This window comes from Aotus nancymaae, unplaced genomic scaffold (assembly GCF_030222135.1).
Source record: "Aotus nancymaae isolate 86718 unplaced genomic scaffold, 86718_ANA_hifiasm-v0.15.2.pri h1tg000089l, whole genome shotgun sequence".
Lineage (NCBI taxonomy): Eukaryota > Metazoa > Chordata > Mammalia > Primates > Aotidae > Aotus > Aotus nancymaae.
This window is the reverse complement of record NW_026988504.1, coordinates 6,482,638-6,608,486: the sequence shown is the minus strand read 5'-3', so window position 1 is coordinate 6,608,486 and position 125,849 is coordinate 6,482,638. Positions and strand designations below refer to the sequence as shown.

At 51.3% G+C, this 125,849-nt stretch overlaps 5 protein-coding genes, 2 long non-coding RNA genes, 2 other non-coding genes and 1 pseudogene across 20 annotated transcripts; 4 read left to right on the top strand and 6 right to left on the bottom strand.

Annotated features, from left to right (window-relative positions):
* Positions 1–18,893: 18,893 nt before the first annotated feature.
* Positions 18,894–29,127, bottom strand: CYGB (cytoglobin). Of its 8 annotated transcripts, XM_064369518.1 has the most exons (6): positions 28,957–29,036; positions 28,381–28,613; positions 23,412–23,579; positions 22,984–23,215; positions 22,505–22,668; positions 18,894–21,451 (listed from the first exon to the last, which is right to left on the bottom strand). In XM_064369518.1, exons 4-6 carry the CDS (start codon positions 23,161–23,163, stop codon positions 21,163–21,165), a joined length of 633 nt encoding a protein of 210 aa, XP_064225588.1. In that variant the 5' UTR covers positions 23,164–23,215; positions 23,412–23,579; positions 28,381–28,613; positions 28,957–29,036; the 3' UTR covers positions 18,894–21,162. The 8 variants fall into 8 exon arrangements, 6 of the variants coding, with proteins under 6 accessions (XP_064225588.1, XP_012309070.1, XP_064225587.1 ...); XR_001107675.3 differs by lacking the exons at positions 23,412–23,579; positions 28,381–28,613 and having other exon boundaries at positions 18,894–20,189; positions 20,485–21,451; positions 28,957–29,127; XM_012453647.3 differs by lacking the exon at positions 28,381–28,613 and having other exon boundaries at positions 28,957–29,045.
* An 899-nt stretch (positions 29,128–30,026) lies between these two features.
* On the top strand, positions 30,027–40,814 carry PRCD (photoreceptor disc component). Of its 3 annotated transcripts, none has more exons than XM_012453654.2 (5): positions 30,027–31,738; positions 32,002–32,070; positions 33,986–34,061; positions 34,464–34,554; positions 40,432–40,814. In XM_012453654.2, exons 1-3 carry the CDS (start codon positions 31,665–31,667, stop codon positions 34,005–34,007), a joined length of 165 nt encoding a protein of 54 aa, XP_012309077.1. In that variant the 5' UTR covers positions 30,027–31,664; the 3' UTR covers positions 34,008–34,061; positions 34,464–34,554; positions 40,432–40,814. The 3 variants fall into 3 exon arrangements, with proteins under 3 accessions (XP_012309077.1, XP_012309076.1, XP_064225589.1); XM_012453653.3 differs by having other exon boundaries at positions 33,986–34,065; XM_064369519.1 differs by lacking the exon at positions 33,986–34,061.
* Positions 40,815–41,952: 1,138 nt separating this feature from the next.
* LOC135271690 (uncharacterized) lies at positions 41,953–47,513 on the bottom strand. The gene is made up of 2 exons (XR_010339826.1): positions 46,677–47,513; positions 41,953–43,782 (listed from the first exon to the last, which is right to left on the bottom strand). It is a non-coding gene; the product is annotated as an uncharacterized LOC135271690 (long non-coding RNA).
* A 149-nt stretch (positions 47,514–47,662) lies between these two features.
* Positions 47,663–53,744, top strand: LOC105718091 (uncharacterized). Of its 2 annotated transcripts, XR_002478586.2 has the most exons (7): positions 47,663–47,751; positions 48,272–48,493; positions 48,828–48,920; positions 49,997–50,062; positions 50,907–51,020; positions 52,145–52,265; positions 52,382–53,744. It is a non-coding gene; the product is annotated as an uncharacterized LOC105718091 (long non-coding RNA). The 2 variants fall into 2 exon arrangements; XR_002478585.2 differs by lacking the exon at positions 52,145–52,265.
* LOC135271729 (small nucleolar RNA R38) lies at positions 48,676–48,753 on the top strand. The gene has a single exon (XR_010339865.1). It is a non-coding gene; the product is annotated as a small nucleolar RNA R38 (small nucleolar RNA).
* LOC135271730 (small nucleolar RNA R38) lies at positions 50,720–50,803 on the top strand. The gene has a single exon (XR_010339866.1). It is a non-coding gene; the product is annotated as a small nucleolar RNA R38 (small nucleolar RNA).
* A 332-nt stretch (positions 53,745–54,076) lies between the features above and the next one.
* ST6GALNAC2 (ST6 N-acetylgalactosaminide alpha-2,6-sialyltransferase 2) lies at positions 54,077–74,061 on the bottom strand. Its single transcript, XM_012453645.3, has 10 exons — positions 73,891–74,061; positions 68,062–68,122; positions 63,551–63,725; positions 62,379–62,547; positions 61,826–61,964; positions 59,838–59,941; positions 58,063–58,146; positions 56,762–56,861; positions 54,851–55,025; positions 54,077–54,737 (listed from the first exon to the last, which is right to left on the bottom strand). The coding sequence occupies exons 1-9, from the start codon at positions 74,013–74,015 to the stop codon at positions 54,858–54,860; spliced, it is 1,125 nt and encodes a 374-aa protein (XP_012309068.2). The 5' UTR covers positions 74,016–74,061; the 3' UTR covers positions 54,077–54,737; positions 54,851–54,857.
* On the bottom strand, positions 58,147–59,821 carry LOC135271706 (uncharacterized). Its single transcript, XM_064369621.1, has one exon. It carries the CDS (start codon positions 58,999–59,001, stop codon positions 58,147–58,149), a length of 855 nt encoding a protein of 284 aa, XP_064225691.1. The 5' UTR covers positions 59,002–59,821.
* Positions 74,062–98,655: 24,594 nt separating the features above from the next.
* ST6GALNAC1 (ST6 N-acetylgalactosaminide alpha-2,6-sialyltransferase 1) lies at positions 98,656–114,689 on the bottom strand. Of its 2 annotated transcripts, none has more exons than XM_012453643.3 (9): positions 114,346–114,683; positions 103,294–103,966; positions 102,104–102,272; positions 101,742–101,913; positions 100,780–100,918; positions 100,452–100,555; positions 100,198–100,287; positions 100,013–100,112; positions 98,656–99,727 (listed from the first exon to the last, which is right to left on the bottom strand). In XM_012453643.3, the coding sequence occupies exons 1-9, from the start codon at positions 114,474–114,476 to the stop codon at positions 99,524–99,526; spliced, it is 1,782 nt and encodes a 593-aa protein (XP_012309066.2). In that variant the 5' UTR covers positions 114,477–114,683; the 3' UTR covers positions 98,656–99,523. The 2 variants fall into 2 exon arrangements, with proteins under 2 accessions (XP_012309066.2, XP_012309067.2); XM_012453644.3 differs by lacking the exon at positions 98,656–99,727 and adding an exon at positions 99,741–99,794 and having other exon boundaries at positions 114,346–114,689.
* Positions 114,690–120,158: 5,469 nt separating this feature from the next.
* On the bottom strand, positions 120,159–120,705 carry LOC105718087 (prothymosin alpha-like; annotated as a pseudogene).
* Positions 120,706–125,849: the final 5,144 nt, after the last annotated feature.

Below are 125,849 nucleotides of genomic sequence, written 5' to 3'. Positions count from 1 at the left end.
CCCAGAGAAGAGAACCACAGGATCTTGCCGGCCTGTCCTCAGAGATTGATGATGCGGGACCGCCATCTGGTGGCGAGAAGAGGTACCGCGCCAAGGAGCTCACCTGGTCAGAAGAACCTGGAGAAGCCGCAGTCTTCGTGTTCGCCCCACCTGCGTTCTCATCTGATACCCTGGCAGTCCAGCCTGAAGGTCAAGGGCAGAGGGGCATGGGCTCGCTCTTAACAGGACTCGTCAGTGGTTAGCAACATGCCAAAGCCTTTGTAACGCCTCTCCTTGCCACCGTGCCTGCCTTTAGGACATCATGCCGGGGAGGGCACCCGTGAGTGACCTTCTCTCTCCAGGTGCTCACGGGTTACCAGACCCTAGGCACCCTGGGAACTGCCTGCCACCCAAGGGAAAAGCCAGGGTGCCTGGCAGTCCCGGGTGCTGGGGAGGAGGCAGAAGTGGTCACAATCTTGGGGCAGATGAGTTTCATTCTTGTTGCCCAGGCTGGAGTGCCATGGCACAATCTTGGCTCACTGCAACCTCTGCCTCCCAGGTTCAAGCAATTCTCCTGCCTCAGCCTCCTGAGTAGCTGGGATTACAGGTATGTGGCACCACGCCTGGCTAATTTTATATTTTTAGTAGAGACGGGGTTTCTCCATGTTGGTCAGGCTGCTCTTGAACTCCCTATCTCAGGTGATTCACCCACCTTGGTCTCCCAAAGTGTTGGGATTACAGGCATGAGCCACCGCATCTGGCAGTTTTAACTCTTGATCATAGGTCCTCTCTGCCCCCGCCCCACAGCAACCAGCTGCAGCCCTGCCTGCCCATCTGCCCGTCCCCATCTGTTCTCTCTGCTGCCCTGGTTGCTTCAGGCCTAAGCCCAGGGTGGCCTCCCTGCCTTCCCCAGTCCATCCTGCACAGACTGCCAGCTCTGCAGCCGTCACTGCTCCTGTCACCTCCCAAAGACAATCCGAGTGCCTCAGCCATCGAGGGCCCCGAGACCTGGCACCAACACACTTCCCTGGCCTTACCTGGCATGTTCTCCATCCAGATTTAGCTTTCTCTAGCTCCTCGCCTCTGCTCACTCGACCCCAGGGCTTCCACCCACTGACATGATCTCCACCCACTGACATGGTCTCCTTTCCTTACAGAGCCTTGAGGCGCACCATGCTCTCTTTCCCAGAACCTTCCTCGACGTCCCTTCTGAATAAGCCCCCACCTCTGTGGTATCCATACCCATGTGCACAGCCTCCCTCTCCTCCTATGGAGAGGTTTGAGAGGAGAAACATGACCTGATTTAGTCTCTTTTTTAAAAAATAATAGAGACAGGGGTCTCACTATGTTGCCCAGGCTGGCCTCGACCTCCTGGACTTAAACAATTCTCCCGCCTCCACCTCTCAAGTAGCTGGGAATACAAGTGTGAGCCACCATGCCCACTTTAACATGATTTACTCATGGATGGGATGCGAGGGGTGAAAGAGAGGACAGTTGGGGAGGACTCCAGGGCTTCTGGCCTGCTTAACTTGGCAAACAGAGTAGCCATTTTCAAGGGGAAATAGCCCGGGGACGGGAGGCTTTGGCAGGAGTTCCGCTTTGTCCACACGAAGCGTGAGGAGTCCAGGAAGCAACTGGACACTCCAGCCTGAATCAGGACAGAGACGTCAGGGCTGGGATTTAAATGTGGGATTGGATGAGCTCACTGAGAAAAGAGTGTGGGAAGAGAAGAGGGACGAGGACAGAGCCCTGGAGCCATCAGCCCTGAGGCCGGAATAAAGGGGCCAGGGAGAGCGAGGATGCAGGGAGGGAGGATTAGGAAGGGGGAGGTGGCAGTGAGCTGAGATGCAGCCACCGCGTTCCAGCCTGGGCTACTAAGCAAGACCCTGTCTCAAAAAATACAATAAAATAAAAATAAAAATTACAAAATAAGGCCGGGTGCGGTGGCTCACACCTGTAATCCCAGCACTTTGGGAGGCCAAGGCAAGTGGATCACCTGAGGTCAGGCGTGGCCAACAGCCTGGCCAACATGGTGAAATCCTGTCTCTACTAAAAATAAAAAGAAAATTAGCTGGGCTTGGTGGTGGGCACCTGTAATCCCAGGTACTTGGGAGGCTGTGGCGGGAGAATCGCTTGAACCCAGGAGGTGGAAGTTCACTTCAGCCTGGGCAACAAGAACAAAACTCCATCTCAAAAAAATAAAATTACAAAATAATCTAATAGAAATTTGGTGGAAAGGATAAGAATAGACAATTCAGGCCGGGCGCGGTGGCTCACGCCTATAATCCTAGCACTTTGGGAGGCTGAGACGGGTGGATCACGAGGTCAAGAGATCGAGACCATCCTGGTCAACATGGTGAAACCCCGTCTCTACTAAAAATACAAAAATTAGCTGGGCATGGTGGCGTGCGCCTGTAGTCCCAGCTACTCGAGAGGCTGAGGCAGGAGAATTGCTTGAACCCAGGAGGCGGAGGTTGCGGTGAGCCAAGATCGCGCCATTGCACTCCAGCCTGGGTAACAAGAGCCAAACTCCAACTCAAAAAAAAAAAAAAGATCAGACAATTCACAGAAGAATATGTGAAAATGGTCAATGAATACAGAAGATATCCAGCCTCACCAGTAATTGGGGAGATGTACATTAAATCTGTGACGATTGCTAGCATCCAGGTCTCTGTGTCTCAATGTCAGGTGCCACTCAAGGAACCCTGGGAAGTGGCTCCCTGGGGAAGTGGCTGGCTCCAGGGCCAGGACCCGGCAAGTGCATGGGGAGCCTGGTACATCTTGTTTGCAGCAGAAAGCAAGGAAGCTTTCAAAGATGAATGGGGCCATGTCAAAAGGATACAGGAGCCAGCTGGAAGGGACTCCCACCAGGCAAATTGTAACAATTTGAACATCAAAAAGAAAAATGATTGCAGGTGACCAAGATACGTGGGATTTATAAAAATTCATTTGTTCCTGAGACACTCAAACTGGAGAAATCCACAGAAACATTTGGGACCCCACTGAAGCATTTATTCAACCAAAGTCTTGACCAAGCACGGCGGCAGGTAATGCCAGCACTTAGGGAGGCTGAGGTGGGAGGATTGCTTGAGCTCAGGAGTTCGAGACCAACCTGAGCAACACAGTAAGACTTGATTTCTAAAAAATAAATAAATAAATAAGCTGAAGATGGTGGCATGTGTCCCTTGTCCTAGCTACTGAGGAGGCTGAGGCGGGAGGATCTCTTGAGCCCAGGAGTTTGAGCCATGATTGTACCACTGGATTCTAGCCCATTTTTATCTTAAATAAAAATAAAGATTACAAAATAAGGCTGGGCATGGTGGCTCATGCCTGTAATCCCAGCACTTTGGGAGGCCGAGGTGGGTGGATCACCTGAGTTCAGGAGTTCAAGACCAGCCTGGCCAACATGGTAAAACCCTGTCTCTATTAAAAACACACAAAAAATTAGCCAGGCATGGTGGTGGGTGCCTGTAATTCCAGCTACTTAGGAGGCTGAGGCAGGAGAATCGCTTGAACTCAGGAGGCTTTAATAAAATAAAATTTTATTACAATTTTTTAAAAAATTGGATAAAAATTAAAATCATGGCAGCGATCATGATTGTGCCACTGCATTCTAGCCCAAGCCAGAGAGCAAGATCCTACCTCTTAAAAAAAAATTATCAGACCCAAAGAGGCAAAAACAAGGCAGGCGGATCACCTGAGGTCAGGAGTTCAAGACCAGGCTGGCCTACATGGCGAAACCGCCCCCCGCAACCCTTCTCTACTAAAAATACAAAAATCAGCTGGGTGTGGTGGCGGGCACCTGTAATCCCAGCTACTCTGGAGGCTGAGGCAGGAGAATTGCTTGAACCCAGGAGGCGGAGGTTGTACTGAGCTGAGATCCTGCCACGCACTCCAGCCTGGGCAAAAAGAGTAAAACGCCGCCTCCAAAAAAGAAAAGAAAAAAAAAAGTGAAATAAAAGCAGGTGAGTTGGTTTCATGCAGTGTTTCCACCACTGTGCTGAGAACAGCACGCACCACAGCTGCATGCACGAGCTGCGAAATACCAATTGCGTCATTTTGCTGATTCTGCATATGAGTTCAGTTCTCTTCTATTTGTGTGTAAAAACTGACAATACAAAGATGAACAGTAAATTCATGCTAATAAGTAAAATTTGTATTTTAAAATAAATGACGTTGTCTGTCATTCCAGCTACTCAGAAAGCTGAGGCAGGAGGATTACTTGAACCCAGGAGCTCAAGACCAGCCTGGGCAACAGCCTGGGTGGGGGTGCCGGCCACCACTGGGCTTTCTGCTCCAGGGACCCCTTGTACTAACTCCCAGGGAGTCGTGGGTGGGGGCAGTGGGTTCAGCAGAAGGAGCAACAGGTAACCCAAAGCCACCAGGTAACCAAGGCTTCACAGAGAAGGTGAGAGGCTAGCTTGCCATTGCACAGCAAGTGCAGGGAGATTGGAGTCCGTCTGGGTCTCTTGCGGCCAGACTAAAAGCAAGCAGCCTCAGACACTGCTTTGCTGGCCGCACCATCACCAAGGAAAAATAGAAGAGGCCCTTCCAAGGAGCTCTTCTCTCCCAAGGGCCCCAGAGGGTAGGGGAGGCAGAGGCTGGGCCCATCTCACCTCCCGAGCTGCGACCGACGCCTAAGCCTTCCCTGTCTCCCTCAGCCCGGATGTCACTCCAGGGTAAGAAGCTGGGAACAGAAGTCTCTGGACACTGGTCCCCCTCAATCACACCCCTGTGCTCTCCCAGCCTCAGATCCCAGCTGCCCTCACCGCCCTCATCATCCTGCCCCATCAGCTGCTGCTGGGGTGGGGCCATCAGAAGATTTGAGCAGGGGCCGAGGAGATCGATTTGCCTGGAGAGAGCTTTGCGGGCTGGAGCCTGTACTGCGGGGAGTGACCTTGAAAACCACCGGGGAGCCCGAGGGGAGCCTGGGCCAGGGCAGTGGCTTCCTGCCCTGCTCTCTCCTCTCTGCTTCTCGCTCTCTTTTTTTTTTTTGAGACAGAGTCTGGCTCTGTCGCCTGGCTGGAGTGCAGTGGCGTGATCTCGGCTCACTGCAACCTCTGCCTCCTGAGTTCAAGCGATTCTCCTGCCTCAGCCTCCCCAGTAACTGGGACTACAGGCGCGTGCCACCATACTCGGCTAATTTTTGTATTTTTAGTGGAGACAGGGTTTCACCATATTGGCCAGGCTGGTCTGGAACTCCTAACCCGTGTGCTCTGGCACCCAGATCAGCAGGGCCCAGCTCCCAGAGGGCTCTGGGCGACAGATCCCTGCCTCTTCCCTGTCTCCTTCCTCCCAGTCTGCAAGGGTAGAGGAGGGCTAAATGGTGGTCCCCAGAGATATGAGTCCCAGGAACCTGTGCTCTCGACCTTTTTGGAAGAGTCGTTGCAGATGAGATTAAGCTGAGCATCTTGAGATACAATCATCCCAAATTTAGGGTGAGCCCTAAACCCAGTGACACGTGTCCTTAGAAGAGAAACACAGAGAGAGACTTGAGACAAAAGCAACATAGAGAGAAGGCCAGGTGACTGCAGAGCAGAGGCTGGAGTGACACTAGCCTGGGCCGAGGAACTCTTGGGGTCACCAAAGGCTGGCAGAGGGGAGGACCGATCCTCCCCAGAGGCTTCGGCAGGAGCGCGGCCCTGCCCACCACCGTGACTTCAGACCTGTGGCCTCCAGCACCCTGAGATTTTGGACTTCTGCTGGGTTTTGTTTGTTCGTTTGGTTAAAGGCATCATCTCTCCCGGTAACTGCAACGCCTCCTCCCAGTCTTCAGCCTCTGTTCTGCCCTCCCACGCTGTGGTTCCCACTCAGGCCCCAAGAAATGCTTTTATCCTGTGAATCAGACTGGGTGGACTCCTCCCTGTCCCATCAAAACCCTGCCCTAGCTTCCTGAAGTCACAGCCGAACAGAAAGCAGAGTCCTGGCCTCACTCACCAGCCGGCCTGATTTGGCTCAGGCCATCTTTCCAGGCTGAGTCTCGGTCTGTCGCCCAGGCTGGAGTGCGGTGGCACGATCTCGGCTCACTGCAACCTCTGCCTCACAGGTTCAAGTGAATCTCTTGCCTCAGCCTCCCAAGTAGCTGGGACTACAGGGTGAACCACCACACCAGGCTAATTTTTGTGTTTTTAGTAGAGACGGGTTTCACCATGTTGGCCATGCTGGTCTTGAACTCCTGACCTCCGGTGATCCACCCACCTCGGCCTTTCTTTCCCTAAAGGGCTTTTCTGGCCCACACTCCCGGCTCTGCTGGAGGCAGAACCCCCAGGTCCCGGCCCTGTCGTGGGGCCCCCAGCCCGCCTCTTCCTTCACTGCTTCTAGGACCTTCTAGCCAGGCAGGGGAAGGGGGCTCCTCGGGACCCCAGCCTGGCCGCTCGGGCGGGAGGTCTCATCGAGCGGTCCCTGTGAGCAGCCCCACTTGCCTCTTGCTCTTCGCCTCTACCCGACTTAACGCTGTTTCCGCCCCATTCTTCTAACTCACTCAGCCATGTTTCCAAGTGTGGGCTGTGGGCAGGAGGGCCAGACAGACTGGGAAAAGGGATCCTGACTCTGTTACAAAATTTGGCATTTTCTTCATCATGGATTTTGTGTGTGTAGGGGGGGTATATATATATATATATATATATTTTTTTTTTTTTTTTGCTTTTTGAGAAAGGTTCTTGGTATGTTGCCCAGGTTGGTCTCAAACTCCTGGTTCAAGTGATCCTCCCACCATGGCCTCCCAAGTAGCTGGGGCTATGTGTGTGAGCCGCTGTGCTGACTAATTCTGTTTTTGAGAGATACTGCATGAGACCGGAACGGTGGCTCAGGCCTGTGATCCCAGCACTTTGGGAGGCCGAGGTGGGTGAATCATCGGAGGTCAGGAGTTCAAGACCAGCCTGGCCAACATGGTGAAACCTCGTCTCTACTAAAAATACAAAAATTAGCCAGGTGTGGTGGCTCACCCTGTTGTCCCAGCTACTCGGGAGGCTGAGGCAGGAGAATCGCTTGAACTCAGGAGGCAGAGGTTGCAGTGAGCCGAGATCGTGCCACTGCACTCCAGCCTGGGCGACAGAGTGAGACTCCATCTCAAAAAAAAAAAAAAAAATTAAAAAAGGCAAAAGCGGGAGAAATCAGCCTGGAAAGACGGCCAGGGCCAAATCAGGCCGGCGGGCGAGCCAGGCCAAGACCGCTTTCCATTTGGCTGTGACTTCCAGAAGCTAGGGCAGGGTTTTGATGGGACAGGGAGGAGTCCATGTGATCTAATTCACACGATAAAAGTATTTCTTGGGCCCGGAGTGGAGACCACAACGTGGGAGGGCAGAGCGGAGGCCGAAGACTGGGAGGAGGCTTTGCAGTCGCCGGGAGAGCTGATGGCTTTCTTTCCTGGCTCATTTCACACAAACTGGGGACCAGCCAGAAAGCCTTGGGAACTTGTCAGACGCACACGCGCTGCCACTGAGTCAACTGCTACTATCATCCCCATATGACCTGAACTGAATGAAACATACTCACTTGCGAACCTGCTTGAGGCTTCTCCACTAAAACCAGTATGCATGCTAAGATCCTGGCGGAACATAAAATGTCACGTGTATAATGCACGTGTGTAAAATGCGCCGTGTATAATGTGCGTGTAAATGTGCGTGTGCACAGGAAAACCACGGCGCATATTTACAGCAAAACACTGACAGTGACTGGGTTGGAGGGATCACAGGTGGCTTTTTTTTTTTTGAGACGGAGTTTCGCTCTTGTTACCCAGGCTGGAGTGCAATGGCGCGATCTCAGCTCACCGCAACCTCCGCCTCCTGGGTTCAGGCAATTCTCCTCCCTCAGCCTCCTGAGTAGCTGGGATTACAGGCACGTGCCACCGTGCCCAGCTAATTTTTTATATGTTTAGTAGAGACAGTGTTTCACCATGTTGACCAGGATGGTCTCGATATCTTGACCTTGTGATCCACCCGCCTCGGCCTCCCAAAGTGCTGGGATTACAGGCGTGAGCCACCGCGCCTGGCCACAGGTGACTTTTATTGTCATAGCCCTGACTTCTGTCGTGTTTCAGACTGGAGTCTCCAACTGCTTTCTGGACATCTCTCTTCGTGCTTTCCTTCCTCCCCAAATTTCCTGCAATTTTTGTTTTTTTTTTTTTGAGATAGAGTCTTGCTCTGTTGCCCAGGCTGGAGTGCAGCGCAGTGGTGCAATCTCAGCTCACCGCAACCTCGGCCCCCTGGGTTTTTAAGCAATTCTCCTGCCTCAGCCCCCAGAGTAGCTGGGATTACAGGAGCGCCCCACCACACCCAGCTAATTTTTGTATTTTTAGTAGAGACAGGGTTTCACCATGTTGGCCAGGCTGGTCTTGAACTCCTGACCTCGTGATCTGCCCACCTCGGCCTCCCTAAGTGCTGGGATTACAGGCGTGAGCCACCGCGCCTGGCCGCCTTTTTTCTTTTTTCCCTCTCACTGTCATCTTACACATAGTGCCTTTGTAATCATACAAAATCCCCATGAATGCTACTTCAAAAACTACGCGTAAGGCCAGGCATTGTGGTGTACACCTGTAGCCTCAGCTACTCAGGAGGCTGAGGTGGGAGGATGGCTTGATCCCTGGAGGTCAAGGCTGCAGTGAGCCCTGATTGCACCCACTGCACTGCAGCCTGGGTGACAGAGTGAGACCCTGTCTTTAAAACAAAAACAAAAACAAAAACCTGCTTTAAAGAAGTTTTTGGCCAGGTACGGCGGCTCATGCCTATAATCCCACCACTTCTGGAGGCCGATGCGTTCAGATCATGAGGTCAGGGGTTCGAGATCATCCTGGCCAACATTATGAAACCCCGTCTCTACTAAAAATATAAAAATTAGCCAAGCATGGTGACCAGTGCCTGTAATCCCGGCTACTCAGGAGGCTGAGGCAGGAGAATTGCTTGAACCTGGGAGGTGGAGGTTGCAGTGAGCTGAGATTGTGCCACGACACTTCAGCCTGGGTGACAGAGTAAGACTTGGAAAAAAAAGAATTTTTTTTTTTAAAGATGCGGTCTCTCTGTGTTGCCCAAGCTGGAATGCAGTGTTAATTTTTTTTTTAAGATGGGGTCTTGCTCTGTCACCCAGGCTGAAGTGAAAATGGCGTGATCATGACTCACTGCAGCCCTGACCTTTTGTGCTCAGAAGATCCTCCCACTTCAGCCTCCCAAGTAGCTGAGACTACCGACGCACATCACCATGCCCAGCACATTTTCTTTTTTTTTTTTTGAGTCTTGCTTAGTCGCCCATGCTGGAGTGCAGTGGCACAATCTTGGCTCACTGCAACCTCCGCCTCCCGGGTTCAAACAATTCTCCTGGCTCAGCCTCCCAAGTAGCTGGGATTACAGGCATGTGCCACCACACCCAGTTAATTTTTTTGTATTTTTGGTAGAGACAGCGTTTCGCCTTGTTGGCCAGGCTGGTCTCGAACTCCTGACCTCAGGGGATCCACCCACGTTGGCCTCTCAAAGTGCTAGGATTACAGGCATGAGCCACTGCACCCGGCCCAGCCCAGCTAATTTTTGTAAAAGAAAAATTTTTTAAAAACAGAAAATGATTGGTATCGTTTTGGACAATGAACAGTATTGTACCTTCTGTCTTTGGACTTAAAGTCAAAAACTCACTTATCTTCCCCCCACACCCCCTCCCCTCCCACCCCTACTGCAGAAAAGGGCTAGGGGAGGCAGGGATGGGGCATCGGTTTTCAGGTCCCTATTTGGGGTTGGGCCTGTTTTCCCCCAGATGAAAGGCAGCGGAAGTTGAACAAGGAGACAGATTTACGAGGACGCGCTCACGGTAACTGGATGGCGCTCCGGGCGGTGAGCGTGTCACCTCGCCCACGTGACCTGTGCACTCACCCACCTCGTGAGGCCCAGTAGTTGGGGACACCCCAGCCTTGGAGGAACTTTCTGCTCCCTGAAGGAGAAAGTCACCCTCGGGGTTGCTCCTGCTTCCAGTTCATGGTCACCACACAGAGCTCCCTGGCCAGTCTAGCGCTTTCCACAGCAAACCCCGTCCTGCCTGCTCTCAACCACCCGCCCCTCTTTCCTCAGCTTCCCCAGGAACCACACAGCCCCTGCCCTTCAGGTCAGGAGCTGGCTCACGGCACTGAGAAGCACCAGCTGGGGCGGCCACCGTCGGCCTCTGTCCCTTGTTGCATGTCTTCCAGCTGTGGCAGAGCCCACCTTCCCCTTCCCAGGCAGGCCCTTTAAGGCCAACCCCTGCTAGGGTCTGAAGTCTGTGTCCCCCACAAATTCATCTGTGCAATTAACCCCCAGGTGATGGTGTTAGGAGGTGGGCTCTTTGGAAGGGGGTTAGGTCATTAGGGTGTCTTCATGAATGGCATTAGTGCCCTTATAAAAGAGGCCCCAGGCCTGGTGCAGTGGCTCATGCCTGTAATCCCAGCACTTTGGGAGACCGAGGTGAGCAGATCATGAGGTCAGGAATTCGAAACCAGCCTGGCCAACATAGTGAAATCCTATCTCTACTAAAAATACAAAAAATTAGCCAGGCGTGGTGGTGGGCCCCTGTAATCCCTGCTACTCGGGAGGCTGAGGCAGGAGGATTGCTTCAACCCGGGAAGTGGAGGTTGCAGTGAGTCAAGATCTCGCCACTGCATTCCAGCCTGGGCGACAGAGCGAGGCTCCATATCAAAAAACAAAACAAAACAAAACAAACCAGAAGACTCTGCCCCTAGCTGATAAGCACCTGCTCCGTGGGTGGCCCGGTGACACACTCTCAACCCAGCCTCTGTTTTCCAGGGGGGCATAAGCCTCTTGGGGGGACAGGTGTGTAGTGGATGCTGGGGTGCACCTCCCCATCCCATCCCTCTCCAAGCACTGCCCTTGGCTGAAAGAAGAGGCCTCACGCATCCACTGACTGCATTCCAGCTCCAGCAACAATGCCAGAATGTCTTAAAAAAAAAAAAAAAGGGCCCCAGAGAGACCCTTGCCCTTTCACCAGGTGACGACATAGCAAGAAGGCACCGTGTGTGGACAAGCAAGTGGGTCCTCACCAGACACCGACTCAGAAGCTTCCTTTGCGTTGGACCTCCCAGCCTCCAGAACCATGCAAAATATATTTCTATTGTTTGCAAGCAGCCCAAGCACCTGGTTTATGGAGCATTGTTAGGGAAGCTCAGATGGATGAAGACATCCTCTCCATTTCTTTTTTTTTTTTGTGTGGTGGAGTCTTGCTCTGTAACACAGGCTGGAGTGCAATGGTATGATCTCAGCTCACTGCAACCTCCACCTTCTGAATTAAAGTCATTCTCCTGCCTCAGCCTCCTGGGTAACTGGGATTACAGGCATATGCCACCACACCCGGCTAATTCTTGTATTTTTAGTAGAGATGGGGTTTCACCATATTGGCTAGGCTGGTCTTAAACTGCTGACCTCTCAATTTGCTCACCTTGGCCTCCCAGAGTGCTGGGATTACAGGCGTGAGCCACAGCACCTGCCAACATCCCCTCTTTTTCTTTCTTGAGGACTTCCCTCCAGCAATCTTGTGCCCCTACTCCCCGACCCCCCTGCCTTGCCCTCTCTCTCTCTCTCTCTGTCAAGGATCAGGCCACACAGGGACTGCCATCTCCCTCTCCTGACCCCATGCCCTCCTGCACCTCAGCCTCCTGTCTCTCCCTGACCACCAGCCTTTACCCACACTTCCCGGCCAGACCTCTCCCCTCCAGTCTCTGAACCAGCCAGGTCACGGTTCCGGACACGACCCTGCCATCTATCCTCACTGCTCTGGACCTGAGCAGAGCGGCCACACGGCTGGCCACTGCCCCAAAATGCTCTCCTTTCAGCCTCCCGGTTTTCCTCCCCATCTCTGGGCCCCACTCTCCGTGATGCCTCTTCCCCCATCCTCCCTCCCACTGACCCCCTCCTTCTGATCCCCCATCTTCCTGGCTTCCCTCCCCACATCCATCCTCCACCTGGCCTCCCCTCCCCCTGCTTCCTTCTCTCCCTGGTCCTTCCTCTCCTTGCCCTCTCCCTAGTCCCCTTCTCCCTCATCCCACTCCCCATGCCCCTCTGCCTGATCCTTTTCATCCCCCATCTCCCTGATCCTCCCCGTTCCTAATCCTCCCTCCCTGCATCCTCGCTCTCCCTGGTCCCTTTATTCCGGCCTCAGGGCTGATGGCTCCAGGGCTCTGTCCTCGCCCCTCTTCTCTTCCCACACTCTTTTCTCAGTGAGCTCATCCAATCCCACATTTAAATCCCAGCCCTGACGTCTCTGTCCTGATTCAGGCTGGAGTGTCCAGTTGCTTCCTGGACTCCTCACGCTTCGTGTGGACAAAGCGGAACTCCTGCCAAAGCCTCCCGTCCCCGGGCTATTTCCCCTTGAAAATGGCGACTCTGTTTGCCAAGTTAAGCAGGCCAGAAGCCCTGGAGTCCTCCCCAACTGTCCTCTCTTTCACCCCTCGCATCCCATCCATGAGTAAATCGTGTTAAAGTGGGCATGGTGGCTTGTGCTTGTATTCCCAGCTACTTGAGAGGTGGAGACGGGAGGATCGTTTAAGCCCAGGAGTTTCAGGCCAGCTTAGGCAACATAGTAAGACCTCATCACTATTATTTTAAAAAAAAAGACTGGCCAGGTGAGGTGGGTCATGCCGGTAATCTCAGTACTTTGGGAGGCTGAGGCGGGAGGATCGCTTGAGGTCAGGAGTTTGAGACCAGCCTGGCCAGCATGGTGAAACCCCGTTTCTAATAAAATACAACGCCAGGTGCAGCAGCTCACACCTGTAAATCCCAGTACTTCGGGAGGTCAAGGCGGGTGGATCAGGAGGTCAGGAGTTAGAGACCAGCCATGACCAACATGATGAAACCCTGTCTCTACTAAAAATAAAAAAAAAAATTATCCGGATGTGGTGGTGCATGCCTGTAATCCTAGCTACTTGGGAGGGTGAGGCAGGAGAATCACTTGAACCCTGGAGGTGGAGGTTGCAGTGAGCTGAGATCACGCCACTGTATTCCAGCCTGGGCAACAGAGCTAAACTACGTCTCAACAAAAAAAATTTTCAAAAATTAGCCAGGTGCAGTGGTATGTGTCTGTAATCCCAGCTACATGGGAGGCTGAGGTGGGAGAATCACTTGAACCCAATAGGTGGAAGTTGCAGTGAGCTGAGACTGCGCCACTGCACTCCAGCTCTGGCAGCAGAGTGAAACTCCGTCTCCAAAAATAAAAAAATAAATAAATAAAACAGACTAAATCAAGTCGTGTTTCTCCTCTCAGACCTCTCCATGGGAGGAGAGAGAGGTTGTGCACATGGGCGTGGACATCACAGAGGAGGTGGCTTGTCTAGAAGGGGCGTCGAGGAAGGTTCTGGGAAAGAGGGCGCCGAGCTGCTCAAGGCTCCATCGAGGAAGGGAGACCATGTCAGCGGGTGGAGACCATGTCAGCGAGTGGAGGCCCTGGGGTCGAGTGAGCAGAGGCCGGGAGCTAGAGAAAGCCAAATCTGGATGGAGAACACCAGGGAAGGCAGGGAAGTGTGTTGGTGCCAGGTCTCGGGGCCCTCAATGGCTGAGGCGCTCGGACTGTCTTTGGGAGGTGACCTGGGGCCACTGGAGATCCTGGAACAGAAGCAGTGATGGCTGCAGAGCTGGTGGCCTGTGCAGGATGGATTGGGGAAGGCAGGGAGGTCACCCCGGGCTTAGGCCTGAAGCAACCAGGGCAGCAGAGAGAACAGATGGGGACGGGCAGATGGGCAGGCAGGACTGCAGCTGGTTGCTGTGGGGCGGGGGCAGAGAGGACCTATGATCAAGAGTTAAAACTGCTGGGTGCAGTGGCTCACACCTGTAATCCCAGCACGTTGGGAGGCCAAGGAGGGTGGATCACTTGAGCCCAGTAGTTCAAGACCAGCCTGGGCAACACAGCAAAAGCCCATCTCTACAAAAAATACAAAAATTCGCCAGGCATGGTGGCACGTGCCTATAGTCCCAGCTACTTGGGAGACTGAGGTGGGAGGATTGCTTGAGCCCAGGAGGTGGCGGTCGCTGTGAGCTAAGATTTTGCCACTATACTCCAGCCTAGGCCACAGAGCAAGACCCTGGGGATGATGTCTCTGTTCTTCCCCAGGAAATAGTGAAGTGCGGCCAGGGTGCTGTGCCACATGGCCAGAGCCGATCAGACCCCAGGCGGGTCCCAGGCAGGCTTACAGGGTGGCCTCCAATGATGGTCCACGCCAGCTGCTGAGAAAGGCTGGATCCGACAGTGTTTCTACAGCGTTTTTCCACAGAGGAGATTGAGGGCTGGTCACCGAGATGGGAGGAATGGAAGGTGAAGAAGCCTGCCCAACATGAGTGGGGTCCCAGGGACCTAAGGCTGCGGTGCAGGTGCGCAGGAGACAGTGGGGGCCCCGATAATGATCAGAGGGTCAGGAGATGGTTGGGTTGGGAGCTGCCTTCCCCTAGTCCGATGTCCAGTTCCCAGGCTCCCGGGCAGCTGTGCCAGTCTCTCCTTCCAGCAAGGCTGGGTCATGTGGCTTTACGTGATCGCCAGAGACCAAACTTCCTTATTTCCAAACATGTCTTTGCTATGCACTCCCCATCCTCACTTTTTTTTTTTTTTTTTTGACAGTCTCACTTTGTTGCACAAGTTGGAGTGCACTGGTGCCTTCTTGGCTCACTGCAACCTCCGCCTCCTGGGTTCAAGCGATTCTTCTGCCTCAGCCTTCTGAGTAGCTGGGATAACAGGTGCCCACCACCAAACCTGGCTAATTTTTTTGTATTTTTTTAGTAGAGATGGGCTTTCACCATATTGGCCAGGCTAGTCTTGAACTCCTGATCTCAGGTGATCCTCTCGCCTCGGCCTCTCAAAGTGCTGGAATTACAGGTGTGAGCCGCAGCACCCGGCCTCCCCACCCTCACTTTGGGAGCCCAAATAGGACTTTGCTTCTTGCTGCCAAAAACTCCTCTCCCAGGGTCTTCAGCCCTAAGGGTCACATTCAAATTTATACCCTGCTGCAAACAATTCTCTTACCAGAGATATCCAGTGAGCAACTATGAAACCCGCTGCCCTCTGGGTGGGTGGGGCGACTTTCTGGAGGTCAAGAAGAGTATGTGCTGGGCACAGTGGCTCATGTCTATTACCCCAGCATGCTGGGAGACTGAGGAGGGAGGATCGCTTGAGCCCAGGAATTTGAGGTTGCAGTGAGTTGTGCTCGCAATACTGCACTCCAGCCTGGACAACAGAGCCAGACAGTGTCTCAAATAAATGAATATATAAAATTTTAAAATGGGTGTTCTTCGGCTGGGGTCCCTCAAATGTGCTACAATAAGACAGAGCCTGGAATAGGGTGAGGTGAATGAGGTGCTGGCCTGGGGCCCAAAATTTAAGGGGCTTACTTATCAAGAGAAATAATATTGAAATACAATATTAAAAAAAATATTGGCTGGGCATGGTGGCTCATGCCTGTAATCCTAGCACTTTGGGAGATTGAGGCAGGCGAATCACGAGATCAGAAGATTGAGACCATCCTGGCCAACATGGTGAAATCCCATTTCTACCAAAACTACAAAAATTAGCAGTATGGTGGCAGGTGCCTGTAATCCCAGCTACTCAAGAGGCTGAGGCAGGAGAATCGCTTGAACTAGGGAGGCAGAGATTGCAGTGAGCCGAGATTGCGCCATTGCACTCCAACCTGGGCGACAAAGGGAGACTCCGTCTTAAAAAACAAAACAAAACAAAACGAAATGTTAAAACAAAAATATCCATGATAAAGAAAGATTCATTTTATTGTATTTTATGCTTTGAGATGGAGTCTCGTTCTGTTGCCCAGACCAGAGTGCAACAGCATGATCACAGCTTACTGCAGCCTCCACCTCGTGTGCTCAGGCGATTCTCCCACCTCGGCCTCCCAAAGTGCTGGGATTACAGGCGTTCTTAAAAAAAAAAAAAAAAAAGCCGGGCGCGGTGGCTCACGCCTGTAATCCCAGCACTTTGGGAGCCCGAGGCGGGTGGATCACGAGGTCAAGAGATCGAGACCATCCTGGTCAACATGGTGAAACCCCGTCTCTACTAAAAATACAAAAAATTATCTGGGCATGGTGGCGCGTGCCTGTAATCCCAGCTACTCAGGAGGCTGAGGCAGGAGAATTGCCTGAACCCAGGAGGCGGAGGTTGTGGTGAGCTGAGATCGCGCCATTGCACTCCAGCCTGGGTAACAAGAGCGAAACTCCGTCTCAAAAAAAAAAGAGCATTTATTAACTTTTTCCACTTGGTTCCAACTATGGGAGGCGGGGATTTTCCTGAGTGTGTACAAGGCTGCACAGAGAATCCTGCACTTCCTTCTCCTGAAAGAAGCTGGGAAGGGATTCCTCCAGCTTCTTTGGTCTTAGGCTGCAGCGCGGCTGCACCTCCTGAAAGAGAGTGAGGAAGGGGTCACCCCAGGCAGGTGACGGGTCCGGGCGCAAGAGGCGGCTCCCGGGTGAGGATCCCTCCGCGGCCAGCAGGGGACGCTGTGGGGCTGCGGCGGCAGGACCGCTTTTCCGGGAAAGGAGCCGCAGCGCACCCCGGTTCCCGACACCCACGTCGCTCACAGCCCTAGCTCGCCGGGGAGCTGACCCACTTGCTCAGCTCCTGGGCGAGATGGCGAACGCTGGGTGTCCAGAACAACCAAAGCCCAGACGTTGCTTCTTACCCACTCGTCCCCTGCGCTCAGGCATAGCACACCCGGAATCCCGCGCCTTCCCCCAGCATGGCCTCTGGGGTGCCTTGTTTGTACCAGGTCCAAGCCGCATCCCCAGCCCGGGTCTGGCTGACTCGCTAATTGCCAGTGTCCTCTCTGTCGGGAGTGGAGAACAGGGACAACCTTCCGAAGGGCCACATTCCCGAAGGATTCCGGTTTTGATGCGTTCAGAAGCCCCTTCACCATTCTCAAGCCAACTGATGTGGGATGGGGGCCGGGCTTTCTTCCCGGAAGGTCTGCCCCATCCCCGACCTCAGATGCCCGTTTTCCTCCATAGTCCCGGTAGTCCCTACGGCCCGTGGCTCTGTGGCCCATATTGGCTTCGGTTCCAGCTCTGGCTTGCCTGGGCCCAGGAGTTGGAAGCTCTCCTGGTTTCCTGCTATTCTATTTATTTTCTTTTTCTTTTTGAGACGGATTTTCGTTCTGTCGCCCAGGCTGGAGTGCTGTGGCGCAATCTTGGCACACTGCAACCTCCTCCTCCTGAGTTCAAGTGATTCTCCTGCTTTAGCCTCTCAAGTATCTGGGATTATAGGTGCCTGCTGCCACACCCAGCTAATTTTTGTATTTTTAGTAGAGACAAGATTTCACCATTCTGGCCATGCTGGCCTTGAACTCCTGACCTCAAGTGATCCGCCTGCCTCCGCCTCCCAAAGTGCTGGAATTACAGGCATGATCCACTGCGCCCAGCTAGTTCCTTCTATTTCTTTTCCTTTGCCTCCTGACATGGCCCTGATGGCCTGTCACTGTCCCCTGCCCTGTGGCATCCATCCTCCTCCTCCTCGTACCTGCCTTGCAAGGCAGCCTTCATGTTCACTCCTGCTGTAAGTTAGAGGTAACTGCAGCTCAGAAAGGTTGTGTGACTTGCCCAAGGTCACATAGCAGCGAGAGATGGAGTCTGGGCCCAGAGCCAGTGTCCCGTCTTTTGGCACCGCCTCCCTGGAAAGGCCAGGCCCACGCTGTCCTCTCTGCCCTGCACTGTTTTAATTCATACAGCTCACTCTTGGCCCGTACTAGGTACTTCTCTTGCTTTCTAAGAGCAGTTCTTTATCGATCCTTTGGATTTCTACTGAGTTCCTCTCCTGTGCCAGGCCCAGGAGACAAAGGCAGAGGCTGCACTCAAGGAGATCATGGTCTGGGAGACAAGACTCTTCTGCATGTCTGCTGAGTCTTCCCAGGCAGCCCGCAGGCCTCCCAAGGGGCAGAGGCTGTTTCCTGCTTCTCCTGCAGCCCACCCGGGGCTGGTGACCTCCTGGTCCCTTCTCAGGGAGCTGCTGCTGCTGCTGCCTTCATCATGGAGTGGGGGCTGGGCAGGCCTGACCCAGTCGGCTATGGGGTGAGGGATAGAGGGCTGGGGAAGGGATCTGGGAGCTGAGAGAACAGAGAAGGCATTGGGGGTTTAAGGCTTTTGAGAGCAGGCTTCCTTTCTCAAACTTCCAAGGGCTGATCCACTGCATGTAGCTTGAGGTGGGTGGATCATCTGAGGTTGAGAGTTCAAGACCAGCCTGACCAACATGGAGAAACCCCATCTCTACTAAAAATACAAAAGTAGCTGAGTGTGGTGACGCATACCTGTAATTCCAGCTACTCAGGAGGCTGAGGCAGGAGAATCACTTAAACCCGGGAGGCAGGGGTTTTGGTGAGCCAAGACTGCGTCATTGCACTCCAGCCTGGGCAACAAGAGCGAAACTCTGTCTCAAAAAAAAAAAAGGTCAAGGTTCAATCCTTGGCTCTATCACTAAAGCATTGGGACAAACAGGGTCCTTCTGTCTGGATATCTCACCTCCGATTCCTTCCTCCCTATTCTACCCTTGCTGGGAAGAGATTTCCAGAACCAAATCTTAAAACCTCCTGACTTTTTTTTTTTTTTTTGAGACCAAGTCTTGTTCTTTTGCCCAGGCTGGAGTGCAGTGGCACAATCTTGGCTCACTGCAACCTCCCCCTCACGGAGTCAAGTGATTCTCCTTCCTCAGCCTCCCGAGTAGCTGGGATTACAGGTGCCCGCCACCATGCCTGGCTAATTTTTGTATTTTTAGTAGAGATGGGGTTTCACCATGTTGGTCAGACTGGTCTCCAACTCCTGACCTCGTGATCTGCCTGCCTCAGCCTCCCAAAGTGCTGGGATTACAGGCATGAGCCACCACGCCCAGCCAAGGGAGGACGTTCAGGAAAAAGGCCTGAGCCCTGAACCAGGGAGGGGAGACAGAGGCAAGGAAGAGACCGCACAAGTGTGCACAGGTACAGCAAGAACGGGTCTGTTTAATGACACAGCTGGGTCTGGTTACAAACATCAGAAACTAGAAAAGGAAGACAGGCAGTTACACAGATGACGGCCTGAAGATGGGACAGGAGGGGACACAGGCATAGTAGCCACAGCAGCAAAACATCCTTGAAGACGACATGTGACCAAGGGGCACACATGGGGGGGTCCCCCTCCCCCGACAAGGCTGACGCAGATGAATAGACAGGGCCGATCGCTGGCCAGGAGGAGGATGAGGTGGGGAAGGCCCTCGGCCCTCAGAGCTGAGGGTGAGACCCAGGCATGTGGGGTCTCGCCCTCAGAGCTGAGGGTGAGACCCAGGCATGTGGGGTCTCACCCACCTGCTGCCCAGCAGCCCCGATCCCCTGGGACTGCCCTGGTGGCCAAGGCAGGTGGAGCTGGCGGTCCAGGTTTCTGGACTGAGGCCCCTCCCCCAGTGCGGTCAGCCCGTCCAGAACTTCGCTCTGCCCCTGCCCATTCTCGGGCAATTGGTGAGTCAGTTCCTCTGGGGGGGTGGGGGGAGCCCCTTCCTTTCTGCCTGGAAGTGGAATACAGGAATGTGGGGAGCTGGTCTGAGAAGGGGCTGGGCTTTGCTGCCAAGCCGGGTTGCCCCAGCCCTGCCCCTCCAGGCCCAGGTCCTCTGCGCGCTGTGGGACTTCCTTGCTGCCAGAACACTCTATTCTCTGCACAACGGGAACTCCTCCCTGCCCCACTCCCAGGTGGGCAGAACCGAGGCTTCTGGGCCCCGCAGATACACATTCTAGATATGTACGTGTGTATATATATGTATATATATATTTATATATAGCTCATATATAGAATATATCTGTATATATGGTAGATGTGTGCGTGATACTCTAGATGGTGATGTGGAGACCTGCGTGCCGGCTGGGCTGATAGAAACGGGGCTGGTTTATTCCCCAAGGGACTCCTAGACCTCTCCCGAGCCCCGCCAGCCGCACAGCTAGGTCTCTCTCTAACAGTGAGTAGAAAAGCTAAGAAGAGTGGGCCCCGCTCTTCGAGGAGGAAGGGTCCCCCACCCGCCCGCCACGCTGGGGTCAGCATCCAGGCAGCCAGCGCTGCCTCCCAGCAGCTCCAGTGGGGGCTGTGGCTGCCGCAGAGGCCTCCTTCGGGGAAGTCGAGTCAGGGATTCCTCCAGCTTCCTTGGTTGCCAAGGAGGGTCTTCAGAACTCGGCCTTCTGCTCAAGGTGCTGCCAGGGAGGGGGGTGGAGGGAGGGGTCCTACGGCCCCGAAGAGGGCAGTGTGGCCGGTGGGCTGTGGACGAGATAGGAAGGGAAGGATATAGGTTACCAGAGGCAGGAAGGACCCTGGGGGGAAAGGGACCTGGGGCTGGCGAGGCTCACTTCCTGCCAGGAGACCCGGCACAGTGTGGTTGAAAGCAACTGTGAGAGCCAAGTTCCAGTCTGTGTCCTGCTCTGAACCTGCTGTGATCTTGGGCAAATCTGTTGGCCCATGGGAACTCTGAATCTTTTTCTCTAAAATGTGAATAATGTCTGTCTTGTGCATAAACTGGGCAAAAAAGTGTTTCACAAACTGCAAAGCACCATACCAATGTGAGCTCTTTTTCCATTAATTCTGAAACGTGGCAAGTTCTGTCCGGCCTGTCTCGTCCCTCCTGGGGCCACCATCTGTATTCTTGGTTCACGCAGACCCCGCTGCAATCATTGCACGCCCCCCGCCCGCCCACGCAAAGGCGCACACCCTGAAGCAGAGACGGCTCAATAAACAGTGGCGCCTGGCCCACTCCTGCCTCCCTGATAAGAGAAGTTGGGCGAGGGCCTTCTAGGAATCTGCGCTGTAACTCCGTCCTACCCTCAAGCCCATGGGGACCCTGGCAGCAGGGAGGCTCTGCAGCCTCAGGCCAGGGGACCTAGGAGTGGGCTAGAGGATGTAAAGCGGTGAGTGGACAACCCCAGCACTTGATAGCTGGGCGCTAACCCCCATGGGGTGCCGGTGTCCACGGTAGCCCATCTCCATTCAGTCCACAAGGAGCAGAAGAGGGCGAAGGAGGAGACTTCGGCACTTTCCTAATGTTTGGGGTTTGGAGACGGAGGTCCCGGGGCAGGGTGGGGAGGGCAGGGCGGGCAGCGTGTGGGGAACCGGGCCATGTGTTTCTGATTCACTGGGGCTCGCGCCCAGCCAGCTCTCTTTCCAGTCCCTCTCGGCCCTTGTAAAAAAGCCTGTTTCTCTGGAAGCAGGAAGTCTTGTGTCCTGGCTGTAAACAAACTCATCTTTGGCAGCAGAGCCTGCCTGGGGAGAGGGGTGGGAGGGCAAGCCCCCTCCCCTCTCCTCCTCTTCCCCTTCTCTTCCCTGGACCCTCTGAGTGACAGCTGGTGGGGGGCGAGGGGGCATCCCCAGCTCTCCACGCTCTGCCGGTGCCCTCCTCTGGTGGGCCAACATCTGCTTGTTTCCCATTGACTCCGGGTTTCAGGCAGGCCAGGGCCCAGCTGTGCACATCTGGAGTTGGCTCGGCTGTGGCCAGCAGTTCCCGAGGACTCCATTCTCTTGGGGTGGTGCTGATGGGAGAAGGGGGAGGGGTGCAGGAGCCAGCCCCGGGCCAGCGTGGTCAGCAGCAGGAAGGGCAGGAGGCCTGACGTCCCCAGCTGCCCTCAGGGGACCTCCTCCAGGAGCTGTGCCTGTGAACAGGAGGGCCGGCAGCTTGGGGACTCATGTAGAGCCCGGCGGGAGACACCGCCTTTTCCATGGGAAACTGCTGGGAATGTTTCTCCACCACGCGTGTCCCGGGCTGCTGGCTGACCTCTGCTTCCCATTCCCGCCTCCGCTCCTCTCGCTCCTTCCTACTCCAGCCCTGCCTCTGCGTCTCCATTCAGCTCCCAGAGTAAGCCTCCCCTTGGGGGCCCAGGAAGGTTGAGTGTTCCCAGCCGCCTCGTCTGGGGGCTAGCCCTCCCCTCGCGCTCCGAGTCAGCAGGAGTCACGGAGGCCGGCCACCCTCCTTGAGCCACCTCCCTGGCCCAGAACTGGAAGGCCAGCCTCCAGGTCAGCCTGGAAGTAAACATCCCCCTGTGAGCGTGCGTGTGAGTGACACCCATGTAGCTCCCTCGTGGGCTTGGGCATGTGGGTGTGTACATGTCCTCGTGATCCTTCTGGCTCTAGCCCTGTTGAGGCAGAGGGCAGATCGCAGCACTGGTCAGCAAGAGATGAAAAAACATCCCCTTGTGACTGGCACCCAGGGAGGAAGTGGCTGGGCTGGCCTGGGCCGCTTCTAAGCCTGATGATCGGACCTTCCGCCAGGAGCCTCTGGCGCCTCTCTGCCTGGCCAGCTGTGGCATTGGATGCTCTGAGCACTCCCTGGCTCTAGGGAAGGGGAAGGCTCGGGAGGACTTCTGCTCAGGGCTCACGGTTCTGCGCAGCCTGAAGTCACAGGGGAGCCGTCTTGAAGGCCTGTTCCTATGATGCCTGTTCTTCCATGTCAGACCCCAGGGTTGGCCTGCCTCAGGTTTTCCCTCCCAGGCGGTCAGTCCCAGGGCCCCAGGAGAGATGGGAGACCTTGGGGACAGGAGAGGACATGGCGGGGAGGCTGCCCAGCCCACCCTGGCCCGCCTCCTCACGTGGTGGCGTTGGGGACCTGCTGCACCCAGCCCACTTCCTTGTAGGCAGCGGTCACGTGGCTGTAGATGAGGCCACGCAGCTTGGCCCAGGCTCTCTGCGTCTCAGGTGGGAAGTCATTGGCAAATTCCTCGGCGATCACCTCCAGAATGACCCCAGAGAGGATCTGGGGGCAAAGGGAGGAAGGGGGAGTGAACGCGGGGGCGCCCTGCGTCCGTTAACCCCCAAGCCTCTCCATCCCACGTGTGGCCAAGGGGATCGTTCCTAACGCCACAGCCTGGCAGCTTTGGGAACCCAGTGCCGTCAGGACAAAGGCTGCCCTGGACCTAGCCCCTCCATCCTGCTGCCGGCACTGCCCCTCCCTCTTGCAGCCACTCCGGGGGTCACCTCTGCTGCCCCAGGAAGCCCTCCCGGAGCCTGTGAGCTGCAGGTGGCCATGAGGAATGGGCTTGGGGGCTCTGCAGCAAAGCCGGGTGCATACCTTGAAGTACACCGGCTCCACCTTGTGCTTGAGGGCGTGGGCCTTCCCCACGAGGGCGAGCACAGAGGACACCTTGTCGGGGTCGTGCAGGTTCTCCACCACGGTATTGAGGGCCCCCATGACCCGGCAGGCGTGCTTCCGCAGCTGGGGGCTCCGCTCCATCTCCAGGGGATCCTCCATGTGCTTGAACTGGCTGAAGTACTGCTTGGCCGAGGGGAAGTTCACAAAGAACCTGGCAAGAGGAACAGGGGTGGACGCTGAAGCTGGGGCATCCTCGGGCCCACCCTGAAGCGGCCAGGATAGTGGGAGCTGAGGAAGCCAACCCCAGACCTCCCCACCCCCGTACCATCACTATTTTCACTACCATCCGTAGAGCTCAGCACAGAACCTCCTCGCTCTGGCCAAGCTGGCTCGCCTGGGGCCCCTACCCAGTCTAGCCACATCCATCTGCCAGGCTCGCGCAGGCTGGTGGCTTCCTCTCCGAGGCCTCTGTCTTCCTCACTTCTCGCTTCCTTCCCAAATGCTACACCCCTTTCAAGGCCTGCTCTAGTCACAGCCGAGAGGGTAAGAGCTCAGGTTCCGGAATCATAGTTAACCTGAAATTAAATCCTCTCCAGTTGGTCTGAAATGGTTCTGATTCTCCTAAAATACTGCTTTCATGAAGTCATGTTCATGCTCAAAAACATTCAATGGCTCCCTATTGTCTGCCAAAGTGAAAATCTTTTTCCGGGCACTCCCGGCTTCTTCTGAACTGTCCCCCACCCACTTCTTCAAACTTATGTTCACATTCCTCCCAATATTCACGTCATCCCTCTCCCGGCCCAGCGGCTCTATTTACTGTTGAGAAAATGTTCCTCAGGAGGCCCTATTCCTTTTTATGACCCATTTTCTGTGTTAGGCATGCCTTACCTGGAGCAGGCTGGCCCAGGGCAAATGCTTTGCCCCCAAGGCCATTGGCACCACTCAGGTGGCCTTCCCTGCCCCCCTTCCAGCCTGCCAGACTGGATCCCAAGGCTCTCATGCACCCCGACCCCCTGCCCTAGCTGGGGTCCTGCAGTGTGGAAAATGACAATGTCTTTTGTGTGTGTGTGTGTGTGTGTGTGTGTGAGACTGAGTCTTACTCTGTCATCCAGGTTAGAGTGCAGTGGTGCAATCTTGGCTCACTGCAACCTCTGCCTCCCGAGTTTAAGTGATTCTCCTGCCTCAGCCTCTTGAGTAGCTGGGACTACAGGTGCCTGTCAGCATGCCTGGCTAGCTAATTTTTTTTGTATTTTTAGTAGAGACGGGGTTTCACCATGTTGGCTAGGCTGGTCTTGAACTCCTGACCTTAGCCTCCCAAATTGCTGGGATTATAGGCATGTACCACTGTGCCTGGCTGACAATGACTTTTGCACCTCCTCTCCCTGTAGGGGCTGGATATCAAGTGAGACATAGGCACGGACTCAGTCAGAACTTACATAACTTAAGTGAATCCCCAAAAGTGCATGGAGTGTCCTGGACCTGTTCTTCCAGATTGTTCCGCCCCTTTGTGTGTCCCCTTTGTGATTGGAGAGAGCTGATAATTTGTAGAAGCAGCCCTCTGGCCAGGTGTAGAGTCTCAGATGTGAGGGCTGGAACAGATGCAGAGAGGGCATCTGGCCGGGTCATCCCTACTGGTGGTGGAGCTGCTGTTGGCAGGGGAAGTTTGCACAGTGACCAGCGCACAGTCTGTGTGGAAACCCAGGACGGCCCCTCTCAGAGGCCAACTGTGACCTTAGGCAAACCCCCTCACAAGCTCCCTGTCTGCAGAAAGGCGAGAGGAGATCCCCCGCTCACTGCTTCATGGATACACAGGTCAGGACACGTGAGGCGGTGGGTCTAAAGATACACTGAATTTTCTAGGGAAGCACTGTAATGAGGGACCAATGTGAAAAACCCAATTTGGACCTAAATGAGCATCTCAGACATTGGAGGTTTTACAATTGCAATAAAAAATAATGATATGGCCGAGCACGGTGGCTCACGCCTGTAATCCTAGCACTTTACGAGACCAAGGCAGGCGATCGCCTGGGCACAGGCATTTGAGACCAGCCTGGGCAATGTGGCAAACCCTGTCTCTACAAATACAAAAAATTAGCCAGTTGAGGTGGCACACGCCTGTGGTTCCAGCTACTCAGGAGGCTGAAGTGGAAGGATCGCTTGAACCCAGGAGGTCAAGGCCTCAGGGAGCCAAGACTGTGCCGCTGCACTCCAGCCTGGGTGACAGAGTGAGACCCTGAAGCAAAAGAAATAATGATAATAATGAATAATAATAATAAAAGGCTGGGTGTGGTGGCTCAAGCCTGTAATCCCAGAACTTTGAGAGGCCAAGGCAGGAAGATCACTTGACGCCAGGAGTTCGTGACCAGCCTGGGCAATATAGTGAGATCCTGTCTCCAGAAAAAAAGAAAAAAATTGGCTTGATGTGGTGGTGTATGTCTGTAGTCCTCGCTATTTGGGAGGCTGCAGCAGGAAGATGCGATCACACGAGCACGGGATTGGTGGCTGCAGTGAGCCATGATCGTCCCACTGCACACCAGCTTGGGTGACAGAGCAAGACCCTGACTCAAAATAATAATGATATATATTTGCCTGGTGTTTTACAATTTGCAAAGTATCTCCACGTATGTTATTGAACCCCTTCCTTCCCTTCCTTCCCTTCCTCCTCTCTCCTTCTTTTCTTTTCTTTCTTTTTTTCCCTTCCTCCCTTTCTCTCTCTCTCTCTTTTCTTTCTTTCTCCCTTCTTTCCTTCCTTCGTTCGTTCCTTCCTTCCTTCCTCTTTCTTTCTCTCTCTCTTTTGCCTTCTTTCTTTCATGGAATCTCACTCTGTTGCTCGCGTTGGGGTTCGGTGGTGCGATCTTGGGTTACTACAAGCTCCGCCTCCCAGGTTCAAGTGATTCTTCTGTCTCAGCCTCCCGAATTAGCCGGGATTATAGGTGCCCGCCACCAGGCCCGGCTAATTTTTGTATTTTAGATACAAGGTTTTACCATATTGGCCAGGCTGGTCTTGAACTTCCGACCTCAGGTGTTCTGCCCACCTTGGCCTTTCAAATTGCTGGGACTACAGGTGTGAGCCATGGTGCCTGGTCTGTTATTGTATTTAATTGCCACAGCTAAGCAGGTGTTACCTCTATTTTACTGATGAGGAAACAACAGGGAACATTTATTGAGCACTTACTGTATGATCTCACGAATTCTTGCATTTCCCTCCTGAGATGGGCACCGTTTTAATCCCCCTCTTATGAATTAGGAATTGATGTCCAAGATTGCCCAATAGAGTAGATGGGCCAGGAAGGGGCCCAAGTGGGCCCTGCTTTGACGGCTTCCCCACGCTGCCTGGAGAGACTGCTGTGCCAGAAGACTGTGGCCTGGTAACCAGGTGTCTCCTGTCTCAGCACCCACCACTGGGTTGTGGCCCTGAGGAATGACGGTCTCAGGGAGCCCCCACCCAGACCCTCCAAGGTTCTGCAGCCCCTGGGGCCCACATGTGTGGCTCCTGCCTCCTGGCTCCGTGGCGTTTCCACCTAGACCTGCCCAGTCTCAGCCTGTGCTGCCAGGGAGGAGCCTCCACAGCCAGCCCTGGGGAGTTTCTCAGCTCCCAGAGGAATCTGGGCTTCCAAGAGAGCCTGAAATAGGCCTGTCTGAGTGTGAGGAGGAAGGTGTCAGAGTTACAACCAGGCGGGAAGGTGGGTGTTCCCTCTTGGTCTCCTCCCTGGCACGGAGTAGAAGTGTGGGGCCTGCCCCAGGTTCTGAAAGCAACGCCTCCTCCACCCCCACCAATGTGGCAACTTCTCCAGGTTGGGGCTGTGGAGGTACAGCGGCCTCCTCCCTGCCCTGCAGGCTTACTAGGGCTGAGCGCGCTGGCCTGGTGCAGTGAAGAGGGCACAGTTGAGAGCGCTGGCCGGAGGGCTCCAGCTGGGGCCTTGACCTTGAGGATGTGTATGTTGTGTGTGGGAAGAAAGAGCGCTGTGTCAAGACTGATGGGCCCAGGATCTAAGGAGGGACCTTCAGGAGCCCTTATCCCCCTTTCCTCCCCTTCCCCTACTGACCAGGCCCTGGGCAGAGACAGGAGGAGAGAAAAAGGAAAGCAAGGCCCTGTGGGGTTGGGCTGGCAGGGAGTGGCTGAGACAGAGCTGGGCCAGGCTGTCCCGGGCTGGGCTCTAGTCCGCACAGAATTGAGCACGTTGGTAATGACCTCTCCCAGCCCAGGCCCCTCTAAGAGACAGGAGTGGAGACTGGAAGAGGGGTGGAGAGAGAAGAAGAAATCCTTGCCGAAAGCTCGGACTGTCCAGACATGGCCCTGCCCTCAGTGCTTCATTTCTCCTTGGCATCTGCCCCACCCTGGTCCCCTTCCTGGGGAGGTTCAGTGGTGCCCCAGGATGTGGACGGTGAGCACTTCCTCCACGGATCTGCACAGGCACATGGCAGAGGTTGGGACAGAAAACCTCCAAGGTCCTGAGGACCCTGGCTCGCCTCCTCTGGTGACCCATGTGCACGCCCAGACACACACGAGGTCGGTGGGCTGCGGGTGCTGGCACCCGGCTGCCAGCCCGTCTGAGGATGCAGTCCGGCATGTCTGCGGCTCTGCTACCCGCTGTGTGCTTGTGTAGGTGCCAGCACGTGTGGGGATCTGCGGTTCGAGCGTCTGAGGCTCCAGGATCCCAATGCCCCTCTTAGCTTCCTGTCGCTCCCCGCTCTGTTTCTGGGCCTGGGGTGCTGCTGAGACAGCTGCCCCATCCTCAGGAACGCTCCTCTAACTCCTTAGAAGTGCTTCCTGCTCTTTTTCCTCCAAAATCTGCTTCGGACCTGGAATCAGGGCATATCATGGCGGAGCTGGGTAGGTCCCAGGCTTGGGAGAGAGAAGCTGGAGACGGAGAGGCCTGGGAGTCAGGGAGGCACTAAAGCTGTCCTTCCAGAGTGAGGCTTCACCCGTCTTCCCATGACAAGGCTGTCCTGCTCTGTCCTAGATTTGACCCTTTCCTCTGCCAAGAACAGGGGATTGAGAGTGAGCGTGGTCTGGAACCTCTCTGCCTGCACCCCCAGGGGCCAGCACGTGTGGGAAGAGAGCATGGATTTGTAGCTCAAGTCAGTTACTAGCTTTCGAGGCTTGGACACATCACCTCGATGAGAATGGTGTGTGCACACTCTGTGCAGGTGTGTGAATGCTCTGTGCAGGTGTGTGAATGGGACGCTCTGTGTGTGTGGCTCTCTCAGGGATGTGAGGTGCCTGAATGACCCCCTAAGCCCAGGCCACTGCATTTCCTCCCTAGGTGGGGGGTTTTAGGGTTAGGCCCTGTCTCCTGAGGCTTCTCTCTTCTCCCGTCACCCTCAAACTCAGCAGGGACTGTATGCTTCGGCACTGTTTGCTTCTCCACTCACCTGTGCCTGCCCCAGGAGCTCCTGCTGACCTGCGCCTCCAGCAGGAAGAGGGCAGCTGGGAACACTGGACCCCAGCTCTCTTCCTTCTCAACCTCTGCTCTTTGCTCCCTGTTCTTCCAAGAGGCTTTGAATCCAGCAAGCAGCGGAGCTTGAGACAAGCTGCTCCTGTTTGTCCCCTTTCTTGGCTGAGCCTCGGTTTTCCCATCTCTAAAATGGGGAGCCCCTGCTACTCCCTTTGAAAGGCCAGAAAAATGTGTGTGTCTGACAGCTTGGCTGGGTGTCTGGGGTTGCTGGCCGAGGGAGGAGTTCTGAGACCGGGAAAAGGAGGGGGACCGAGGTGCCCTCCCGCATCTTGTTCGTAGTTCCTGGTGAGCCCCGCGCTGGAGCCAGGGAAAGCTCAGCCCAGGTTTCGTTCACCCCAAGGCGCCCCACGCTGCCTGCCCCGCCGACCTCGCACCGGCCCCAGTCACGGCTGGGGAGGTGGCGCCGGAGCTCGGACCCTAGCCCAGCCCGCCTCTGCCCAGAGCCGCTGCCGCCCTCCCTATCCAGGGCCCGGCCGGGCCGGGCGACACCTACCTCACCAGGATGGCCACCCCCACGTCCTCGCAGTTGGCATAGAGCCGGGCCCACGTAGCCTGCACCGCCTTCCTCTCCGCCTCGGACAGCTCCTCGCTCCGCTCCCTGCGCTCGATCTCCATCTCCCCCGGCACTTTCTCCATGAGCAGCTCCAAGCCCAGCCTGGCTTTGCTCGGCGGCGGCGGCGGTGGCGGTGGTGGGGCGCGGGGCGCGGGGCGCGGGGAGCGGGGAGCAGGGAGCCGGGGCCGGCTGCGTGCGCGGCGGGCGGGCGAGGGGTAGAGAGCGGAGGGAGGGAGCGTGTGTCTGTGCGCGCCGGGTGTGTGTGTGTGTGCGTGCGTGTGTGCAGGGTATATGTGCGGGGGGCGGGGGACCGCCAGCGGGGGGCGGGGATGTGGTCTGCTGGAAAATGTTTAAAAAAACAAATCCGCTCCAAACCCCGGGCCCCGTGTGGGTGAGCCAATGCCGGCAAGGTGAAGGCTGCGCGGGGTGGGGGCGACGCGACTGCTGCCCGCCCACCCGCAGGCCACCGCGGAGTTGCACCGCGGGGCGGGGCTGGGGTAGGTGTGGCCGGGGCGATGGGGGTCCCGGGAGGAATGGGCGGTCACGCGGCGCTGGGTGGCGCGGGCCGCACAGGAGTGTGCCGGGGCGGGCGCGGGCCGGGAGCGCTGGGTCCTGGCTTCCAAAGCGTGCAGCATCGCGGGTGTGCGCGTGCAGACCCTTCTCGCGGCGGGGAACTGACTCAAAGTCCAACACTCCCGAGCTTTCGCGGTGAGGCTGCCCGCTAGCCCTTCCGTGGGGAGCCCCTGGACCGCGCTGGGCTCCCGGAGCCCCGGCCTCTCCCCGGAGCCAGGCGCTGGGGGTCGCGGCGCCACTCCCACAGCTCCAGACGTCCAGGCTCTTGGGGTGGGGGGATTAGATGGGGCTCGTCCCCCTGCCCGCCCAATGCCCCGGCTGTCGGAACTTGAGCGCACCTCCGATCGCGGGCGCCAGAGGCCTGCGCCCCCTTTCCTTCAGCCCAGCACCCCCGTTGCCCTTCGGTGCACGCGCGTGGCGGCGGGGGCGTCGAGAAGTCCCCCGTGGCTTACCAATGACAAGGACAGGCAAGAACTAGGCGCTGCCCTGAATTCTGGCCCAGTTGGTGGCGGAGAAAAGTCCGGAGAGGCACCGGATAGGGCAGAGAGGACCTGTCGGTCAAGAAGTCCTGAGGAAGGCGCAGGCTGCTGGGGACATCTCAGCTGCCACCAAGGGCTTGATTCCGGGCTGGGGGAGACAAATCCTTCCTCCTGGTGGACCCTGTCCAGAGCGGTGTGAGTTGGGCCAGAGGTAGGGGGAGAGTTCCATGGTGCCGCCCTTCAGCCGCTGCTGGGTCCTGGGGACAGCCTGAGGCCGGATAGGGCCTAGCAGTGTCAGGAAGAGATGCCACTCAGGCTCCCCGTGACCCTTGTCCTTGCTCAAGACTTGGTGTCCCATTGCCCAAGCATTGCCAAGGGTTGGCTTCTGCTGTGGTTCATGTATTTATTCTTAAAATTCGACTGTAAGGTCCTGGGGAGGCAGGGAGAACTCGCCCAGGCAAGCCTCAGCTGCAGGCTGGGTCCTTCCTGGGAGCTCAGGGTTCCGGTGCCTGGGGGACCCTGGGGCAGTGCCTCTGACACTGCCTCCCCCTTGTTGAGTGAAGGAAAATCTAATGCCTCCTGGAGGTTTTGGAGGGGTGGAGAGGAGTGGGTGGGTTCAGGTTCTCACATTACTCCCAGACCCACTCTCAGCGTGGTCATGGCTGGTTCCATGCTCCACACACACTGAACAGTTTCTCAAAGTTGCTGCGACCAAGTGGCTGCCCAACAGGTCCCCTTGGGATGTGGAAAGAAAGTAGGAGAAATCCGCTGTTTCTTTTCATCTCATCCTTTGCAAATTCAATGCAGCCTTATGGTGTAGGAATGTATCGTGATCTAGCATATAATTTGTAAGTGGGTGCACCTATTTTGTGAGTGTGCACTTGAATTCTGCCTTTTACTGAAGAGGGTGTGTAATCAGAAAAGTTTGGAGAGGATTGTCCAGAGGGTAAACTGTGCCAGCCCTTCATTGTTGAGTCTCCCCTGTCTCTCTGGCTTCATTATCGAATATTCTTCCCCTTTCTTCCTCCTCTCCTGATCTTTCTACGGTGACATCATTGCTTCACCTCTACTCACCTTGCAGTTACCGGCAGATGCTCCATGATTTCACGTCAGTAGCCTCGGCAGCGTCTTCTGTCTGAGGGCTCATCCTCCTTGCGCGCTGCAAATTCAGATGCCCTTGCTCCTCTTTGAACCTTGCCCTGACGCTTGCAACTCTGAAAGTGCCCTGGAGGCGTCTTGAATCACTCCTGGGTCACTCTCCTGCAGTCATTGTACTTGACAGCACATTCGTCTAGACTGGCAGCTCCTTGTAAGCAACGCCTGATCTCAGAGATAGACACTCCGAATGTGTGCCCAATGCCACAGTGCACACCTTGACCCTACCGCTGGAGGGGAGAACCGGGGCCCAGCGAGCTTAATCAGTCCTCCCAAGGTCAGGGCCGCTGACCCACTAATCAGCTTGAGCCTCCTAATCCATCCCCAGCAGGAACCGCAGGACAGACGGCAGTGGCTCCTGAGAACTGGCCGGGGCCATTTTGGCTCCTCGCCTGTGGCCTTCTGTGGACTTGGTCTGGGAGGGGATGGGGCAGCTGCGCCATGTGCACCACACTTTTCCTGCTCAGCACCCTGGCCATGCTCTGGCGCCGCCGATTTGCCAACCGAGTCCAACCGTGAGAAACTGGGCTATGGCTGGGGGTTGGTGGGGGAGGACCCATGGGGCTGGGCTGCCACCAAGCCTGGACCTTCAGGGGAGCTGGGAGGGCATTTTCAAGGAACCCTTGAGAGCTCAGTCTCAGAGCAGGGGACACTTAGAGCGTCAAAAGCTCTAGTTGCAGCCTCCAGTGCCATAGCCCAATGCGGCTGGGACCTGTGGAGGGGCAGGGAGGGGCTGGGCGCGGCCATAGCTATTCCTGCCTGCTCTTGCGTCCCACAGAGAGCCCAGCGACGTGGATGGGGCAGTTAGGGCCAGCAGTGTGGACGCAGACCCTCAGGCCTCAGGCAGGTAAGGCTGGAATCTGGGCTGGGAGAGGGAGGGTGCTGCCAAGGATGCTGTGGCTGTGCCTGGTTGGGGGTGCACGTGTGTGCCTGTGTGCGCGCCTGTGCTGCACCGTATCCCGGTGCTTGCCCTAGGCACCCTGCTGCCCGTCCGCCTGGTGGGCAGGCCGGATGTCTGTTTTCTGCAGTTGGGAATGGGAGCCCCTAGCCGCTCCTCTGGACCAAAGCTGCTGTGCCTCTCATCTCCAGTACGGGGCGGTCCCCCGGGGCACCTTCTGTCGGGAGGCGCAGGGGAGTGGAGGGAGGGATGAGGCAGGAGCAGCTCTGTGCGGCTTTGCTCGCCTTTCCTTGCCCTTCCCCCTCCTCCTCCTCCTCCTCCTCCTCTGCCCCCGCCCCGCCTCGGCTCCGCTGCCCAAGCCTCCTGCAGGATTCGCTGTCCAGTCCCCAATAGAAGGCGCGGGAGGAGCATGACATCATCAGCATTGAGTGCCATTGGCTGGGCAGCCCCTGCGGGCAGGACGCTGTCTCCAGTGGCCAGAAAGTTAACTCTTCCCTAGGCTGAAGCCATGTGGTCTTTAGGGGGTGAAGTTGGGGGAACTTCCAGACTTTTCCTTCCCTGGGTGACCACTGTCGTTCGATGACAGGGGCGCCTATCCCAACGAAATACAGGGAAACATCAGCAAATCTGTATGAAGTTCCCGTGCACGAGGGGTTCCTTTTGTGCCTAGGGACTCACCTAGCATGGGAGACCCGTGGTCAGGGGCTGCTGGCAGGAGGGTGTCTCCACACGGGGTGGGCGCAGGTGGCGGGTCCTGTGACCATCCATGTCTCTGAGTGGGGACTTGCCAGCAATGAGTCCCTCTGATATGTGGAAACTGGCAGCCGAGAGAACCTCGGTCTTCCTGTCTCCTGTCGTCCGAGTCCTGGGATTCTGAGTCCTGAGATTCTGATGATCAGAAGGCCCGATGGGAAGCCGTGGGCCTGTACAGGAAACAGAGGCATTTCTGTGACACTGGATAGGCCAGCTGGGATCATCATAACAGTTCCTGATTAGTATCACTGGTTAAATCGGATAAAATGACCACGCCTGGGCCTCCCCCCACAGGAGGCCCTCAAATGCTGAGTGGGCCTCACTATTGAGCCCGGGTCTGGAGTTGGGCAGGGAGAATTTAAATCCTGGCTTCCCTCTTACTAATGGACAGACTATGGGGCCATTTACGCAATCAGTTTATTTTTATGTAAACTAGGGTTGATAACAGTGGTTGTGAGGTCCTGGTGAGGGTGCAGAATGATTGCACCATAGATGCTAGCAGCTGTCTTGTTCTACCCGGGACCTGTGCTTTCGTTTCCTCCAGAGGTTTCTTATACATTGACTCACTCAGAAGTCTCAATACCCAGAGCACTGGCAGGACATGCGTTTTTAATCTTTGGTTAGTGGTTGAAGAAACTGAGGGACAGGGAGATTTAGGTGACTTGCTCCTGATCATCGATCTCATTTGTGGCAAATGCGAGATGTTCAGGGCCCTGATTTCAGGCAGTGCCTCTTCTACATGAAATGGGCCTGGACCTCCCGGCAGGAGAGAAAAGGCCAAATCTGAGGACCATCTGGCCAGGCCAGGCCTGGCGTGACTTAGCCAGAAGGAAGCAGTTGCCTATTAACTCCTTGGGACCCAGTTAACTGGAAAAATTGGTCTGACATCGAGGAACCACCTGCCGATGGTGGCTGCTGTGTAGGGCTGGCGGTGGGGGTGACATTTCTGCTCTCCAGTCACACTGTCCTAAATGCCAACTGATTTCTTAGGTGCTCCTGCCCCTCGATACTGGGGTGAATCGATAGGGATGGGAGTAGGAGGAAGAGGAGAGGGAGAAACATGGGAAGGTCACGTCCTCCAGTCCTGACCCCAGTGCTTTCCTCTGTTTAGGGAGAAAGAACCTCTGAAGTAAAGCCTCACCTCTGCAGGTGGGCTCAGGTCCAGAGACTGGGATCAGCTGGCCCAGGCAGGTAGGGCAGGGCTGGGAGCTGGGGAGGACAGAGGGCAGGGCTGGGGACAGGGAGGAAGAAATAGACAAGGCCTGGCCATGTAGGAGCATAGCAGGCAGTGTTCAGCCCTTGCGGTCACTGATGAAGGTTCAAAGTAGGCGAATGGACTCGTGCCTTTGGCTGCTACCTTAAGCCTGTTGTGTTCCAGGCCACAGGGCAAGGGTTAGTTTGCAGAGAAGCACGTGTGGTTTGACCACATTTTCTAGGCTTGGGGATGGCATGGTGGTCATGCTGGGGTGCAAGGACAGTGTCGGGGGACATCCACGGGAGAGGCGGCGCTCTGCAGCATCCACTCTGAAATGCAACTCCCATCCCCAGGTGTGGGAGAAGTGCTGATCTGTTCTGGTTTTCTGTTTCAGCTCAGGTCCTGGTTCGTCCCCTAGTCCAGGAGGATGCTGTGGGAGCCGGGGCAGCAGCAAGAGGGACAGTGGGGGAAAGCAGCACTAAAGGGTAGGTACCCCCACTTTCAGTCCAGGCCCTGGCTGTGGGCTCCTGAGCAGGACCTGGCCGGGCCTGGCAGAAACAGCAGAGGTGCTCGCTGCTCTCAGATGGGCTCCCTTCCCTCTGTGTTCCTGAGGCTCCTTTGAGGAACTGCTGAGTCTGAGAAAGCCCAGGGTGAGGGACTTGCTGGGTCCTCCATGCTAATTCCGGGGCAGCCGGCAACCCAGGCAAGAGGCAGGAATAAGTAAGAAGTGAGGAGACCCCAGAAGCAAGGGACGGCTGACGGCTCACGTTTACTAAGCAAGGGCTTCCATTCATTCTGTAATTTAATCCTCAGTCACCCACAGAGCCTGGTAATGTTATTATCCACAATTTCTAAATGAGGAAACACAGAGAGAGGTTAAATCATTTGCCCAGCATCACCTAGCTAGTACATGGAGGCTCCCAGGCTCACACTGGAGCTGCAGAGCCCACGCTCCTACCCACCATGGCAGGCAGCCTCCCCCTGGAACCCAGCACAGTTTGCAGGGGTGGGGGGCAGATTGCCGGCCCAGCCACTGCCTGTCAGCCCAGGAGCTATTCTGTGAAGCCTCCACTTGTGGTCCGAGGTGCTGGTGTCAGTTGGCCACGGTGGCACTCCCTTCTGTGGCACTTGCCTTTCCCCAGTCCCCAGAGCTCCTCCTGTCACTGGCTGCTCTGCTGAAATTATCAATAAGAAATGCCAGTTGGATCTGTGACATGTCTGCCTGCAGCTGGATGGGAGCAACTGACAGCTTGTCCTCCCAATGTGTTTTCTGCGTGTGTGCTCGAGCGCGTGTGTTCCAAATGGGCAGTAGCGTGTGGGAAGGAAAAAGCCTGACACTTGTTTTTGTCAATTTGCTGATGCTCAGTCCCCGCGGCTGCCTCCTTTGCCCCCAGCTGCTCTGCCATTTCTCGCTTTGCAATCCTGCGATCCTGCGCAGAGATAAAAGCAGATTTCCGCTTCGACTCCCAGATCCAGGCGCAGACCCTGCAGGCAGCCGCTCCCGACGTCTCACAGCTATTAGTCTTCAAAAGCCCCCCATGCCTCCGTGCGCACGAGTCTCTCCTCCCCAGCCAGCTCCCTCTGCCAGCCCGGCGGCGATGTCTCCGCCTGGCTGGCCCCTGCCCTTGACTTTCAGGCAGTAGGAGACGGAGGAGTTCTCTAGACAGCAGCACCTCAGCCACCGCTGCTCCGCCTCTGAAGGGAAGGAAGGGAAAGGGTGAGGGATGCCGCAGAGGAGAGGGAACCACTGGGGAGGCGCTCAGGGTGGGGGAGGAGGCGCACCCCGCTGGGGAGGGGCTGCTGGTTCCTCGGGGAGCCTGGCTGGGGTGTGTGTGAAGGCAGTTCTGTGGGAGCCTCTCAAAGTAGGGCAGGCAGGAGGCAGGGGGAAAGTCACACTAGGGAAGGAGCCCGCAGGGGTAAAGCCAGAGCGCCAACCTGACCCAGGCCGTGAGCCTGTGACCGCCTGTCTCAGCTCCTGTCAGCCTGTCTCTCTCCCGAGAGGCATCGGCCTTCCTGGTGACAGGCCTGTCAGGCTGAGGGCCAGAGGGCACTGTTCCAGGGACCCAGTCTGTGTTCCCTGATCCTATCTGCATTTATTCTCTCATCTATTTGCATGTTCCTGTCAGCTCATCCTTGCTGCCATTTCCAAGTTGCCTATCTTCTTCCACTGGTCTGAGGAACTGTCAGGCCAAGGTCATGGGGCTGGCTTAAGGCCAGACGCACTTCCCCAAGGCAGGGCCCCTCCACAGCACTGTTCCAAGAACCTGCCAGGAGGTGCCCGCTGCTCCAGGGACCGGATCTAGATGAAGGGCAGGAAAGAGAGAGGAAGGGGCTGCTGGATGGCGGCGGGGCTGTGGCTGCCTGGGCTTGGAGGTTGCCTGGGCAGCTGGGGTGCCATGTGGGCTGGTGGGGGGGCTCTCTCCCCCAGGGAGCAGGCTGGCTTTGGTGGGAGCAGATTGTGTTTACACCTTCCCCGCACACCCAGCCCACGCTCGCCTCTTATTCCCAGGGCCTCTCCCACCCTGGGTTCTCTGCGCAATCTGCACATTTGCAGCTCCTGCTGCAGAAAGTTGCCTCTCTCAGCCTAGAGCTCCCCACAGAAGGCTCCCGGGACCCAGGCGCCCCTTCCTCGGCCCACTGGCTCCCATCACAGGGGTTGGTGTGAAGCTCAGGGCTAGGGTGGACCTTTAAGTGGGGCAATGGCTTAAATCCTGACTAGGACACTGTACCCACGGAGGCTGCATCCTTTCTCCTCCTGTTTCCTTGCAAGGAGCCACTGCTTGGGAATGGGAGCAGGAGTTCTCAGGGGCTTCGGAGAGGGTAAACAAAGGGCAACTGGAGAGGCGGAGCTGAGGCGAAGGGTGGGGTCCCTTCTGGTCCAGGGTGCTGGCTACTGTGAAATAACAGAGCCCAAGAGGAAGGCATCCGGAGTCAGAGTTCCTGGGTTTGAACCTTGTTCCACCAGTGCGTCCTACCTCTGTGGCCTGGGTAGTTTCTGAACACCTCTGTGCCTCAGTTTCCTTAGCTGTCAGATGGGAACCATGGTGCTGTCTATCTCTTAGAGTTGTTGTAAGGGTTGATTAGATAATGCATGGAAGAGCTTAGCACGTTGGGTAAGTGTCCCATATATGTGAGCTGGCACAAATAGGTTCGAACCGTAAATTACTGAACAGTGGTAGATTCAGGACGGCTAGAGTTCCTCACCTCCTCACTCTGTGGTCCTCCTGCCGCTTCTCCACAAACACAGAGCTGGGCAGCCAGCAGAGGGTGGCATTGCTGGGGTGGGGAAGCACCCAGTATGCCAAAGACTGTCACTGCCTCTCTGTGCCCAAAGCCCTGTCCCAACCCCCAGCGGTGGTCTTGGCATGGACGCTGCCACTGCGACTGGCTCTGCTTCCGGAATGAACCTCACCTCCTTGACAAGACGGGAGGCGCAGCCCTGATGTGGTGCCTGCCTCTGTGTCAATGCTAATCTCTCTGCCGGGGGAGCCTGAGTGACAGGGAAAGTCTGCTTGGAGCTGCAGGGCGGCTGAGGGCAGCAGCCAGGAGCAGGGAGGTGCTGCTCCTGTGACTGAGGCTCAGGGCGGCTGCCAGTCTCTCCTGGAGACTGGAGCATGACCAGGGAACTAATGAGGCGGCGGGGTGAGGTGGGAGCGAGGGAAGGAGCCACAGCAGCTGCTGCTGTCCACTGTCACCCTGGGGAGTATCCACCCACCCCAAGTGTGCGGTTGTGTGTGTGTGTAGTTCTGTGTGTGTGTGCGCAGACAGTCCTGGGCAAGGGCAAACAGCAGAGGTGCTGAGCCAAGACTAGATGGGTAGGGCATGGTGCCCACTCTGAGACAGGCACAATGGCATAAGAGTGAACCCTGCTGTTCCTCAGGCTCCCGTAGCCCCTCTGCAGGGGGCCTCACTGTTAGGAAGAAGCCCAAGACCTAGAGCTAAAGCTAGAGGAAAATCATGCTTCTTTTCTTCCTTTTTTTTTTTTTAACCCTAGTACAGATTTTGGTAGGAAAATCATGCTTCTTTGTGAACCTCAGAAGAACAGCAAAGTGGTTTGCACGGAAGCTTACGTTAATATAATGATAATGATACTAACCGTAGGATTAATAACCACTAGCATGCATTGGGCGCTTACTATGTGCTAGGCACTGTGCCAACTGCTGTATTTTATGCGGCAGGAACTGTTACCATTTATCCAATAAGGAGAGTGAAGCTCACAGAACTTGCTCAAGATCACTCGTAGCTGGCAGTGAAGCCAGGACCTAAGCCTGGGAAATCTGACACCAAAGCCTGGGATAGAGGGGGCCCGAGTCTGGAGCTGGGGGCCGTGAGGGAATTCTGGTTGTGACCCGTCTACAAGGCACAAGGAATGGAGCTGTGGTCCCACCCAGCCTGCCTTTGCAGGTGGGCTGGTGTCAGCCAGGGTCATTGCCACTGTTCTGTCTTCAGGAACTCACATTCAAGAGCAGACCAGACGCTGGGCCCTGAGAGGCTGGTTCTTGCCTGCCAGGTGACACGGAGAGGACAGCTACCCTGCTAGGACTCCTCAGTCTTCCTCAGGGAGGAAGTGGTGGCCCCTGGCAGGGATGACAGATAGCGAGGTCCTCACCTACCGTCACGCCACTGCCACTCTGTTGCCTCCTTCAGCCAGGGGGAGGGCCCTGGGGAGAGGAGAGGATGGCAGCCAGAAGCCCAGCTGGAGAAGGGGGAGCCTGGTGAGGAAGGCTGTCTTGATTTGGTTTTGCAAGGGGAGGGTGCAGGACATGGAGACCAAGGAGGTGGCTTCGAGGGGGATCTGTTGACAGTTGGCAGCCAGTCCTTGTGCCTAAGGAGCACAGACCCTCTCTGTGGGACACATGTGCCCCCTAGTGGGGATTACAACTGTAGTGGGCTGAGAAAATTAAAACCAAAAAAATTTGCTAACAGACTCAGCCTATGAGCCTGGGTAGGAGAGGCCAATCCTATCCCTATGTGAACACACACACACATATACACACACACATTCACACACACACAATTCACACACACGTTCACACAGATACACACAGACATACACATATACATACAGTCACACACATACACACACATTCACACACACATATACACACAGATATATACACACACATTCGCATATACACATTCACAAAGACATACACATTTACACATACACATACACATATGCAGACATGTAATACATACACAGACATTCACACAGACACAGATACACACACATAATCACAGGTACACATACACACATATGCACACACCTACACATACACAGACACACACATAGACATACACACACATACACACATATATGCACACACCTACACATATAGACACACACAGACATACACACATACACATACACATATATGCACACACCTACACATAGACATACACATACACATACATATGCACACACCTACACATACACACACACATACACACACCTACACATACACAGACACACATAGACATACACACATATACACACATATGCACACACCTACACATACACATACACACACATACACACATACACACATATGCACACACCTACACATATAGATACACACAGACATACACATATACATATACACATATGCACACACCTACACATAGATACACACATACACACACACACATATGCACACATCTACACATACACATATACATACACATACACCCACATGCACACACACATTCACAAAGACACACATTTACACATACACATACGCAGACACATACACATTCACACAGACACAGATACACACACATAATCACAGATACACATACACACATATGCACACACCTACACATACAGACACACAGACATACACACATACACACACATATGTGCACACCTACAGACACACACAGACATACACACATACACATGCACACATATGCACACACCTACACATACACACATACACACATTCACACACACAGACATATACACATAGACATATACACATACATAGACATACACACACATACACACACGTATGCACACACCTACACACACATACATTCACACACACATATACACATAGACATATACATACACAGACATACACACACATATGCACACACCTACACACACAGACATACACACACACATATGCACACACCTACACATACACACACATACACACATTCACACACACAGACATATACACAGACATATACACAGACATACACACACATACACACATATATGCACACACCTACACATACACACACATACACACAGACATACACATACACACAGACACACATATACTTTATACAGAGGCAGAAGCCATTTTGAACTAAGCGTTAAAATAATGTGTTCATTTGGTCATTTATTTAACAAGCATGCTCTGGGAACCTGCAATGTACAAACCCTGTGTCAGCTGTCGGGAGTGACACGGTGAGGAGAGACAGACTCTGCCCTTGGTTGGTCCTAAAGGAAGGCCCCAGCCTAGGTGGCCTAGTTCTGCTAGCCCAACCCTGCCTGTCCCTGTGACCTTTTGTTCTCTGGACCTTGGTTTCCCCATTTGATAAACATTTGTCAAGCCCCAGTGGGCTGGGGTGAGGATGCGAAGGACTAATGATCTCCTCCGGAAAATAACTGTTTCGTAAAATGAAGGGGATGGACCAGAAGCTCTCTGGGGGCCCCGCCGACTTTCCCAATCGAGAGCGACTGTAATGAACTGTGTCTGGAGATGCTGTGTGCCAGGCCCTGTGGATCCAGAAACGGATTAAGACCTTCTGCCACTTAACAACCAGAAAACTGGACAAAATATAAGAAACAGACACTTGACAACAGGCAGCACACAGGACAGTGACCCCATGACTGCCTGGAACCAGGTCCCTGACTACGGTTTGGGGAGAGAAACCCACGTGGACCACAGTGGCTTTGCTACGGTGAGGAGAAGACAGAATCAGAGGTCAAGACGGTGTGAGATTCATCAGGACATACACACACATCAGCGGAATCCAAAAACAGATGCAGCAAAGGTAATCCAATGGAGAAAGAAAGGTCCTTTCAACAGGATACAAAAAGCACTAACCAGAAAAGAAAAATCAATGCATTGGACTTCATCAAAGTGAAACCTCTGCTCTTAGAAAGACTGGGAGTAAATATTTGCCAAACAAAACTCTGAGAAAGGACTTGTATCCAGAATACTTAAAGACCTCTTACAGTTCGATAATAAGACAGCCCAATAAAACAGTGGGGAAAGGTTTTAATATACACTACAACAAAATTATACATACAGCAAATACGTCGAAAGACGTTCAACATGTGGCCAGGCGCAGTGGCTCACGCCTGTAATCCCAGCACTTTGGGAAAGAAAGATGTTCAATATGCAAATCAAAAGCCCAATGAGATACCACTGCATGCCCTCCAGAGTGATGAAAGCTGAAGGCTGACCACAGTAAGCACTGTCCAAGATGTGACCTTGCCATATGTCATAGACTGCTGGGGACTGGTGAAGTGTTACGACCACCTGGGAAACCAGCGTGGCAGTTTCTTATAAAGTTATTCCAGAGGAATGAAAACGTACATCCACAAAAAAGACTACAGAAATGTTCACGGCAGCTTTATTAGTAATCGCTCCAAACTGGAAATAACCCAAACATTCCTCAACATGTGAGCAGATAAACAAACTGAGCTATATTAATATACAGAATTAATACTCAGCAATGAAAAGGAAATGAACAACTGATACAAAAGACAAGGGTGAATCGAGAGAAGCCAGACACAAAAGGCTACCTACTGTGATCACATCTGCATGGGATTCTAGAACAGACAGAACCAACTGAGTGACAGAAGGCATCTGTGGTCGACTGGGACCAGGGTTAGATATGGGGGTTGACTGCAAGGGTAACAGGTTGTTTTTGGTTTTTTGTTTTTTGAGACGGAGTTTCACTCTTGTCACCCAGGCCGGAATGCCATGGCGCGATCTCGGCTCACTGCAACTTCTGCCTCCTGAGTTCGAGTGATTCTCCTGCCTCAGCCTCCCGAGTAGCCAGGATTACAGGCGCCCATAACCACACCTGGCTAATTTTTTGTATTTTTAGTAGAGACAGGGTTTTGCCATGTTGGCCAGGTTGGTCTCAAACTCCTGACCTCAGGCGATCCACCTGCATCGGCTTCCCATACTGCTGGGATTACGGGCATGAGCCACCAGCCCTGCCTAAGAAGGTGATTTTGTGGTGACAAAAATGTTCTAAATCTTAACTGGGATTGTGGTTACATGGGTGTATACACTTCCTGGACTACTGAACCATACGCTGTAAATGGTTACACTGCATTGTATGTAAATTACACCAGAATAAAGATGACGTAGAGAGTTAGAAACAAGAATGAAGACTGATACTTGTTTTGCTCACCATCTAGCAGAAAAGCCAGACATACAAATAATCACAAAAGAGTGGGATGAGTGTTCAAAGTATGTTGGAATAACACAAACTCCCACTTATCAAGTGCTTACCTTGCACCAGGCACTGTGCTAAGCGCTCTGAAGCACTGACTTAACCTCCAGGGAGGTTTGGCTCCTCCTCCTGCTCCTCCTCCTCCTGCTCCTCCTCCTCCGGTGAGAAAATGAGACTCAGAAGTGAGGTGACCTTTGCCAAGGTTACTCAACTAGTATCAGAAGAGATGGGATTTTCCTCCAGGTCATCCTGGATTGCAGAAAATGTGCTAATCCACCTGCCAGCAGAAAGGTGCCACGAGGAAACAGCTCGGGAATTGTTGCAGCATCTCAGTCAAGACTTCGCAGAGGAGGTATTTAAGTACCAGCTGGAATTTGCTGAGCAGGGAAGAAGATGCAGGGAAGGGACTTTCAAGGCAAAAGGAATAAACACCATCACAAGCTAAAGGTTATGCAACAGCTGTGAGAAAGCAGTGGTTTCTGGGCATGGAGAAACACGTCCAGGAAATGACAGAAGAGATCCATGGAATATTATATCGTCTCCAAATTCATTTATTTTTATTTTTAAAAAATCAATTTTTGAGTAATGATCTAGAGGCAGTGACTCTTCCAAGCAGGGACGTCAAATGCACTGCTGTTCTTCCTGGACACTGTTGGCGAGCACAGATAATCCACAACTCCAAGGTCATCTATTCTCGATGCATAGGGTCTATGTTATGTTTCTCCTCCTCCAGAAGGTTAAAGCTAAGTTAAACTTCATGCAGTGATCCCAGGTTTTATGTTTTATTTTTATATTTTTACTTTCCTTCCATCTGCCTGGTCATCTGCATGATCCCAGATATCTGAACAGGATCTGTGACCCTGTTTCACGGTCCCAAGAACTCTCAGGAACAAAATCCTCTACGTTTTCATGACGGGCTTTCTAGGGGGATGAATTAAAATCTCTGGAGTTAAGCAAAAACGTTCCACTGTCATAATGTAATTTTTGTAGGAACAGGGCATGGTGGCTGAGACCATGGGTTTTTAGGGGGGATTGAGTTCAGGTCTCGGTGCCTCCACCTGTGAATTCCTTTAACGTTTCTGAACCTTGGCTTCCTCAGCTGCAAAATGGGTGGGTGGGGGGGATAATGACAGGGCTGTCATGAGAATCAGATGAGACAGTGAATAAAAGGTGTTTCGAGAGTACCTGGCACGGAGTAAACACTTCGTATACACAGCTGCTATTATTTCAGAAAGGAAGCTTGCACACATCAGCTCATTTTCTGTCTTCTGCCATGATCCATTCTTCTGGGAAGAATTATTTTTAAAAGATACCATTTAGGATGATTTGACTGAAACAGAACACCCAAATTAAAATGACTTAATTTCTTTTTAAAATCTCACATTTTGTAATTCACTCAAACTGAGATGCCATTGCTTGTAAGACACATCCTGCATTTAAGAATATGAAAATGCAGCCAGGCATGGTGGCTCATGCTTGTGATCCCAGCACTTTGGGAAGCTGAGGTGGGTGGGTTACCTGAGGTCAGGAGCTCGAGACCAGCCTGGCCAAGATGACCAAACCTCCGTCTCTACCAAATATACAAAAATTAGCTGGGCGTGGTGGTGCACACCTGTAATCCCAGCTACTAGGCTGAGAGGCAGGAGAATCACATGAACCCAGGAGGTGGAGGTTGCAGTGCGCTGAGATCATGCCACTGCATCCCAGCCTGGGAGACAAAAGCAAACCTCTGTCTCAAAATATATATATATACATATATATCTATATCTGTACAAATGTGTCTCTGAATCCAAACAAGAGGTCTGAATTTTGGGGGTGTTGAGACTGGCGGTTTCAGCAACACTGAGGACTCATGTTCCTTCTCTCTACTCTGCCATCGCAGTCCTTCGGCTCCTGCTTAACGGAAGCCTCACATATGCAAGACGGCTCCAGCAGGCCCAGCATCACTTCTTCACAGTGTCCCTAAGCCAGAAGAGAGGCTGTTGTTTTTAAAAGCAGGAAAACCTTCCTAACCTAACTTGGCCAGAATTGCATCGCAGACCCTTTCCCAAAGCAATGTCCAGCAAAGGGAATAGACTCACCATGTCTGGTACAGATGAATCAAGATTTGCTCCTGGGGCTAGGGAGGGGCTTGCCCCTGCGGAAGCAGACCCTCGCCCAGCAGCTGAAGAGAGCGTAGGCTCAGCAGCTGGAGGAAGAGGCTGGCCACTCACAGTGTCACTCGAGGTGACAGAGCAAGGGTGATAAAGACTTTGTCTTAAAAAAAAGAGAGGCTTGTCATGGCTCACTGCACAGCCTCAATCTCCTGATCCTCCCACCTCAGCCTCCTGTCCGGCTGGGACTACAGGCATGTGCCACGACATCTGGCTATTTTATTTTTTTAATTTTTTTTGTAGAGATGGGGATCTCCCTATGTTGCTCAGGCTGGTCTTGAACTCCTGGGCTCAAGCGATCCTCCTGCCTTGGCTAACCAAAGTGTTGGGATTATGGGTGTGTGCCACTGCGACCAGCCCAAAGACTCTTTTCTGTTACTGTGGGTTTCAGACACCATGTCTTCAACCCTGTCAGTGACTGCCCCAACACAGTGGGACCACTGACCAGATTTTCCCTTTGCACTCAGAGCCTGTGTCCCTGAACAGCACTGGGGACTTCTGCCTTCCTGCTTGTAAAGGGTTACTAGACTGTGACTCTTTCCATGTCAATAAACAGAGGTCTGCACTAGCCTTGTATAATGGCTCTATAATAATTCCACAGTAGGCAAAACTCAGATGTCCTAGCTCTCACCAGCAATGAGTGCAAATGAGATCACAGTAACATCAACACTTGTCTCAACAGCTCAGCCCTTGCCGGCTCATTCAGGAATTCTGATGCGTTCTCTGAAGTTTCCCCAGTTATTTCTGGGTTGCCTGTGCAGTTACTCCATGTGTGCTCAGGTACAAGGCCTCTCATCGTATTTCACTCCAGCCTCTTGGCCACTGCCCGGCTGCCCTAGCATCCCCATCTGCCATGAGCCTACTGCTGGGGACGTGGTGTCCAGTCAGGGATGAAAGCGACTCGGTGGCCCGTGGCAGAGTGAAGAATGGCCCTCACCATACACTGGGTGGCATCCTGGCCCAACACAGCCCCGCTAGAGCCCGGAGCCTCCCCTCCTCACTCTTCCTGCCACGAAGTGGCTCCAGTGGCAGAGCAGGTGCTCATCGTTCCTCCTTTCAACCTCGTTTCTGATTTTGTTCCCAACCACCCCTACGAACACATGAAAATCTTCCTTCTCCCTTCCTCTTTCAAAACAAAAGTCCTTATACATAAGATCACCTTATTCATTAGTAGTAAAAGTATGAATTCTACAGGCTGGGAGCAAACCCTGACCCTGCCAGTTACCGGTTATGTGAATTTGGGCAAGTTACCGAATTTCCCAGTGCATCCGTTTCCTTATCTGTGAAACAGGGGCAGTGATAGTTACCAGAGAGGGGTCCATATCCAGACCCCAAAAGAGGGTTCTTGGATCTTGAGCAAGAAAGAATTTGGGGTGAGTCCATAAAGTGAAAGCAAGTTTATTAGAAAAGCAATGGAATAAAAGAATGGCTACTTGGCTGGGTGGAGTGGCTAAGCCTCTAATCCTAGCACTTTGGGAGGCCCAGGCAGGCAGATCACGAGGTCAGGGGTTTGAGACCAGTCTGGCCAACATGGTGAAACTCCATCTCTACTAAAAATACAAAAAATAGCCGGGCATGGTGGTGTGTGCCTGTAATCCTAGCTACTTGGGAGGCTAAAGAATTGGTTGAACCCAGGAGGCGGAGGTTTGCAGTGAGCCAAGACAGCACCACTGCACTCCAGCCCGGGCTACAGAGCGAGACTCCATCTCAAAAACAAACAAATAAATAAAAATAAAAAGAGACTTCTGCCCTTGAAGAGCTTACACTCAAATGAAAGGAGGTAAACATAAAAGGTGGTGATTTGAAGATAAGTATCTGCAACATATTATCACCTGCAGGACAATATAATCCACACCAAAGGCCATAGTAATGGGTGGATGGGAATGGGGAGGCTGGAATGCAGAAGAGGCTCTTGGTCTTGCAAAGTTAACTAACTTCCAAATAGGGGCAAATTCTGGCCCTGGTTGTTGTCGTTTTTGCTTTATTTTTATTTAAAAAATGAAGCCAGACTGGGCGCAGTGACTCACCTTTGTAATCCCAGCACTTTGGGAGGCCAACACAGGAGGATTGCTTGAGGCCAGGAGTTTGAGACCAACCCAGGCAACACAGTGTGAGACCTACCTCATCTCTACGAAATAAAAATAATCAGCCGGGCGTGGTGACGCTCGCCTGTTGTCCCAGCCATTCGGGAGGCTGAGGCGGGAGGATCACTTGAGCCCAGGAGGTCGAGGCTGCAATGAGCTATGATTGCACCACTGCACTCCAGCTGGGTGCCGGGGTGAAAACTCTGTCTCAAAAACAAACCAAAAAAACCCAGAAACAAACAAAAAAATGAAGACAAGGTGGTTGCCTGGAAAATAACACTGAGAAGAGCGGTGGATGTTACAGCATTCTCCGTTCTTTTTGTAATTCCACTCGTGACACTTGTCTGTTTTCCTTTCTCGGAATAAAAGGCATGCTCGCTCCGGGCAGCCGCGGAGGCCGAGCCCCGTCGCTCTCGAGCGCCCCCTGCCGTCTGCGCCTGGGCCTCACCCCAATCTTAAAAACACCTGAGCTGGAGGTTGCACGATTTCCTTGGAATCTCTCTTCTTCACTATCCCAATGAACCACCCCAAATGCCCCATCCTCCCTCAGACAAAATCCGCAAAGCAATTAAAAAAAGATATTCGGCCGAGCCCCGGTTTCCTCATCCGTCCCTGCCCCCTCGAACTTTCTGTGCTTCCCGTCTCGGCCAGGGGCAACCTGTGCTGAAGCTCAATGACTTTATGGCAGCAGCGACCCTCCAGCTTCGTTTTCTGACAGCCGTGGTTCTTCACAGGCCTGGTTTCTCACCCCGACCCTCCACTGCCGCTGGTGGCGACCACCATCTTACCCCCGGCTCTACAGTCGCGCTGAGGACGCGGCCGGCCCCCAGCCCCCGCGGTTTTGAACTACATTTCCCTTCAGCCCTTTCTCAACATCGCGAGAGTTCCGGAGGGATTGTCGGGAAGACTTGCACGCAGGCGCGGTCTCGCGTTCTTTTCGCTATCGGCCGCGTGTCTGAAAGTCATGGCTGGTTCCGTCGGTGTTGAGCATGGCCAACAGCCTCAGGCATTTGTCATGGTAAGGCTGCCTGAGTGGAAAAATGGGATCTTCCTTGACACGACACTAACACACTTGGTCTCCCTTCCTCAGAGACGAAGTGGTGATGATAAGCTCGGTTTCTCCCTCATAGGGTGGCTGGGAGGGTTAACAAGTACTGGATGAGAAAATGCTTTCCAGGCGGCAAGAAAATGTTATTATGTGAAGGGAGAGAGCTCAAGCCCGTCCTCGGCGTTACAGGGCCGGCTTCTGCCGGGGTAGAGGTCCTAACAACCTGGGCAGCCCCGTGCCCCTCAACCGCGCGTGTGCTGAGCATGGGTCCCCGGGGGTCTTCGGTGTCCGCGTACAGGCACACTTTGACGGTGGTGGTTCTCAATTCAGCATCAGGAGTGTTAACGTGTGAAGACGTGATTCCGCTTGGAGTGCCTTGAGGATGGCCCCGATCGATAGTTTATATTTAACTTTACAGATAGGAATCAGTAGGATTGCAGACTTATTCTTGAAAGCCATGGTTTAACACGAGCCTTTCTTCCTTCCTCAGAAGCCTTTCTTTGGCATCTGCAGATACGGTGAAAAGCAGAGTTCCAAGTTGAAGGTTCACAGTAATGGACGGAGCCCTAACATGAGTTAGAATGGGTGCAGGCGGGGCCTGAGTGGTCGCCAGAAATGAGAAAGCAGAGTTGGTCCCATCACATACATTCACATCCTGCTTTATTCTCAAGTTCGAATGTGAGAATACGTGTTGACGTACAAGCCAGCTATGGTAAGAAATTACACAGAATTCAGAATGCTAATTATTTTAAAGATAAAAATGAGGGTCTCTGCCCGAGTAATTTGGGGCCACTAGGTGTCACTGTCGCCAATGTGGATCCTTGTCAGGGCATGCAGGGGTGAAAGTGGAAAATGCATTTTGGATCACTGGGATTTAGGAATCTTTGTTATTGGCTGAGCTGAGGATGATTTAAAGTTATCCCTGTCTGAAGTGACATCTTTTGTGAGGAGATCTGACTTGCTGAGGCTCAGCCTTTTAATACAAGTCTGGAGAATTAACCTTAAGGGGGTTTCTGTTAGAATGAAGCCTGTTCTCCTTCTCTTAGATTAAAGGTGGTGGTCTTGAAAAGAGTCATGCGAAAACTCATCACCTAAAGATGTTGAGTGTAAGGATCTTCATGATGAAATTTCTGTAAATGGTAAGATTTTTATTTCTTTCATAGAATTGAATAGCCGATGGTCTCCTTTAAGTATTGGTCTTTAGTTTTGGAGATGTGTGGATCCTCCAGAGTTATGATTGCACAGATAATGGAAGTGTGTGGAAATCCTTTTGCTAGGGTCATTGGCAAGCACTCTCACAAATAGTATTTGTAATAACAATCCCACACGAGGTAAATTTTTTTCCCCACTGTGCTGCTGAATAAGTAAAAGTGAGGCTTAGAGAGTTCTCTTGCCCAAAGTTAAACAAGCAGTTACTGAGTTAGATTAGACCAGTGATTCTCAACTGGGGAGAGAGGGTGTTCCTGGCATCTGATGAATTCTACTATTAATAAATATCCTGGCCAGGCACAGTGAATCGCCTGAGGTCAGGAGTTCGAGACCAGCCTGGCCCACATGGTGAAACCTCGTCTCTACTAAATATACAAAAATTAGCTGGATGTGGTGGCGGGCACATGTAATCCCAGCTACTCAGGAGACTGAGGCAGGAAAATCACTTGAACCCAGGAGGCAGAGGTTGTAGTGAGCTGAGATCGCCCCATTATACTCAAGGTTAGTGATTTCCAAACTTAACTATATGTCAGAGCCACCCAAAAAGTGTTAAAACATACACATTCCTGGGCCTCAGCTCTATGCATGGGTGAGAATGGCTCTGGAGTGGAGTCGAGGAATCATGTGGCCAGTCCAAGAGCAAATGGGTGGTGGTAACTAGATCAGGATCTTCAATCTATTAGCTTCCCTGTGCCATATTGGAAGAATTGCCTTGGGCTACACCTAAAATATACTAACACTAATGATAGCTGATGGGCTAAAAGAAAAAATCTCACAGTATTTTAAGAAAGTTTACAAATTAGTGTTGGGCTGCATTCAAAGTCATCCTGGGCCACATGCAGGCTATGGGTTAGACAAGCTTGAATTAGATGATCTGATCTGTTTTTAGCACAAGGATTTTATTATAGTGAGATTATAGTGCTGGCTATTTTTAAGTAGCTCTGGGGCGGATCTCTAATCCCCTGTCTTGAAACACTGAGCCACATGCTTGCTGCTTGCTCTGCAGGGCAGTTTTACATACACAGTTGGATGAAATGGATATGACCTGTGTGACGTCGCTTCTTGGCAGCAGGTATTGTTTGTGTAGCTCGTCTTGAATAGGCTAGTTAAAATGATGAGTGGTCTGCACTGTAGCAGGCACTGTACCGACCATCTAGAGAGACACTGGAATGGATGCCTCCTACTCAGCTACCAGACACTGTTGAGAGGGAGCTGGTCTTTCAAAGGGCAGGAACTGCCAGTGTGCCAGATCTGGACACTGGGTGCATCAACCAGACACTAGTTATGCCCTCGAGAGAAAACATAGTCTCTAATAAAGCAGACGAGATCGGCTGAGAGTTCACATGACAGGGGCTGGGCACGGAGGCTCATGCCTATATTCCCAGCACTTTACGAGGCTGAAGCGGGCAAATCGCTTGATGCCAAGAGTTCAAGACCAGCCTGGCCAACATGGTGGGACCCTGTCACTACTAAAAATACAAAAACTAGCTCGGCATGGTGGTGCACCCCTATAATCCCTGCTGCTTGGGAGGCTAAAGCACGAGAATCACTTGAACCTCGGAGGTGGAGGTTACAGTGAGCCTAGATCATGCCACTGCACTCCAGCCCGGGTGACAGAATGAGACTTTGTCTTAAGAGTTTGCGTGAGGAAAGTGAACAATTTGATAGGCAAAAAATAGTTTGCATGTGCTGTGGCCGTTAGTGCTGTGGGCCAGCAGGTTGGTGGGAGCTGAGTCCATGATGATGTCGAGTTATCCCTGTCCGAAGGCAAAGAAAGGCCTTTCTGTGTGGAATTTGAATGTCTGAAACTCAGTTTCCCAAGTTTGCCTTACAGAAAATTTAAAAAAGCTGCTTGAGAGTTACTCTGCGTGTATCTTCTTAAGTAGTTTTTTTTCTTAATTTCTCTTCCTTCCCAGGTGTAGTTAGCCTCAGTTTCCGAGACTGGAAAAGGATCCTCGAGTAGCCACATTGTGGACACTGCCCTGAACCAGGACCTGACTTGGACCCCGAGTACCATGTCTTTAATGCATGTAAGTAGAAGAACTGCTAAACAGGCTTGGTGTGGGAGACTGGTCATCTTTTCTGCTTCCCCTGCTCTGGACTTAAAGCAGTGTATGCCCAGGGGCGCGGAGACTTTAGTAGCGTTTTGTTGCTAGGTGTCTGCAATAAGAGATAAAACTGGACTGCTTTGCCGGAAGCAAGTGAAATGATTGCTTTCCTGTTCGTAAGCTTTATGTTTTTACATCTGTCATGTCCCTAAGAAGCCCTGCAAGCCTGTGGTGGTAACTAATCCCTGTCTGAAAACCTCGACTGAGAGAAACAGTCTATTCCGAGGCTTAAGGGTTTGGTTCTGTGGTTTCTTGTTTCTCTCCCCACCACCGTTTTGTTTTCAGCATTTCCTGCTGAGAGCATCATCCCCCTAAAACAGGAAAACCAAATGTGTGGTTGCCTTGCTTTGCTCTAGCTCATTGGTTATGGCCTGAGGGTACAGGCTGTGTGAGGGGCAGGATTTGGTCTATGCCCTTACTGTGGAATGAAAGTGCTGGTTACATATTTCAAGAAAATGAATGCACTCCCAGAAACAGATTGGAATGTGGGATGTGTGCCAGCTTGTGGCCATGAGAATGGTTCATGACTCTGACCTTGCCTCTGCTCCAGGGTCCTGACATGTAGGGGAAACCACAGCTGTTTGGTTTCCAGGTGCTTTGTTTAAGGACGCCAGGGAGGTCTTCTAAGTTTGCTGCTTAGATCCTGTCTGAATGCCACTACTGGCACATGAGCAAGAAAGAAGCAAAGTGGCGTTGGAGGCTGGGGGCCTGGCTTTGTTCCCATTTGAATGCCAGGCAGGACGTGCACAAAGATTGCCTTTCTTTCTGTCAAAATTGGGAGGTGTGTGCAAACTCTTTGTATTTAAGGTTACATTTTTGCTAGACACCAAAGAAGCTATATTCTGGGTGAAATTTAATAAACCTAAAAACTGCCCCCAGTAATTTACAGCCTGCAAGGAAAACAGTGAAAAGGGCAGGTTATCAAGTGGTTATTGTCTGCTGAGTGGATTTGGCTACAGAACTCACAGGAAACCATAAGATTTGACTTGAAATGTTTCTATCCAGAGGAAGCGCTTTCTAATAGTTCTTTACTGGTCTCTTACCAGAAACTGCTCCCTCAGAGGTACCGTCTGCCTAAAATTAGTCATCCTGGGTCCCCACCAGCCTGCACGGAAACGATGTCAGAGCGCCCGTTGTGCTCCCCCCGTGCACACATGCGTAATGGTGGTGAGAATGAGTGCTCTTAGACTGACTGCCTTTTCCTCCCAAATTGGTTGTTATATAGCATTCAGTTTTGAGTCACTTCCTTAGCTGTTACTTCAAATTATTCTCCTGTTTTACAGGGTAGCTCCCAGCGATGCCAGATGGGATCGGCACAGCCCTGCCTCTGTGGCTAATTGTTCCTCTAAAGTAATCGCCATGCGTTCTTTGGGCTTCATCTTTAAAGGAATGAAGTGACTAAGATTATTCTGGAAAACCTTTTGGCAGTTAGTGAAATTAGAGTACAACTAAGAACATTTTCAGACCTCCACTGTGAATGACCTGGGTATACTCTCACACATCGATGGGACACCAAGGATTATAAACTGAAGTTAACATGATTCTACTCTGTCGGAGGACCTAAGGGGAAACTGATGAGTTTCAGAGAGTGATGCTTAACCCCGGTACACAGGATGCCAACTTGTGTTTTCTCTTTTTACTTACCCACTAAATTGATTTTCTGAACTGCTAATGGGTTGCCACCCACAAACACTGCTTTAGCACTGTTACTTCAGATCAATAAAGGATTGATCAAAGTTCTCCTGGTGCCTCCGCAGAGTGGCTTCCAGGAACAGATAATGGTTTGCATAGAATATCAGTGGTTTTGCTTCTAATAGTGGTCAGAAAATATCTAGTGTTGGCTCACTAAGATAATCAGGTTCCTTTTTCTTATTTCTTTTTTTTTCATTTTATATTTTTGCTTTTTTTTTAATTAAAATTACATTTTTTTATTTTTTGAGACTATTTATTTATTGAGACAGTCTTGTTCTGTCACCCAGGCTAGGGGTGTAGTGGTATGATCTCTGCAACCTCTATTTCCCAGGTTCAAGTGATTCTTGTGCCTCAGCTTCCCAAGTAACTGGGACTACAGGCGCACACCACCATACCTGGCTAATTTTTTGTGTTTTAGTAGAGACAGGGTTTTACCATGTTGCCTAGGCTGGTCTTGAACTCCTGAGCTCAGACAATCTGCCCACCTCGGCCTCCCAAAATGCTAGGATTACAGGTGTGAGCCACCACAATCCAGCCATTTTTCCTTTTTTAAAATTTTCAAGTTGGGGTCTTACTCTGTTACCCTGGCTGGTCTCGAACTCCTGGACTCCAGTGATCCTCCGGCTCCAAGCCCACTACCAGCCTCAAGTTTCTTTACTAAAAGATCACTACATAAGATACTAGGATGGATTGTGACTGTTGAGGGCTGCCTTATGTATCCCACGTTTGACTACATTCTTTCCAAACCAAGTAAACCCAAAGGAACATGGCTGCTATCATGGAGACCAAGGAGGAACTGTTTAAGATTGCCAGGGTCAAGTGAGCTGAGAGGCTTTGTGCTGGTGCCAGCAGCTCTGAAATGTCTCTTAATTCCTGCTGTCCAGGCAGCAGAATGCTATGGTTTCTTCCAAGTAGCTCCTTTGGCAATTAAAGCCCAAATGTCTATTCTGTTGATCAGAAGTCTCTGAATTTCTGAAGTGGTGTTTTGTTTCTGGTGACTGAGTTAATCCCCATCCCTCTTGTAAAGTGTGTTGATAGAATCAGCCTTTCAAAGCTACAGAACCAGACTGTGCCCTAAATTGACCAACATGATTGATGTTGCCTTGGGAAGGCTCTTGCCAGCTGTCCCTGTGAAGACACTCCCACTGCCTTGCACACTGAAGCATCTCAGACTACAAAGCCATTTAGTCATCAGGACTAAACCCCAGGGCATGGTTAAGCGCTGTGTGGTAACTTGTTTGGATGAGACTTCTTTAAAACCACTCACAATAAAATTAGGAAACTACTGTCAGCTAAGTTCAAATTTACTGAAGCCATGATGTGAGGATAAGGGTTTATTAGCTGGTAGCATTGTCATCCTGTTGGTGACAAGGTGGTGATAATGTTTCTAATGGGGCTTCCCTCAGTGGCAAGCAGGCTGCCAAGCAACTAACCCCCGTCAAGTGCCAGACCCCTCCAGCGTTCTTGAATTCCGAGTGATCTCCATACTAAAACACCCTGCGTTTTATATGATTTCTCTACCCAGCCAAAAACAAAATGGTGATCCATCGTGTACACAGTTACCTAGTCTCCAGTTACATTCTGCCTTTTGTTCTACATTATTATGGAGCAGAGGTAAGTCTAGCATGTTCTAAGACAGGCTCTTAGGTGTCTTGGAGTCCTTGAATCACTTTAGCCTCAGGTAGGATGCCCCACCGGCGGATCTGAGCTGCAGCAGGAGGCTTTGCTTCTTGCCTGGACTGCTGTTTGATCTTGGTGAGCACTCCACTGACATTTCTTAAAGTTGCTCGGTGCAAATCCAGCAAAACAGTCCGTGTTCCCTTGGCCAAAATTGAGATGTATTGTTTTAGATGCATAGAGGAGTTTCCTCGGATGAGCCAAGGACAAGCTGGGGTGTCCTGCACTGAACAGGCCTCGATGATTGCCGTCAATTCACCCGAGTGCCTTCTGTTGGAAAGAAGGGAAGGTGAAGCCTCTCAAGATTGAGAAGTTAAGAAAAAGGCTTTTGGCCACTTGAGAGGATCAGGGCCACAGTTCTGTAAGAGGCAAAGGCTTAGTACCTTGGTGTCAGCGCTGATACAGCCGAAGGATGCCAGCTTGGTGCAGATCCCTCCACAGGGCGGCTTCCAGGGACAGATCGTGGTTTGCGTAGAATATCAATGGCTTTTTTTTCCGTTCAAAGTAGTGGTCAGAAAATTTCCAGTAGTTGCTTGTGATGAATCCATAGGCACTGACCTGGGCAAGGGTAGTCATTGGGTTAGTATTTATTGAGCGTCTACTGTGTACAAACAGACTCGTGTGATGTGACATGAGTTGTTTTTTTTTCGTTTTGTTTTTTGTTTTTTTTTTGAGACGGAGTTTCACTCTTGTTACCCAGGCTGGAGTGCAATGGCGTGATCTCGGCTCACCGCAACCTCCGCCTCCTGGGTTCAGGCAATTCTCCTGCCTCAGCCTCCTGAGTAGCTGGGATTACAGGCACGCACCACTGTGCCCAGCTAATTTTTTGTATTTTTAGTAGAGACGAGGTTTCACCATGTTGACCAGGATGGTCTCTATCTCTTGACCTCGTGATCCACCTGCCTCGGCCTCCCAAAGTGCTGGGATTACAGACGTGAGCCACTGCGCCCGGCCGTGACATGAGTTTAGAAAGGTGTCCCCCTGCTAAGGTGAGGATGTAGGAAGTGGTCTAGGGCTTATTCCCACATAGCAAGTGGGGAGACAGATTCAGGGGTGACTCACTGTCCCCACTTGCACAGCTGGTGATTGACAGCTGCATTTGGAACTTGAGGGTGGAGGCAGAAGCCCATTACTACTCTCCCCATCCTAATTGGGGATTGCAGTTAAGACACTCCTGCATTTTTTGAGATAGAGTCTCGCTGTTGCCCAGGCTGGAGTGCAGTGGTGCAATCTTGGCTCACTGTAACCTCTGCCTCCCAGGTTCAAGTGATTCTCCTGCCTCAGCCTCCTGCGAGCTGGGATTACAGGCATGCACCACCACGCCTGGGTAATTTGGTATTTTTAGTAGAGCCGGTTTCACCGTGTTTGCCAGGCTGGTCTTGAACTCCTGACCTCAGGCGATCCACCCGCCTCCGCCTCCCAAAGCGCTGGGATTACAGGCATGAACCACCACGCCCTGCTACTCTTGTATTAAAATAGGAAGAGGCCTAGTGTGGTGGCTCATACCTGTAATCCCAACACTGGAAAGCTGAGGTGGCAGGATCACTTGAGCTTGGAAGTTTGAGACCAGCCTGGGCAATATGGTGAGACCCTGTCCCTACGAAAAGTAAAAACTAGCTGACGGGCAGCCACTTGGGAAGCTGAGGCGGGAGGATCATCACACCATTGCACTCAAGCCTGGGCAACAGAGTGACACCCTGTCTCAAAAAAAAAAAAGAGGGAGAAGGTGTAGTCCTGAGTCATGGAGTGGCATTTGGCCTCCAGCTCTGCAAACCGGTTTTAGCACGGGTCACAGACTCTCCTTGAAGGCTGCCGCTCAGCCCCTGCCTCCACGAGGTTCACGTGGGCAAATCCCATCAGGAATGACTTAGGGTGATTTCAAAGTATTTGTGTGTGGGAGGCTAAACCTGCTGCCCTACCCCAGCTCTAGGAAGTCCCCATAGAAGAATGGCCCTGTTGGGCCCAGTGTGTTGAGGAGATTGGCTTTCAGAAGGGCAGTTAGATAACTTGAGCCTTAAATACCATATTGATGGCTGCCTTGGAGAAGAGCAAAGAAAGAAGGAAGCCTGGGGCAGATGTCAGGAGCCAAGGCAAGGCTGGCCCAGGACCTGTCCTTTTAAAGGCCCCCTGGGTGGTGGCAAGGAAGTGGGCAGCACCAGCACTCTTGGAGCTGGGGGTTCCACGAACAGAGGCCAGAGTCGCAGGTCTGAGGGTAAGGGACATCAGGGGATCCTGTTGGGTTCTGTTCACCTGTGTTCTGCTGCCGTAGGCTTCTGGAAGAGAAGCCCTCTTACCTGGTCACAAGTGTGCAAAGCTGTCAGCAGCATGAGAGCCCCGGTACTAGGCATATATAGGTCTCCAAAGTTTGTGTTAATCAACTTTGATTTCAAGAACCTGGAAGCAAAAAGAAACATTTCGGCTCACTAGCTTGACGTCTGTATCATCACACTTCATAGCTACACATTCAGATAGGTGGGAAAACCTCAGAAACTCTGGGCCTCCTACTCCAGTCAATCCTTTGTTTGGTCCAAATGCAAAGCTCTTTGAGACCTTAGGTAAGGTGTGGGTGAGAAAGAGGAAGCACAGGTGAAATCCTTCCGCCTTTCACCAACAGCCTGTTTTCACCACAAGCTACTAAGTAACCACACTGCCAAGGGCATGGGTGGCCTGTCGCCCTAGACTGCAGTTCCTCTCTATCCCACATCTTGATTAAGTAGGAATCGTGTGAGGGGCAGGGAGCTCAGACCCTGTGACTGGACCCACTGGCGTGATGGATGCACCCACAGAGCCCAAGAGTGGGGCCAGGCTGTGGCCACGGGCTCTGCCCTCAGGCCTGAGTTCACATCCAAACTTTGTCAGGCCAAATCCCCTGTCGTCTCTGAGCCTGTCTTCCTCTGTAGCTTGGGACCAAGTGTTGCTTCAGTTGCCTCCCCAGGCCCACACACCCCTCCAACTGCTCCCTGCCCTGGGATTCGAGCCTCTGGTCCACAGCAGGGTTTCTTAGTCACAGTGCTGTTGATAATTGATGTTGGGGCCAGGTCGTTCTTCGTTGCTGAGCAGGGATGTTCAGCAGCATCCCTGGCCTCTGCCCACTAGCGGTACTCACCCCACCACCCTGTGGCAACCCAAAATGAGGACCAGATGCAATCCACATTGAGAATGCCTGGCAGGAGGGAGGGGAAGGAGGGGAGCGGGTGGAGGCTGTTCCCCGGGTTCCTCCCCGCACCTTGGTTGGCTGTGTTTGGGCCTGAAGGTGCTGATGCCCTGCTGCTGACAGCCCCATTGCTGCTGTGCACCTCATGGCCCCCAAGTCCCAGTCTGTGCCTTTGTGAGTAGTCCCTAGTAAATAAACCTCCTTGAGTTATCCTGGGTCTGTCTGTTTCCAGGTGATTCTGACCTGTATCACACTCCGTCTATCAGGGTGCTAAATAAAACAGTAAATGAAGTGACAGAGCTTCACACACGGCACTCAGGACAGTGGAGCTCTGGTTATTGGTCAGTGCGTGGGGCTCATGGAAGGGCGCTTCCTGGATGTGGGGTGGGTGTGTAAGGGGGAAGGAAGGGGAAACTGTTCTTCTGGCCCCCCACTCCGTACCTCTCTGTCAGGTAGCTGATGAAGTCCGGATGTAGCAGCTTGAATTTACTGGCAGAGGCTTCTGGTCCGAAATAGGTGTGAGGCCTAGGACCCGTGATGGAAGCGCCCAGAGCCGTCGTATTGCAAGGGGGAGATGGAGGGGAGGGTCAGGGTGCGGGAGTAGCCGCGGTACCCTGAGCGGTAGACGCGGGGCTGGGAGTAGTAGCGGGAGAAGGGGGTGTAGAAGGTGGCAGGCAGCGAGGTGGGGACCACAGGTGGCTTCCCGCTCACCAGGACCTCGATGGGCGGGGTGTAGGAGAGAGAGGAGGGGGGCGTGAACAGAGCGGGGGGAGTTGGGAAGGGGCAGTGAAACTGGGGTTGGTGGGGGGGTGGGGGAAGGAGAGGTAAGTAGAGCGAGTCAGGAGGGGGTGAGGGCTTCTGGGCAGGGCAGGGACAGGGACAGGCAAAGCATGGGTTTTGGGGAAGTGGTGCTGTGGGGGGCTGGAAAAAGGGGGGCTCCTTCAGAAAGCGAGGCACATAGGGGGTGATATAGGACGGGATGCTCCGAGTTGGCCCAATATAGGAAGATGAGGTGGCGGGGCTGTACAAGGGGGACCTGGGCACAGTGGGGGTTAGGGAAGAGTTTCTAGAGAGGGATTTGAGACCAGACTGGGAGGGAGATTTGGAGGTGGGTGGAGTGGAGGATTGGGCGGCCCCTCGGGGCACAGGTTGCACTTGAGGACTAGAGTTCAGGGAGGAAGCCCGGGAAGAGGGCTGTGAGGGGTTTGGGGTGGGAGGGTGGGAGGGGGGCTGGGAGGAAGTGCCCCGAGTTGGGGAAGGGGCTGAGCCTCCGGAGCTCTCGTGGGGCTGCTGGCCTGGAGGGTTGACAACGTTGTTGGAACGGGACTGGGAGGGAGACTGGGTAGGGGATGGAGTAGGGGTGTGGGAGGGGGAGCTCATTGGTCCTGGGGAGGTGTAGGTCCACCCGATGTCTCTGTGGCAGCCCCAGAGAGCCCAGGCCCAGCGTGTCACAAAGCCCAGCTCAGACCAGCAGTGGGAGCAATTGTTGCGTCATCACCGGGGCGGGGGCAGGGTGGACCTGGCTTTAGAACCCCTATCCATAAGGCCCACCTGTAAAGCTGCTCTGTGGGGGATGGGCAAGATGCCCTCTTGGAGACCCCTGAGATAGGAGGGCTGGTTGTCTGGGCCATAGCAGCGGCCTCGATTTCTAGGGACCTGATCTCAGGGACAGGAAATTGTCTCAGAATCCCCAGGAGGAGGTTCAGATGAGGGTCAGCATGTGGCTCAAGAGAGCTGGCCCCAGGCCTGCTGTGCAGGAAGGCAGGAGAGAAGACAAAGGGCCTATTGTTTCTGCCTTTCAAGAGGCAGGCAAGGCCCTGGGAAGGATGCCCACCAGGAGGAGTGACACAGACTGGCCCCGACTCACAGTGTGCTCAGTGGGACAGCAGACCTGGCCCAGCCTTCGACCTGGAGAGGCTGAGCTGGGCAGGGAGAGAGCAACCTGAAGCCGAAGAGCCTGGCATGCTCGCCCCATTCAGAAAAGCTGCCTCTCCCGCCCCCAGAGGGCTACTGGGGACTCGGAGCATCATCTGGGCTTTCCAGGGGTAGACAAAAAGTAGAATTTCCCAGTGCTGAGTTATGTGAATAACTGGGGATGATTGAATTCTTAGTACTTTTCTTGCTGCCCTTCACCTACCTCCTACCCCATCAGGGAGTCGACCACAGCACCCCTGCCCCTCCGGCGTGCCCCACACCACCACTGCCGGGTGGCTCACCTGTCCCCTTTATCTAGGCCCTCAGGGACGGGCACGCCCAGAATGGCCGATCTCAGCATCACATAGTCGCGGATGTCTGAGGGGATGAAGATATATTGCAGGTCCTGTCGGAACAGAGACAAGGAGCCCAGAGGGGAACCAGGCCAGGTTGAGCTCCTGCTCGCTGTGGATGGCCCTCCATGCCCCCTGAGCCGACTGGAGAATTTCCCTTAAATGCCTTTCATTCCCACCCGGAGGTACTGTGCTGGTTTCAATGTAGGTCCACGAATCCTCTGATGCTCCTTCAGGAGGTGACACCTAATTGCCATCCCCTGGAGTATAGGCTGGACTTAGCACTCATGCACTTTTCTAACAGAGAGGAAAGTGGGCCGGGCGCGATGGCTCACGCCTGTAATCCCAGCACTTTGGGAGGCCGAGGCGGGCGGATCACTTGAGTTCAGGAGTTCCAGACCAGCCTGGCAAACATGCTGAAACCCCTTCTCCACTAAAAATACAAAACTTAGCCGGGTGTGGTGGCGTGTGCCTGTAATCCCAACTACTCGGGAGGCTGAGGCAGGAGAATCGCTTGAATCCAGTAGGCGGAGGTTGCAGTGAGCTGAGATTGCACCATTGCACTCCAGCCTGGGTGACAGAGTGAGATTTTTGTCTCAAAAACAAAAAAAGACTGGGTGAAGTGGCTCATGCCTATAATCCAAGCACTTTGGGAGATCGATGTGGGCAGATCACCTGAGGTAGAGAGCGCGAGACGAACCTGATCAACATGGCGAAACCCCGTCTCTACTAAAAATACAAAAATTAGCTGAGAGTGGTGGCACACGCCTGTAGTCCCAGCTACTCGGGATGCTGAGGCAGGAGAATTGCTTGAACCCAGGAGGCAGAGGTTGGGAAGCGGAGGTTGCGGTGAGCTGAGATTGCACCATTGCCCTCCAGCCTGGGCAACAAGAGCGATACTCCATCTCAAAAAAAAAAAACTAAAGCTGCCCCATTTTGTTCTACTTCACAAGAGAGGTTCTAGTGTGAGGACTCAGTGTGGGGTAGACACTATGGGAGGACACTCCTTAAGCCCCTGGTCAGGGGAGGAAGCTTCTAAAAACCCAGCTCAGCCCCGTCCAGCGCCGCAGCTCTTCTTTTCCTGGGATCCCCCTAACCCTGCATGTGGCACCCGCAGCCCTGAGGAGGGAGACTTTCACTTACAGCCCCTGGGTGTGGGTGGAGGAACCTGGGACCAGCAGGCAGGACCAGATGCTGGCTCCCACGTGCTGACCGACCTGGGGCACGTCCCTCGTGTCCCTGAGCCTCAGTTTCCAACACAGGGCTGTTGTGAGATTTCGAGTGGTCACACATCATTCTTCCAGGGGCCAGTGTGGGGAAATGGAAACAACCCTGGTGCTGGGGTCAGAGGGGCCTAGGCTCTGACGGTTCCAGCTGGGTGACTTGGACGTGTTCCTGAACTTCTCAGTGTCTCAGCTTTGTCATCTGGAAATGGGTATAATGGTCCCTCCCAGGGCTGCTGTGGTGACCGTGTGTGTGCCCTGTAACATGCTGGGAACAGAGGAGGAACTCCATAAATCCCCTTCCCCTGGGAGTCGCTAGGACAGGCTGAGCTCCCCAAAGAATGCCAGCTCTGGGGGGTGGGCACTCTGGGTTCAAATTCTGACCCCACCACTGACTCACTGAATGAAAGGCTCCAGGCTTTTATCCCCTTTCCAGTAAAACCATGGGTTGACATGGTCTCTGTAAAGTACCTGCAAGCCACGAGCGTTGGGCCGATGCTAGCCATTCGTGTCCCACGCTCCAGAGGAGTCCTGTGCTGCCGGAATCAGCCAGCAGTCCAGGACCAGATCCTCCCTCCCCATCAGTGGCCGTCCTGTGCGGCCAGAGTCCTGGCACACCCTCTGCATCCACTGGACCAGGCCCCCCCACGGAGGGGACTCCAGGAACAACGGTGCCATTGTCAACCGCAGTGGTATGCCCGCCAGAGGCCTCACCTGTCCTTGTGGCACGGAGGAGAAGCCCAGGCTTCTGTAGGAGATGAGGGAGTTCTTCATCGTGTTCACAGTGAAACCGTAGAAAGAAGTCTTGGTGCCCACATCGCGCTCGAAGCCTTTGATCACAGCTCCATTGAGTCTGGTCGGCACAGAGGCCCATCAGGCTCTGCGGTTACCCCAGGCTGTCTGTTCTACTTCCATCTCCACGGTTCTGCCTGGCCTGTCCCCTGCCTCTGTACGACCACTCCTTCTGCCCATGGCAGTACCAGTGCCCAGTTGCCAGCCAGACCCCCACTCCTCCAGACCTCAAGGAGTGATGCCTGTGAGTAGAGCTGGCCCTGGCGGCTCCTTCCTCCTGGGTCCCCTGCACGGGCACCCACGCTCCATCCTCAGGGCCTACTGTTTGTGTTTGCCTTGTTCATGCCTGTGTGCCCGTCACAACTGCTGAGGTGCCCAGGCCACTGCTGCCATGGCCCACGGCCCCTGGGGGAGACACCCCCCACCCTCCAAGCAGCCATCTCTCCCACCCCTCCCCGGCCCCTGCCCCTCATACCTGAACACATAGTCATGGGCATCGATGTTGGGACCCTGACAGGACCCATTCAGAATGCCTCCGTTGCCCACCACGGCACATCGGATACACTTTGGAGGGGGCTCCCTGGGCCGGGCAAATAGCTTGGTGCTCTCTGAGCCGTTCAGAAGGCTCAGGGTGGAGGCGATGGCTGTGGGTATGGACGGGGGCAGCCATGAAGACGGCTGGCATCGGGGCACCTGGGACCTTCCATAGGCTGGTTCTGGTGCCCTACCTCCCCTGAGGCCTGACCCAGCCCCTCCCCAGAAGCACAGAGGGTGGGAGGGGAAGGAGATGTCTGTAGGGGGAGAGGACTGAAAAGCTGACAGTGGAAGAGGGGGCTTGGGGCCTTCCCTTGTCCTAAGAACCCGAATAACTTATCCTCTTAAGACTGTATTCCTAGAGAAGTGTGCTTAAAAAAAAAAAAAAAAAAGCCAGGCAAGGTGTCTCATGCCTGTAATCCCAGCACTTTGGGAGGGTGAGGCAGGTGAATCACTTGAGGTCAGGGGTTCGAGACCAGCCTGGGCAACATAGTGAAACCTGGTCTCTTCTAAAAATACAAAAATTAGTTTGGTATAGTGCCGGGCACCAGTCATCCCAGCTGCTTGGGAGGCTGAGGCACTAGAATCGCCTGAACCTGAGAGGCAGAGGTTGCAGTGAGCTGAGATTGCACCATTGCACTTCAGCCTGAGGGACAGAATGAGACTCCATCTCAAAAAAAAAAAAAAAAAAAGACTATATATTGCAAAAGAAAAGAATTGGAAGCGCCCGTGGGGGTTGGGGAGCAGGTGTGATGTAGAGGGGGCTCTGGGCCTGCAGTGTGGGGGGTCCTGCAGCAGCAACTGTGAGTGAGGTGGTTTGAGGCCCCCACATCCTGTCCTTGGCCACCAGTGGACGCTGCAGCCTTTCTTGCCAAGGAGGCCCCAGGATGGTGAGGGCCCAGCAGGGCAGCCCCAGCTCCCTCACGGACCCCTAGGTGCTTGGATGGAGGAGGAAGGTGAGCCAGGAGCTGCAGAGCTGGGGCTTCTGGGAGGAGAGCGGGGTCAGGGAGGCCCTGCATCACTGGCCATGAGGACAGGGAGGCCTGGCCTACCTCAGGGCCAAGAGCGGGAAGCTGAGGCAGAAGGCAGGTGAGAGACGCGGGTGCAGGTTACCTTGGCGAGAGAGCCCCCGCCAGCCATACGGGGCTTTGTGTTGGCTCAGGCGATCCCAGAGCTCTGGGGTGAAGAGGTCCCCCCACAGCAGCACTGGAATGGAGAGATTGAACAGGCCACGGAAGTGGGGGTCCCGCTGAATGGCCAGGCGAAGCAGGTGTCGGCAGGCCTGGGCCTGTGGGTGAGAAGGTAGGGGCTGGGGTGGATGGGACCCCGCAGACTCTGCAGGGAAGCTGGGAGTTGTGAGGGAAGGCTTGCCCTGTCCCCTCCAGATCGGGGCCATCCTTGCGTTTTTGAACTGAGCTGGCTGCTAGGGGGTCCGAGAGCTTTCTGGATTTAGTCTGCCTAGCTTGTCTTCTCCCAGAGGCCACATCCCCTTGGCCTGATGGCTCTGGCCTCATACTCCTTCACCTCACACTTGAGCAAACGCTGGGGCATTTTCTGATGCATGGGTCTGACCTGCCTGCCCTTTGGTGGAGGAGTTCCAGCCTGGGCTGAGCGGGAGACATCACCCTCCATGCAAAGCCTAACTCTGCTGGTACACCATGATTTGTGTGTGAACCGGCTGCCAGGAAGATCTGTGATGGTCTTTCTTCCTAGTGGTGCCATTAGGGAGTGGAAGTGTCCCCCAGAATTCATTACGCCCACCCTTGGAATGTAGTTGGAACTGGGAGATGGGATTAGTTAGGAGGAGGTCATACAGGGTGAGGTTGGGCCGAACTAGTATCCTTGTAAGGAGCCCAAGTGATGATGAAGCAGAGATCTGCGTGATACAGCCACGAGCCAAGGAGCCTCGGGAGCCTCCGGAGCTGCGGAAAGGCAGGGGAGGCTTTCTTCGAGCCTTCGGAGGCAGCGTGGCCCTGCCAGCACCTTGATTCTGGACTTCTGGGCTCCAGAACTGTGACGATTCCGTTTCTGTGGCTCAAAGCCCCCCAGGCTGTGTTCCTTTGTTCCAGCAGCCAAGGGGAGGAACATGGCACCTCCGTACTCATGGGCCTTGAGGGAGGGTGAGGTCAGGAAACAGGCCCAGCCTTGTCTGCTGTGCACAACCTCACAAGGTCAGAATCGCACACAGTCATGGCCTGGGTGGCCCTTCTATTACTCCTGAATGGGGCTCTTTGTTAAGCCATTGGTTTGATCAAAGGACAAAGCAGGAAATAGCTGTACAGTCATTTCTGCTATAATCAACTTATGAGTGGCTAAATATCACCATGCTATGCAAAGCTATGCAGTCATGACCATGGGGCAGCTGGGCGTGGGGGTGCACCCCTGTAATGCCAGCACTTTGGGAGGCTGAGGCAGGAGGATCACTTGAGGCCAGGAGTTTCAAGATTAGCCTGGTCAACATAGTGAGACCCCATGTCTGAAAAAAAAATTTTTTTTTGAGACGTGGAGTCTCGCTCTGTTGCCCAGGCTGGAGTACAGTGGCGTGATCTGGACTCACTGCAACCTCTGCCTCCTGGGTTCAAGCGATTCTCCTGCCTCAGCCTCCTAGATAGCTGTGACTATAGGCCTGTGCCACCATGCTGGGCTAATTTTGTATTTTTAGTAGAGACAGGGTTTTACCATGTTGGCCAGGCTGGTCTCAATCTCCTGACCTCATGATCTGCCCCCCTTGGCCTCCCAAAGTGCTGAGATTACAGGTGTGAGCCACTGTGCCTGGCCAAAATAATTTTTTTTAATTAGCCAGGCATGGTGGCCCAGGCCTGTAGTCCCAGCTACTTGGGAAGCTAAGGTGGAAGGATTGCTTGAGCCTGGGAGATTGAGGCTGTAGTGAGCTATGATCATGCCACTTCACTCCAGCCTGGGTGACAGAGTGAGACCCCATCTCAAAAACAAAACAAAACAAAATAAAAACAAAAAAAGAAACACCATGGGCTTATGAGAAGATGGGATGAGTGACATAACACTGAAAAACTGTCAGGAATGCATAGAACCAAAGATAAATATCACAGAAAGACAGAAGCATCGTTTTCAGACGTCCCATGGTTAAGGAATGCTTGAGATTAATGTAGAAGTGGGTGTGGAAGTGTGTGTCGGAGGGGGCAGTTTGTGTGATATTGTAAAACGGTGGGAAGGAGATTGTCTGGAATCAGAGGGAACTGGGCCGCCAGGCTCACTAGGGCGGGTGAACCCATAACATGCTTGGTGAGGCTGATGGAGATCTCACATGCGCCTGTGTGTACTTTTTGTGTATTCCTACGTGGCTCCGCTGAGTTGGGTGTGGTTTCTGTGTCAACCTAGAGTTTTCACTGACAAAATCACGCAAAAGAAAATGCACAGTGGGGCACAGTGGCTCATGCCTGTAATCCCAGCACTTTGGGAAGCTGAGGCGGGCAGATCACCTGAGGTCAGGAGTTCAAGACTAGCCTGGCCAACACAGTGAAACCCTGTCTCTACTAAAAATACAAAAATTAGCCAGGTGTGGTGGCGCACACCTGTAGTCCCAGCTACTAGGGAGGCTGAGGCAGGAGAATCACTTGAACCCGGGAGGCAGAGGTTGCAGTGAGATGAGACCATGCAACTGCATTCCAGCCTGGGTGACAGAGCTAGACTCTGTCTCAAAAAAAAAATTACAGTTAAGAAGGCAAAAACATACAATAGAATAAAATGAGGAAATGAGGGAAGGAGAAGTAAAGAAAGGAAAATAAGACAATGTGAAGTAAGTGCAGGAAAAAACGTGTCACGAAGTGGGAGACATGGGCCATACATCTGGCTCTGAGCTTCCCGGTGGTCGGAGCTAAGAAGGAAACTTTGCCACCACATCCAGGGGATAAAAGCTGCACCTAGCAGTTTTTGCCTTCTTATATGTGCCCAAAAGCCACCTCAAATCCTTTGTTTTAGACCAGGTGGGGACAGATGTCAGTTAGCATCAAACAGCTCAAGGGTCAAGGTGGAAAAGACTTCAGGAAGCTTCACGATGACCTGGTCCAAGCACTCATAAGGTGCTTAAGGCCTCTTTTCAGCCTGCCGGCCAAGTGTCCATTGACCTCTGTTCTTTTTTTTTTTTTTTTGAGACGGAATCTCAGTCTCAGTCTGTTGCCCAGACTGGAGTGCAATGGTGCAATCCTGGCTCACTGCAACCTCCGCCTCCCGGGTCCAAGCGATTCTTCTGCCCCATCCTCCTGAGTAGCTGGGACTACAGGCTCGTGCCACCACACCCCACTAATTTTTGTATTTTTAGTAGAGACAGGGTTTCACCATGTTAGTCAGGCTAGTCGAACTCCTGACCTCATGATCCACCTGCCTTGGCCTCCCAAAGTCCTGGGATTACAGGCGAGAACCACCACGCCCAGTCGGTCTCTGTTCTGAAGACAGGGCCCCCATCACCTGCCCAGGGCTACTTGCTGCGTCTCTGAACAGCTTGGCTGTCACTAAGCTCCTGCATGCAGTAAACTTTGTCTCCACTAGGCCCCTGTCAGCGTGTCCCAGATTAGTCTCTTGGGCATGGAAAACACCTCTTAAGCCTGTATTAATCCAGAACAACACAGTCACCATCCTGCTTAACGGCGGCACGTGGAGCGGGGGTGGGGGAGGTGGGGTGGGAGGGGTGGGGTGGGAGAGGCTGTATTGTGCATTGGTTCTGAGCCAGGTTCTAGACAAGAGGCTCAAACCCAGTACTGCCCGTTACTACCTAAGCGAGGTACTTAACTTCTTGGGGCCTCATTTTACCCATTTGCAAGGGCCACATTCTAGGGTGGCTGTGAGGCTTCAATGAGAGAACGCAGGTAAAGTCCCAAAATCAACCCTGGCAACGCTGTCTGCTACTTACGGCTATGAGGCAGGAACCTGAAGTTTCTCAAACCTTCTGGACAAGCAAGGGCATCTTTCCAGAGCCTGGAGTTTGCTTCAGGGTGAGTAGTTTAAATGTAACTTTTATAGGAAGTAGGTATTTTGAAGAGTAGAGTATAAAATTCACAGGACTGGCCAGGCGTGGTAGCTCACATCTGTAATCCCAGCACTTTGAGAGGCTGAGGCAGGCAGATCACCTGAGGTCAGGAGTTCGAGACCAACCTGACCAACATGGAGAAACCCCATCTCTACTAAAAATACAAAAAAATTAGCCTGGCATGGTGGTGCATGCCTATAATCCCAGCTACTCGGGAGGCTGAAACAGGAGAATCATTTGAACCCAGGAGGCAGAGGTTGCAATGAGCCGAGATCATGTCACTGCACTCCAGCCTGGGCAACAAGAGTGCAACTCCGGCTCAAAAATAAATAAATAAAAATAATAAAATAAAATTCACGGGACTATTTAAGATACAATCTTAAGACTCCCAAAAACTGTTCAGCTGTCTCTACCCCAGGAGTATGTATTTATTCATCCTTCCCTGCTGTGGGGCACAGGAAAACCTGTTGGTCAGGTCTGAGAGGCCCTGAAGAGACGAAGCTCAGCTCTGTACTTGGGGCATTCCCAAGAGCTCCTGCCCGGTAATCTCATGAGAATGTTCCTGTTCGCTCTTCTTCCCTCCTCCCCACTAATTTGAGGGTGCTCAAAACCACCACAGTACCTTTCTTGTCCAAGAATTTGATGCCTCGGGTTGAAAGAATGCTTGAAATGGTGTGGTGACCCTGGGGAAAAAAAGCACAAAACAAGCAGAGATCAGCAGCACAGACCCACCCCTTGGAAGATTTTGGACTGACTGACTCCCTTGGCTCTAGGGGCTGACAGATCTGCCTGCGCCCCACGTGGTGGCTCACACCTGTAATGCCAGTACTTTGGGAGGCTGAGGTGGGAGGATTGCTTGGGACCAGGGGTTGGAGACCAAATTGGGCAACATAGTGAGACCTTATGTCTACAAAAATAAAAAAATTAGCTGGATGTGGTGGAGCATACGTGCCCTCTGGCCTTTCTGCCTTCCACTATGAGGATGCAGCAAGAAGGCCCTCTCCAGACACAGACCCCATGACCTGGGACTTCCCAGCCTCCAGAACCATAAGAGATAAATCTCTGTGTTTTGTAAATGATCCAACTCCGGTGTTCTGTGATAGCAGCACAAAACAGACTCAGACAGCTCTGAAGCCTTACTCCCTGGGTTTGCAACCTGACTCCACCACTTGGCTGTTGTGTGATCTTGAGCAGTTGCTGAACTTCTCAGAACCTCAGTCTCTGCATCCGTACAATAGTGATAATCATACTGAGCTCCTTCAATTGTTAGGAGGGTTCAAACAGAGAGTGTATGTTGGCACATATAAAAAGTGTCCTCTAAATGTTAGCTCTTGTTACCTAAAGGAGGAAGAGAAAGGATCTTGCTGTGTCAGCCTCTATTACTAGTGTCTCTTCTAGAGGGCAGTAAGGGGACAGTGTTACTGTCCCCTCCCAGTTCCCAAGTCCCAGGCACTAGGTGGGCCCTGAATCGGGGCAGAAGGAAAACATGAAGGAAGGAACAGGGGTCCTTACCCTTTCAAAAGGGTGGCCAGGCTTCTCTCAGACCCCTCCCTTCACTCCAGCAGCCACAGGGAGCAGGTGGAGGGGACTCTGGGTTGGCAGTTTGCGAGAGAAACAGAGGCCTCTTGTTACCTGCTTCCAGGTGGCAGCTGAGCCACAAGGGAACTCAGGATCTGCCTTTCTGTGGTTTCTGGGTTTCCTACAAGACCCTGGAGGCACGGCCTAGAGACAGCAGGGTTGATTCCTTCCCCCCTCCCTCCGTTTCTCCCTCGGACTGTCCACCTGTCCGTCCACGTAACCCCATAGTTCCTGCTCATGAGCGCAATATGACCCCCTCTGAGAAGGAACTAGGACGGTGGTACTCAGCCTAGGTTGCCTATGAGAACCCCCAGGGTGGTTTGGAAAACCCCATTGCTCAGCCCCCACTCCTGAGATTCTGATCTGATTGCTCTGGGGTGGGGAGCGGGCACTGGTGAGTCCAGTCCCTACCTTCCCATCCCAACCAGGTGATTCTGCTGTGCAGCCAGGCTCGAGAGCCTGGCGGAGGAGCTGCAGAACAGGGCAGAGTTGACACGGGAGGGGTAGAGCTGTAAGGGAGGGGATGGGGAACCACCAAAGTGCAGTTTTGCTGCCCTGAACTCCCCACCCTCAGGGTGGCCTGGTACAACTCCAGAGCATCCCTGGTGCCCAGCAACGTCTCCCAGCCCCACTACCATTGAGCCTTCCAGATTCTCCCTCTCAGGAATCCACGTGCCTGGGGGCAGCTGGGAGCGGGTAGGAAGGGGCCAGCCCGCACATGCCCTTCTGGGAGGTTTTACCAGCCTCAGAAGATGTACGGACCATGTGCTGCGTTTTTCTAAAAGCTAATTTTTTTTTTTTTTTTTTTTTGGAGACGGAGTTTCGCTCTTGTTACCCAGGCTGGAGTGCAATGGCGCGATCTCAGCTCACCGCAACTTCCGCCTCCTGGGTTCAGGCAATTCTCCTGCCTCAGCCTCCTGAGTAGCTGGGATTACAGGCACGCGTCACCATGCCCAGCTAATTTTTTGTATTTTTAGTAGAGACGGGGTTTCACCATGTTGACCAGGATGGTCTTGATCTCTTGACCTCGTGATCCACCCGCCTCGGCCTCCCAAAGTGCTGGGATTACAGGCGTGAGCCACCGTGCCCGGCCCCTCTAAAAGCTAATTTTACTCACAACTTAGATCATATATATTTTTTTTGAGATGGAGTCTCACTTTGTCACTCAGGCTGGAGTGCAGTGGTGGGATCTCGGCTCACTGCAGCCTCGACCTCCTGGGCTCAAGTGATCCTCCCATCTCAGCCCCCCAAGTAGCTGGGGCTACAGGCATGCACCACCACGCCTGGCTTTTTTTTTTTTTTTTTTTTTTTTTTCTGTATTTTTAGTAGAAATGGGGTTTTACCATGTTGCCCAGGCTGGTCTCAAACTCCTGGGCTCAAGCAATCTGCCTGCTTCAGCCTCCCACAGTGCTACAGGCACGAGCCACCATGCCCTGCCTCCATATTCTAATAGCCCTAAAATGTTCTCTTTTTAAAAACATAGCATTGACAGTAACTGACAGCCCTATGTTGATTCTCACTCTCTCTTCTGTTAAACAACAACAACATTTAATAGAAATCCTCATGTCTGGGACTCACTGAGCCAGATTCTGCCGTGAGGAAATTCCCAGACTGGATTCCACTCTGAGCCCTCCTTGGGCTCCGTAGATCCTTCCCAGCTGCCCATCTTCCTGGACTCTCCCTTGTAGCCAGCCATGTCCATTTCAGTCCCTAACTGGAGAAGTTCATGTGGCCTGCTGGCTCTACCCAGAATGCCATCCACCTCCCACTCTTTCCCCCAGACTAAATATCCACCTCCCACGGCAAGGCTGAGTCCTGACCTGCCCTGCACTGGGGTTTATGCTACAGTGCAAATACAGAGAAACAGCAGGAAAGGGCTAGGTGCTTGAGTCATACTACTTTTTGAAAAGAGGAAAGATTTTTTTTTTTTTTTTTTAAAGATGGGGTTTCACCATGATGGCCAGGCTGGTTTTGAACTCCTAATCTCAGGTGATCCACTCACCTCAGCCTCTCAAAGTGCTAGGATTACAGGCATGAGCCACCGCGCCCGGCTCGGAAAGATCTAAAAAAACATTGTTGCAGTATAATAGAAGTATAGTAAACTTCATACTTAAAGTTGTATTAGATATCTTGAAGCAATTTTTTTTTGAGACCCTTTTGCTCTTGTTGCCCAGGCTGGAGTGGAATGGCACCATCTCGGCTCACTGCAACCTCTGCCTCCCAGGTTCAAGCACTTCTCCTGCCTCAGCCTCCTGAGTAGCTAGGATTACAGGCATGCGCCACCACACCCAGCTAATTTTGTATTTGTAGTAGAGGCGGAGTTTCTCCATGTTAGTCAAGCTGGTCTTAAACTCCTGACCTCAGGTGATCCACCTGACTTGGCCTCCCAAAGTGCTGGGATTACAGGCGTGAGCCACCGCGCCCAGCCAAAATAATTAATGTGTGTGTGTGTGTGTGTGTGTGTGCACGCACACGCGCACATTTTGAGTTGGAGTCTCTGTCGCCCAGGCTGGAGTGCAATGGCACAATTTCAACTCACTGCAACCTCTGCCTCCCTGGTTCAAGCGATTCTTCTACCTCAGCATCCCAAGCACCTGGGACTACAGGTATGCACCACCATGTCCAGTTAATTTTTTGTATTTTTAGTAGAGACAGGGTTTCACCATATTGGCTGGGTTTCAACATATTGACCAGGCTGGTCTCGATCTCCTGACCTCATAATCTGCCCACCTGGGCCTCCCAAAGTGCTGGGATTACAGGTATGAGCCACTGCACTCGGCCTAATTTGTGTTCTTAAAAAATTTATTACTAGGGAGGCTGAGGTGGGAGAATCACTTGAGCTCGGAGGTGGAGGTTACAGTAAGCCAAGATAGAGCCACTGTATCCCAGCCTGGGCAACAGAGTGAGACTGTCCCAAAAAATTATTCTTATAAGAAAAGTAATTTATTTCTTACAGTTATGGGGGCTAAGTCCAAGGTTGAGGAGCCACATTTGGTGAAGTTTTGTTTTGTTTTTTCCTCTGCTCCTTGTGGAGCAGGGGTCCCCCATAGGCAGTGGTCCAGAGCAGCCAGAGGGCTTTGGTGTTGGTGGGGCAGGAAGTCACACGCGGAGGGGGCTGAGCTGCTAGATCAGGTCTCTTCCTCTTTGTAAAATTATTTTTAATTGGTACATACTTGCACATATGTACAGCATACAGTGTGATATTTCAATATGTGTATGCAAATGTGCAATAATCAAACCAGCTAATTAGTATATCCATCACCTCGAATTTTTTTTATTATTTTTTGAGACAGGACCTTACTGTATTGCCCAGGCTGGAGTACAGTGGCACAATCACAGCTCACTGCAGCCTCGACCTCCCGGGCTCAAGGGATCCTCCTGCGTCAGCTCCCTGAATAGATGGGACCACACGCATGCACCACCATGCCAGGTTAATTTTTGTATTTTTGGTAGAGATGGGGTTTCCCCATGTTGCCCAGGCTCACATCAAACATGTATTATTTCTTTGCACTGTGATACTTTGTGTTGTAAACATCTTTACACAAAAGTGACAAAGATTCCTTTTCTTTGTGAGACAGGGTCTCGCTGGGTCGCCCAGGCTGGAATGCAGTAGTGCAATCACAGCTTATAGCCTCGAATTCCTGGCCTCAACAATCCTCCCACCTCCGCCTCCCAGAGTGCTGGGACTACAGGCTTAAGTCACCGCGGGGGGCCAAGGATCCTCCTTCTTAATGCCTTTAACCCACGTCAGTTTTCGTAACCCTCATTACGCAATCCTGACTACAAGGAGATGTAGGAATTCCAGGTGTCGCCGCCAGAGCAGCCTTTGCTCTAAGAGCGCTGGACTCCTGATCACTGGCAAGCTGTTTCACATTCGTCTGCAACTTTTGATGTGTCCTTTGACTTTATCTGTGGAGACCAGATACTTATTTTGTTTTCATCCCGTTAGGCCCCCAGCAAGGTTGGTGGGGGGCGTGCAGATGGAAAAGCGCCAGGAAGGGAAAGGCTGGGGCTGGGGCTGCAGGCCTCTCCCTGAGGCTGCGGCGTCCTTCCCGCCTCCCAAACCCGGACTCGCACGGCTCGGTCCGCCTTTCTCAAGTTAAGCGAAATCGTTTTGCTGCCTCATCAGTCCCTGGAACAACCACCTGCTAGAGGCTGGCTCCCACGTTCTCCTCGTGGGGCACCCAGGAGAGGAAAGTGCCAGGGAGGAGGAGGGCGTGGAGCGCAGGAGGCGGCGCGGGGAGGAGAGCGCGGATGGAGCCGGGAGTCGCCCCCTGATCGCCCCCGCGTCCGCCTCTTTGCAGATCGCGCCCGTCCGGGGCTTATCGAGACTCGGCGAGCAGAGGCCGGGAGAAGGGAGCTGGCGCGGGGCGGGCAGAGACCGCAGCGGGCGGGGAAGGCGACTGGCCGCGGCCCGACCGAGGGTCCCCGGGAAGTTGGAAACCGGACACTTGGGTCCCTGCCCCACAAGCAGAATCAGACGTTACTGAGGGAGAACTCTCGGGAAACAGGGTAGTGTTTCTCTGCTTCGCGGACCCAGCCAGATTTCGACAATAGAAAGTGTACTAATCAGGCCTGGGGAGGGGGGACTTCACCAACAACGGCGACCGGGGCGGGTCGCCAGTGCGCAGGGGGCGAGGGCCCCCCTGGACCCAGACAAAGGCCGCGGGGTCCGGGCAGCGCGAGGTTTAGGCTGGGAGGGGGTTCTGGCAACAAAGGGCCACGGCCCGAGTCCTCGCGGTGAGCCGCCCCAGAGGGGTCCACGCGGAAGTTGGGCTGAGGGCTGCGGGCCGCCGGGCGGCCCTGGGCTAGGCGTCCTCCCCGCGCCCTGGTCGTCCCTGCGCCTTCCCGCTCTGCGCGCGGCAGCCCCTACCTGGCTCCGGCCGCGGGCCCTGGGTACCGCTGCACCGCCGAGAAGTACAGGGCAAAGAGGAGCCCCGAGCAGGCAGCCGCGAGCAGGAGCAGCAGCCAGAAGAATGACCCGCGCGGCAGCCCCATACAGCTCCGGCCCGCGAGCGCCCGGTCCGCAGCCGTCCCGGGCAGAGCGCAGAGGCCCTGGTGGGTCGGGTGGGACTTGCGGAGGCGGCCGTCCTGCCCTGCCCCGCCCTGCCCGCCCGGTGCCCGCGGCGCCTCCCCGCCCGGCAGCTCCCTCTTGGGCCCGGCCGGGTGTCCAGACGCCGCTGCACCCTCGGGGGCTGGGCGGCGGGTCCCGCGGGGCTGGAGTGTCGCCCGGCGCCCGGAGCGCAAGGTCCTCTGGCCCTGCCCCCTGCCCGGGGGACTCCGGCAGCGGCCACTCCTGGCACTGCGCTTTCTCCAGCGCCCAGCCCCGGGAGGCCGCCAGTCTCGGGTTGGGCAGGGCGCTTTCCTCGCGCGGTCCTGGCTAGGCGCAGGGAGACGCCTGGCTCCACCTGCCGCGCTGGCTGCGCTCTGCGCGCTCCGGGGCCCGGCACTCGGCTTCCAGACTCCGTGGCAGGTGGGCGGCGGCCAGGAGGAGATCTGCCCGGCTCCCTCCAAACTCAGCCCTGCCAGTCGGCGGACAGCAGGACAGATGGGGAGGGGACGGGCAGGATGGAGGAGCAAACCCCGACAGCTCAGTCTCTGGCTGACGGTAGAGGGGGCAAAAAGGGGTGAGGTGGGGAGCCTGCCTTGGTGGGATGCGTGGGGGAGCTGAGGCTGTCAGCGATTATTTGGTGACCATCCAGGGTGGCCACGCCCCTCAGTCGCCTTGGGGTTTTGTTTTTTGTTTTTGAGACGGAGTCTCGCTCTGTCGCCCAGGTTGGAGTGCAGTGGGGCAATCTCAGCTCACTGTAACCTCCACCTCCTGGATTCTCCTGCCTCAGCCTCTCTAGTAGCTGGGATTACAGGCGCCTACCACTGCTCCCGGCTAATTTTTTTTTTTTTTTTTTTTTTTTTTGTAGTTTTTAATAGAGACCGGGTTTCACCATCTTGGCCAGGCTGAACTCCCTCGTGATTCATCCGCCTCGGTCTCCCGAAGTGCTAGGATTACAGGCGTGAGCCACCGCGCCCGGCCTGCATTGAGTTCCTTTTACAAAACGAGGCCAATCAGAGAGATCACCTGAAAGGTCCAGCACAGCGGGTTCCGAAACTTGTTGGCACAAAGGGACTGGTTTCCTGAAAGACAATTTTTCCGCGGACAGGGGTGGGAGTAAGGGGAGTTGGGGATGAAACTGTTCCACTCAGAGCATCAGGCATGAGGTAGATTCTCATAAGGAGTCCGCAACCTAGATCCCTGGCATGCTCAGTTCACAACAGGGTTCACGATCTCTGAGAATCTGAATCTGATCTGAAGGAGGTGGAACTCTGGCGGTGATGCTCCTTCACGCTCACCTCCTGCTGCGAGGTCCTGTTCCTAACAGGTCGCCCACCAGGCTTGAGACTGGGGCGGGTCGCCTGTGGGCAGGAGGGGAGGGCCCCCTTGGACTCAGGGAAAGGCCGCGGGGTCCCGGCAGCGCGAGGTTTAGGCTAGGAGGGGGTTTTGGCGACAAAGGGCCACACCCGAGTCACATTGGGCCAGTTCTTTCCTTCACCCCAATGTGCCATGAATAATAGAGTCATTTGTTTCTGATCCGTTCGTCTCGTGTCTTCTACCAGCATCCATAGAACTATGGCAGGCTCATCATTTAGCTTGTAAGTAGAGCAAGCTAGGTGGGTGGATAGGAGACTTTGATGTGAGGGGAGTACTGTCATTTGAAATGAAAGTCTTGACATAAATTCCAAGTAGTGCCCATCTGCAGGGTAGCAAGTGAGCCTGGCTCTGCTGAGCAGTCTTGTTTGTGTCACTTCTGTTTACTCCTCAAGTCCCATCAGAGCGAGAGGGGCCCAGGTGGGTGTTGCACACACAGTAGGTTTGCAGCACAGCTGAGAAACCCCGAGATAAGAGAACCAGAATCTTTTATAATGGGCTGCAAGGAAACCTGCCCTTGTCCAAGAAGGAGACATTATCTTCATTATGTTGGACGATGAGGAAATCTGCCCTCTGCTCCAGAGGGAAGCACTTAATCTTCCAAGGCAGTCTGCGATATCAACGTTCTTGAACAGAGCCTGGAACAAAAGGGCAGTGAGTCCCTCTGCACACAGCATGCCCACGTGCCCTCACCTCATTGCTCCAGACTCTCCTCCTCCCAGGGAGAGCCAGCCTCTTCACTGTGGCCTCCCACTCTTCCGCAGCCCTCCCTGTCCCCTCTGCAAGGTCCTTATCACAGCCTATGAGCATGCCCCAAATAGCTCATCCTAAAAGCAAAACAAAACAAAGAAAAAACGGCGTTGAGCTGCCCCCTTCACAGCTACTCTCTTTTTCTTTCATCCAAGTTCTTGGTAGAGAGAAGTCTATTCTCTTTCCACTTCTTTTTGCATCTGACTTACTTGCCTATCATGCCATTGAAATTGTACCCACCGAAGCCACTAGCAACCATCATTCTTCCAAAGGAAGCCCACATTTTCCAGTTCTAATCCTGCTGCATCTGAGCTCCTAATACCTCCAGCTTACGACTCTCTGCTCTCACGGTTTCAACCAGCTTTCTGTCTGTGACTCCTGAACTGGTTTCCGTCTGAGGCTCAGATCTGTATCAGCTGCACACCTATTCAGCCATTTTTAAAGGCCATCCCTGGAGACCTGTGTTACTTTTTTCTTTCTTTTTAATTTTTTTTTGAGTCAGAATCTCACTCTGTTGTCCAGCCTGTAGTGCAGTGGTGCAATCATGGCCCATGCAGTCTTAAACTCCTGGGCTCAAGCGATCCTCCTGCCTTAGCCTCCCAAGTAGCCAGAAGTACAGGCACCCACCACTATACCTGGCTAATTTATTTTTATTTTTGCCTTCAGCCACTGTACCCCGCCTGACTTGTTTAATTAACTTAAAAAAAATGTTCTTAGGCATTTCAAGTACAACCGTAAAAAGAAATGGAGAAACACATCTTATGCATGTAACAAAATGTCATATGTACCCCATAAATATGTACAAATATTATATTATGTATCAATAAGAAAAGGAAAGAAACAAGCAGGCCGGGCACGGTGGCTCACGCTTGTAATCCCAGCACTTTTGGAGGCCGAGGCGGGAGGATAACCTGAGGTCAGGAGTTTGAGACCAGCTTGGCCAACATGGCGAAACCTTGTCTCTACTAAAAATACAAAAATTAGCCGGACCTGGTGGCATGCGCCTGTAATCCCAGCTACTCAGGAGGCTGAGGTAGGAGAATTGCTTGAACCTGGGAGGCAGAGATTGCAGTGAGCCAAGATCACGCCACTGCACTCCAGCCTGGGCAACAGAGGGAGACTCTGTCTCAAAAAAAAAAAAAAAAAAAAAAACCATTGCAAGAGATCAGGACTTCCAGCATGAGGAACTCTGCAGCCCCACTTTCCAGTGAAGTGGAGAGAAAGTATAGAAAGACAACTACCACTTCAAGTCTGTGGAAATGATCTTGAAGGCATACAGCAAATGAGCAGACATCTATCTTATAAAATCTACTAGGCTGAGCACGATGGCTCACGCCTATAATCCCAGCATTTTGGGAAGCGGAGGCAAACAGATCACCTGAGGTAAGGAGTTCGAGACCAACCTGGTCAACATCGTAAAACCCTGTCTCTACTAAAAATACAAAAATTAGCCAGGCGTGGTGGCATGTGCCTAGACACGTCTAAGTAACCAAAAAGTAAGATGATTTATTGCTAGCAGACATACATTACGAGACATACTAAAGGAATCTTCAGGCTGAAAGAACATAGTAATTCAAATACACATGAGACAAAATACTCTGCTAAAATAAATTCTGTAATTATAAAAAACAATATTCTTTACAATATTCTCTCTACTTTTGTTTATGTTTGAAATTTTCTCTAATAAAAACCTAAAGTTTTCTTTTTAGCTGAAATATGCTTCATTAGATATTTTAAAACTATAAGGTTATCATGAACTTGAATCAAAGTCTTTAAAAGTATATATACATGCTTTTCACATAAGATGGACTGTGGATTATGGGTTTGCAAAACCAAGAGATTGAAACTTCAAGTACTCTATGTTCTAAAACAAGCATGTGTAAGCATTTTGTAAAAACACATTTTTACTAAAATCAATTTATCTCTCAGTATCTGAAATGGCATGAATGTCAAGTAAGTTTCTAATCAAAATGTACTAGACCTTCTAATTATGTATCAGAGGCTGGTTTTGTCATTTCAATCAAAACCATTTTTAGATGATTAATTATTTTATGAAAAAAGCAATGATGAAAATTGTTTCAGTTGTATTTCAAGAGTTTATAAAAAAAACACATTTATGCATTGAATTGAAGCTGAGTAGAAACTGAGTTTGGAAAAAGAAAATACAGTTGATGACTTAATTTTGAATATGAACGGGATATTCTAGATCAGTCAGAAAATGGATTATTAACACTTGTGATTCACACAATTAGAGCCTACTGCTTTTCAGGGTTTAAAAAGCTTCTTTTTAATTTTTTTCTATAGACTCATTCATGGGAAGATTCTCTTTTAACTTCTTGAAAATGTCAACATTTTTGAAAAAAAATGTTATTTTATTATAAATGAGAAACTGATTTTTTTTTGGGGACGAAGTTTCCCTCTTGTTGCCCAGGCTGGAGTGCAGTGGCGCGATCTCCGCTCACTGCAACCTCTGCCTCTCAGGTTCAAACAATTCTCCTGCCTCAGCTTCCCAAGTAGCTGGGATTACAGGTCCAAGCCACCATACCCGGCTATTTTTGTAGTTTTAGTAGAGATGGGGTTTCACCATATTGGCCAGGCTGGTCTCAAACTCCCTACCTCGGGTGATCCACCTGCCTTGGCCCCCCAAAGTGCTAGGATTACAGGTGTGAGCCACTGTGCCAAACCAAACCATTTTTGTTTAATCTCATTTCTACATGGTTGTTAATCATGCCTATCCAGTGTAGTCTTCATAGAAAGCCCAAGAGGACAGAGTAGGGGAGCTTCTGGATAGTGAGCTTGTGGAGGTTCTGGGAGGGTGGTGTGCCCAGGAACGGCACGGAAGCTCCACGCCCCTTCCCCCATACCTCACCCTGTGCATGTCTTTATCTGTATCCTTTGTGACATCCTTTATAATAAACTGGTAAAATAAGCGTTTCCTGCCTCAGTGAGCCGCTCTAACAACTTAATTGAGCTTGAAGAGCGAGTCATGGCAACCCAGATTTATAGCCAGTTAGTCAGTAGCACAGGTAATACAACCCTGGGGGTTGCGATGGGCATTGGAAGTGGGGAGGGAGCAGTCTTCTGGGACTGAGCCCTCAACCCATGGTCTCATGCTGTTTCCAGGCAGATGGCCTCGGAAGTGAACGGGATTAGAGGACACCCAGCTGGTGTCCGCTGCAGAACTGATTGCTTGCTTGTTGGTGGGAAGAGATCTGCACACATCTGGTCACGGAAGTCTTCTGTGTTGATTGTTGTTGCGTGAGAGCAGAGGAAAAACGTGTGTAGGAGATGTGCACATGTGTGGGAAAGTAGGGCAGGATAGGAGCCGGATCCTCATCTTCCCTGGGAGACATCAGTAGATAACGCCTAACATCTAAAGCATAACTATTAATGCATGCATGTAATTTACAAGTATGGAGGTAAATGCCAAAGGCTCAGCTGGAAGATTGGAAAGTGGCTGACTCTGGGCTGATGAAATCACAGGAGAGTAGCCGGGGACTACCGATTTTGAAAAACAAAATTCTTACTGGGAATTCACAAGTCGAATTTTGTCTTCAGGCCCAGCATCTAGAAAATAAGCCCAAACTCTGATGCCTCTCATTCAAGGCTCCCAGTGAGCCGGACCTGGCTGCTGCTCTAGTGAGAGTCCTGCCTTATAGTTTCTGCAACAGCATCACCTACTGTCTTGCTGGCCCCACCTGTGCCTGCTGTTCTCTCGCCCTCTTCCTGCTTCTGCATTCCTCTTTGCCTGGCTTGCTATTTCTTCCCCCCAGCCTCCGCCAGCCCCACCATCACCTTCTTCTCCTGCCTTCCTGTGGGTTCTTTTATTTTTAGCATTCTGCTTTTGTTTCTGTTTGTTTGTTTGAGACAGGGTCTCGCTGTGTTACCCAGGCTGGAGTGCAGGGGCAGGATCTCAGCTTACTGTAACCTCCGCCTCCCGGGTTCAAGCAATTCTCTCACCTCAACCTCCCAAGCAGCTGGGATTGCAGGTGCGTGCCACCATGCCTGGCTAAGTTTTGTATTTTTAGTAGAGACAAGGTTTCACCATGTTGGCCAGGCTGGTCTCAAACTCCTGGCCTCAAGTGATCCACCCGCCTTGGCTTCCCAAAGTTCTGGGATTCCAGGCGTGAGCCCCCGTGCCCCGCTCCATTGTCTTCTTTATTCCCCACGTTCCGTGTTTTCTTCTTCCACCATTTCCTTCCTGTTCGAACAACTTCCCTTAGTTATTCTTTCAGGGTAGTTCTTCTGGGGACCGTTCTCTTGGTTTTCTTCATCTTGTCCGGACGCTACTGCTGTCCTTGGGTCAGTGTATCATTGTGTAAATACCACGTTGCCTTCATCACTGCGGCTATGTCGACATCTGGATATCTGCTGAGGTGAGGCTCTAGCTTTGTGGGATTTCTTCAGTATTGCCTTGGCTATTCTTGGCCTTTTGCATTTCCAAATGTTTTAGAATCAGCTTATTTCTAGAAAAATCCTGTTGGGATTTGGTTAGATCACAGTATAGATTAATTTGGGTAAACGAGATACCTAGAAACATTGTATACAGTTCCATGTATTTGAGTTCTTTAATTTCTCAATAATATTTCATAGTTTTCAGTATACAATTTTGCTCATTTTTCCGTAGATGTATTCCTAGGCATTTGGTGCTTTTCTTTCTTTCTTTCTTTCTTTTTTAACAACTTAAATATACTTTATTTACTTGGTTAAGAACTTATTGTAGATAAAATGTTTTCTGTGGTTGATCTTAGCTTTGTTCACACTGACCTCAGGGGACTGGTTTTCTATGCTCAGGATTTTTTTTTTTTAAGACGGGGTTTCACCATGTTGGTCAGGCTGGTCTTGAACTCCCAACCTCAGGTGATCCGCCCGCCTTGGCCTCCAAAGTGCTTGAATTACAGGTGTGAGCCACCGCGCTCGGCCTATGCTCAGGATTGTTCAGTTGCTGCTGTTGCCATTGGTTTGTTTTCTTTTAGGATCGAGGCAGGTACTTTCACATACCTTATTTTTCATTCCTTCTCTGGCAATTCTTTCCTGGATTCTTTGCTTTGCATAATTAAACCTACAATGGAACCAGTATCCCAAAGTCACCAAGATAAGTCCTTCTATTCCATCATCTCATGATCTTCTAATTCTACCTTCCCTTCGCAGGGCTCGCCAGGGCTCCAGCTGGGAGGCGGTGGGAACAGCTCTGCGCCTCCACCCACCCTCTGTTTGGTGCTTTTTGATGTTATTGTAAACAACCTTGTTTTTAAAATTTCATTTTCTTATTTTCCATTGCTGACATATAGAAATGCAATGGTTTATTTAATTATCTGGGTAGTAAGATCTTGCTAAATTCACTTTTAAGTGTATGTATTTTTTTATTTTGAATTTTTTTTTTTTTAGTGATGGGCTTTTGCTCTGTTTCCTCCAGGCTGGAGTGCAGGGGCACAACCACAGCTCACTGCAGCCTCAACCTCCCAGGCTCAAGTGATCCTCCCACCTCAGCCTCCCAAGGAGTAGCTGAGACCACAGGCGCACACCACCATGCCTGGCTAATTTTTTTTGTATTTTTTGTAGAGATGGGGTTTCACCATGTTGGTCAGGCTGGTCTCAAATTCCTGGGCTCAAGCGACCCACCTGCCTCAAATTCCCAAAGTGCTGGGATTATAGGCGTGAGCCACTGTGCCTGGCCTAGTGTTGAATGAGTACGAGGTTTCTGTTGTGCATGATGACAGAGTTCTGGAGATAGTGGTGATGGTGGCACAACATGATAACGTTTGCAATTGTTGGACACATAGAGAGAAGGGTCCCCCTCCTGCCAGGGAAGCAGAAGGGGTGATGGCCCTCTCCCTGCTCATGGCAGGATGCTCCTGGTACTTTGAATCTTCAGAGACTGATACAGAAATGCAGGGATAAACAGAGTTTCTTACAACTGTGCGTGAAGAGATCAAGAGTCCACTGGGCTGGTGGCAGCAATACAATGGCGATGTCCCAAATGGACAGTTCCAGTGGTGAAATATTGGATGTAGTCACTGTCTAGTTACATGACCACTTATTTGGAGTCAACTTTATACCCTAAGCAAGCACTGAGAACTAGATTAAAAAACAGAGGACGTAGGCTGGGCACAGTGACTCACGCCTGTAATCCCAGCACTTTGGGAGGCCGAGGCAGGCGGATCACCTGAGGTCAGGAGTTTGAGACCAGCCTGACCAACATGGAGAAACCCTATCTCTACTAAAAATACAATATTAGCCAGGCGTGGTGGCGCATTCCTGTAATCCCAGCTACTCAGGAGGCGGAGGTTGCGGTGAGCTTAGATCGCACCATTACACTCCAGACTAGGCAAGAAAATGCAAAACTCTGTCTCAAAAAACAAAAAAAACAGAGGATGTAACTGAGATTTTATGTGAGTGTTGGCATGGGTGTGTGGTGAGGGCAGTGCCACCCCATGACCTCCAGCTGACACTCTGAAACTGTGCGTGCCTCCCCAACCTCCAATCTGCTCAGCCTGGGTCCGCCTGGGAAACCCCCAGAGGCTGCACGTTCCCCCAGAATGCAAGACCAGGCAAGCTCTCCTTTTTGCTGCTGGTCCCTAGTGACAATCTCCCACCTCAGCACCAAAACAAAGCAAGTCCTCACCTGCCCCTTTCCCCAGGGAGTCCTGGATCGATCTCAGATGTACTTGCCAAGTCCTGTGTGATTGCCTTCCTGGCTGCTGTCTTTCTTCAGAGAGGCAGTTGTGGGGACAGAGGGAATCAGGGATGTCTGCTCCAGCCACCATTCCTCCAGAATCCCTTAGCTGGGGCCTTGTCTTTCGGGTAGAGCTGCTGCTTACACCTGGGGAGCCCCAGGATTGGTACCACTTTCTTCCTGGGCTCTGACGGGGGCCTCATGACGTGCTGTTTGTTCATTCCTTACGCAGAAAAAGCTGGAAGCCATTATTTCTTACATCACTTCTTATTTTTTTTAAGCAAGCTCTTACGCTGTCGCCCAGGCTGGAGTGCAGTGATGCCATCGGTGCTCACTAACCTTGACCTCCCAGGCTCAGTCATCCTCCTGCCTTAGCCTCCTGAGTAGCTGGGGCTACAGGTGTGTACCACCACACTCAGCTAGTTTTTTTGTATTTTTTTTGTAGAGATGGGGTTTCGCCATGTTGTCCAGGCTGGTCTCAAACTCATGGGCTCAAGTGGTCTGCCTGCCTCAGCCTCCCAAAATGCGAGATTACAGGCGTGAGCCACCGTGCCCAGCCACACATCACTTCTCGAAACACTGTAGACACTAGACCTGGTTGCTGAGGAAATACAAAGCTGTGAACAGGTTAAAAGAGAATGACTCATTTAGGTGGACTGCACAACCAAAGGAAGGGAGACACCCAGAACGGTCCCCTGCTAGAGGAGAATGAGGGAAGGACCAGATGGGAACTTTAACACAACAATAATAAGTGTCCTTGCTGGCCGCAGTGGCTCACGCCTGTAATCCCAGCATTCTGGGAGGCCAAGGCGGGAGTATCACCTGAGGTCAGGAGTTCGAGACCAGCCTGACCAACATGGCGAAACTACGTCTCTACTAAAAATACGAAAATTAGCTAGGCATGGTGGTGGGTGCCTGTAATCCCAGCTACTTGGGAGCCTGAGGCAGGAGAGTTGCTTGAACCGGGAGGCGGAGGTTGCAGTGAGCCAAGATCGCGCCACTGCGCTCCAGCCTGGGCAACAAGAGGGAGACCATCTCAAAAAAAAAAAAAAGAAAGAAAGAAAGAAAAGAAAGAGGAAATGTTGCAAGCTTCCAATGGCAAGAGCATTTCCTTAAAAGGGAAAGAGAATTAGCCTAACACTGGACTCTCGTTTCTAACAGAGGCTGGAGGGCAATTTGGCAAGAAGAAGAGGTTCCTGTGAGATGCATGGGTATATTTATAAATTCACAAATGCCCCCAGCCAGAAGTGATGTGTGTCTCCACTCCCAGCCAAGCACTGTGACGAATGATTCTGCTCTGGTTGTCTAAATGGCATCTGCCTAAATAAGAAACCTACCTATTCCGTTGGCCCAAACACCTTTCCTGCCAAGCCTCTCTTCTGGACCCAAATGTTATTACCTGCCGCGGTTCTGATTTCACTAGCCCTCGACTCTGAGGCAGTGACACTCATTGCCTGACATCCCTGAAACAATGAGCAAGGGAAGACAAATACGATGAACCTGTAAGAGAGGAATTCTCCACGCATGCCTGGGTCTGACTGTGTTTGACTGAGTTTGTCTTTCATATCCTCCTACGCTCGGGATTGCTGTGCCTATGGAAATGGCCGGGCATGCGGACCCTGTTTCTTCCTGCCCTCGAGCACAGCTAAGGGTGAAGACCATGTCATGTGTCACCCTGGGTGTGCTATTTGCCTTGAGTTTTTTTGGGGGGAACAGGGGGGACAGGGTCTTACTCTGTCACCCAGGCTGCAGTACAGTGGTGCTGTGATCATGGCTCACTGCAGCCTTGAACTCCTGGGCTCAAGCTATCCTCCCACCTCAGCCTCCTGAGTAGCTAGGACTATAGGCGTGCACCACCACGCCTGGCTAATTTTTGTATTTTTAGTAGAGATGGGGTTTCGCCATGTTGCCCAGGCTGGTCTTGAACTCCTGAGCTCAAGGAATCCACCTGCCTTGGTCTCCCAAAGTGCTAGGATTACAGGCATGAGCCACCACGCCCAAACCTGCCTTGAGATCTTGAGAAAGCTGGTGTGTGCCTGTGTGTGTGTGTGTGTGTGGGGCACGCCCAAACCTGCCTTGAGATCTTGAGAAAGCTGGTGTGTGCCTGTGTGTGTGTGTGCGCGTGCGCGCGTGCGAAGGAGTCAGGGTGAGGCCTCTGGTTCCCAGTTAGCAGGTGCCAGCACGGAACTATTCTTTGTACCCACCTAGTATATAATCCAGAAAATGCCATGTTTTTGTATAAACCAATTTGCAGATGATTTTGTAACAAGTATAACTCCTAACGCTTGGTAAGGTGCACTTTTCTCCTTCTGTGAACACAATGTTCGACTTTAAGCTTTCCTTTAAATACCAGTCAAGGCCGGCACAGTGCTCACGCCTGAAATCCCAGTGCTTTGGAAGGCTGAGGTGGGCTGATGGCTTGAGCCCAAGAGTACAAGACCAGCCTAGGCGACATCATGAGGCCCTGTCTCTACCAAAAAGAGAGAAAAAAAAATGAGCTGGGTGTGGTGGCACATATGCAGGAAGCTAAGGTGGGAGGATCGTTTGAGCCCAGGAGTTCGAGGCTGCAGAGATCCATGATTGATCGCGCCACTGCACTCCAGCCTGGGTGACAGGGTGAGACCCTCTCTCAAAAAAATAAATAAATAAATACAGTCAACAGGACATGTGAGGACTGCCATGGAGACCAGCACGAATGCAACACTATCCTCTCAGTACACTTTAGACCTTCCATTACTGCCACCGGAAACGGGTCCCGATCCACGCCCCAAGAGAGGGTTCTGGGATCTCATGGAATAAGGAATTTAGGGTGAGTCCAGAGTAAAGTGAAAGCAAGTTTATTAAAGAAGTAAAGAAACAAAAGAATGGCTATTCCTGGCCGGATGCGGTGGCTCACGCCTGTAATCCCAGCACTTGGGGAGGCCGAGGCGGGCTGATCACAAGGTCAGGAGATCGAGACCATCCTGGCTAAAACGGTGAAACCCCGTCTCTACTAAAACTTAAAAAAAAAAAAAAAATAGCTGGACATGGTGGTAGGTGCCTGTAGTCCCAGCTATTCGGGAGGCTGAGGCAGAAGAATCGCTTGAACCCGAGAGGTGGAGGTTATAGTGAGCTGAGATGGCACCACTGCACACTCCAGCCTGGGCAACAAAGTGAGACTCCATCTAGAAAAACATAAAGAATGGCTATTGCATAGGCAGAGCAACCCCAAGAGCTGCTGGGTGGCTATTTTGTGGTTATCTCTTGATCATATGCTAAACGAGGGTGAATTATTCATGCTTTCCAGGAAAGGGGTGGAGAAACCTGAGACTTCCTCCCCCTTTTAGACCATATAAGGTAACTTCTGGACGTTGCCATGGCAACGCCTAAGCGGTCATGGCACTGGTGGGAATGTCTTTTAGCATGCTAGTGTGTTATAATTAGTATATAATGAGCAGCGAGGACTACTAGAGGTTACTTCTGTTGCCATCTTGGTTTTGGCTGGCTTCTTTACCGCATTCTGGTTCACCAGCAGGGTCTTTGTGACCTGTATCTTTTTTTTTTTTTAGACGGAGTCTCACTCTGTCGCTTGTTCTGGAGTGCAGTGACGCAATCTCAGCTCACTGTAACCTCTACCTCCCCAGTTCAAGCTATTCTCCAGCCTCAGCTTCCCAAGTAGCTGGGATTACAGGCGTGCACCACTGCATCCAGCTAATTTTTGTATTTTCAGTAGACATGGGGTTTCACCATGTTGGCTAGGCCGATCTCGAACTCCTGACCTCAAGTGATCCACCCGTCTCGGCCTCCCAAAGTGCTGGGATTACAGGCGTGAGCCATCACACCCGGTGTGATGTGTATCTTGTGATCTCCTATCTCATCCTGTGACTAAGAATGTCTGACCTCCTAAGAATGCAGCCCAGCAGGTCTCAACCTCATTTTACCCAGTCCCTATTCAAGATGGAGTCATTCTGGTTGAAATGCCTCTAACATTACTAACAAACATCTGTCCTGCTTCTTAATCTCGCTTGATCTTTCCAATGCCAGGAGCAGCTTTTACACCCTTTGCCTACTCTCATTGTTATAAGCTTCAAAAAGCCCCAACTTATTCCTCACTAAAAAAAAGAACAAGATCAAAAACTGCTAACCCTAGGCCTGGTGTGGTGGCTCACGCCTTTAATCCTGCATTTTGGGTGGCTGAGGCAGGCAGATCACCAGAGGTCAAGAATTTGAGACCAGCCTGGCCAACATGGCAAAACCCCGTCTCTACTAAAAATACAAAAATTAGCAAGGTGTGGTGGCGGGCACCTGTAATCTCAGCTACTCGGGAGGCTGAGGCAGGAGAATCGCTTTACCTGGGAGGCAGAGGTTGCAGTGAGCTGAGATTGTGCCATTGCCCTCCAGCCTTGGTGAAAGAGTAAGACTCTGTCTCAGAAAACAAAAACCAAAAAACAAAACAAAACAAAAAAACCCTGCGACTCAGAAGCAGAGCGTTGTGAGATGTGTTAGATTTGTACTTTAACCTTTTAAATCCTCTAAAACAGCTGAATTAGTTGTCTAAGTCCCAGGCATATGAGAAAAGAGAAAAAATGTTGATTAATGATAAATCCGTTAGTAACTGTGTGAGCACTTGCATCAGTGACTCTGAAAGGAGGAAGAAAAAGAGAGACTGTGGTTAATAAAAGATAAATTATCTGGCAACCTTTAATGGATAAGCCATGGTTTACCCATTGGTAAAACACTGAATTCCTGGCCCAGGTTTTGAATCATTACAAGGGCCTTCCTTGGGAAAAGGACATAGTTGGAGGCTGTTAGTCTGTTTTTGCATTGCTATAAAGAAATACCTGACACTGGATAATTTATAAAGAAAAGAGGTCTAATTGGCTCATTGTTCTGCAGGCATACAGGAAGCATGGTGCGACATCTGCTTGGCTTCTGGTGAGGCCTCAGGGAGCTCTCATTCTTGGCGGAAGGTGAAGTAGGGGCAGGCATGTCACTTGGAGAGAGAGCAACAGAGAGAAGGAGGATGCCCCGGGCTCTTAAACAACCAGATCTTGCAGGAACTAACTGAGCAAAACTCACTCGTCACCCAGAAGATGTTGCTAAGCTATTCATGAAGGATCCACCCCCCATGATCCAATCACCTCCCATCAGGCCCCGTCCAACGTCAGGAATCATGTTTCAACATGAGGTTTGGAGGGGACACCCATCCAAACCATAACAGAAGCCATAGAGTTTGGAAGCCTGAACTTGCACTTGGGGTTCTTGGTCTAAGCTGTAATGAGTCAAGGAAAAGGATGGGGTGGGGCGTGGTGGCTCAAGTCTATAATCCCAACACTTTGAGAAGCTTAGGCAGGCAGATCACTTGAGGTCAGGAGTTCAAGATCAGCCTGGCCAAGATGGTGAAACTTCGTCTCTACTAAAAATACAAAAATTAGCCGGGCGCGGTGGCTCACACCTGTAATCCCAGCACTTTGGGAGGCCGAGGCGGGTGGATCACGAGGTCAAGAGATCGAGACCATCCTGGTCAACATGGTGAAACCCCGTCTCTACTAAAAATACAAAAAATTAGCTGGGCATGGTGGCGCGTGCCTGTAGTCCCAGCTACTCAGGAGGCTGAGACAGGAGAATTGCCTGAACCCAGGAGGTGGAGGTTGCGGTGAGCCGAGATCGCGCCATTGCACTCCAGCCTGGGTAACAAGAGCGAAACTCTGTATCTTAAAAAAAAAAAAAAAAAAAAAAAATTAGCCGGGTGTGGTGATGCGCCTGTGATCCCCACTACTTGGGAGGCTCAGGCAGCACAATCACTTGAACACAGGAGGCGGATGTTGCGGTGAGCTGGGATTGCACCATTGCACTCGGGCTCCGAGGGCGAGAGCGAGACTCCATGTTAAAAAGGAAAAAAAAAAAAAAAAAAGGAAAAGGATGGGAACTATGTTTTTTTAAATAATTTTAAAAAATAGTTTATTTTATTATTATTATTTTTTGAGACAGTCTCACTCTGTTGCCCGGGCTGGAGTGCAGCGGCGCGATCTCTGCTCACTGCAATCTCCGCCTCCCAGACTCAAGAAATTCTCCTGCTTCAGCCTCCTAAGTAGCTGGGATCACATGTGCCTGCCACCGCCCTCGGCTAATTTTTGTATTTTTAGTAGAGACGCGGTTTCACCATCTTGGCCAGGATGGTCTCTGTTAACTGATCTCGTGATCCGCCCGCCTGCGCCTCCCAACGTGCTGGGATTGCAGGCGGGAGCCACCGCGCCCGGCCGGGCCTTTTTTCTCTGACTGGTCAGGTAAAGGGGCGGGACCCAGTGGCAATGCCTCTCGACTATTGGCTGCAGGTTTGAGCGACAGTCGTCTCCTCCTCTAGACTGGAAGGAGACTGGCAGTCGCCGAACTGGCTCTGAAGGGGGATTCGGAGGTTTTGGGAATTTCCCACAAAGGTGGAGGCGGGTTTTACACCCGAACCTGGAACAAATCACCTGAGTCGCTTTCCTAATTTCCCTTTCTGAGTGACTGAGATTATAATCACCAGGGGGATTTTACTAAGACTTCTGGACTTGACAGGATTCTTCTAGAATTCCTCGGCTTCCAGGTGCTCTCACCTTCCCGCAATCGCGATGAGAAGCAGGATAAACAGATGTGCAAAGAATTAGAATTCCATTTGCACAAGTACGGAGAGACAGCTGCCAAGGAGCTGTGGAGAAACGTGGACATTGGGCATCTCAGGATGGCTGTTGGAAATAGCTGCTCGATGCCACAGATAAAAATTAGCACTGAGAAAAAGGATTTTTAGCAACGCACTTTTTACTTCCTGGACTGCAGGAAGGGTACCCTCGCTAGCCATCTTGCCACGGGAGTACAATGAACAAATGAAAACACACAAATTTATCCCTTATGCATTTGGGGTTGTCCTTACCGCTGTGTCTGATCTCCATTGGCTGGAGCCAGACCTCACAATTTAAACTAAAACCCGATTGGCTAATAACTTAAAACTTTTCTAAACGAGTAAAAGCAATGGAGAGCTGGGACAGGCCTGTGAGCACGTCCAGCACAGATATCTTGGTTAAAGTACAAGGACATAGAATGTACTACGTGCCTGTAAGCATGGCATGTCTAACAGCTATGTAGGATAGGGCTTAACAAAGTTATTAGCACACTTATTCTTTAACAAGAAAGGAAACTTTAAAAAGGAACTTTTCTAATTCCCACAGTGTCCTCTGGCACGTGGCTTTCCTGCCTGGGAGGCTGGCTGTGGCTGCCACGTCAGGTCTCAGTGAGCAGAGATGAAGACTTTGAAAAAAAAAGTCGATAAAATTGTCTTCCTTTTTTGTATTTCCCCTCCCAGAAAAACAACCTTGACTTTGTTGCAGAGACAAGATCAGTGAACAGGTGGTAAAGGAACATGGATGGAAAACCCTGCAGGCGCTTCGGCTTCGGCTCGGGCTCCGGCTTTAGGGCCAGGAGCTGCCTGGCTGTGGTTTTAATACTTGACTTCCAAATGTGACATTTTCCTGGAGGAACATGGTCTCTGTTTAATATGATGGAATTCAGCATAGCTGTTGTAGGGGAAGAAAAAACAGTTTTTTCCTTTACCTCTCATAAGTTCTTGGCTGAGCCGGCCTCCTGGAATAAGAAGACAGATTAACAAGAGAAAGACAAGGCAGGGTGCAGTGGCTCACACCTATAATCCCAGTACTTTGGGAGGCTGAGGTGGGCGGATCACTTGAGGTCGGGAGTTCGAAACCAGCCAGGCCAACATAGTGAAACCCCATCTCTACTAAAAATACAAAAATTAGCTGAGTGTGGTGGTGTGTGCCTGTAATCCCTGCTGCTCCTGAGGCAGGAGGATCACCTCTAGGAGGCGGAGGTTGCAGTGAGATTGTACTATTGCACTCCAGCCTGGGCAACAGAGCAAGACTCCATCTCAAAGGAAAAAAACCCAATAAAGCAAGAGAAAAACAGACCAACACCCTGTCTCAACAATAACAACATCCCAAAAACCAAGAGAAAGGCAGGTTTGTCAACATGCACATTTCCTGTGCTCGCAGGAGACGCCCAGGGAATGCCTGGTTCTCCAAGAAGTGGCTTTGAATCCCAGCTCATGTCACGTCTTCCACAGAGAACAGTACATCTTTAGAGAAGCCACCAGACAAAGGGAGAGGACTTTGGGTGTTGAGGGGCAGTCCCTTGGGCAAGGCACAGAGCTGGCGGGTGCAGGCTGGCTGAGGAAGCCCGTTCCTGTGGATGCCTCTGGAGCTGACCCCAGGCCCACAAGGGCGCAAAGATGTCTTCAGTGGCTCGGCTTTGCTCTCCATGGTAGAAAGGGGAGCAGGAGAGCTTATGTTTCTGTAAATTGCTTTCTTGCTTTTATTATTATTATTATTAAGACAGAGTCTTGCTCTGTCACCCAGGCTGCTACCTCTACCTCCTGGGTTCAAGTGATTCCCCCGCCTCAGCCTCCCAAGTAGCTGGGACTACAGGCATGTGCCCCCCTGCCCAGCTAATTTTTTTTGTATTTTTAGTAGAGACAGAATTTCACCATTTTTGACCAGGATGATCTCAATCTCTTGACCTCGTGATCCACTGGCCTTGGCCTCCCAAAGTGCTGGGATTACAGGCGTGAGCCACCGCGCCTGGCCTCTACAAAAAGTTTTAAAGAATTATCCAGGTGTGGTGACCTGTACCTGTGATCCCAGTGGCTCAGGAGGCTGAGGTGAAAGGGTCACTTGACCCCGGAGGTCAAGGCTGCAGTGAGCTGTGATCATGCCGCTGCACTCCAGAGCAAGACCCTGTCTCAAAAGAAGGAGAAGAAAAAGAAATGTTCTGGATGAATAACTTCAGACTGGAGTTAAAGGCCTGGCCCTCAAAATTGACTCAAGGTCCTATTTGTTTGACATAGTTAGGAAAAATGTAGACTGTTGTGTTCCTTCTGGTTATCCGAAGCTCTGCACCTGGGTTGGGATTGGGGCTGTTTCTCTGTGTCAAGGGACCGCAGGCTGCTGAGGCAGGAGTGGGATGTTCCATTCTTACTAATGTGACTTCAAACAACAAAGTTTCTCATGGTCTTTGATTTTAGCAGCCAAGATTTCCTGGTTCTGTGTTCTTAATGTTAATGAACAGAGCCAAATTTTTTTTTTTTTTTTTTTTTTGAGACAGTCTTGCTCCATCACCAGGCACCAGGCTGGAGTGCAGTGGCGCGATCTCAGCTCACTGCAACCTCTGTCTCCCAGGTTCGAGCAATTCTCCTGCCTCAGCCTCCCGAGTAGCTGGGACTACAGGCATGCACCACCACGCCCAGCTAATTTTTGTATTTTTAGTAGAGATGGGGTTTCACCATGTTGGCCAGGATGGTATCGATCTGTTGAACTCGTGATCTGCCTGCCTCGGCCTCCCAAAGTGCTGGGATTACAGGCGTGAGCCACCGCGCCCGGCCAACAGAGCCACATTTTTACGTGTTCACAGATGAAAAGCATGTCAGACGATAAGCAGGTGGTTTCATCAGGCTATCAGTATAGGGTATCAGACTATTAAATTCCCTCTAAAACTTCTATTTCTTCTTCTATTTGTGGGGAAGAAGCAGATACAGCTAGAAGGGATGAGGAGAATGGGCGTTTGCGGGCAGGCTGGCATGACATGAATTTGCCAACTTGTCTGTTTTGTTTCAGAGAAATTCCTTAATCTTCCCTTTATTGTACAAACCATCTGTAGAACAGAAAAAAACAATTTATCAATAGGGAAGATAATTCGTGGAAAATGTGTATGTAATTTTAGGTTGATCTTGAACTGCATTTAAAGCTACAGATTTTTTGGCTGGGCACCGTGGCTCATATCTGTAATCTCAGCACATTGGGAGGCCGAGATGGGTGGATCGCTTGAGCCCAGGAGTTCAAGACCAGCTTGGTCAACATAGTGAAACCCCATCTCTACTAAAAAATACAAAAATTAGCCTGGCCTGGTGGAATGCACTTGTAGTCCCAGCTACTCAGGAGGCTGAGGTGGGAGGATTACTTGAACCTCGGAGGTGGAGGTTGCAGTGAGCTGAGATCATGCCACTGCACTCCAGCCTGGACAACAGAGTGAGACCCTGCCTCAAAATAAAAAGATTGTCTTTCTTATGTACGTGTGTATGTATTTATTTATATCAGTATGGACTCATAAATTTCCATTTATTGAATGTGTTGAAATTCATTACTATCATTATTTTCATTCTCAAATCATCCTGTATTGAGCCAGTGGGAGCTCCTTCAGGCTGGCTTCTGTGTTCTTTTGATGTGTCTGGTTCTTTAAGCACTTCCTTAGTTTCTAGAACAATAAAATGTTCCAGGTTCATTTTGCACCTTCCCTACCCAAGCCCTGGAATCAGCCATTTCTCTAAGAAGTCCTGGTTGCTTACAGTGAAGAATGCTATTTAGGAATCCAAGACCTGGACATTACATGTGCTCACTGTTACGGGAGTTTCATTGATTCTAGACTCTATTAGTTGACGGATCTAGGGAATATATGTATATGTGTGTGCACGTTTATAAGCATATCCCCACCCATAGAATTCTTTCTTTTCTTTTTTTTTAAGAGATGAAGTCTCGCTCTGTTGTCCAAGCCGGAGTGCAGTGGTGCGATCTCGGCTCACTGCAACCTCTGCCTCCCGGGTTCAAGCAATTCTCCTGCTCAGCCTCCCAAATAGGTGGGACTACAGGTGCATGCCACCACGCCCGGCTAATTTCTTCTGTATTTTAGTAGAGATGGGATTTCACCGTGTTGCCCAGGCTGGTCTCGAACTCCTGAGCTCAGGCAGTGTGCCCGCATTGGCCTCCTGAAGTTCTAGGATTACAGGCATGAGCCACCGCGCCCAGCCAGAATTCTTTCTTTAGAACTAAAACCACAAGTACATACTGATATCTTCACTTCTAGGCCAACACCAGCGGGTTCATTGTTCATTATAGTCTTGCCCCTTTCCATAATTGTACCTTTTTTTTGACAATGAGAAGCAGAAGTCTCATTTTCCTTGTTTTTTTTTTTTGTTGTTGTTGTTGTTGTTTTAAGAGACGGGGTTTCACCGCGTTGACCAGGATGGTCTCGATCTCTTGACCTCGTGATCCACCCGCCTCAGCCTCCCAAGTGCTGGGATTACAGGCGTGAGCCACAGCGCCCGGCCCTTAGCTTGTTTTCTTATTTGTTTAATCCTATAATTCACTGAAAGTAGCTTCAGAATGATGGAGCCATAGCACTGTGAAAAACAAACCTTCCCACAAACTAGAGTTCAATGTTTGTTATTCTTTTGTCTTCATTCTGAGGATATATAGTTAAAATATTGTTTTGCCCCTTCTGTGGGGTTATGTAGTAGATTTTAATAGTTAGGTTTGTTTGTTTCTCTTTGTATTCAGTTTTAGTATTTTTCCCCATCCTGTTAATTTCATTATTTTTTAAGTATGTAAAGTGCAAACGCAAAACTGCACAAAGGTGTCACAGAGTAGTGCCGCTGCCTCCACTGACCCTTGTTCACATTCTTTTTCTTTTCTTTCTTTCTTTTTTTTTTTAAAGACGGGGTTTCGCCGGGCACGGTGGCTCACGCCTGTAATCCCAGCACTTTGGGAGGCCGAGGCGGGTGGATCACGAGGTCAAGAGATCGAGACCATCCTGGTCAACACGGTGAAACCCCGTCTCTACTAAAAATACAAAAAATTAGCTGGGCATAGTGGCACATGCCTGTAATCCCAGCTACTCAGGAGGCTGAGGCAGGAAAATTGTCTGAACCCAGGAGGCGGAGGTTGCGGTGAGCTGAGATCGCGCCATTGCACTCCAGCCTGGGTAACAAGAGCGAAACTCCGTCTAAAAAAATAATAATAATAAAAAATAAAGACGGGGTTTCACCTTGTTGGCCAGGCTGGTCTTGAACTCCTGACCTCAGGTGATCCACCCGCCTCAGCCTCCCAAAGTGCTGAGATTACAGGCGTGAGCCACCGCACCCGGCCCAATCCACTCTCTTATCCCTTCTGCCCTATTCCTGTTTAGCCCTCTTAGGTAACCAATCTCACTAGGTTTTGGTAAATTTTTTTTTTTTTTTTTTTTTTTTTTTTTCAGATGAAGTCTCGCTCTGTCACTCAGACTGGAATGCAGTGGCACAATCTTGGCTCACTGCAACCTCCATCTCCCAGGTTCAAGTGATTCTCCTGCCTCAGCCTCTTGAGTAGCTGGGACTACAGCCATGTGCCACTATGCCTGGGTAATTTTTCATTTTTATTTTTGTATTTTTTGTAGAGACGAGGTTTTGCCATGTTGGCCAGGCTGGTTTCGAACTCCTAACCTCAAGTGATCCGCTAACCTCGGCCTCCCAAAGTGCCGGGATTACAGGCATGAGCCACAGTGCCCGGTTGCTTATTTCTTATTCTGTCCTATACAAGGCATAAGTACTGTTCAATTAAATTTGTCCCAAGGCTGCCTCTGTACGTAGAGAACTGTAACCTAACTTGGTTTGTAAACAAACTACTTCCTAAAGTTGAGAGAATAGTCTTGTAACAAATAGCCAGTCTTGGTTAATCATAGCAGCTGGGCTTTCAACCAGTCACAGACTGCAAACTGTTCAGATTTGTCCAAATAAGGCAAAAGTGGAGTTGCAACCAATCCAGCTGTTTCTTTTTCTTTTTGAGACAGAGTTTTGCTCTGTTGCCCAGGCTGGAGTGCAGTGGTGCGATCTTGGCTCACTGCAACCTCCGCCTCCCAGGTTCAAGCAATTCTCCTGCCTCAGCCTCCCAAGTAGCTGAAATTATAGGCGCCCACCACCACACCTGGCTATTTTTTGTATTTTTAGTAGAGACGAGGTTTCGTCATTTTGGCCAGGCTAGTCTCAAACTCCTGACCTCAGGTGATCTGCTTGCTTCAGCCTCCCAAAGTGTTGGGATTACAGGCGTGAGCAACTGAGCCCAGCCCAATCCAGCTAGCTGTTTCTGTACATCACTTCCCTTTTTTGTCTATAAGTCCTGCCTACCCAGGATGCTGGGTAGGGCTCTCTGAACCTTTACTGGTTCAGGATGCTTCCTGATTCATTGTTTCTTTGCTCAGAAAAACCCTTCTAAATTTAATTTGTTTAAAGTTTTTCTTTTTCTTTTCTTTTTTTTCCTTGTTTTTGTTTAATAGAGATGGGGGTCTTGTTATGTTGCCCAGGCTGGTCTTGAACTCCTGGCCTCTAGTGATCCTCCTGCCTCGCCTCCCAAAGTCCTGGGATTACTTACTTACTGACTTACTATGAGTCAAACTGAACATTTTTGTCATGTCTAAGAGTCATTTTTATATCTTTTTTGGGAAGTTGCTGTTTATTTTTTTTACCCATTTTTCAATTTTTTGGTCTTGTTTTCCTCAAAGTCATATATATATACACACATATATATGTATATATATATGAGGCATATTAAGCCTTTATCCATGATATGTGTGGCAAATATTTTCTCCCACTTTTTAATTTGTCTTTTGACCTCACGGTGATCTTTTTTTGGCCATGCCACATTTTGTTAATTTTATGTAGTAAAATTTACCAGTCTTGTACTGCCTTTGGCTCATGAGTCTTAGTTAGAAATCTTCTTTTACATTCTGATCAAAGAGGTATTCACCCATGAATTCTTAGAACTCTTATCATTTCGTGTTTTTACACTGAGATCCTCTGAACCACCTGGAATTTAATTGTGTGGTGGGAGTTACAGACCTAGTCTGATCTCTTTCTCAATGACTATCTGGCTGTCCAGGCACCATTCATCACAAGGCTAGGGTGTATTTCTGGACTTTCTATTGCATTCCGCTGGTCTGTCTATTCCTGCTTCAGCACCACACTGTTTTAATTATAGAGACTTTATAGTATGTCTGATTATTTGGTAGAGGTAGACCTCTCTCACAGCTTTGCTTCCGCAGGTATTCCTAGCTATTCTTGCATTTTTATCCTTCCATATAAATATTTGGATCAGTTTAGGCTCTAGAAAAAAATGTTTTGGCATTTTATTGGAATTGCCTTAAATTTATTAACTTGGGGGAGAACTGACATATTTATGATATTGAGTCATCTTTTCCAAGAACAAAAGATGACTTAGTTCAGATCTACTTCTGCGTCTTTCAGGAGTGTTTTAATGTTTTCCTCATACAGATATGCTGCTATTGTAAATGGGTTTTCTCTACATTATATTCTCTACCTGATTATTATTTATGTTTATGGTTATTGATTTCCATAGGGTAATCTTGTATCCTGCTAACTTACTATAATATGTAGCCTATTTATCACAGTTTTGCGGTTTTCTAATTGACTTACCTTTTCTAATTCTATTGGCTTATACTAGCAGAATGAGTTAACCCATCAGTATTGGACCCAGAGTAACACTAAGTGAGGCTCAGTCTTTAAGTCTGGGAAGCCTGAGTTTAATTTGAGGAGGCCAATACGGGGTAAGGGAGCTCTGTGCCTGTGGGTGTTGCATTTTCTCTCCTGCTCTGACCTGATGTGGTGTCCACCCGGTCAAAGTCGTTGTGGCTAGAGCTTTGTGGGGGGAAAAGCATTTATTGCTCTTCAGACTAGAGAAGCTGGAGTTAGGCTGCAAACGCCCCTGGCCTGGTCTCCCCGGTGCCCACCCGCCTCTTGCAGGGTGCAGAGCACCGGGAAGGGGGCGACCCAGGCGGATCCGATCTTCAGCTGCTGGCACAGAGCCGCCCCGCGACAAGCCCGGCAACCTCCCGATGCCCTCCGGTCCCAGGGGCTCGGCGGCTCAGCTCAGCGTCCTCCGGCCTGTCCCGCCCAGGCCTGCAGCCCCGGGGGTGGCTGGGGCCTCGCGTCTTCGCCTCACTCTCCCCTGGCTGCCGGCACCTCTCTCAGCCCCGCACGCAGCTCGGTCCTTCAGGTTGAGGGGCAGAGGCTGGCGCCGCCCCCGGCCCACGCGCACGAGCTCCTCCTCTGGAGGGGCCCACGCGAAAGCACCTGCGGCAGCGGCGCCAATGGCCCTTCTTCCTAAGCGCACCTCCGATCAGGGCTCTGCCAGATCGGCTCTGTCCATCCCACGGTTGCGGTGGAGCGAAGCCACAGTGGCGGAGTTATGCACGTGGGTGGCGCTTCCTTCCGCCCGTGTGCAGAACTGAGCCAGGGGCGCCGCGGAGGACAGGGCGCCGAGATACCGCCACCTGCCGCCCGGAGCTGGCACTGCACCCTTTAGTGCCAAGCAAATCCCTGTCCCGTTGGTCCCCTCCCTCCCTGAGCATGAAGTCTAAAGGGAGGCTCCCCTCTCACCCTTCCACCTTCTTACCAAGGGCCCGTATTCTATCATTTCTTTTTATTTTTATTAGTTTTTGAGACGGAGTCTCGCTCTGTCGCCCAGGCTGGAGTGCAGTGGCGCAATCTCAGCTCACTGCAACCTCCATTTCCCAGGTTCAAGTGATTCTCCTGCCTCAGCCCCCTGAGTAGCTGGGATTGCAGGCGACTGCCCCTATGCCTGGCTAACCTTTGTATTTTTAGTAGAGACAGGGTTTCATCATGTTGGCCAGGCTGGTCTCGAACTCCTGGCCTCAAGTGATCTGCCTGCCTCGGCATCCCAAAGTGCTGGGATTACAGGCGTGAGCCACTGCGCTCGGCCACTTTATTCTATTTAGAATTGTTGGAGTTGTTCCGGCTCCAGAGTCCAAATCCTGCAGTTAGAGCTCAAAGGGTAAGGTGAACTGAAATGTCTTTGGCTTAGCTCAAATTCTCATTGTGGAGGTCTGAGAAAGGAAGGAGGTTAATGGCGAGAATAGAAGGATGAAAAGGACCACGTGCAAAACTGGCCACTGACCACAGAGTACGAACTCATTGCATCTTCACTGATGAAATTTGTTTGCATTTCCATGGGTAACAATCATTTGTATTATTACCAGTTTTCTACAACACGTAGAGCTGCCAAATAGCTTAAAGACAAGTATAGACCTTTCTAGAAGCAGATAACCCCTAGAAAGATTTTCTGGACAATCTGTAGTGAAGCTAAGTAAAACCTTCAAGATTTCACAACTGCAAACTGGATCTGGAATTTAAACCAGATCGATATGTTTCTGTACATCCAAGCTCTTTTCTCTGTATCAGGCAGCTTTTGGACTGGAAGAGTGCTTTTCAGCAGGAACTGTGGTATTGACCACTCATCACCCCATTTAGTTAAAAATCCCTGGTCTCGCCAGGTGCAGTGGCTCACGCCTGTAATCCCAGCACTTTTGGGAGGCCAAGGCTGGCAGATCATGAGGTCAGGAGTTCAAGACCAGCCTGACCAACATGTTAAAACCCTGTCTTTACTAAAAATAAAAAAATTAGCTGGGCATGGTGGCACACGCCTGTAATCCCAGCTACTCAGGAGGCTGAGGCAGGAGAATTGCTTGAACCTGGGAGGTAGAGGTTGCAGTGAGCCGAGATCACAGCACGCACTCGAGCCTGGGTCACAGAGTGAGACTTCGTCTCCAAACAAAAACAAAAACAAAAAAACCCTGGTCTCAGGAATCTCCACCAGGACCTGCAGCAACGTACTGAGGAACTTCAAAACCTCAATCAGCCATTTGCCATCTTGGGAGAGTCTTGTCCTGGATTCAAGCGTTGCCTCCGAATCCCTGCAGGGCCTGGAGTGTGGCCCAAGCCCTGGGAAATGGTCAGAGTCTCAAAATTCCCACTAGCGGGTGAGGAGACCACTGCAGCCCAGCCCCCCGTCAGTTCTTTGCTTTGGGAGTTCCGGGACCGGGACCGGGACGCTGGTACAGCCGGATTATCCCTTCATCGTGTAGCCGCTTCCAGACTTCTTTCTCCAACTTGAAGTCATGGTTTATGTAAAAGATCAGTCGTTTCCATGACTTATCATAGTAGTGATCAGAAAAGCGCTCATAGCCCTCGGTGATGAAGCCATAGGCACTCACCTACAGTAAGGCCGGAAGAGACAGGGCCTGTAGTTGCTGTTACCCAGGCTTCTTCTCATGGCTGATTCTGTGTGGAGGGTGGAGGTTCTTTTTCCTGGTTCCACCCTTAGGGGTCTGGGTTCGGGTCCCTGGATACCCACGCACCACGGCATGCACCCATACTCATGCCCACCGTCCGTCCCACCGGGGGGTGCACCCAGCCCATCACTGTCCCATGCTGCGCAGGCCCAGGAACAGCCCAGAGCGGCTTCTCCAGGGATTTCTGCAGCTGCGGTGGAGCCTTACCTGGTCACAGAGCTGCAGGGCCGTGAGCAGCAGGAGGGCCCCAGTGGTGGGGCGGTATATCCTCCAGTGGGCACCGTCCAGGGTCTTAGACCTCAGAAACCTGTGAAATGCCCAAACCCCCAACTGTCAGGAGACTACAAGGACAACAGGGACCTGGGCTGTGTGTCACGTGCTTCTGCTCTGACCTGTTCTTCATGTATCGGAGGAAGTCTGGGTGCAGCAACAGATATCTGTCCATTTGCAAGGCTTCCCGAAAAGCTTCCTGGGGCCTGTGCCTGCGGTGATGAAGGGGTCATCGAGAGTTCCCTTGCCTGGCCTGGTGTGAGCCAAGTCAGGCTCATGAGCATAGCTCAGGCTGTCCCCACCTGTCCAACCCTTTACAGCCACTCACGACATGGCTCAGCCTGGGATAAAAGGATGGCAGGAGGGCGGTGGGTACCTGAACCAGAAAAGGTTATTTGACATCAGCGTCTGATTCATAAGCAGCGCTTCCAGCCACTCATAGTCCCGGGTGCCTTCCAGGAAGTGCAAGTAGCGGATGTCCTGAGGACCAAGGACAGGGAGTGGTCCCACAGCGCAGCCTTCGGGACCCGGGTGGGGCGGCCCCGCTCTGACTTCACCTGCCCGCTTGCTCTCCTCTGGCTGGTCTGACTGTCCTCCCCACTCCTGCCTGATAGAAGGGGAGCCTGCAGGCTCCTCCCGCTCCTCACCTGTGTGCTCCCGCATCCAGAGTCTGGGCATGGCCAGGCCCCTCCCTCTTTGCTCACCTTCCCAAGAGGCACATTCTTGAAGCCCTGATTGCCCAATGCAAGAATCGACAGGGTCAAGGAGAAGGCGGTGAAGCCGTAGAAGGATGTCCGAGTCCCCACGTCCTGTTCGTAGCCTTTAATGAGAGCTCCGCTCAGTCTGTAGAGAGACAAAATCAGACCGGATAGGTGAGCAGAGGAAGGAGATTTGTGTAGGTGGGTGGGAAAGGAAGGGGAAATGGGGGAGGCAGCAGTTCTGTGCTGCAATTCTCTGGAGAGCCCAGGAATTCCACCTTCCAGACGCAGGCGTGGAATACGCTGTGGGTGTCTTGGAAGAGTCCACGTCTGCAGGAGGCAGACAGGAGAGGGGCAGGAGAGGGGGAGGAGAGGGCAGGAGAGGGGCAGGAGAGGGGGAGGAGAGGGCAGGAGAGGGGGAGGAGAGGGCAGGAGAGGGGGAGGAGAGGGCAGGAGAGGGGCAGGAGAGGGGGAGGAGAGGGCAGGAGAGGGGCAGGAGAGGGGGAGGAGAGGGCAGGAGAGGGGCAGGAGAGGGGGAGGAGAGGGCAGGAGAGGGGCAGGAGGGGGCAGGAGAGGGACAGGAGAGGGGGAGGAGAGGGCAGGAGAGGGGCAGGAGAGGGGCAGGAGAGGGGCAGGAGAGGGCAGGAGAGGGACAGGAGAGGAGCAGGAGAGGGGCAGGAGAGGGGCAGGAGAGGGGCAGGAGAGGGGCAGGAGGGGGCAGGAGAGGGACAGGAGAGGGGGAGGAGAGGGCAGGAGAGGGGCAGGAGAGGGGGAGGAGAGGGGGAGGAGAGGGCAGGAGAGGGGCAGGAGGGGGCAGGAGAGGACAGGAGAGGGGCAGGAGAGGGGCAGGAGAGGGACAGGAGAGGGACAGGAGAGGGGCAGGAGAGGGACAGGAGAGGGGCAGGAGAGGGACAGGAGAGGGCAGGAGAGGGCAGGAGAGGGCAGGACAGCTGGGTGGGACAGCTTACCGGAACACGTGGTCATGACTGTCTATCTCCTGGCCCATGCGGGAGTTGTTCAGGATGCCCCCATTGCCCACCACGGCACAGGTGATGCACCGGACGTTCCCAGGAGGGAGGCTGGCCAGGAGCAGCTGCTGCTGGGGCACTGGAGGGAAGCGTGTCACCACCTTCTGCACCACTGGAACAAGGCGGGGCTCCATTCAGAGCCCTGGGAGGGACGGGAGTCCGACCCATTATTCCTCCCAGGTCTGGCAAACCCCAGGGAAGAGGCAGAGCAGAAGCCAGCTGCCCTCTGCCCTCTGCCCTCTGTCCCCGCTCTCTGCCCTGGCCTACTGCGCACCCACACCTCCCCTGGGGTAAGGACTTACAGGAGTAGTTGAGCTCCATGAAGCCAAAGGGTGGTGCAAAGTGTTCCAGGCGGTCCCACTCGCTCTGGTTGAAGTGTCTCGAGTCCAGGAAGAGAGTGAGGTTGGGCAGAAAGAGTTTCTGGAGCCACGGCGACTTGGAGGCTTTGATCTTCACGGAGTCAGGGCAGGTCTATATGCAGGAGGACGAGGTCAGGAAGGGCGAGGCCCAGAAAGGCCATCGGCAGGGGCTGCGCCGCGGGAACAAGGGCTGGGCCCCGCAGTGTGGAAGCCGCGGCTCTGAGACTTCTTCCGTCCTATTCTCAGGGTCTGCTCACCCTCCCCTCCGCATCGTCTGGGCTCCTCGAGGTCCTGAGGGTTCTGGGAAATGGGTGTTCTCGGCTGTCAAGGCAAATGCCCCTTTGTACGCGTGAGAGGAACCACAACCTGGGACTGTGGCATGTGTCCAGTGAGCTGTCACTGCTGTGGTTGCAGTCATATGTGGATAAACGTGCATTTCCCTCCCTCCCTTCCTGCCTTCCTTCTGCCCAGGCTGGAGTGCAGTGGTGCCATCATAGCTCATTTTAACCTCAAGTGCTCCTCCCGCCTCAGCCTCCTGAGTAGCCGGGACTACAGGCGTGTGCCACTATACCCAGCAACATACGGATACTGCCGCTCTGTGCGAGGGCAGATGAGAAGGACCATGTGAGTGGGTGTGGTTAAGCCAGCGTTTCCTTAGGGTTGGAAGAGAGTGGAGGCCGTGGAACTGACTTTGCAGGGAAGACGAGGCATTCCTGGAGGACAGAGCTGGGAGTGAGGTGGGGTGTTCTTGTCTGTGAGTTCCTCCCCTGCAGCCCCCACCAGAGGATGGGGGTTCAGGGGCCAAGCCGGGAGGAGATCACACTCTCTCACCCCAGATGGAGGGCCTCCAGGCCTCAGGGGCTCCAGGGCAGGCCCCCTCTCACCCACCCCTCTTATGCCATTCACACCAGGGGCCGGGGCCTGCCTGCTCCTCGTCCCCCATCGTGGCCATCATTGGAAGGATGGGTGGGGCAGAGTCGTGTGGGGCTGAGCTGTGCCCAAGATGAGCTTGGGGCAGGACAAGACAAAGTCCAGAAGCAGAGCCCAGGAGGTGAGGAGAGGGTGGGCTGGGCTGTGTCTAGAGGGGCTTCAGAGCTGGGAGCCGGAGGAAAGGGGTGGTGGCAAAAACTCACCGTCTGGAGGCCGCCTATTTCGAAGCTGTATTTTTCCTCAAAATCCCACCGAGGCTCAGACTTGAAGTTGGCGGCTTTCAGTCTTAGGATTCTCTGTGTCGTGGGGCTCTGGAAGGGGGCAGGGGGTGGGGTGGCCTGAGCTTTCTTCTCCTTGGGTGGGATGACTGCTGTGGTCACTCCTTTCTGTCTTGTCCTCGTGGGCACTGCCCCTGTGGGGGCCAGCATTCTGTGCCAGCTTTTGGGAGCGGTGGCCGCTGCTTCGCCCTGGTGCTTCACCGACACTGTCTTGGTGGCCGTCAGCTTCCCGGCCTGGCCCCCATCTCCTCGGGTCATCTTTGTTTCCTGGCTCTTCCATGATTGTGCCGCTGTCCCCGCGTCTTGCCCCGTGGGTGACTGTGTGTTCACCATGGTTTTCTCTTTTTCTAGGCTCTTCCATGCTGCCCTCTGTGCTGCTCCGGGTGCCTTGCCCTGCTCTTCCAGCGGTGCCTGGTCGGCCTCCGTTCTTCCCTGTCTGGCGCTGTGGGCCCTGGGCTGGGTGTGTGTGCTGAGGGTACTGTGCTCTGGCTCTGGCTCTGCAGAGACAGTCGCCCTCCTTGCTCTCGTGGGTGCCTGGGACTTAGGCTTTTGCAGGGACTGTGGAGACCTCACTTTAATGTTCTCTGGGCCTCGATGCCTAGGGACAGAGATAACTTTGATGAAGGCTGAAGACTGTGGAAACAGCTCAGAAGCACAAGTAGTTTTTTATTTTGTTTTGAGACAGAGTCTTGCTCTGTCACCCAGGCTGGAGTGCAGTGGCACAATCTCGGCTCACTGCAACCTCCTCCTCCTTCTGGCTTCAAGCGATTCTCCTGCCTCAGTCTCTTGAGTAGCTAGAATTACAGGCACCTGCCACCACACCTGGCTAATTTTTGTATTTTCAGTAGAGATGGAGTTTCACCATGTTGGCCAGGCTGGTCTTGAACTCCTGGCCTCAAGTGATCCGCCTACCTTGGCTTCCCAAAGTGTTGAGATTATAGGCGTGAGCCACCACCCCCGGCCCAGTAGTGTTTATTATTGTCCCCCAGGCAGACTTCCAACTAGTCCCCATAGGAGAGGGAGGGAAGGGGTGTCACCACCACTACCAAAAGTCACATCACGTCCTTTACCTGTCGGTCTGCAAACTTACCTCTGACCAGTAAGCAACCTTGGCAATAGCCAGGAGCCTGAGGAGCTGGAAAAGGATGCTAAAAAGACCGGAGCTGAAATGTTTCCCAGCACTGCCCCCCCAGTCCCTGTGCTTGCTCCTGGGCCCCCAGGGTACAGCCATTTGAGGCTGTGGCTTCCAAGAATGAGCTTGTGTGACCTGGTCCTGCCACCTGATATCTGCGTGGTTCAGCTGCCCTTCCTGTTGCCATTGTTGGAAGCATAGGTAACCAAAGTTACCTCATTCACAAGGAAGTGGGGCAAGCACATTGACGTCAGGACGAGAGCTGCCAGCCTGGATTCAAACAGGATCACGAGTCAAACTCTGCTTAAAAATTTACTCTTGGCCAGGCACAACGGCTCACATCTGTAACCCCAGCACTTTGGGAGGCTGAGGCTCAGGGGATCCGCCCGCCTCAGCAGTTCGAGACCAGCCTGGACAACATGGCAAAAGCCCCATCGGTACAAAAGTCCCGGCTACTCAGGAAGCTGAGGCAGAATATCGCTTGAGCCCAGGAGTGGGAGGGCGCAGTGAACTGAGATGGAGCCACTGTGCTCCAGCCTGGGCCGGAGATCGAGACCCTGTCTCAAACACAGCAGCAGCAAAAACAAAGACCCACCTAACTCTCACTAGTTGGCATGGCTAGGGAAAAAATACATGACTCAAATATTTGTTGAGAGGCCACTCTATTTGCCACATCTCACGTGAGAGGCCAGAGGTCACAAGTGAAAGCCATGTTTTCCAGCCATAAGCAAGAACAACTCTAGTGAGAGGCAGTCAGAAAAAGGAGTCCTGCTGCCTGGAGAGTGTGTGAGCTCGTTGGGAGCAGGAAGGAAGGGCTCTGACAGCCACGTTGGAAGTGAGGAAGGGTTCCCAGAGGAGCTTCCCTGCCAAGAGGATTAGGTTGCAGGGGGTTGGGGAGGTGGTTTCAGTCCTGGAAACATAAAATGCATGGTGCCTTGAGACTGTTGGTCAATTACAAAACCCTGAGTGTGGGACAGGAGGTGTTCCCAGACGGGTGGGCAAGGCTGGATTACGATCTGCATCACAGGTCAGATTGTGGAGTTTAGAGTTTATCATTTGTCCACCTGTTCAAGAGGAGCTATTGAAGAATTTCCAGTAGGAGTGGTGGCGGCGGGTGGCGGCAGAAGGAAGGGAGCGGCCATGGGCGGGGGTCACAATCTGATTTCCATCCTATAATGCTTTTTCTAGCAGTAGTACTAATAAAAGATAAATTCATTCATGCCCGTAATGAATGAGCCCAGCAGTTCAAGACCAGCCTGGGCAACATGGCAAAACCCTGTCTCTACAAAAATTTGTTGGATAAGATACTCTTCCATATGTCCTGTGTACATATCTCAGATCCGATTTTGCTTTTGTGTGAATCTATTTTCTGGATGGGTGCAGTGCCTCATGCCTGTCATCCCAGCACTTTGGGAGCCCAAGGCAGGTGGATCACCTGAGGTCAGGAGTTCGAGACCAGCCTGGCCAACATGGTGAAACCCCGTCTCTACTAGAAATACAAAAATTAGCTGAGTGTGGTGGCTGGCATCCTACAATGTTTACTAAACGTCTATTCTGTGCAGTGTGCTCCAGGAATACAACTTGAATAAGGCACAGGCCTTGGACCTATGTAATACACAATTATTGTTATTCAAGACAGGAAACAAAGGTCTGTGATCACTGGAGGAGGGCAGGGCTGGCCCAAGGCAATATGGGAAGCAGGCAGATTACCTCTGCTAGCCATTCCTCCATTAGGCCTCCTAGCCTGAGTTGCAGTTGACCCTGGCTAGTATTTCCAGCCTTTCTCAGCCTCAAAGAAACACATTTACTCCGGGTTTCGAGCGGGGGCACTCTCTATTCTGACCTTGAAACTGAACAAAAACTACATTTCCCCAGGGTATTAGGAAAGGGCTGACAGCTGACAGTTCTTCCTCCTTACCTCCCAGGGATCCATCCTTCCTCCTTGAAACATACACCTTCTTGTTTTGTTTTGTTTTGAGACGGAGTCTCGCTCTGTCACCCAGGCTGGAGTGCAGTGGTGTAATCTCAGCTCACTGCAGCTTCCGCCCCCCGCCGAGGTTCAAGCTATTCTCCTGCCTCAGCCTCCTGAGTAGCTGGGATTACAGACACCTGCCACCACGCCCAGCTAACTTTTGTATTTTTAGTAGAGACGGGGTTTCACCATATTGGCCAGGCTGGACTTGAATTCCTGACCTTGTGATCCACTGCCTCAGCCTGCCAAAGTGCTGGGATTACAGGCGTGAGCCACCGCGCCTGGCCTCTTCCTCTCTTTCTTTCCTTCTCTGCAGACAGGCCTCCTCTGCTCTCCAGCCCACAGGCTGGTGGAAGATGGCCACCCCATAACACCTGTGCTGGAGACCGTGGACTCTCTTTGCTCCCAATTTTTTATTCTTGCAGAAGACTGTGGCCCACTTGGGTCCTATCTCCATCCTTTTCCAGGGGTCTGGGTCGCATACTATGTGACATCCTGGGGCCCACTCTGTGCATGGGAGGAGGACGGTTTCAAGAGGAAGAGGGGGTTACTGGTTCATGAACTGGGAAGACACCCCCAAAGTATCCATTTTGAAAGAATGGATACTTTTTCACAGCGGCAGAGTGAAAAACCTGAGTTAGTGAACATATTCTTGATCAATTCATTCCACATTTGCTTAGGAGAAGGTCTGAGTGCTGTGCAGGTAGGTATGAGGCTCATGCTCCCCGTGGTCCGACTACTCAGTGTAAGCTCCAAGCTGGCCTAGGCCATTGAGCAAAATCCAAGCTGTGCAGTCGGTTTAACAGGCGGCTCTTGTTACCTAGCAAAGCTTCTTGGCGAAATCACCCCGAACTCCACTTCCCAACCCCCAACCTCAAGAAACCGATGGAAACTTCCCTTCCAGGTGTGGTGGTAAACGCCTGTAATCCGAGCTACTCAGGAGACTGAGGCAGGAAAATTGCTTGAGCCTGGGAGGTGGAGGTTGCAGTGAGCAGAGATCGTGCCATGACACTACAGTCTGGGCAGTAAAGAGAGACTCTGTCTCAAAGCAACAACAAACCGAGTAACTGAGACACCTTATGGAAAGTTCCATGAGAATTTCAAAACACAATGCAATGTTTATTCTGCAATATTCATTGAGAAGCTGTGACATGTCAGGCATTCAGAGGTATCTGGTAGGGATTAAAGATAAAAAAGCGATCGTCAGTGGTTTTAAGAAGCTCACAGTCTATAAGAGAGACACACATAAGTAGCTGCCTTAAAGTGTCATCGGTGTGATCATGTGAGTCATATGTATGAGAGGCAGTGGTGACACCCTAGTAGGACAGTTTTGCTTGGGGGATACTTTGGTATGGAGGGGTTACCTAACCTGGGTCTTTTTTTCCCTGAGTCTTCAGAAGTGAACTTTTATGAATTGTTTTTCTTTTTATGAAAGCAATGTGGCCGGGCGCAGTGGTTCACGTCTGTAATCCCAGCACTTTGGGAGGCTGAGGCGAGTGGATCACGAGGTCAGGAGTTCAAAACCAGTCTGGCCAATATGGTGAAACCTGTCTCTACTAAAAATACAAAAATAGCTGGGAGTGGTGACACGTGCCTGTAGTCCCAGCTACTCGGGAGGCTGAGGCAGAAGAATCACTTGAACCTGGGAGATGGAGGTTGCAGTGAGCCAAGATCACACCACTGCACTCCAGCCTGGGCGATAGAGCCAGACTCCATCTCAAAAAAAAAAAAAGAAAAAAAAAGAAAAGCAATGTGTGCTGATTAAGAAAAAGCAGAAAATACCTTCAAACATGAAAGGATAGCAACCTCCCATTATCCCAGTCCCTTCAAAGAATCTACTGTTAGCACCTCAGGGCATAAACAGCCAGCTCCCTTTCTACTCCTGCCATGCTTCTGAATGTAATTACATACTATCTTGAAATGTTATTTAATTGTTTTCCTCTCCATCTTGTGCCCCTAGCAGTTAAGATTTGGTTCCATGTTCAAGATGTAGTGTGAAACAGATCAATCTTGGAGAAGTTATGAGGGGAAAAGACTTTACTTTTTTTTTTTTTAGACAGAGTCTCAATCTGTCACCAGGCTGGAGTGTGGTGGCATGATCTCAGCTCACTGCAACCTCCACCTCCTGGGTTCAAGCAATTCTCCTGCCTCAGCCTCCCGAGTAGCTGGAATTACAGGCATGTGCCACCACACCCAGCTCATTTTTGTATTTTTAGTAGAGACCAGGTTTCACCAGGTTGGCCAGGATGGTCTCAATCTCCTGACCTCGTGATCCGCTCGCCTCGGCCTCCCAAAGTGCCGGGAATACAGGCGTGAGCCACCGCGCCGGCCTCGTAAAACTGTCCGGAAGTTCTTCTCCTGCACTCCTCCCACCATCCTATTTGTTGCCAAGTCCAGCTGATCTGACTTCTTCTCAGTCCTTTCGTCCGATTCACATGTCCTTGCCACGGTCTCATTGACGCTATCCTACACCATTGCAATGGCCTCTAAATCCCCTCTAAAACCACATCCCCCATATCATCCGTCCTGTAATCTATTGACAGAGTACTCTGCATAAATCATGAATTTAATCAAGTTAACTCCTGTATTCTAAAGTTTTTGATAGCCATTGAATAAAGTTTAAACATTTCGGCATGTTTTTTGTTTGTTTATTTTATTTTATTTATTTATTATTACTGTTTTTCCTTTGGCATGTTTTTTAAGGTGACAAATTCATTCTTTCATCAACAAGCATTTATAAAGCACCTCCACTGGGTCCAGGGCCTTCCTGTTCAAAGCCCTGAGGAAACACAGACAAATATGACCTGCCGGCCGGGCGCGGTGGCTCACGCCTGTAATCCCAGAGCTTTGGGAGACTGAGGGGGGCGGATCACTTGAGGCCAAAAGTTCGAGACCAGACTGGCCAACATGGTGAAACCCTGTCTCCACTAAAAATACAAAAATTAGCCGGACGTGGTGGCGCGCATCTGTAGTCCCAGCTACTCTGGAGGCTGAGGCAGGAGAATTGCTTGAACACGGGAGGTAGAGGTTGCAGTGAGCCAAGATTGAGCCACTGCACTCCAGCCTTGGTGACAAAGCAAAGACTCCATCTTGGAAAATTAATAAATAGCCAGGCGCAGTGGCTCACGCCTGTAATCCCAGCACCTTGGGAGGCCGAGGTGGGTGGATCACAAGGTCAGGAGTTTGAGACCAGCTTGGCCAACATAGTGAAACCCTGTTTTTACTAAAAATACAAAAATTAGCTGGGCGTGGTGCCAGGTACCTGTAATCCCAGCTATTAGGGAGGCTGAGATAGGAAAACCACTTGAACCCAGGAGGCAGAGGTTGCAGTGAGCCCAGGTCACACCACTGCACTCCAGCCTGGACAAAAGCAAGACTTCATCTCAAAAAAAAATTTAAAAAATAAAAAAATAAAAGAAAAGAAATTACATAATTCTTGTAATTTCACAAATTCATATAATTGCATGATAGACACACACATACGCTAGGTGCTCTACCTGGCTCTAAGCTCTTCTATTCCCCAACCCAGCCAGCCCGGAGCTCAGACTCTGGCCTGATAGGGGTGGGAGATGTGGGGGTGAGATGAGGGGGAGATTGGGGGAGCTGGAGAGAGGGGGGCAACAAGAGTCATAGTCAGGCACCGAGAAAACGCCCTCTTTTTTTTTTTTTTTGACAGAGTCTTGCTCTGTTGCCAGGCACCAGGCTGGAGTTCAGTGACACAATCTTGGCTCACTGCAACCTCCGCCTCCCGGGTTCAAGCAATTCTCCTGCCTCAGCCTCCCGAGTAGCTGGGACTACAGGCGCACGCCACCACACCCAGCTAATTTTTGTATTTTTAGTAGAGATGGGATTTCACCATGTTGGCCAGGATGGTCTCCATCTCTTGACCTGGTGATCCGCCCGCCTCGGCCTCCCAAAGTGCTGGGATTACAGTCTTGAGCCACTGCGCCCGGCTACTCCCCCTCTTTTTTCAAGCCCTAACACCTCTGGTATTTTTACTTCAGTGAGCTCCTGTCGTGGACGGTGGGGCCGGGAGTCCCTGCCTGCCCTGAGGTTCATTCAGCTTCTGTCTGATGTCAGGGGCCCCTGCTGACTTGGTGGTCTCTGCACATTAGTAAATGTGATTCTCTGGGGAGGGTTTCTCCTTCACACCGAGAATCCCCACAGGAGGGTCCTTTCTAGGTCACGTCTCCCACTGCCCCCTGCGACATTTAGTGACCCCAAACACTGTTCTGGAGTGAGAGCCCCATTATTGCTCAGCAGGTGACTGGGCAGTTGAGGGGTCTGCTTCCTGCTCTCCCATCAGGAAGTGCTGAACTTCCTTCCACTGCCTCTGGGCTGTGAAGACCTGGGAGGGGCCGGGCGGTTCTGTCCCTTCCCAGGTACATTACATCATGGGCAGTTCCAACAACTTTCTGCCTTCAGAAATCTCTAGACCAGAACCAGACGCCACTCTACTTACAGCTGCCCCTTAACTCCAGGGCATGTGGCATCTGCTGAGGTGGCCAGGCCCGGTCACTGTGAGTGATTCTCGGGCAGTGCACTCCCACCCCAAGACATGGCTCCGGGAGAACTCCAGTCCCCTGAGCTTCCCTCCTCCCCTGTCTTCTTAGCTAAGCTAGGTTGAGTTAGGTTTTTGTCAGTTGCAATCTAGAGTTCCAACAAATATAAACCTATATTCACATCATACACAAAAGGAAATTGCTGATGGATTCTTACTAAGCTTAAAGAACAGAAGTACAGACGTATTAGTAGAAAGTGTAGAAGAAAATATATATAATGTTGGGGGTGGGACTGACCTTCCTAAAAATCTCGCAAAGTCCAGTGACCATAAAGGGAAAGATAGACACATTTTATTGATGTAACAATTACTTCCGTATAACATATCACAAACAATGAAATAAAACCAAACAAATATCAGGCTGAAGAAGACATTCGAAGTATTGTAATACGTGATAGAAAGGTTAATATCCCTAATACACAAAAAGCTCCTATAAGTATGAAAAAGATAAATAATAAAAAAGAAGAAAGATATGAACAGGTTATTCATAGAAAAATACAAATGACTGATAAAGTTAAGATCCTCAAACTCACAGTGATCTGAGAAATGCAAATTAAAAAGAGAAACACTTTCACTTATCAGCTGATTAAACCTTAAAAACCTTAATGAAAGCCAGTGTGCTCATAGGAGGTGAAGAAAGTTAACTCTCACACCTGTTGGTGTGGCACTTTGAGAGAACAATTCAATGGTGTCCATTGACATTTCATGTAAACATATCCGTCGTCTTGGCAATTCCACTTCAAGAAATCTACCCAGACATCCCTTATGCAAGTGGTCAAAGGTAGGTGAGAAACTTGATAGGGATTGGTTAAGTACAGGGTGACTACTCTGTGGAATGCTAAGCAACTGTTGAAAGAAGGGAGGTGACCGGAATGTCCCGACATGGAATGATGCCCATGATATAGTATGACTTACAAGGTCAACCTGTGGGACAATACGTAGCATGAGACACATATATATGTATATATACAGCTCTCTTGTGCATATCTATGTATATCTATATGATATGTATGTATGAATATATCCAGATCTCTATATATGATATATATCTATATATACATGTATCTCTCACTAATATTGAGATATATTTTAAATATAAATGTATACATATATCTCTCATGCTACTTAACATATAGTATATATATCAGTATATAGTGTATATATCGTGTATATATATATGTATGTATATATCTATATACTATATATATAAATATCTATATCTCCATCTATCTATCCATCTATCTGCCTATATATCTAGCTGTCTATCTATTTATCTACCTATCTGCCTATCTATCTATATGCCTATCTATCTATCTGCCTATCTTTGTATCTATCTGCCTATCTTTCTATCTATCTGCCTATCTATCTATCTATCTGCCTATCTACCTGCCTATCCTATCTATCTGCCTATCTGTCTATCTATCTGCCTATCTACCTGCCTATCTATCTATTTATCTATCTATCTGCCTATCTTTCTATCTTTCTATCTATCTATCTATCTATCTATCTGCCTGTCTATCTGCCTATCTTTGTATCTATCTGTCTATCTATGTATCTATCTATCTGCCTATCTATCTATCTAATCTATGTATCTATCTATGTATCTATGTATCTATCTATCTGTCTACTTGCCTATCTATCTGTCCATCTATCTGCCTATCTTTGTATCTATCTATCTATCTATCTGCCCATCTTTGTATCTATCTATGTATCTATCTATGTATCTATCTATCTATCTACCTACCTATCTACCTGCCTATCTATCTATCTATCTATCTACCTACCTATCTACCTGCCTATCTATCTATCTATCTATCTATCTATCTATCTATCTATCTATCTATCTATCTATCTAATCTATGTATCTATCTATGTATCTATGTATCTATCTATCTATCTACCTGCCTATTTATCTATTTATCTATCTGTCTATCTGCCTATCTTTGTATCTATCTATCTATCTATCTATCTGCCTGTCTATCTACCTATCTACCTGCCTATCTACCTATCTACCTGCCTATCTCTCTCTCTCTCTCTATATATATATATATATATATCTGTCTATCTATCTATCTGCCTGCCTGCCTATCTATCTATCTATCTGGCTTGTATAGCATAAAGGTAATGAGCACAGGCTATGGGTTTGAATCCTGGCCCTGCCACATACTAGGAGGGTGATCTTGGGAGACTCATTTCAGTTCTCTGTGTCTCAGTGTCCTCCTAATAATGAGAATTAGTGAGTTAACATACATCAAGCATTTAGAATAGGGGCTGGCACATAGTAAACGCTATAGCAGCGTTAGCTACATAATAATAGAATTCCGTGTGCCCTCAAGTATCAAGAGCGCTCACTTTGAAGAGTGCATAGAGGTGGAGACCTGTATTTTCTTTGTAACTCTGTGAGAACCTGCATTACTTTCAACGTTTAAGAACAGTGAAATGAAATTACTGGCTGGGCACGGTGGCTCACTTTGGGAGGCCAAGGTGGGTGGATCATTTGAGGTCAGGAGTTCAAGAACAGCCTGGCCAACATGGTGAAACCCCATCTCTACTAAAAATACAAAAATTAGCCAGGTCTGGTGGTGTGTGCCTGTAATCCCAGCTACTCACGAGGCTAAGGCAGGAGGATTGCTTGAACCTGGGAGATGGAGGTTGCAGTGAGCCGAGATTATGCCACTGCGCTCCAGCCTGGGCGACAGAGTGAGACTCCATCCCGAACAAAAAGAAAAGGGCCTCTCACTGCTGGAGATGTGTGTATTTTCTAAGAAAAATGGTCTAGAAGGTCTTTTTGAAGGATTAACTTGGCGTCCACAATTGAAACTGCCTCCCTAAGAGGGAGGCCCTCCATTTTACTGACAAACTTAGGGTGGATCCGGGTCTGAACAAGTGGAACACACAGGATGGCTCTTCGGATTCAGGACATAGAGAACGGCATGTAAGAACTAACCCAAAGCTGCTGTCATTACTCACATTCCCTGAGGGGAAAGCAGGCATGTCTTCTGTCTGCACTCTGCAGACCTAACCCATCAGTTTGCAAACTCCTGTACACGTCCCACGGTATCTGGACACGGACGTCCCACAGTATCTGGACACGGACATCCCATGGCCTCCTGGCTCCCCACTGCCACCGCTTCTGTTCCCTGCAAGTCTTCCCATTAGCCTTTCTTCCCAGTGCTTCTTGAGAACATTCCTGACCCTGACACTCCCACGTGGACACAGGTGGCTCAGGCTTCCCCAGTCCTCCCCGCACTACCAGTTTTCAGTTTCCTCTAATGAATGAAACCAGAGGAGTGGAAAGGGTGAGAATCTTACCTGGAAGGCTTTGTGTTAGGTTCCTTAATAAAGGAGGGCAAGGCGAAGAGAAAGACGACCAGGACAGCCAGGAGCAAGGACCACTGGATGCCTTGCCTCAGGTGGCTGCATCTCCACCGGCAGAACCTCATGGTGGTGGGCCGGGCTCTAGAGGCAGGTTCTGCATGTCCTGGGGCCTTGATGTGGGCAGCAGGGAGACTCACCGCTCGGGTTTGCCGGCGGGAAGTGCACACCTTTTGTGCTAACAATGAGCCACTCCAGCGAGTGCTGAGTTTATCAGTCTCTGCCAGGGGAGGAGGATCCGCCTTCACTGCTTTATGAAGGCTTATAGGCTGGCATGGCTTGAAGGAAGGGAAACTCCTGTTGTTCAAACACTTTCATTTTTCTTTCCTTTGTCTCTGAAGCCAATATCTGAATGTCAAGCTTTATGAGAAATATAACCATATTATATGCAATCTCGGTAAGGTTACTTAACCCATCTGCCTCCATATACATGGAAGAAGCAGCTGTCTACCTTGGGGGATTATCGTGAAGACACCACGTTCAACACTTCAGCTCAACCTTCCCTCCTTCTCATCTGAAATCGAGACCGTTATAACAATGACCAGCACGTAGGAGGGCTCACTCTGAGCGGGGCACTGGGGAGTCTTCGCAGGCACTTGTGGAACCCTCACAGCCACTCTAGGGGCTGGGTACTGTCATCAGCCCCATGCTGCAGTGGAGGAAACTGCCTCCAAGACCAAGCTGCCAGCCCAAAATCACGCGGTCAGCCACTGGCTTGGGGGTCCAGACCCAACGGACCTAGAGATTCCTTTTTTTTTTTTTTTTTTTTGAGAAATAGAGATGGGTCTCAGTGTGTTGTTTAGGCTGGTCTCAAACTCCTGAACCTAAGTGACCCTCCCACCTCAGCCTCCCAAAGTGCTGGGATCACAGGCATTGGCCACCACGCCCGGCCACCATCCTGGCCACCACGCCCGGCCACCATCCTGGCCACCACACCGGCCACCACACCGGCCACCATCCTGGCCACCACGCCCGGCCACCATCCTGGCCACCACGCCCGGCCACCATCCTGGCCACCACACCGGCCACCACACCGGCCACCACGCCCGGCCGTGATTTTCTTGTTGTTGTCGTCCCAGGTTTATTGAAAATAATACGGCATTGCAGAAAAGATTCAAACAGGTCCCCGAGGCGTTTTGAAATTCATCCCAACTGTAGGCTGAGTGACCATGATTGCATTCTCACCCACGGCTTAGTAGCACCTTGGAGAAATTATTCGCTCGACCTTGATTAAAGCAATGCAAAACAAAAAAAGTACTCTTCAGAGGAAAAATATCGAGACCATTTGTAGAAAACTTCAAAAATTCAGAGAAGCAGCCCTCCGTAAAGTACTGTGAGTTAGTAATTTTATAAAAATATTGTGTCCAGGGTGTTGAACTGTGGGAAGGGTTTTGGGACCTGCGCTCGCTGTTCTCACCTGACAGTGTGCGTTTCTCCCAATGCATTGCTTTCGGTTCTGTACTGAAATGGTGAAAGCTCTTGACCTTCACCCATGGCATGGACTGGTAAATAATTAAACCACCTTCCTCAAGGAAGACGAAAAAGGCAGGAACGTACGTCTGAACAGCTGAGAGTAATACAGACGACTGCTGGTTTCCTTTATCCCCTACCATACACTGTAAGTCAGCACTATTCCAAGGCATGGGCTGGTAGCAAGGAGAAACATCTGTTAGTACTGACCCAGCCTCTATCTCTCTCACCGTGCTTATGCGTTAACTCTGTAAACATTTTCTGAATTGATCTGTATCAAGTCATAACTCTTGGTCCTAATTGGCCCCTTATCCTGAGTTCCCTGACGCACTTGACGTGTACAATTATATTCCTATATCCTGGTACCTGCTTGCAACACTGTGTAAATAAGTGCACAGTGAAAGGCATTTTCTTACCCACAGCATTGGTGTGACTAAACAGAGTGTCTCTTTCATTGTGCCCTAAGTTCTGAGGAAGGCATTGGCTGTCGGTGCCGGCTGCCTTCCACAGGGCATGGAGATCCAGTTGAGCTCCTGGGCGCAAGTTGAGCTGCTGTGGACAAGCTGTGCCTCTCACCACATTAGGGGTGGGTTGAACTTGATCTCTTGAGGCCTGCTGGTGTGGCAGGATAATCTGGAGCCCCAGTTTCCTGGTTCTCAGCTTCCAGCCCAGTGCTGCCGTAGCTTGTGCCTGGGCAACATGTGGGATCCAGAGAAGTGTATGTTTTAGGGGAAATTGACTTTCCAATTGTGCTGTTTTTGTTTTTCAAAACAAGGTCTCTTTCTGCCACCCAGGCTGGAGTGCAGTGGTGCAATCATAGCTCACTGAAGGCTTGAACTCTGAGCTCACAGGTTCCTCCTGTGGCAGCCTCCCTCCAAAGTAGCTGGGATTCCTGAGAAGCATCTTCTGCTTAGAAGATAGGAGTGGGATGTGGCTCAGATGCCCTGACTCTTTATTCTTACTGAAATTCAGGAGATTTTCTTGAATAAATTTTCTTCATCATATGTCCTTAGGACAAGGTAAAATTTATTTTATTATTTAAATCATTTTCACCAATTAGGTCAGGTGCAGTGGCTCACACCTGTAATCCCAGCACTTTGGGAGGCTGAGATGGGAGGATCACTTGAGCCCAGGAGTTTGAGACCAGCCTGGGCAACATGGTGAAACCTGTCTCTAGAAGGAATAAAAAAAATTAGCTGGACATGGTGGCGAGCACACCTGTAGTCCCAGCTACTTGGGGGGGCTGAGGTGGAAGGATCACTTGAGCCTGGGAGATCAAGTCTGCAGTGAGCTGAGATGGCACCATGGCAGTCCAGCCTGGGCAACAGAGCCAGACCAGATCTCAAACAAACCAACAAACACTTTTCACCAATTCAATGGCGATTTTGTAGGGAAAGGTCTGCTGAATTCCTCACATGGCCATCCCAGATAGTCTACCCATAACTTTTGTGGTGGACTGATATGAGTATAAAAGAAGGTCACGGCCTGGCGTGGTGGCTCAAGCCTGTAATCCCAGCACTTTGGGAGGCTGAAGTGGGCGGATCACAAGGTCAGGAGTTCAAGACCAGCCTGGCAGATATGGTGAACCCCCGTCTCGACTAAAAATACAAAAAAATTAGCTGGGCATGGTGGCGCATACCTGTAGTCCAGCTACTCAGGAGGCTGAGGCAGAAGAATCTCTTGAACCCGAGAGGCAGAGGTTGCAGTGAGCCGAGATTGCACTGCACTCCAGCTTGGGCAACAGAGCAAGACTCTGTCTCTAAATAAATAAGTAAATGGTCACATAGCACATTGTTCCATGAAAGGGCCGTATATACAAAGCAACCTCCAAATGCCGAAGGAGCCAGTAAACCGGAGAAGGCAGACAAATCCAGTGTGTCGGCATAGGACGATTTACTGGGTAAATTCACACACAGAAGCTTGGTCCTGGGTGGCTGCAGACACGTGGATCTCTGCAGTGCAACCCCTCAGATCTAGGGCTTATCTCTTGGGAAAAAGTGTATGTGCTCTGGAGGGAATGTGTAGGTGGCTATGAGTATCACTACACCTGTGATTTCTCCAACAGCATCTCCGAGTGTCTTGGAGGAAAAGTGAAACTTAAAATGAACAGATGTTCCTACCTAGAGAGCAATACATCAACTAGACATTTTGAAGGCATTCTCGGACTCAGGGTCAGGCAGGCAGATTAGCATTTAAATAACGTCGCTCTGGTGCCCACACATATGTCTTAGCATATAAAAGTTATATGTCAAATTTTAAGTCAAAATTACTTAAATAATACTGAGAAAATGTAACTAAATATTTTAAAAGCATACCTTGGAGATATTGTGGGTTTGATTCTAAACCACTGCAATAATGTGACTATTGCAGCAAAGTAAGAGAAATTTTTTTACACAAGCTATGTTTACACTATAATGTTTCCTTCCTTCCTTCCCTCCCTCCCTCATTCCTTCCTTCCTTCCTTTTTTCTTTTTTTTTTTTTTTGAGATGGAGTCTTACGCCTGTTGCCCAGGCCTGAATGCAGTGGTGCAATCTTGGCTCACTACAACCTCCGCCTCCTGGGTTCAAGTGATTCTCTTGCCTCAGCCTCCCGAGTACCTGGGATTATAGGCGTGCACCACCATGCCCAGCTAATTGTGGTATTTTTAGTAGAGACGGGGTTTCACCATGTTGGCCAGGCTGGTCTCGAACTCCTGACTCAGGTGATCCACCCGCCTTGTCCTCCCAAAGTGCTGAGATTACAGGTGTGAGCCACCGTTTCTGGCCGCTATAATGTTTTCTTTTGTATGCAGTAACATTATGTCTACAATACCAATGTACATGTAAATTTAAAAACAGTTTATGGCCGGGCTTGGTGGCTCATGCCTATAATCACTGCGCTTTGGGAGGCCAAGGCAGGTGGATCACTTGAGGTCAGGAGTTTGAGACCAGCCTGAACAACATGGTGAAACCCCATCTCTACTAAAAATAGAAAAATTAGTCATGCATGGTGATGCTTGCCTGTAATCCAAGCTACTTGGGAGTCTGAGGCAGGAGAATCATTTGAATCCGGGAGGCAGAGGTTGCAGCGAGCTGAGATCATGCCACTGCACTCCAGCCTGGGCTACAGAGTGAGACTCCATCTCAAAATAATAATAATACAAACAAACAAAATAAAAAAATACTTTATTGCTAAAAACTGCTAACAATCATCTGAGCCTTCAGTGAGCCGTGATCATTTTGCCGGTGGAGGGTCTTGCCTCGATAACTGATCGAGGTGGTGGTTGATGAAGTTTGGGGTAACTATGACATATTATTAAAATAAGATGACCAGGTGTGGTGGCTCAAGCCTATAATCCCAGCACTTTGGGAGGCTGAGGCAGGTGGATCACCTGAGGTCAGGAGTTAGAGATAAGCCTGGCCAACATAGCAAAATCCCATCTCTACTAAAAATACAAAAATTAGCTGGGGGTGGTGCTGGGCACCTGTAGTCCCAGCTACTTGGGAGGCTGAGGCAGGAGAATCACTTCAACCTGGGAGGTGTTTCTTTCTCCTTTGAGGTTATAATGAACATCATCACACCACAGGTCAAGTCAGAAGTAGGACAGAGAACGCTCCCAAGGTTGGTTTGGTCATCCAAGATCATTAAAAATGGCTGACCCTAGGCAGGGCATGGTGGCTCACACCTGTAATCCCAGCTACTCGGGAGGCTGAGGCAGGAGGATTGCTTGAACCCAGGAGGCAGAGATTGCAGTGAGCCGAGATCACACCACGGCACTCCAGCCTGTGTGACAAGAGAGAAACTCCATCTAAAAGAAAAAAAAAAAAAAAAGGGCTGACCCTATCAATATGTACAAAAATATAAAATATAAATAAAAAATACAAGTTTCCTGTTTAAGGTATTTTTTGATGAAGGTGAATTTGTAATAATAATCATAGTAATATTCCTATAACAAGTTTAGTCATTTTTAAAATTCTACTTTAAGTTCTGGGATACATGTGCAGAACGTACAGGTTTGTTACATAGGTATACATGTGCCATGGTGCTTTGCTGCACCCATCAACCTCTCTTCTAGGTCTTAAGCCCTGCATGCATTAGGTATTTGTCCTAATGCTCTCCCTCCCCTTGCCCCCCACCCCATAACAGGCCCTGGTGTGTGATGTTCCCCTCCCTGTGTCCTTGTGTTCTCATCGTTCACTTCCCACTAATGAGTGAGAACATGCGGTGTTTGGTTTTCTGTTCCTGTGTTAGTTTGCTGAGAATGATGGTGTCCATCTTCATCTATGTCCCTGCAGAGGACATGAACTCATTCTTTTTTATGGCTGCATTTAAAGTTCTTTTAAGGGAAAAAGCTGGGCCTCGGAAGTTTTGGTTCTGTTTTCCTCCCCTGTTGCAAATTCTCGTGGTTTGTTTTGGGTGGTGGAGAGTGTGTGTCACCTGTGGGCGGCTTCTCTACTCGAAGGTGACCCCATTTAGATTCTGAGACGGCAAGTGGAGGGTGAATAGATCCCAGGCATTTTTTTTTTTTTAGTTCCTTTTTTGCCATCTAGGGGTCCTCATCAATCTTCTGCTTCTTGGTATCAACATCATCACCCTCATCACCTTCAGCTGCCCACTTGCCAGTAGCAGACTCCGCTTTCTCGTCTTCATCTCCATCCTCTTCCTCATCATCACCTTCTTCCTCTTGTTCATCTACCTCATTGTCAGCCTCCCGCTCCCATTTTCCTCATTAGCGTTCCCGTTAGCAAGGGCGTCTCTTCCGTTTCCGCCTCCTCCACAGCTCCCTTCCTCTCCTTTAAGTCCTTGATGGTGACATCAGAGCTGGTGTCTCTGGCTGCGTCTGACATGAGAGCACTCGGGATTAAAAACACAGCGAGAGTTCGGGAACTCTGGCGATAAAGCTGCCGGATTCCACAATGGAGGAGGAGGCATGGAGCCAGACGAGGAACAATGCAAAGATGGCTTTTCAGAGCAGCAGTGGGGGCTGTTTCCATTTCAGCGATGTTCATAGGATCTTCACCAGGAGTAGATTCCATGTCAAGAAACCTTCTTTGTGCCTTTATAAGAAGCAACTTCTCATCCATAAAATTTTGATCATGAGGCTGCAGCACTTCAGTCACATCTTTAGGCTCCACTTTTTTTTTTTTTAGATGGAGTTTTGCTCTTGGAGTGCTCGGGCGTGATCTTGGCTCACCACAACCTCCACCTCATGGGTTCAAGCAATTCTCCTCCTGCCTCAACCTCTTGAGTAGCTAGGATTACAGGCATGCACCACCACACCCAGCTAATTGTTGTATTTTTAGTAGAGATGGGGTTTCTCCATGTCAGTCAGGCTGATCTCGAACTCCTGACCTCAGGTGATCAGCCCACCTCAGCCTCCCAAAGTGCTGGGATTATAGGCATGACCCACTGCACCCATCCCAGGCTCCACTTCTAATTCTGCTTCTCTTGCTATTTACAGCACATCTGTGGTGATTTCCTCTGCTGAAGTCTTAAATGCCTCGAAGTCATCCACAAAGGTTGGAACCAACTTCTTGCAAACTCCTGTTAATGTCGATATTTTGACCTCCAGCCAAGAATCATGAATGTTCTTCAGGACAATAAAATGAGGGATCCTTTCCAGAAGTTTTTTGACTTGCCTAGATCCATCAGAGAAATTACTGCCTATGGCAGCTATAGCCTTACAAAACATATTGCTTGAATAGTAAGACTTGAAATGTAATATTGCTTCTTGATCCATGGGCTGCAGAATAAACGTTGTGTTAACAGTCATGAAGACATTAATCTTCTTGTACATCTCCATCAGAGCTTTTGGGTGACCAGGTGCACTGTCAGTGAGCAGTAATATTTTGAAAAGAGTCTTTTCTTCTTACCAGTAAGCCTCAACAGTGGGCTTAAAATATTCAGCAAATCATTCTCTAAATGAGATATGCTATCATCCAGGCTTTGTCATTCCACTTCTAGAGCAAAGGCAGAGTAGCTTTAGCATGATTCTTACGTGCCATAGGATTTTTGGAAGGGTAAATGAGCACTGACTTCAACTTAGAGTCACCAGCTGCATCAGCCCCTAACAAGAGAGTCAGCCTGTCCTTTGAAGCTTTGAAGCCAGGCATTAACTCCTGTCTAGCTATAGAAGTCATAGATGGGGCTGGGCATGGTAGTTCATGCCTATAATCCTGGCACTGTGGGAGGCCGAGGCAGGCAGCTCATGGAATTCGAGACCAGCTTGACCAATATGGTGAAACTCCATCTCTACTAAAAATACAAAAATTAGCTGGGCATGATGGTGGGCACCTGTAATCTCAGCTACTTGGGAGGCTGAGGCAGGAGAATTGCTTAAATCTGGGAGGCGGAGGTTGTGGTGAGCCGAGATCGTACCACTGCACTCCAGCCTGGGCAACAGAGCAAGGCACCATCTCAAAAAAAAAAAAAAAAAAAAAAGTCCCAGATGGCATCTTCCAATGTAAGGCTGTTTTTCAATGGCCGTGGCTAGATCTGGATAACAGGCTACAGCTTCTACAGCCACACTTGCGTTTTACCTTGCACTTCTACGTTACGGAGATGGCTTCTTTCCCTAGTCTTTATGAACCAACCTCTGCTAGCTTCTAATTTCTTTCTGCAGCTTCCTCACCCCTCTTAGCCTTCATGGAATTGAAGAGAGTTACAGCCTTGCTGCAGATCAGGCTGCGGCTTCAGGGAATATTGTATCTGGTTTGATCTTCTATCCAGACCACTAGAACTCTCTTTGTAACAGCAATAAGGCTGCTTCACTTTGTTTTGTTTTGTTTTTTGAGACCAGGTCTCACCGAAACCTCCACTTCCCAGGTCAAGCAATACTTGTGCCTCGGCCTCCAGGGTAGCTGGGATTATAGGCACACACCACCATGCCTAGCTAATTTTTTTGTATTTTTAGTAGAAACGGGGTTTTGCTATGTTGTCCAGGCTGGTCTCAAACTCCTGACCTCTAGTAACCTGCCTGCCCACCTTGGCCTCCCAGATTACAGGTGTGAGCCACTGCACCCAGCCAAGCTGCCATGCCCAGACATGTTTCACTGTCTTATCATTTATGTGTTCCATGGAGTGGCACTTTTAATTTCCTTCAAAAACTTTTCCTTTGCATTCATAGCTTGGTTAACCGGTGCAAGAGGCCTAGCTATAGGCCCGTTTCAGGTTTCTACACGCCTTCTTCACTTAGCTTAAGCATTTCTAGCTTTTGATTGAAAGCAAGAGATGCATGACTCTTCCTTTCACTTCAGCAGTCTGACTACAATATTTATCAAGTTGCCATCCTATATGGGCATGGTTCCTGGTGCCCCTCCAAATTTCAATAGGAACATCAGAGATTACTGATCACAGATTACCATCACAAATATAATAATAATGAAAAAATCTGGTGGCCGGGCACAGTGGCTCATGCCTGTAATCCTAGCACTTTAGGAGACCAAGGCAGGTGGATCACTTGAGGTCAAGAGTTTGAGACTAGCCTGGTCAACATGGTGAAACCCCGTCTCTACTAAAAATACAAAAATACTACAGGTGGCCCATACCTGTAATCCCATTTACTTGGAAGGCTGAGGCTGAAGAATCCTTTGAACCCAGGATGCGGAGGTTGCAGTGAGCCAAGATCATGCCACTGCACTCCAGCCCGGGCGACAGAGCAAGACTCTGTCTCAAAAAGAAAGAAGAAGTTTGAAATATTGCAAGAATTAGCAAAGCGTGACACAGACGTGAAGTGAGCACTTGCTGTTGGAAGCATGAGGCCAATAGACTTACTTGATGGAGGGTTGCTATAAACCCTCAGTTGGTAAAAATGCAGTATCTGCAAAGTGCAATAAAGTCCAGTGCAAGAAATCAAGGTACGCCTGTAAAAGCGTTTTTTATAGAAAACAAAACTCTCCACAGTTTTGGTGTTCAGTGTCCATCTAGTCGCCAACATAAAGAAATGACATTACATTTCATACATGCTATGCCTAGATCCAATTTATCTAAATCTAGGAGCAATGTGAGGTTTTTACTATTGCAAAACATATTTTAATTTAATTTAACATTTTAAATTTTGGTAGAGACAGTCTCAGCATGTTGCCCGGGCTGGTCTTGAGCCCCTGGGCTCAAGCAGTCCTCGTGCCTTGGCCTCCCAAAGTGCTGGGATTACAGGTGTGAGCTACCAGGCACAGCTGCGAAACATTCTTTACAACGGTTGCAAATATTGCACTGATTTGGGAGAATCTCCAGAATTAGGAATCGGACAATCAATACAGTGGGAAAATGTGGCCTGCGGTGACTCACACCTGTAATCCCAGCACTTTGGGAGGCTGAGGGGGCGGATCATCTGAGGTCAGGAGTTTGAGACCAGCCTGGCCAACATGGTGAAACCCTGTCTCTACTAAAAATACAAAAATTAGCCAGGTGTGGTGGCAGGTGCCTGTAATCCCAGCTATTTGGCTGAGGCAGGAGAACTGCATGATCCCGGGAGGCAGAGGTTGCAGTGAGCCGAGATTACGCCATTGCACTCCAGCCTAGGTGACAGAACGAGACTCTGTCTCAAAAAAAAAAAAGGAAAAAGAAAAAGTGGGGAAATGTGTTTTGTTATGCAAAAATCAATTGTATTTCTGTTCTCTGAGAGTAGGAATCAACACGCTAATTAATTAGTCCTTTTTATTACCAAGCACCTGGGCTGCTCAAAATCTTCCCACATCTTAAGTCAGTGCTTGCCTCTGAAGAATCCACAAATCGAGAGCATCCAGACACTGGCATCTTTGATGCTGAAGACATAGGGCAAGTGATGTGGAGAAGCCCTTCTGTGCGGCCTGAACAGTGTTAGTTGAAGCCCATGTTGAAGGCTGTGGACCACGCTGCACCAGCGCCGCTCACCAGATCCAAGCAACCCACGGGTGCCTGTTTTCTTTAGTGATTTTGTATTTGTACGTCTGCAATGTGGGGCTTTCTAAAGGTGAGATAGTTTTACGCTTCTCTTCAGCCAGTGTTTTGTTTTTCTTTGTTTCTAACAGTTCTAACAATGCCCCTGCTTCCTAAAACTGCAATATTTGTCCTTGTAACAGGCTCAACAGACATATCTATTTCTTAGAGCATTTGCACAGTAACACAAAGGCAAAAATAATGCCATTTTGGTAAAAAGAAAAAAAACTTTATGACTCTGTCGTTTAATAAAAGAGTAGCCGATTAAGGGCGCCCTAGGCAAGGATTCAGTACTAAGTGAGCTTGCTGGTATTTCCTCTGTACAGAATGTACTATCTCCTGGACGGTGTGATCAGCAGGTGTAGCTGACTTGGAAGACTGAGTCTGGTTGGACGGCCGATCGAGGTCCCTTTGGGCTGTGGCAGCGGTTCTTTCAGGCAGCTGAAGTGTCAGACAGGCCCTAGCAGACGTGTTTGACAATATTTCTTTGGTCTCTGGATACGACTGCCATATTTCTTGTTCTCCTAAGGCTCTAATAATGGCCGAAGAACCCAAGTTCATTTTCTTTCTTTTGAGACAGAGTCTTGCTCTGTTGCCCAGGCTGGAGTGCAGTGGTGCCATCTCGGCTCACTGCAACCTCCACCTCCTTGGTTCAAACAATTCTCCTGTCTCAGCCTCCCGAGTCGCTGGGATTACAGGCATGCGCCCCCATGCCTGGCCAATTTTTGTATTTTTAGCGGAGATGGGGTTTCGCCATGTCGGCCAGCTGATCTTGAGCTCCTGACCTCAGGTGATCCGCCCACCTTGGCCTCCCGTAGTGTTGGGATTACAGGCATGAGCCACGTGCCTGGCCCCTAGTTCATTTTCTAAGATTAGAGCCAACCATTTCCTGGCACACGGGAAGTCCTTACACCTTCCCATGTATTCTCCTTTTGGAAGAATAAGTTTGATAGCAAGGGAGGTCTACACTACAGCCCGGTATTGTGGTAACAAGTGCAATCTAAAAGAAATATGACACGAACTCAAAGGTTTTGCTTGTGAGTTAATTCAGTTCACATTTCCTAAGAGTTTACTA

Bases quoted from the DNA above. Each gene is read 5' to 3' on its own strand.
- LOC135271706 (XM_064369621.1), bottom strand. From the start codon at position 59,001: ATGAGCTCCCCCTCCCACACCCCTACTCCATCCCCTACCCAGTCTCCC.
- CYGB (XM_012453646.3), bottom strand. From the start codon at position 29,099: ATGGAGAAAGTGCCGGGGGAGATGGAGATCGAGCGCAGGGAGCGGAGC. The intron at 23,216-28,956 runs GTAGGTGTCGCC...TCCTCTTGCCAG, and splicing joins GGGGTGGCCATCCTGGTGAG to GTTCTTTGTGAACTTCCCCT. The intron at 21,452-22,504 runs GTGAGGAGGCGG...TTCTCCCATCAG, and splicing joins CAGGTCCCCAACGCCACCAC to CACCACCCCAAGAGAATGGA.
- ST6GALNAC2 (XM_012453645.3), bottom strand. From the start codon at position 74,015: ATGGGGCTGCCGCGCGGGTCATTCTTCTGGCTGCTGCTCCTGCTCGCG. The intron at 68,123-73,890 runs GTAGGGGCTGCC...TTTTTTCCCCAG, and splicing joins GGGCCCGCGGCCGGAGCCAG to GGTCACCACACCATTTCAAG. The intron at 59,942-61,825 runs GTGAGGCCTCTG...CTGTTCCGACAG, and splicing joins CCTCCGTGCCACAAGGACAG to GACCTGCAATATATCTTCAT.
- PRCD (XM_064369519.1), top strand. From the start codon at position 31,665: ATGTGCACCACACTTTTCCTGCTCAGCACCCTGGCCATGCTCTGGCGC. The intron at 31,739-32,001 runs GTGAGAAACTGG...TGCGTCCCACAG, and splicing joins TTTGCCAACCGAGTCCAACC to AGAGCCCAGCGACGTGGATG. The intron at 32,071-34,463 runs GTAAGGCTGGAA...TTTCTGTTTCAG, and splicing joins GACCCTCAGGCCTCAGGCAG to CTCAGGTCCTGGTTCGTCCC.
- ST6GALNAC1 (XM_012453643.3), bottom strand. From the start codon at position 114,476: ATGAGGTTCTGCCGGTGGAGATGCAGCCACCTGAGGCAAGGCATCCAG. The intron at 102,273-103,293 runs GTGAGTTTTTGC...TCCTGCATATAG, and splicing joins AAATAGGCGGCCTCCAGACG to ACCTGCCCTGACTCCGTGAA. The intron at 100,113-100,197 runs GTCAGAGCAGAA...GGCATTTCACAG, and splicing joins CTCCGATACATGAAGAACAG to GTTTCTGAGGTCTAAGACCC.